The sequence below is a fragment of the Sciurus vulgaris genome (genome assembly GCF_902686455.1).
Source record: "Sciurus vulgaris genome assembly, chromosome: 10".
Taxonomy (NCBI): domain Eukaryota; kingdom Metazoa; phylum Chordata; class Mammalia; order Rodentia; family Sciuridae; genus Sciurus; species Sciurus vulgaris.
In genome coordinates this window covers 65,992,242-66,114,137 of record NC_136470.1, presented here as the reverse complement: position 1 = coordinate 66,114,137, position 121,896 = coordinate 65,992,242, and the positions used below count along the sequence as shown (strand labels likewise).

The 121,896-nt window shown below is 37.5% G+C and overlaps 1 protein-coding gene across 1 annotated transcript; it reads right to left on the bottom strand.

Annotated features, from left to right (window-relative positions):
- Positions 1 to 844: 844 nt before the first annotated feature.
- Positions 845 to 96,993, bottom strand: GAP43 (growth associated protein 43). Its single transcript, XM_079156018.1, has 3 exons — positions 96,854 to 96,993; positions 43,687 to 44,293; positions 845 to 1,546 (listed from the first exon to the last, which is right to left on the bottom strand). Exons 1-3 carry the CDS (start codon positions 96,881 to 96,883, stop codon positions 1,458 to 1,460), a joined length of 726 nt encoding a protein of 241 aa, XP_079012144.1. The 5' UTR covers positions 96,884 to 96,993; the 3' UTR covers positions 845 to 1,457.
- Between the last annotated feature and the right edge of the window lie 24,903 nt (positions 96,994 to 121,896).

Genomic DNA, 121,896 nt, shown 5'->3' with positions numbered 1-121,896 from the left:
CTGTTGTGTTTCTCAGGAGAACTATTTACCTACTAACAGAAGGTATTTAGACAATTGGAAAGGGAAGGAAATTTGAAAAGGACTAACAATGGATGTACTACAGGTACTCTTTTCTTTATGGACCTCCACCATCAGCAGGTGCAATGATTATGACTAGTCAAGAATCTGACACATGCCTGGCCAAACTCCTTCTGAATCCTGAAAATATTCTGCAGTTCCTTTACAAAAAGCAAGTCTTAGTGCCTGTCATGGACTGAACTTCCTTAACACCTCTCATAAATTCATATGTTAATATTCGTCTCCCTTGTACCTTGTAATGTAACCTTATTTACAGGTAGGGTCTCACAGAGGTAATGAAGTAAAAGTGAGGACATGAGAGTGGGTCCTAATCCAATATAATTGGCATCCTTAGATAAAGGGGAAATTTGAACCCAAAGACAGGCCTAGAGAGAAGCTGCAGAGACACAGAGAGAAGATAGAAATCTATAAACCGTGAATAGAGGCCTACAACCCATCATTTCCTTACCACCCTCAGAAGGAATGAACATGGCCAACAACTTGACTTGATACTTTCAGCCTTCAGTTCTTTGAGATAATCAATACCTGCTGTTAAAGTCACCCAGTCTGTGGTACTTGTTACAGCAGCCTTAGCAAGCTACTGCAGCACCCAACTATTTCATCTAGGCCTGGAGTCAATGGTACTAACCAAAACCTGGGTTTCATCTGTGTTTTCTTTATCAGGGCTGATGGGGTCAGGTGAAGATGCCAGAGAAAGATGAAATGTAAGATCCCAATGTACCAAGGCAACTAAGGGAGATGGAACAGAAACACAGAGCCACTGGAGTTTGATTACTCTCATGATTTATTAATATTCAGATTGAAAAAGGAGCCTTAGAGCCGCAAGTTACGCTAATTGGCACATTTGCTTTATTTATTTATTTTTAAAACAAACTGGGTTTTTGAATTTTTTTCCTTTTTGTTCATTCCATCACATTGAAAAGGAGGAAAACAAAAATGGTTTTGAATTCACTCAATATTTTGGACTCCTCAGATGAACGGAACATTGCACACACACTTGGAACAGAGAGAGAGAGGAAAGTGGACTCCCACAGGGCCACACGCACCAGATCAAAAAACTGGGATACAGTGCAAGAATTTCCCAAAATGATTGGATCATCATTACCAAAACTCGCCATAACAACACCAAGAAACAAAAATGTTTAAGCCACACTGTTTGACTTGGGATCTTTCCTGCTTTTTTTTTTTTTTTTTTTTTTTTTTTTTTTTTTTTAATGTTTGCCACACAGAGAGAAAGAAGGGCTAGTGGGTGGGAGAGGACAGACTCACAGACGTGAGCAGGACAGGAGGGGAAACTTCAGAGTGGAGTTGAGAGAGGGCAGGAGAGACAGGGCTCAGGAGAGGGGAGGGTGGGGACGTGGAAAGCCATTTCTTAAAGTTCAGGCATGTTCCTGGTCAGCCTCACGTTCTTCTTCTTTACCCTCATCCTGCCGGGCACTTTCCTTAGGTTTGGTTTCATCTACAGCTTCTGAGGAAGAAAGCAAGATGGGGTGAGAGAGAGAGAGAAAAAAAAAAGAATTAGTATTTTGTCTCATCTCATTGTAAAATGGCACAGTGCATTTTTTTTTTCATTTTTTGAAATTTTGTGTTGTTTTTTTAGTTATACATGACAGTAGAGTATAAACATTTTGATATCTTTATTCAAACATGGAGTACATCTTATTCAAATTAGGATCCCAGTCTTGTGGATGTACACGATGTTGAGATTCACTGTGGTATATTCATATATGTACATAGGAAGAGTTATGTCAAATTCATTCCACTGTCTTTCCTAAACCATTATATAAGAACTTTAGGATTAAAAGAGATCATCGTTTTCCCAGTAATACAATTTCCAAGTTCAGAAGAGTTTACCTCTTGGAAGCTCTTCAGTGGCACATACAGAAGAGCTCGGGAACAAGAAGCATAATTTTAGGGACAAGTGGACCACTCAGAAGAAATTATTGTGGTCTTTCACCTCTCTGCCTTGCAAAGAAAGTATCAACATGTGATAGTCATGTGGGGAATCAAAAACAGTCTTGTTTTCTTGTTCCATAAGTGTCAGAGAGTGGTGATAGATAATTTACACGGAGCACTGAGAATTCATCCTAACTCTCTTGCCCCTTGTATCTAGTACTATAATGACCCAAAAGTAAAATACTTGGATTTCCAGCTTCTGTTGGAGCTATGGGTAGCCAATAGCAGTGCTGGTCACATAGAGATAAAATTTCCTGGATTGGACTGAGTTGGTTTTTGCCCTTTGCATTCTCTTAGAATGATGGAAGCATCAAAAAACATATCTGGGAGTGTAGTAACTATGCTATAACCACAAAGACAAAATTCAATACACTAAATATGATGGAACCGAAGAAAAAATTCATCACTAGATGACCAAATCATTCCTGGACGTCTTTGCCTTGGGCTTCTTATTGAGTGAGATAACTAACTAACCTCTTTAAAGCACCATAGTAGTTTTTAGTTTCTTGCAACCAAGCACATTCGGAATGAATACTCTTATTCATAGGACATATATTACCTTGATTAACATGTAGGATGTTGAGTTTTTTTGAAGGGTGATTTCTTTTCCCTAAAGATTTCCCTATAGAACGCAGTTGATTTTATGCTACAAGATAGTTCACTTATGTCAGCCTATCTAAAGAGGGTTCATTTGTCCATCACCTGTTTTACCAACCAATAACACGCCCCTCCCATCCAAGACCACTGCTAGGTTCTATGATTTGCCAGGAGGACTCACAGTACTCAGCAAACAGTTCTATTTGTGGCTATAATTGATTACAGTGAAAGGACACAAAATAAAATAAGCAAAGGGAAAAATTACCTGGGGCAAAGATTGGAGGAAACCAGAAAGAGGCAATTTTCCAAGAGTCTTGTCCTGTAGAGTTCTAAGGAAACACTTAAATCTTCCAGCAATGAATTTTGACAACACAGGTTAAGGCTACAAGTCCAGAATTTTTACTGGGAGCTGGTCATGTAGGGACCCTCTACCTAATATACCAAATCCAAAATCTCAGAAGGAGAAAAAATATTCAGCGTAAATCACATTGCAGGCTAAATGATTTCAAGCTCAGGGACCCATCCTTATCAATTAGGGAATTGTGAGAAGCCCTTCAAAACTGTTCATGGATGCCAGTCATGGATCAATTTTATGAGCAAGCCTTTCAATCCCAGACCTGACATGTTAACATTTTTCTGCACACTTCCTCACATTGGGAATATCTGTGTCCTTCAAAACGAAGCTCTTGCTATTACTTTTTTCTCCCTTTTTATGCGTACTAGCTGCAAGTTTTTCTTAGAAAGATAAACTGGAGTCAATGGAATCTTGTTAGGCTCACAAGTTTGTATTTAATTGAAGATAATAGATCGTCTTTGAAAACTCATTGAAGCTTGTGTCTGGTTTCCTCCAATCTTTACCCCAGGCAACTTTTCCCTTCACTTCTGCTTCGTGTCTTTTCACTGTAATCAATTATAGCCAACTGAACAAAGAAGTATAATACAGATATGCTTAAAGATTAAGCTAGGAATACCAAATAAAATGTATTTGGAAGATAATGTTATGATTACAGAAATGGGGCCCAATAGAGGACTTCATAAAAAATGTTTTACTCTCCAAATCAGACAGCTACATGTTTATATTCAGATGAAGTTGAAAATGTATATTCAAATAAACCTACCACTGTTAAATACATTTTTGGAACCCATTTAGAATACTCATCTTAATAATCTTTTAAATATCTTCAACATAAGAAAATGCTATTTTCTTGAAATTATATTTAGTTTCTAGACTCAAACCAGGCGGGTCTGGTCTAGTAAAAAATGTAAGAAGCTATGACAGGTAATTTCACCTTACAGTGATTCATTTTCCTCTAAAGTCTGGTTTATCTTGTAGGGTTCATAATTCAGTCTGAGCTATCTTCCAAACGTAGCTATTCTAGTGATGATACCTACTACTACTTGTAGCATTCTTTTTTTAAAGTCTGTAGTTTTCCGAATTAACAATTATTATTAACTCTTGAACAACAGAGTGCCAATACAAGTTCTATGATAAAACTAAGTCCTTTCTAAACGTCATACTATCTATGTATCCTTAGGGATCATAGAACTTAGGTGTACTAATCAATCATATATTTTCTGCTAGAAGCTTCCAGATTTCTTTTGGTGAGGTCCTTCTCTAGCAATCTGAAATTCTTTCAGAGAATTCATGTTCTGCCTCTGCCCTGCCCAAAACTTTGGACACTTCAAGTATTCCCAAGGTAGTTTAATATCCTTTTCAATTCCAAGAAACATTTTTAGTACACTTTTCAATACCAAAGAGGAACATAATATTGAATTAAATTGCCCTGAAATGTATAGAATAATCAGTTGTGGGATCAGGAGAAGACATCACATCTCTCTGACTGAAACGAAAACTTGGGAACCATTTTGTATGATTTGAGGGAAAATTAGGAAACTCAAGAATTTAGGGAAAGTGCTTTGGGTGTGTATTTGTGGAATAAAAAGGAAGAAAACCCAAAAGGGAGAAACAAAAGAGCAGAGATTAGATGATTCTGAGATGCAGCCATGCTTTTATCCTTGTTCAAATGGAATCAGTCAAATACTTCCAAATGCCCTCAACTTTCGCTTTTAGCCTTTGTCCTAGGTCTAGGATAAAGGTAAAATTTGGTAAAAATCTGTTCATTATGACAGAAAGTCATGGCTGTCTGTTCCCTATTAAAAGATCTTCAATAGCTACATATGCTTTCCCTTGAATGCTTCAAAGTATTTTTCATATCATTATTTTGTCTATTTGTTCAATTAGTCGTTGGTCACCTGCCACATGCAAGGCATTCTTCTCTGTGTGGAGGATAAGCTGTAGAAAAGAGTAGGAAGTAAGCCTGTTCTCACTGAGACCTTTCATAATATATCTTTAACAGGTAATAAAATTCATAATCATGAAGTGTTGTCAGTGAAAGGGCCCTTTAAAATCATCCACTCACTAAACTATAAACTCTGTAAAACAACAACATTATCTACTTTTGTTCGACTTTGAATCCCCAGTGTGCAGACAGACTTAATACAGGGAAAAGCCTCAATAAATATTTGTTAACAGATAGAATACATATCCTCACTTTATAGATGAGGAAATTAAAGTCCAGATACATAAATCATTTGGTTTGCTCAGGGCTCAGCCAGAACTAACACTCAAATCTTCTACTTGTCCAGGTAGCAGGTGTACAAATTCAAGCAGCAGGGGTCAAGCAAACCTATTTTAGCACTTCAGCACCCAGATGCCAAACAATTAGAATCTATGAGCTTTTAGTGACATATAAAACTTCTGAGATTTAAAAAAAAAAATGTTGGTTCTAAATTATAAAAACCATAAAATTAAAATCAGTTTTATTAGATGATTAAAAGAGGAAATGTCAATCATTCATCTGAATGAATGATTCATTCAGCTGAACCCATAACTATATATACATTTTATTTTGTATGAGTTGAGAGCAATTTTTTTTTATTTGATAATACTGAACATTAGACAGAGGGGTCATCTTTGTTTTAGATGAAGGACTGACTAGTTGGCAAAAATAAAATGGGTTAAGTCAATGGGTTCAGTGAAATTTTTATAGGCCACCAAGAATTTATGGAGAGAAAAAACACACAAAGTACCAATCTATCGCAACCATAAAAGTTAGGTCAGCTAAGAGCCCACAATGATGTTTGGGGGTGGGGGGATACTTACATACAAATGAAGGAAACAATAGTTAGATGTGGGCTTATACTTATTCCAGCTACATCTACTTTGATGGGAAACTAAATATGAGTTTGGGAAAGGTTTAAAACTCAGACAAAGGAGAACTTGTTATAAATGAAACCCGAGTTATTTATGTATAGATTCATTTCGGTTTAAATGCAGGAGAAAACTTCTCCATGGTACTAACTTGTTTCTTCTTTCATTGATATCAGCCCTGAACAAGTCATTATAGATAATAAATCATATTGGCCATATAGTTGTATGTGTACATTTGTGTGTGTACAGGGGTTTGGAGGTGGCAGGTACTGGCATTGAATCCAGGAACACTCTACTACTGAGTTACATCCCCAGTCCTTTTATTTATTTTTTATTTTGAGACAGGGTCTCACTAAGTTGCCCAGGCTGATCTTGAACTTGTGATTCTCCTACCTCAGCCTCCCAAATAACTGAGATTACAGGTGCACACGACTATACCTGGCCTTATGTCTATATTTTCTAACCTGTCCATTCAGCAACCTCAATGCCTGGAAAGAACTGTAAACAATGACATCCTGACCTTTGTATATAACTAGAGCTAATAGTTTAAAGCTCTAACAATGTGCTCTGAACAGTTCTAAGTATACTAGTGTCATTTCATTTCCTTTCATCCTCACCTAAAGGTGGGGACTTAAGGTGGTTATTAGACCATAAAAGTGGCATGCTCAGAAGAGTTCTAAATATGTTTAGATCATTCCATGTCATTTCATCCTCAAAGTTTCCTTAATCACCCTGTTTTAAAACTGGGAAAGTTGAGGCACAAGGATATTAATAATTTACCTAAGGTCACACTGATAGTAAGGGGCAGCAATTCCAACCTAGGACAGAGTCATGCAGACAGGTTCTACTTTAAATTGCTTTCCTTGCTTTCATCTCAGTCCAATAAGGATGGATGGACTCAGAGTGGGAACTAGGGTAGGGAATCCACAGGCACAAAGGCCTGGAGCCTAGTTGAAAACATTGATCGTATTAAAAACAGTTCAAAATGGAGGAAAGATCCCTGATTAGTATTTCATAATATGAAATCTGGTCTTGGCACTTTCTGGCACTAATTGCATAATTTGCAAATGTTAGAGATGGGTTAATATGTAATCTTCAGTATTTTGTGCAAAAACTTTGATCATCATGGTGAGTGTCAAAGACAGATGAATGTCTGAGGCCAGCTGTCACTCCAATTACGGAGATCCAATTAGAGTAAACAACCACATTCCTCATCTAGAGGATCAACCTCCCTCTGTGACAGTTATTACTTAAGAGGCTGTAGAAGCTAAAAGACTGAAGTGAGACTTTCAGTGCCAAGGGACAGTGAACAAGGGAGCGGGAGAAACCAAGCCTGAAGCTGGCAAATGAGTAAGACCTGGAGTTGCTGCTGTAACTGCAAAAAACTCAGCAAGTCCATGAGTAGACTGAACTTCTTTATTCAGGTTAGCTCTGAATAGTACTTTTACTTATATTAAACATGAAAACCTAATATTGTCATTTTGGCTAAGACATTACAGAAAAAGCAAGATTAAGTAAATCAGTGTTATGGTCTGAATGTTTTTGTCCCTTCAAAATTCATATGTGGAAATTCTAATCCCCAAGGTGATAGTATTAGGAGGTGGGGCCTTTAGGGGATGATTAGATCACAAGGGTGGAGCACCCATGTGTAGGATTAGTGTCTTATAAAAGAGACCACAGAGAGATGCATAGTTCTGTCCTCCATGTGAGGACACAGGGGGAAGAATCCATCATGAGACGCTAGGCCTTCACCCAAAAAACTGAATCAGCTGCCATCTTGACCTTGGACTTCACAGTCTCCAGAACCATAAGAAATACATTTCTATTGTTCAAAAGCCATCCAGTTTACAGGATTTTGTTACAGCATCCAGGCTATGACACACAAACAATATGTACAAATACGTAATGTGTACACACATATATGCCATGTGACTAGTGAGAGTCATTACTGTCACGGAGCTCACTATGGCCTTCCCCCAAATCAGTCTTCATCAGGACAAAATCAGTCCTCCAAAATCTAGTTCTATTACAAGACACAATGTATCCAAAGCAGAAAGCGCTTATGTGTTTTAGTAGTTTGCACTAAAAAGAAAAACATTTTTTTAAGATATGAAATTGGGTAATTTTTTCAAATGAAACATGGTCATATTTTTACGAGAAAATAACTATATTACTAGTAGAAGTTTAAGCTATGGAGGCAAAAACTTCTTTAATCTACCTTCCTGATGTGTAATAATTTAAATGGTATAAATATCATTTGGCCTCAAAAAGTATATCCAGACAATTTGGATAGATGATGTCAGTGTATGACAAAAAGGTATAACCTGCCCATGTCATGACATTTTAGCCTTAGCAAAACATCACTCTTCCAAGTCCAATGACCTCTTAGAAATCACCAAGTTCACTGGAAGTCCCATAAGTTTTCTTGGTTATTAATTTAAAAAGGGAACACTTACATCATAGTAAAATCATGTATTTCTCATGCTCCAGAGTTGAAGGATGCTTCAAAACAGAAGAAAAACTGTGTTCACTCATTCATTTATTTATTCATCCAATGGAAAGAACTGAGCCTTACTACATGCCACATATTGTTCTACAAATTGAAAGTATAGTGGTAGTGTATGAAAATATGAAACCAAAATCTTTACCTTCTTGGACTTAACATGCTAGTAGTTACTATAATGATGGCTTGATTTTTGTTGAAAGAGTAGCAAAGGATAAAAGAGTAGCTAGGAATAAAAGAGCTCAGCCCAAAGGGGTATTATTTTTCCTGGGTCACTTAGCTTGGATTTGCAAAGTTGAGTTTTAAATGAATCTTATATATTCCGAAAAGTGGGAAACCCTAGCAGTTTCACATTCTTGATCCATAACTACCAATTTTAAAAATAAGGATGCATTAAGAAGCAAATAAAGATGCTAAGTTATTTTTGTATCCATTTGCAACAGTGCAATGGCACTCTTAAAAGACAAAACGATTGGGGTGGACGATTTCACAGTGCTCCTTGAAAGGTGTATGTCACACTCACTCTCTGATACATGCTGAAAAATATTCTGGAAGCACCTCTTGCCTTTATGCATTCCATTTATTTCCTCGAAAGGGTGAGAATGGCATGTCTGTGCATTCTGTTGGGGAGCAAATACCAGGAGCATATGCAGCAGTGGCTGCTTGTGCTCAGCTAGGCAGCCTGGTTGCAGTGTTGCTGGAGGGATGGCGGTGTTCCCAGCTGCCATCGCCCACACTGAGCTCTAATGGCCCTGTTTCCTGGCTTGGGTCCAGGCCCCTCCACAGCCCTGCATTACTGAAATTAGGTTGAGTGGATTTCCGAGTAAAACATTACCTCTTGGGACCTGCCCAGCTCTCCCCAGTCTTGTCAACATTGATTAAATAGAAGCTGCTATCATCCTGGGGCCATGCCCACAATACTCTACCAATCACCACAGAGATGGGTGTTTGCTTCCTTTCCCTTTTTATTTTCATCTTTCCTGAATTTTAAGCATCATCACCTCAAAAGCTTAGAGGAAAGCAATAAAAAACATTTGTTAGTTGACTCACATACGGTCCTTTTGTTACTTACATGGTCTTTCTCTTGAGCCACATACCAGATATCAGGCTGAAACCCAGATCATGGTCTTTGATGACCACTGGAATCCACATTTACTCTTTTCATCACTAATTTCATATTTTAAATCCCATTCAAAATACTGGGCCCATAGACATAATTTTGATGTTGAGATAATAGCCCCCAAAACCCTTGTGCCTCTACTCCTTGCTTTCTGAGCCTTTGGAAGAGAATAACCTTATCACTTCCATCACAAAACACTTAAGATTTTCAAAGAATAATAAAAAATAATTTTAACCCAGAAGAAAACTCAGAGGATGAATGAAGGGGTCCAAGTGATACCTGAAACACTATAAATATATTTTGACTTCTCCTGTCAAATGCTTAGGATAGGGATCAAGCTAAATTACATTGTAGCCTTGAGTCTCCCATCAACTAGGCATATGAACTTAGACAGGTTCATAATCCTTTCCTTGCTTCAGTTTTTTCATAAGAAAATTATATGGATATTAAAGCCTGCCCCAACTAATTGTGGGCTATTTGGAAGTTGTAGAAAGATATTTGAAAATACTTTGTATAATTCAAAGTGCAGGGTGCAGTGTATTGAGATTTTTAGTACAACCTCTGTGATTCAGTGTTCATTGGATTATAATCCAACCTATGGATTTGGGAAACCCACTCAACCTAATGTGAGCCATCACATTTAACATTTTCATGCCAGGAGGAAAAAAGCAATTACCCAAAGGAGAAAAATCTTATTTCCCAGATAAATGATTAAGAATTTCTTAATCATTCTTTACCTCCGAATATTTCTGTAAAATCTCTGACTCAGAAACTAAGGATATAATTGAGTATTAATTAAAGAAAGCTATTCTTACAGAAGCTAAGACAAAAATACAGAATTTCTATTCTACGGAACAAAGGTTAATGTTTTTATTTGAAAGAAGAAAACCACAACTTTAAAAGCCATCCAAACAAAAGCCAAAGAAGGTAGAGGTTGACAGATAGCCTTGAAAACTTCTTAAACATTATCTATACAGAGTTTCTACCAAATTGTCAAAAATCAGTGTTCTATCTTCTTCTCCCACTTGAGACTCACAGAAAGATCAATAATTACAAATTATGTGGCTTGCCTAGTAGCCATCAACAATTTTTTGAATAAGATAAAGTAAATATATAAAATTAAATTATGTTAACTTTATTTATGTATTTATTTCAATGCTGTGGGTTGAACCCAGGGACTCAAGTAAGCTATACAAGTGCTCTACCATGGAGCTACACCCCTAGCCTATTAATTTACCATGTTTCTTACATGTTAATTTACCATGTTTCTTATGATTTTCTTTATGATCATAATGAGTAAGTCAGCTTCTAGAAGTTAAAAATCAAAACAAAAATATGGAGGTATTGTCATTCCAGCATAACAGTCAAGTAGACTTATTCCCACATTCCTCTTCCTAGTTAATTTACATAACAGTCAAGTAGACTTATTCCCACATTCCTCTTCCTAGTTAATTTACATACCAAGCTGGCAGTTAGATCTGGTTTTATCAAAGTGTTACTTCTGTTAGTATATGAGAGGAAAGGAATAATGTGGAGTCAACAATGATAAACAATCATTGCACCGGTGACAGAAATTTTGAGAAATGTCACATCAAGGATAAAAAAGTAACATTGTGATATTGAGTATCAATAATAGTGGTGGTCAGAGACAATTGAGTTTAGGAATTTTTGTTTTCATCTTTCTATGGACTATCCATATATTTTTAAATAAAGCTCAAAATCCCATCTGACAGGACAGGAGCCTGTGCTCAAAATTTACCACAGACTTCTACAGATTTTAGTTTCAGGAGATCTGTTTTCTCAGTCTCTGCAAATTCTCATGAGCTTGCCAATAGTTGGTTGGAAATGGTCAGTCCCACATTTGGAATGTTGGCCTGTAGCATTTTGCCTTCCAATGATTTTGCAATCTCTTTTTGAAATGAGAGAGGGAATTTTAAACACATGCACACAAATGTATGCATACAGGCACATGTATGATCATGAGCACATTTTATAGGTTTATTTAAAAAAATCTTTCAGGTATGGTAGAAACACAGAATCCTATGGCTTAAAAAGAATTAAGAGATATTCTAAATATCCCCAAATTTTTTGTTTTGTTGTAGGTACTGGGGATTGAACTCAGGGCCTTGTATATACAAGGCAAACACTCTACCAACTGAGCTATATCCCCAGACCCCTATCCCCAAATTTTTTGATGAGGAAGTTGAGACTACCTAATAAGCAGAATCATAAAGTATTTCTTTTGTCCTGAGGGTGCCATAAAATAAATAGCTTAGTCATGAACCAAGAAAGTTTGAAAACCTCTGTTTAAAATTAATTTATAAATCAGTTGCTGAGATATGTCTTCATATATACTTCCACAATAAAGTAAAAATTGAGATTTGTTTAAAACTTCAATTTATTGTTAGTCCAGTTACAATAACTGTTTATCCAGTAGCATCTCTTTTTTTCATGTTATCATGGTAAAGAATTTAGTTAATATCTGTACATGAAAAATGCTTTATGATTTGATTTGCTACCATGTATTCTTTGACAAAGGATCTAGGATGAAATAATCAAATTAGATAGTCAATTTATGTTGTTGTTTTAGAAAACAAAGAATTTACCTACATTCAATTCTGGGGGTCAATGTAAATTCTATACACTTAAATATGTTTAACATCCAGAAAACAAGTTTACAACAAACACGTTAGCAATTTCAACTCTACATCTCTTTTTACTTCATGAGGTCCTAAGTGAGGTCCTACCTGGGAGAAAATCTTAGCTGTATCTCTGGCCTTATAAACTCAATTGTCTAACATGCCAGTAGGTAACATTAATATGAATATCTGACCATCAGTAAAATTGATGGTGAGGTCTATGAGGAAATGATAGTGCAGATTTTGCCTTTAAGAAATAACTTCAAGTCAGAGGCTCTGAATTATAGTGCTACTTCTTCTACTTGGCTAAATTTAAATTACCTTCATTCTAGACATTTTTAGTGAATTTGTAAAAAAATAAATATTACATCAGATTTTATAAATGGCCAAAAAAATCAATTCGCAATATTATCTCTTCCCTCATTTGCCATCCAAATAATCTCTGTATCTCTTCACCCTATCTCTACTTCTGGATGTCTCAGTTCTTGTGGTCAATGCTATTGGTGATCCTCTCAGATTTTTACCAGGCTGAGGCAACCATCCCCCAGCTGTAGGAGGTTTGCAACTCACATCTGCCTCCTTGGGTAGGAGAGATGAATTGAGAGCCACCTCAATGTTAGGTGTGAGAGATCATGTCCCTTCTAACTTACTTGCTTTTGAACAGAACAACCCGTATCATAGAATTCATGCTTCAGAGCTCTCCGTAGGATGAGGCAGGACTACCCACCCATCCCTTGAATGCTTCTCTTTACCTGGATTCTTCCTCTATACTATCCTCTTTGGTTACTCTCTTAAAGGGTTCCGCCAATGTACTATTTGCACAGAATTTTCACCTCAGGGCCTGATTCTAGAGATCTAGACTCAAAGATATCCTTTAAACCAAAATGAAGGCCTGCAGTTGAGAGGCAGACCAGTCAGCCCATCAGTAAATCTCTGAAGTTGAATCATTTGGATTTTTGCTTATCATCCCTCATGACCCAGTTCAAATGATGTTTCCAACAACATAAAAAAAGGCAAAATTAATCAATTATTTTCATACAGAAATTGTATTTCTTACATTATATGCTAATTTTTCTGTTTAGTCTTCTGTGACTATGAACTAATGTTACAAAAGGAGACACTAGAATTTAAACTCCAAAAAGGCAGAGATTTTTCAAATTTGTTCACTAACAAATTCCAAGTGCCCAAAACATGCCTGGGGTTGGGGATATGTGGAGGCATCTACATTACTACATTACCCCCAACTCCTAATATCATGCATATATATATATATATATATATATATATATATATATTACATATATATAAAATCTTGAAATTTTATTTATATGTCAAAAGCACTCTTGGGATGTATATATCCCAAGGAGAAAAATTGTAGACTGTGTTACTATGACTGAAGGAAATAGCAAAAGTTAGTCTGAGTTTCAAAATATTGAGTGAGAAAACTGAATCCTAAGATTATTCTGGTTCATGGTGATGGAAAGCATTCTCTCATAATTCTCCATTTCATTGCTAATTTTGATATAATAACTACTAATTTTATAACATATTATTTAGATAAAAAATAAAATTAAAATAGATAGCTACTCAAAGCATAACACTTTTTAGATCACACAGAGGATAGTGAGCGATTAAAGGGACTGATTCTAGAGTAAGACTTTGCATTTAATTCTGACACCATGGCTTTGAATAGGTACTAAATCTCTTACTACTCATTTTCCTTAGCTATAATTGGTAGTAATAGGAGTATCTATATTATAGGGTTGTTTTGTTTTTGTTTTTGGTGCCAGGGATTGAACCCAGGGGCATTTTACCACTGAGCCACATCCCCAGACCTTTTTATTTTTTTATTTTTAGACAGGGTCTCACTAAGTTGCTTAGGGCCTTGCTAAGTTGCTAAGGCTGGCTTTGAACTCAGCCTCCAGAGTACCTGGGATTTCAGGCATGCACCATCATGCCTGGCTTCATGGGGTCGTTATGAGAATTAAATTTGTTGATGTAAAGTCCTAAACAATGAATGTTCAAGTAACATGATTAAATAAATGGCCAAAAGTACTGATTCTTATTATTAGTGTCTTGAAGGGAACTAACAGTGATTTAATGTTTACTATGTGTCAAGCATTGTGCTAAGGAGTCTCACGTGTAAATATTCTATTTGATTTCCCTGTGTTTCTAATTTTTCATAAGTACTTACCTCATAAATTTGTAAATAATGAAGAAAAAAATGAACATTAAATGATGGGGAAAAAAACTCCAAAAACTAACATAATACCACTTCCCTGCTCACATGCATGCCTACTAAACTAAGGTTAAAGTTCTCCCTCTTCCCCAGTAGTTTGTGCTTATTCTAACTTAACCCACAGGGGGAAAAAAAAAGAGAGAGAGAAACTCTCCCAAATATCCTGATAAAAAGAGAAAAGAGTCTATGACTTACGAAGGTTTTGCTTATAGAGTGAAAAAAAAGAAAAAAGGAAAAAAACAAAAAAGCCCTTTGGAAAAGGCTAGAACATGAAGTCACTGGCCAAAATTTAAGGGTAGCAAAAAAGAAAAGTCAGCACTCCTGTGATACAAGAATCAAGGCTGCTAAAGAGTAATGTGAAAAAGGCAAAGGCTCTTCTGCTGTTACTGCCTCCACTTAAGGACAGAACAATCTTATTTCACACCCAAACAACAGCAGCCAGTTGATTTCAAAAGGAAATAACCTTATCCCTTGGCTTAGCTCCATTTGTAGAAAATTATGCTTACCATACCAAATGCAAGAGCCAAGTCACCGCCTACCTCCAGCTGTGTAGTAAATCTTGCATCCACTCAGTAAGCAAGTTATACAGGGAACGGCAATTCTCCAGGCTTAAGATATCATAACCAATTTTTAGAAAAATTCCTTTATTTGATCATAATCATAGAATTCTTCATTTGAAAAAGACTAAGACTTCTTGTTAATAGTCCCCTAAATTAAAAAAAAAAAAAAAAAAAAAAATACAGTGAGATTGTTCAGCTTCTTATAGGGAAGATTTTTTTTCATTTCCAGGAAGTCTTGTAGTCATCTGGAGATGGGAGATGTCAAGGGAGAAATCCCTGGGGAAGACAGCTCTGATGAGGTTTTTCTCTACTTACATATGATACTCATTTATGGGTCTTCTCATGAAGGGATCCCAAGAGACTATGAAGAATAGAGACAGGATTAGACAGGGAAATAGCTGTCCTCTTTAAAGATTTCTGGGAAAGATATGTCATACTTCTTTTGGAATCTTTTTTCAGACATGATTGAAGTTAACATCTGACTCTCTTACCTAACTTCCAAAAGAATGTTGTATAGATCTATAGCTCCATTTAGGGGGAAGTTAATAGTTTCTAAAATCTCAGATACACTTATTTTATCATTATTATTTAGTTTCATACTTAGGAGTAGAAAAATTAAACAGGCTAATCATGTTTTCTGGTTATTTTTCATTGAACCTACTCTCTTACTTTTCTTTCTCATAATTTTTCGTATTTATTGAAGTAGATTATTTAGGCATTGTGCCATTTCAGAGTCACCCTTGACCTATCTAGTGACCATTTATAAAAATGTTAATGTAGAAATTCCAATCTGTATGGCTTTGAGAACATTATAATTATGATAATTTCCTTTTACATATTCAGTTAATCATTTGTATTGTTTTAATATACATTGAGTTAATATGCCTTATTGCAAAGCTGATAATTCCAATATTTATCTTTAGGAGCAGAAGTAAATGTGTGTTTGTTAAATCCTACAATCTAATATTGGATTAAATCATTTTATTAGCTGATTTAAAGGTTAAAAATCAGAAAACAAAGCTAAACATAACTCTAACTCTACAAAACTGTATTTTTAGGCTACTTGAGAATATCTATTGTCTGGGTAACATTTAAATTTTTTAAATAAAAACTCTGCATTCATGAGTCATATTGTACTTGTGCCTTGCCATGCCTAGCCATGATGTGTTTGGGTAGAACTTGAGATTAGGCAGACAATTATTTATCTTTGTTGTTTAATTTTCCCTTATGGCTTTTCTACACAACACAAAGAAAACCAGAGACTTGGCAGTTGTCTTGCTAATTTTATCAATGCAAATGGCTAAACTATATAATTCAGGACAAAAATCCTCAATCTGTATACATTGTCACAGACTTGGCTTATAATTGTTCATAAAATTACATAAAATTGTTCCTGTAATTAGTGGAAGCTGAAAGAGCCCTTTTCTATTATCTCTGATCTCAGCCCTTCATTCCCTATGAGAAAAACTGAAGACAGAACATTCCTGTGACTTGCCCAAAGTCACACAGCAAATTGAAATTCAGCAATATTTCCATAAGACCAGATTGTCTTTCACAGTCTTTGGAGATGAATGGATTCCTCTGACTTTAACTTGGATCTCTCCCGAGCAGTCCTAAGTATACTGCATGACTCTACTCCCTCTTTCATTTCTGACCCTTCCTCCCTCCTTTCATTCTGGTTTTTCTTTGTGAAATACAAGGTAATTCAATACATTTTTTTCTTCAAGGGTTACCAAAAGTCATTGTAGTTACTCTGGAGGCTTGCAAAACCAGAGTTGAGGATTATTGCTTTATCAAATTTCACTATATTATGTTCAGATTGTGGGAGGTAATTTTTGTATTCTACACAAAATAGGAAAAAAAGGACCTCTAGAATTAGTAACTTAGCCTGAATAGTTATCACTGATTATGACAGGCTTCATAAATTGAATGACAAAAAAAATTACTGGATAATGAAAGTGCAGAAGGAGCTAAAATTACTACAAATCCTGTCATATTTAAGAATCGATAAAAAATCATTTCTATATCCTAAAGTAGAAGAAATAAAAGTATATTTATCATTCCCCCCTTATAACCTCCATATTACTGTGGTAACAGAAAGTTAAAAAACCAACTACAAAGATTTAACTCAGTTTTGAAGTTAATTTAACAAGTATTATTGTAACAAGAAAGCCCTATAAAAGGTGTGTGTATTACATGTTGGCACGTGGGTAAATAAATGCAATTCTCATCTCTTACTGAGACAATTCATTTTGTACTCATTGTGTGCTTTGGCTTCCTAGGGCCTATCAAATTATGGTGCTGCCTTTGAGTAAAAAAATGCTTTAAGAATCAATAGCACTCACTGGAACACAACCAGAACTATATTGGAAAAGTAATATTAGTATTTTGTACTGACTTTTCCTCTTTTTAGTCAAGATCTCCAAGTTCTTATTTATATTTAGTGACAAAGAATGTTATAGCTTTGGCTATTTGGGGATACTGGAACAATAAGCAGTGAAAGAATAAAGATTCATGGTGAGTCTGAGTCTGTATCTTATCTGGGCTAGAACTACAGATTTATAAGTACCTATCCATTATACAAAACTGCCATTTGCAAAAGCATCCCTGTCTTTTGTTCTTTACCCAATGTTTTTTTCCTTCAATAAAGCCATTTTCCAAGACATACCTTATGCCTAAGATTGACCTCTTACTATTTTCCTTTTTTCAAAACCCCATTTATTTCAAAATAATCCTAATATATACAGAAACCCTAGAGTAAAAAAGAAGTCTTGGAGATCTCCAGTAACCAACTATTCAAACACAGGAATTCCCCCACAACACCCCCATGGATGGACAGTGGCCACTGCAACAGGCCATTGCAGCTCTAACTGTAAGTTATCCTGGATATCCTTGTGAAATTTACCTTCCTGCAAAACCTTACGGAGTTCTGCTTCTGCAACAACAGAACAAACATATCAGTGTATCCTCTCTTGCCCAAGATTGCCTTTCAAAACTCCAAAGGTAGCCTCTTTCCTCATGGAGTTTATAGACTCATTCTTTTTCTCTTCCATCAACAAGCTTCATGAAAGAATAAACTATTAGTTTTGCCATCTTTACCTCGCCTTCCTTATTTCTCTGTGAGATGACTTTTAACATATAATTTTTTGCACGGTGCTTTCCAAAACAAAATTATATTCCAAACCCTCATTTATGGATCTTTCTTTGACCACTCTTTGTTTTGGGTATTGACCTTTGCCTGAGTTCTATTCTCCAGAAAACAGCAACAGTTAAGGAATTCACCCAATCTTCTGCTTTTTGAAATCCCCCACCCTTTGGTACTCCAAGAATTGGCTTACAGTGGAGAACATCTTCTCCATAGAATTTTTTACCTACCCTTTCTCAGGATTCCCAAAAGACTCAGGGATGACACCCTTTTTTTACTTGTAATAAGGTGAAACATTGACCTGTCCTTTTTGCCTAAACTTATAAAACCAGGCACAGATTCTCAAAATTCTCATTCTTTGTCTCTTGAATATCCAGCTGAAATTAGAATTATTTGTCCTTTTGAAATGATCTAGACACAAAAATAATCCTGCTCAGTTGATGGGGTTTCCCTGCATTGTAAAACTGTACTAGTCATAAAAGCACCCCACCTGTAATTTGTCTCTTTCTCCCTATAAAAGTGTAACAGTAAACCACCCTGCCCAGACACTATGATATTAGGATCTAGAGTTCCTCTTGCAATAGCTTGAACAAAATCATTTTAATTATTGACATACTTTGACTTTGACATTTCTGAAAATATTATTCTTTCTTGATTTCAGTGAAGACTGTTTTCTGGGTTTATTTCTGCTGTTTCCTGGAATTTGTTTACTTATTTATTTAGCCATTCTGGAGCTAGTTTTTCTATCCTTGTCTCCTAACACAACCACAATCCAAAATTCAATTCTACATTTCAATTCTTTGTAGACTTTTTATCAAAAAAATTCATAATCTGTAATGACTCCAGTCCTAAATTCTACCCAGATAGCCAGTTAATTTATCACTTTCATATTATTAATCCTTAGACACCACTATAAGCATAATACTTTTTTGTCCCAAAACTTTAATGATTCCTTCTGTCAGATTCATCAAATTTCAGATTCTATTGTCAAATATTTCTCTATATCCTTGACTCCACCCCTAACTTAAATCCTATATTTTAATCAATACTGAATATCACCTGATCATGATCACTATAAATATAACTAGATTGACCTTATCATTCTTCCAGTAATTCAAGTTTAAATTCCCTCTCTCCATATGCACCTGTATCTGTTGATTCTTCCTTCTCTGACTGAGGACATAAAATGGGAAACACATAAGAAATGTACTGATAAAGTCAATGAAAAATATACCAGATTCAAAGGGAATAGAGATTTGCTATAAAAATACTGTTTGCCATGGAACCAACAGTAAGCAATGGGAAGAGGTGGCAGTGGCTGGGGGTTGTACAATATCAGAAGTATATGGTTAAGGTCAATAGCCCAGCAGGAGGCAAAGAGCAGAGGTAGTCAATAAGCAAAAACCACTGTGGGGGTGCAGATGACAGCAACTGGGAAGAGGCCAATGCAGACAGACTATGGACATCTAGGGAAACCTGCCAACAAGCAAAAGGATTCCTAATCACATATCTAAGAACAATGTTTCTGTCTCTAATAGGATGGGTGAGAATAAGACAGACCTTCATCTCAGAGAAATAAGAGTCTAAAAAAAAGATGAGTGAAATAGGGGTTTAGGTAATGCAAACTAAAGAGTCTAATTTGTGAATCTTTTCTCAATTAAGAGACCAATTATTAGTGGGCACAAGTCGACGTGATCCTAAGACAACTTAGTGAGGGTCTTTAAATTGACCTAGCCTAGGAATGAAGATGATAATGATTCCAAAGCCAGGAATAGAACTAAACCTGAAAGAGAGATAATAAGTGACCTCATCAGTGGAACCTAGAAGGCTGTATGACCTTATTACACCAACTTGGCACTGCAGGATGTGGGGAGACACCAGTAATTGACCAACACAGCCATTTCTTAACATTTCTTTCTGCTCCCAAGGTAGTCTTCTTCAAAACTTCTCTGTTATGAACAGTGGTAGCTAAAATAGTTCGCTAATGTTGATGGATGATAAGAGAAAAGGGACATTGCTACCCAAACAAATTCTCTGACACCATTGAGTCAGAAACAGGGATATACTTTTTCTTATAATTTAAATGAAAGTAAAATTTTGTCATGCTAGCACTACAGTTTTGCCTGGACATGTTTAAAGTCTGCTGTCTGATTCATATGTCAATGAATTATCAATGCTGACCTGAGTCATAAAAGAGTAATAAGGAAGTTTTCCAAATCATCCAGTGCCCCAAGTTATCATGTCTAATTACTGAGATCAAAGATGGATAAATAATCAACACAGAAAAAATAAGTTGAGTTAATTTTGTTTTCTAACTTAGGTTTTATGATATCTTAGAAGGTAAATCAGTAAATTTGGGGATGTATGATACTAAATTTTGGGGTATAGATAACAGAACATACTCAGATGTGGGAGACAGTGAGGAAAAGATTTTTTTTACTGAAGTTAACTTCAGTATACACAATATAGAAAGAAATTCTATGGAGTATCAACACCTTCCAGTCAAAGACCACCAGGAGCACATATGTAGTAGAACACAGTTGGGTTTATTGATATTTCTGTAACCAGGAAGAACATACACTGTGGAGAACCACAAGACTTCTCAGAAGGGATTAGAAAGGACATACTTGGGGATGTTTTAGGTGGTTTGGAGATGAATTCAAGGAAGCACAATATGGTACATTGGAATACTCTCATGAAATGGACTTTTATGATTAGTCATTCCATTAAATATTGTTTAGAAAGAAGAAAGCATAAAGTAAGCATTTTTATTCCTATTAGCCAGGCAAAGGAAATATTTGGCCAATTTGTGGTTTGGATAATGTTCATATTTAGTCTGTGCTCAGATATGATCTTGGTGGTTGTGTTTTGTTGTGATGTGTCACACAAAGCACACTTGTCTGATGTTGGTGTTCCATAAAAGTGTTTATGTCCACAGGAGAACATCAAGGCAGACTTGTGAGCACCAGGCCAGGTCTGGATGTCAGGTGGCTTTTCTCTCTCAGGAGAAATAAAGGAGCTTTAAACTTGACTTTCCCAGATCTGAGGTTTCACGAAAGGCCCTTTCTTGTGTTTGACTGTATACCATTTCATAGTTTTCCATCTAGTAATACTGAAGACATGAAATTCCCCTGAGCAACATAGAAACGGAAATTACATTGATTGCCTGGAGACAGTGAAAAATGTCTACCTGAACTCAGTGCCATCAGCTGAAGTCCTATCCTGAAAAAATGCTTTTACTGGCTCTTTAAGATGCCTAAGACTCCCAATAGACTAGTGGCACTGTTTTCTAATTTAAAATATTTTAATTTAATAAAATCCTTCATGAGGAAGAAATAACAAGCCAGATCAGCGTCTGTCACCTCAGTTGTCTTCTCATTGCACTGATCTGACAAGACAGTAAATTTGGGTTTTTCATCCTCTCTCTCTTCCCCTCCTTTCTTTAATGGCCTGTCAAAAGGAAACCCCATTCAGTGTTGGCATTAATGCCTGCTGTAAATAAAAAGGATATGGAAGGAAAGAGGAGGAGGGAAGAGAGCAGGGTGTGTGATGGAAGCTAGATTTGCAGCTCAATTGCAAGGCATCTCTCAGAGTGTCTAGACACCAGCTGCCTGGTTACCATGGAAACCCACTAACTTTGGCTGATGGGCTGAGTGGTAACGACTCTCAGGAGATCTGGGTGGGAGCATAGTGGTGGCAGAAGAGGAAGAGGTTGGGAGTGGTGGCACAGAGGATATCAGAGTAATGTGGGAGACAATAAGAGAAAACAAAATTGTCTATGTGAAAGGGTGGCATTAACCCTGTTACTATTCTGCTCATGCACATTCTACACGTGGTGACAAGGTACAAATTTGCCACACCCAGCAGGTGTCAGGACACAGGTTGCTAAAGATGAATAGCTGAGCTGGAACAATTACATTCCCATCAACCTCCTGCCAGTGCCAAAAAGTACTTCACAGTAAGCAAAAGCATCCCACAGTAAACAGACACAATCAGCAATTGTCCACCCAAGTCTCAGGAGAAGGAAATTCTAGTCTCCAAGAATGGCTGACACTTTTATAAGCACTCAGCAATGAAGATTCATCACAGCTCTTTCCTCTCTTCTTGTTCCTCCCATTTTCCCATGCCATCTGTAAGGGCTGGCTAGTTATTTGAAGAAGGAGGATGGTAGTGGAGACATTGAAGGGAAGACTAAGCAATGAAGGGTTATGGGTGGAGGGTCAAATCATTAGGTATACAAATATATATTGTTGTCTTATTCAAATGCAGACCCTTGTTGTTAAGAGTCGTCCCATCCATAGATTTCAAACCCTTACAGTGGCTTGCTGGTGTCCTGGTCCTCTACCACAACACCTTCCTTTTGGTGGGGATTTTCAGGTGACACAGGTACACCCACCTGCTTGCCTTCTTCCTCAGTTTTCTGCCCATACCCTCCTCTGCCCACATCTTTCCATTCCACTTCCTAAGGCCTACCACATATAAACACACCCCACACAGATCTCCAGGCCACTTGGAAATAAAGAGCAGGACTTCCTCACCAGTTTGGTTACAGTTATACAGACTAGGTTTATTGTTTGTCTCACAATCATGGTGAGAATCCAAGAGAAGATCCCCCAGGTTTACTGGAGTTATCTGGGTCACAAAACTGGTCTAAATGGGTCAAGCAAATAGCATGAGACTTAATCCCTAGCCTCTGATTGATCATGACCAACAGAGCCTGAATTTATCTACTTATTGCTTTTACATGTACTAACGTGCTAACATGTTATTTATACCTATATAAATAGCTCCCATATGAAAAAAAATGCCCCAATCACATTGAGTTATAATCAAAATGTGAGCAATTTCAACATACTAAAAAAGAACTACTGAGAGATAAATGCTGAATTAACTGTAATTTAGAGTGCACAGAAAACTTTTAAACACCAGAGACTCTTTATTAGACATTAAAGCTTTGACTGGGTGATTCAACAGGAGAGAAAGGCAGCTAATTTGCAAGCAGAGGTGTGTTTCACTATCTATTGACAACCAGGGCAGAATTACCAATGGTTTGGATTGAGAGACGAAACAATTTCCTCCTTATGGCTTGTCCTCCATGCAGGTGTGATTGCTAAGCAGAAAGGTTAGTGAAGCACAGATCGGATACCCTAGTGCCACAGACAAAAGTCCAGTTGTTGTCACTGTGCACTGCCCACTTCTTCCCATCATTAGGAGGGATGATGTTACATGTGAGAACTATGTGGGTCAACAGAGAACTTGTAGGGACAAAGGGAGATTTGCCCAGGTGGCAGTGAGGAAGTGTCTTCAGTGGTGGCATAAAACAAATTGGAACAAATTTTTAAAAATTTAAAAAAAGAGAATAGATGATAGGAAATAATTATAAAGTATTAAGTTTGATATATTATCTTTGCTTTAATAAAATTTCTTTATTTAATTAAAAAAATAATAAGCCAAATGAAGGTGAGTGATTCAGGGTCACCTTTGCCACCTCTGCCACATCAGAATTGACTACTTTGTTTCTATCTGGTCATGACCAACAGAGTTGCCTGTCATATTTATCAGTTAGGTAACTTCTTTGCTTATTGAATGAACAAAGGTCTACTGAGTGTGCACTATCTGTTTGGGTTCCTGGGGATCCAGCAGTGTACCAGACAAAAATAAAGCCCCAAATGCCTGATGCCTCATGGAGCTTATAATATATGATAGATAGATAGATAGATAGATAGATAGATAGATAGATAGATAGATAGATAATAGAAAGAATAATAGATAATAGACAGATAATAGAAAGAATGAATGGTATGTTAGTGGTAAGAGCTATGAAAAAAGTTGGGAGGGAAGAAGAATAAGATTGCTGGGATGGTGGTGGGTTGATAATATCAAACAAGGAAAGTTTCTGTGAGAAACTGAAATCTGAATAGAAAGCTGAAAAGGCTAGAGTGAACTATGCAAGCACATGGAAGAGGGAGGTTTTGAAGCAGAGGGAAGAGAAAGTGCAAATGCCCTAGATGTGAGCACAGGGTGGGTGAGGGAGGAGCTGGGAAACCAGCACAGCTGGAATGAGGGAAAGCAAATGTCAGTGAAATCTGAGTGGTGACCTAGTGGAATGAGAATCATGACATTTTAAGGACTTGGCTTTTATTGAAGTCTTATGGGTGCTAGCTAAAGCGAGATGTGCTGAGATTCTAGAGACAGTCTGAAGGCAAATAAGATTTGCTTGTAGATTAAATGTTATTGAAGGAAAAATGAGTCAGGTATAATTCTAAGCCTTATTGACTAAGCAAAAGGAAAAGGCAGATTCGACCTTTTCTAAGATGAGGCAGACTGGTGCAGGAGCAGGGTCAGAGAAAAAAATAGAGTCTGGTTTTCAAAATGGTTAGTTTGAAATGTCTAACACACATACAAGCTGACATGTAGAAACAGTTCTCTGGAGTCAGGGCGAGTTGTGGGTTACAGATAGAACCCTGGGTTTATCACGCTTGATACTTAAAGCCATAAACTGGGTATGGTCATCAAAGTCATAAACATATACAGAAAGAGAACAGAAGATCCAAGAATGATATTATGGGGGAACTCAAACATTTAGAAAGCAGGAAGGTAAGAAAGAAGGATGAAGGAAAGTGAAGAGACTGGACGGTGCCCTAGGGAAAAAAATCAAGAATAAGTAATGTACCAGAAGAGTAGTGATGAAAGTGTTTCAAAGAGAACAAAGTGATCAACTATCTAATGCTGGACAGAGAAGAGGAGGCTGTAGGATTGTCCACTGGATTTTAGCAATCTCATTTGTGACTTTGGCAAAAGTTCTTTCAGTTGAAGGTGGGAGCATAGATGGGCTTCTTGTGGGTTCAAGAGAGAAGAGGAAGAAGCAAGCTGGAGACAGTGAGTATGGACAACACTACTGGAGAACACAGACCCTAGTGCAGACTTGGAAACTAGACTACCTGAGTTTGAACCTGGAACCCGCCACTTGCCACATGATACCTTAGGCATGTTAGGTGACCTCTCTGAACCTTCTTCATCTGTAAATTGCAGGTATCGTACTTACCTCATAGTGTTATGGTAAAGTCTGACACAGGTAAACTGCTGAAATGATATGCTCAGTATTAACTAAAACTGTCCTTATTGTCACTTCTCTTAATTCTTAAAAAGATGGGGTTCTTGCAAACACGTTCTATTATCAATTCTGGAGTCTAATATCATAAAAACTGATGCTTGAGCAACTATGATGAAAATTCTCCCAATGCAGATCTACTCTCACAGTGCTTTATGACAGACTTGGATTGAACCACCTCAAAGGGATGTCATGTTCCATTCTCCACACAGTATAAGGTTCAGGTTTTAAAAAGCATAGTCTAATGATATTCAGAGGACTAATGAAGACTGTTGGAGGAGCAGTGAATTTGAGATTTCCCCAGCACTAATATTCTTTACTTCTGAAAGATCTCAAAGACTTCTTTTCTGATCACATTGAACCTCAGTGGCACTTTACATAGAAAGTACTTTGAAATGCATAATACTCAAAATGGTAAGGCAGATATTTCCTTGTTATAAAAACAGTGCATCTGGCATTCTGTCAAAAAGAAGTCTTTATTAACTAACACTTCTGCTTTACAATAAAAATTGACATTTGTATAATGGTCCTGAAACATTTTATGACTGTGATTGCTATATTTCTAATTTTGAGTATGGTTTGTACTATTCCAAACCTTTCTCCATTGGAAATTCAATAATGACATAGATGGCAATTATTAATCAAAACGTTCTATTAAGCAGGATAGTCCATTTTCCCGATCACGTTGGGTCACATAGGATTTACTGTAAATATGGTTTTCTTTTCTATTTCAAGGACACTCGCGTTAAACAACAAAGGGAGAATAAAAATAATTATATAGAGGAAGCAAACATGAGTGCCTATTGTGTTCATTCTTGCTAGCCATGTGGCCCACAATATGTCATTTAAGTTCTCTGGCTCCTGTTTCCTCATCTGTAAAAACAGATTCATGATACCCTTCAACCTAGAATCATTGTGAGCATCCAACAAGAAACTCATGTAGAGTATTTAGCACAAATGTAGCAAAAATAAAAGCTGTCTGCAATTTTATCCTCATCAGTATAATTATTGCTATTGTAATTACTCTATGGGAGGACCTAATAAGCGAACGCCAGATCAAAGACTGAGTAATTCGAAGCTATCAAATATGTATTAGGTTGACTTCACATTTTAATTAAAGCTTCAGTTAATATTAGAAATATAGAGTCACCATTGTTTTGTGAGGAAGGTTCAATTAATTATAGGAGCTCAATAAACATTCAGGATATCTGATATTCACATGGATTTATTCCAAATGGATGGCTTTTGGGGTGGGACTGGAAAAACAATCTCTACTTGGATTTCTGGGCTGCCTACAACAGCCGCAGCAGCCACTTGGGCTTTAGGAAACATTCTCAGCGTCCTGAATGACTTCACCCCCCTGAAGTGACAGGGGACAAATGGCTGCTGTCTCCCCTCGCAGCTCTGCTTCCCATAGCCTCCACCCTCCCACCAGCCCGCCAGGCACGTGCCAACAATGAGCTCCCTGCCTCACTGGGATCCTCAGCTCCATTAATAAGCCCTGGAAGGCTGATAATTGGGGATTTGTGGAGCCTGCAGCCTTTCAATAAGCCAGGTTGTTATGGAAACCAGAAGCAGACCTCCATGTCCATATTATTGATCCTTAGAAAAAATAAAATAAAAGTGGAGAATTAAGGAGGGCCATTTCAATCCAGTCTCTTCCACCCAACTCCAGCTCCCATGATTTTTATTTTAGAAGTTTACCACCAATTAATACACCTGAGAATTCATAACTCTTCTTCTTTGGTTTCTTAGCATTCTCCCACCTCTTTCTTAATTACAAATGAATGTTTTTTCACCTCTAGCAGAAAAATCAGCTGAGCAGGGAACTAAAGGAACACCAGAGCAGACACTCTAAATCTAATTTAACACCATGGCATTAATTCTGATTGAGCCAAGAAAATCAGCAAGGAATATCAATGTGCTTTCCTCACCATTAAAAAAAAAAAAAAATGATAATTGAACAGAATTAAGAAATGACCTCAGAGTCTCCCCCAGGTCTCTTAAGACAATTGTGCAGTAGCACGATGGCCACCCCGTACCACCAGTCATGGTAGTGTGTTCAGTGAAGGGGAGCCCAGCTCTCAAACTGTCAGAGCAAAGAGGGGCTCTTTTCTGGATTACTTTTAAAAATTAGCTGACAGGCTCCTTACCATAAAAATCCAATTATTCCTTTTAGTTAATGAATTCAGGCATGATGCCAGAGCATACCTGACTGAGAGGCCAATAAATAGTACTAAATGAATCCTGCCTGGAGGCTGCTGTGGGCCTAGAGTCAGTGACTCTGCATTGAAAAGACCAGGGTACCATTATTTCCTGCTGAACTTCCTACCTCATCCCAGCAGAGGGCACCAGCGTAGTTCCATTCCCAGTTGAGAAGCCTGGGTAGAAAACAGACATCAGGAATCTCTCCAGGAAGGACTCCAAACGAATATATGTGATAGAGTAGGAACAATCTAGTGTGACTGGTGCTTTTTTATTTTATTTTAGTTGCAGATGGACACAATATCTTTATTTTATTTATTTTTATATGGTGCTGAGGATCAAACCCAGTGTCTCACACATGCTAAGCAAATGTTCTACCTCTGAGCTAGGACTCTGTTAATTCTTACTTTTTAATCTGGAAATTTATTAGAAAATAAGTCCAGAAATACTATTTATTAAATTCAGTTGAATAAATAAAGTACAATTATTATTAATCTGAACTGAATTAAGTGTGGATAGTCATTTGTAGAGACATCAAAATCATTTTAGGAGCAAATATAATAACTTCAATCACCTCCTCTTTGAAGGCTCTAATTACATCTAGGTGCAACGTATCACACCCCCCATCACTGACACCAGCTACTGGTGCTGTCCACTCACCAGTGTTCCATAATGATGTCCACTTCTTTCCTTCAGACCCCACCCACTATCCTGGCCTCTGAATTACTTCTCTGCGATTACAGGCTGCAACTTACAAGCAGGCACAAACTTACATTGATCTTGACTGGCCTTGGGTTCTTTCTCTTTCTGTCTTGAGACTTACTTTTTTTCTCCAGCCAGACTGTAACTTCCATGACAAAAGATATTCACCTTTATATATCAAATCTTGCTTAATGCCTAGTGCACAATGGAAATGACACACATCAATTAAAGCAAATTATTTCAATGGCAGTCAAATACAGTCTTTGGAACATCTGGATTTATCTCCTCTACTCTGAAATTAACTCAATGTGTGACCATGGAAAGACCATGCAACCTGAATCCTGGAACATGCTTCATCTTTCATATAAACACATGCATATATAAACTCTCCTGGAGATTGTTCAAATATAGTTGATTTAACCTTCATAAGTAATGGTCCCAGCTGAGTGTCTGATGAAAGACAGGGACATTCTCCTAAGAAATTTCTCTCTATGCACACACAGTATAAGATGTTGCAAATTATTTCAAGAGATGAAATAATCTTTCTGAAACCCTTCAATTTCCAGACTTAAACAATTCTAACTTTCCTTTCAATTGTAAAATTGTAAGATTAAAATCCAGGATACGACAGTTTATGCCAGTATTTACCTAGAAAGAGTATATTAGCTGTATCCTCTAAAGGTTCCCAACATTTTTTATCTAATCCTTGGACTGCAGTTTCTGAGGGACCAATTACATGAAACCTAAATTAATCTTAACATCACTACCTTGTGGCCTTGGCTAACTTCCAGGTTCAATCATTACTGATAATGTAAGGAGTAGGTAATGTTGCTGAGCTACAAAGTAGGCCAAATAGAATCATCTCTGACTCCCAGAAGAGACTGCAAATCATTGTGTCTCTCTTGCTGGCCATAAATCAAGTCATATTTGCACATTAATTTCTGTTATGAAATCAGAGGTATGATACCAAGGAGGGAAAAAAAAAATGTTTTCCAATAGCTTCAGTTGAAAGGAAGAGAAATAATTGTGATTTTCATCAGGCACTTACTATGTGCTCAATAAAATACCATAGTAGGTACATTACATGTGATCAATTTAATACCAACAAGCATTAGGTTCAGCAATGAGGGTATCATATCACTTCTGGATGACAAAACTGATGTTTGAGCTAGTGGCATAGAGCTGGTTAGGGACAGTGCCTTTGTTTCACACACATAGTTTTAATTCTAACACCTGTGACCTTTCTCGTATATTGCTGCCAAAGAAGAGATTTGGCTAAACCCAGGGATGCTATAATTCTGTCTGTTATTATAGTATCCATTGAGTTACAGTTTTTTCTCATAGTACTTTATACTATTTGAAATACTTTACTTAAGATCTCTATTTACTGGATGATAAAAGCTTTTCCACTATTTTGTCTATAGGAAGAAGAGAGACAACCCTTGATTTTACCAACTCCATTGAATGATCTGACCAAATGATCCCCATATGGAAAGAGGAAATAGTAGTATGAGGAGTAATTATTTTAGATTATCAGAACAAACATTTAGTCATCATTGACTAAATGATGTTAGTCAAGGGTCTACTCTGTACCCAGTTCTTTAGATGCATTACACCATTACATCCTAACAACTGTCTAAGGCAAACATCCTTATTTTCATCTTATAGATAAAAAGACTAGGGTTTGAACAAATTATTTGAGCCTGCAGTGAGAAACTTAGAATTGAACCTGGGATTGTGAAATTCCAAGACTATTTCTCCATGAGGTACTCTAAGTGGAAAAATATTTCTAAAATATTCCTTGGAATTTACAACATATTAGTATAAAAATCGGCCTATAACTGTGGGAATAATAAAGCTCAACTCCTCTTTTGCTGCCTGGAAGCAAGCAGAGGCAGTGGTTCTTGGATTGTGAGGCGGGGCTGGCTGGGCCCTGATGCTGCAGAGAGTTCAAACAATAGTGTGTGTGTGTGTGTGTGTGTGTGTGTGTGTGTGTGTGTGTGTGTGTGTGTGTGTGGGAGGGGGTCTCTCCTTGGGGATCTGGGCCCCATCTGCCACTTAGATCTGCTCAAAGACAGAAAATCCATTTGCCAGGAGCCCTTCAGGGCCTGCTGTTTGGGGAAGCCAAGAACAGAGAGTGCTAGTGATGGAAGATATCTTAAAATCTATCAGCTGTTACCAGCGAGGAAGGTAAATTTGCCATGCCCATGGCCAGAGAGCTGCTTGCAGCAGAGCTTCAGGGGAATCTGTGTGCATCTTGTACAGCTGCTGGGTTATCTTTTCCTGCTTTTTCTGCCCCTCTGGTCCTGCTTCTCCCATGCCTCAAACTTCTTCCCTATCACCTCCACTTTCTCTTTTCTAGCCTTCTTTCTCCATTTGCTCCTTTCTTATTCTTTTTACTTTTGATACTTCCATTTCTGGTCCCTTCCATTTTTCTTCTCTCTGTTCTTCCTCCTGTGTTGTATTCCATTCTTCTTTCCTTCTACTTTCCCTTTCTAATTCATTAAGTGAAGAGTCCCCATCCACATCCTGCCTGCTTCTTCCTAGGGACTCGCACTTGTTTATTCTGACCAATTTTCCTTCAGAGTCAAATACCCTCCTTTAGTGTGTCCGGGTGCCTGGGAAATAACCAGAAATAGGTCATGGAAAGGAAGTCGCTGATTTATAACATTTAAAAGAAATGAGCTGTAAGCAATAAAAATGGACGCTTGCCTGAAAAATTCTCAGCTTTTTTTTTTTAAAGTTGGGTTTCAAATTTGAAAAATGAAATTGTTCTTTCCCTTCAAAGCTATTTATGAGAGAAATCTCTCCATTGGAGAAATTGATATTAGTAGTCAATCAGGGGATGTTCATTGAGGCTCTTCTATGTGCTGGGCTCTATTCTGAGCACTGTGCTAAAAGATGCCAAGTTCCTACCTTTAAGGAACAGAAAGTCTATGACAGACAATAGACACACCACAGAGATAAACACAGTCATTCTAGACTTTGAAAATGCTATAGAGAAAATAAATTGGTTAGTATGGTAGGCATGACTGCTGTGACCAAAAGGTCAGAAAAGTCATCTCAGATCAGGTGAATTCAAATGGAACCCTACATTCCAAGAGGCATTCATGAGAAGAGTAAGGGAGGAAGCAAGTGCAAAGATCCTGGGATAGGAATGAGCTGAGTGCTTTAGAGACATTAAGGAAGCTTAGTAAGGCCAGTGAGGAGTGAAGATGGGCAGAGTACAAGGTTCTAAAATCAGATATAAGCAGAAGTCAGATCACAAGATGCCTCATCAGCTAGGGTAAAAATTTAGATCTTATTCAGTTCAGAGGTAAATATTATAAGGTTTTATGTAGGATATTCATATGGACAGGTACAAATTTGTGGCTTTGGATGAGTGGTCTTCAGAGAAGTCTACTATAAATCAGAAGGTAAAACCCTTCAAACCTTCAATCTAAAATTATTGAATCTACTCCTTTTGCCTATTTGGGTTGGGTCACATAATGATGTGCATCACTGAAGGGATATTTAGGATGTCAATACTTCGAGTTAAACAGGAAATGGTCCCTTGTCCATGAGTCTTTCCCTTTGGGGCAGCTTTTCAGACAGACACAAACACCTAGAGTCTTATTTTTTTGTGGATATTTCAAAATTATACAGATAGGATTCCTTAAATAGTATACTATGAGAAAGGACAGCTTGTTTATGTAATTTTATTGTGAACTAGAATAGAACTAAAAAATATTCTGGTATCATTAATCTGTTTTTCTTTTTCTTAAAGATCCAGAAGCCCTGGATATAGTAGTTTTACTTAGTCTTGGTTAGTAATCCAGGGTGAATCACCTAAATCCCATTTGCTTATGATTTACACTGTAAACAAATTCTAAGACTCTGAACAATTCCTATACTGTATCTGGAAAGATCCTTTGTTTGGAAAATAAGTAATTCAAACTAAGGACAGAGAAAGTGGCTACATGTGAAGAGGAGTTCTGAATTACTTAGTTGAATTGAGTCATTTCAAAATTCAAGAACTTTTTTCAAGATTTGGCCTTGAGTTTAGAGCAGTTAATTTTTAACTAGTACTTGTTAATATTTTAAAAGTTTAATCAAGATCCAGAAATATTTTAGTGGGGGTATAGAGGATTGTGAGATGGTGGAGGACCCAGATCCCTGCCAACCTGGCCTCTGTAGAACAGCCCAGTTCCCAAAATCCTCTCTAACTGCTACTCAAGGGCTCTGGCAACACAATCCGAAACTCACTGATTTATGGCTTTAAAATAAGATTTTATCCTTGTGTGCTTGATTTGTAAAATATTTATAAAATAAATTTTGCATGGTTTCCATGCTATTAGAACAAAAATAAAATAAAACATTTTTTTTTTTTTTATCACTTAATACATTTAGAGGTGATTCAGACCAATCCTATCTGTGATTGAACTATAAGATCATAATACAGGTCAGTTTTCTGTTGGCCTAAATAATGCACACAATCTTTATAATACTCATTGTGAAGAGCAGTTTACATGAAATAAGATTGACATTAAACGTCTTTCTGGCCATATAGACAGAGAGCAGCAGAGAAATTTCTTAAATTTGAGTTTTCAAAATATAACTTAGAGCTCAGAGATGATTCATTTAGAGGGAATGGGCAGAAGGAAAGGAAAAGGGATTTTGGACATCTCTAGCCAACTCTATTACCCCCTTTCATCTTCAACCATAATATCATAGTATCTCTGCTTTAGGGATGGAGATAGATAAATAGATAGATTAGAAAGATGATAGATAGATAGATAGATAGATAGATAGATAGATAGATAGATAGATAGATTGATTGATTATTAACTCAATCTAATGGTGCCAGACTAACAATTTGGAAGCCTTCTGCCTTCAGTAATTGCTCACTAATCTTATCCCACCCCATGAATATTTTTTTTTCTTTCTTTTTTCTTTTTTTTTTTTTTTCCGTAGCCAGGGCACTCAACCACTGAGCCGCATCCCCAACCCTATTTTGTATATTCTTTAGAGACAGAGTCTCACCGAGTTGCTTAGCACCTCACTTTTGCTAAGACTGGCTTTGAACTCTTGATCCTCCTGTCTCAGCCTCCTGAGTTGCTGAGATTACAGGCATGCACCACTGCTCCCAGCCCCTGTGAATATTTCACAATGTTCCTCCTACCATTAAAATCAGTATGAGGAAAGAAAAGAGGTAATTCTTCATCTGCATTAGAGATTAGAAAAGACAGCAATGGATGTAATTCAAACTGAACCCTGAATTCATTAACGAAAAAATTAAAGAAAGTTTCAATCCAATTCAAAAGATGCAATTTAGATCACAGTTTTGAGGACAATGTATCCAGGCTTCAGGAGCAATTATTTTTCTTATGGAATACCAGGTACAATTCTAAATTTTACCATTTCCTTTAATCATTTTAACAAGTAAACAATGCTCAACAGAAATGACCACAAATGTTAAAGCTGGTTCTCAGGGTATCACACAACTATGTACATAATTATGTAGTTTATAAATGGATATTTATGTACTTCTATACCAAAACATTATTTGGGAGTTGATGATTACTGTTTTAGTATTTTATGAGTTATTAAATATGAAATTAATGAAATCATTAAAATGTATTGATTTGAGATATACCAGAGCTGGTTTACATTGGCTTCTAAGGAAAAATTGCTAACATCACATTCAAACTTCTTGTTCAGTGGCAACATATTGTTAGCCTGAAATCAGCCATGATGGGAGTATTTACACCATAGACATTGGCAGACAAGGTTTTTTAAGGTTTTTCCACTGCTGCTTTTCATTCTAGAATTATACCAGTGGGGGGAATGTTGTAGCCACACTGTTAAACTCTGGGCTTTAAGTCAGAATAGATAGAGTCTCACTTCCCAGTCCTCCCCGCCCCCTTTTTTTTTAAGAGACAGGGTCTCATTGAGTTGCTTAGGACCTCACTAAGTTGCTGAGACTGGTTTTGAACTCACAATTCTCGTGCCTTAGTCTCCCAAATCACTGAGATTACAGGTATATGCCCTCATGTCCAGTTCTTTTTTGCCTTTTTACCAATTACATGAGAGTTATTTCAAGTTGCAGTATATGCAAGGGGAAGAATCTGGGATCAATCTTCCACTCTGCTATGATCTATAATCTGAATGGCTCACAGGCTATACACAAATTACTTTTGTACTACTGCAGAAAAAGGGAATAGGCAATGGGAGTGGGAAAGCCTGGGTTCCAAACAAACACTGTGGATTGGGAAAGGCATTGACAATTCACCCTATAGTGGGCAGCAGCAGGTTGGGTAGACTCTTACACACCTTGCAAAGATTACTTAAATGTGTCAGATGAGGGAAAGAAGCCAAAGAACCTGGCAGATTATTCCTTCCCTGGGTGTACCTGCCACACACTGACAAGAGCCACCCACAGGTCACTCATGGGGCTGGAATGAAATTAATCACCTGCTTTTCGGAGGGAGCAGCCTTGCTTTCCTCTAGTTCTCAATATGTTTCTAAACATAATGCAAAATGCTCACATTGGTCTATGAAGCCCAAATTGGTTTGAATTCTGGCAACCACAGGGAGGACTTATGGCCCGGAGTTTCCAGTGAGCTTCTGTACTCAGCATCCAAATTAGCAGAAAGGTTGACAGCTCTGTACCTTTTTGTCTGAGCAAGTGTCTGCTTCCCTTTGCTACTTAGAATCTGCATATAAAATGAGAACGAACGTGTCATAACACAGGCATCGTCATACCTCTTTAGAAGTAGAGGTGATTTTGAGATCCTTTGTCAAATATTTTTGTTTTATTAAAGGGTAAACTCACACCCAAAGAACCTAAAGAATTTGCACAAATTTTTAAGGTTAGAATCCAGTCTTTTGGGTGAGTTTAGGACTTTCTCTACTGAATGATACTGCTTATTCCTTCTTAACTTATTCATCAAATATTTATTGACTATATCCTATCTCCAAATCATTGAAATAGAGAATCGATAATCAGCAAAACAGATTACGAAGCGACTTTTTCCACTGACTCTTAATATTAAATATTTCCTGCTAAATTATGACTTTTAAACTATTTGTATTTTTGTGTTAATTCAAAAAAAAGGTAGCTTTTCAAATTTTGTGATAAATGTTATCCCTTTTCACTAGCTACATCTTGTCCTTCAAGACTCAAGTGATGAAACCTTTATACCAACATGTACCTCTAATTAGCCTAAACAGAATTTTAATTTTTAGATGCCATAAACTTCATCATTGATAGTCTTAGTCACAACTCCTGGTTTGCCCTGTCCCATTGTAGATTCACTCAGAAGAGAAAGAACTATTAATCTCCACAAATACCCTCAAACAGACAGAAAGATATTCCTGGAGCCATTCCCATTCCCATTTCTTATTGACCAAATGGTAAAAAAAAAAAAAAAATGTGTAGCTCATTGTTCTTTCAGATTTTTCTCAGACATCCTAAAGCCTTGGGAAGACTTACCACAAGAGAAGTACCCCTGTATTGAGCATGATTTATGAGGAAGGTAAACAGCCTTCCTTGTGTATGTTTTTCTCCCTAAAAATACTTTTAGAACTGTAGTTTTCCTTCCTGACCACATGATGTGAGATGATCAAACTGAAATATTTTATCTTCCACAGTCCCTGAATTTGTGACTTGAAGACTGAAAATAAGTATGAGAAATGATAAGCAGTCACATGTAACTTCTCTATCGCCTCTGCCATCTCTTCTTAGGATATGTGGTATCCCAATTCCAAACACTGAGGCCTGCTAGCCAGTTTCACAAATGATTGAAGATACTATTACAATGAATATAAGTTAAAAAAAAAAAAAAAGAACTAGAAGAGAGCTGCATTATACTTATCCATATAGTGTTTATTTTAATGACAGTCTAGGGACAAGATTTTTAAAAGCTTATCAGATGTCTTCCAGATGCTTCCTTTGTTCTGCACAAGAATCTAAGGTTTTATAAGCTCCTGGAGATGTTTTAATTACTTAATGAAATTAGGTAAATATAAAAGTAAATTCATTTCCTTTAATAAAAGTTAATTAATAACATTAAGTCTAAGAGGAAAGTGAAAATTCTAATGGCAAATTATGGTCTACATAGCTGTAGCCTTTCATCTCAGAGACAGAGTTTGGAAGGCTATGAAGCAGGAATACAACCATATCAGAAAATGTCATTTTCAATTCTTTATTTTAATCTCTAGTATAAAATGAATTTCTTAGGGAAATCCATTGAGATTTCCTTGTTGTCTGTTGGGCCTCCAAACCATAAACATCCTTAGAGCTGACTTTTCTTAGATTATTTTCTGCTCTCTCCAAACTTCTCTACCATCAACACCTTCTCCCAAACCCACTATCTCATAGATAAGAAAGGAAGAGACTACAGGAAAGTAAAGGTGGTTAGGTAAAAGACCATATGCCCCACTCTACGAAGATGCCTACTTGGACTCCATAGCAAACTTGCCTCTTGGACTAGGAAGGCAGAGATGACCAAATCAAACACACTTGCTTTACAGATATCTGAACTAAACTCAGAATAGAAAGGCTGGCCTGATATCAGCAGAATTTCATCAAGAACCCAAATCTTTTGATTTTAGGTGGCATTACTCTGTTATGCTAAAAATACAGAGCTATGGCTCCATATACATTCTGTAAGATATTGGATCTATTAAAAACATGATACTATTCATCAACTTTATGAAAACAAATTATGACAGCTCTTTTAAATAAACCCCAAAATAGATATTTCTTAGAGAATCGAGATTTGTTGTTTTAAGACCAATAACCGGTAAAAGCTTTTGTGAGGAAGGTCATAGTTCAAAGTTCCTTAACCACGTGAATTGGAATGAGGTTTAGTGCTTGATATAGTCATTTTTTTGTGTGTGGGGAGGATGGAAGATTGAATCCAGAGGCACTTTACCACTGAGCTACATCCCTAACCCTTTTTAATTTTTACTTTAAGACAGGATCTCACTACTTTGTTTAGGGACTCTGTAAGTTGCTAAGGCTGACTTCAAATTTGTGATCCTCCTACCCCAGCCTCCTGAGCAGCTGCTGGGATTACAGATGTGCACCACTGCACCCGGCTGGTCATTTTCTTTCTTTCTTTCTTTTTCTGTACCAGGAATTGAACCCAGGGGCGTCCTTTTTTAAATATTTTATTTAGAGACAGGGTCTCACTAAGTTGCTTAGGGCCTTGCTAAATTGCTGAGGCTGACTTTGAACTCGAAAACCTCCTGCCTCAGCCTCCTGAGTCACTGGGATTACAGGTGTAGATCATCATGCCCAGCCTGGCTAGTCATTTTCTTCCAACATAAAATTCAAACATGACTAAAATGGCAAACATTACACACCCTTTCAAACTCCCCACCTCTTTATGCTTTAAACTAGATAATTTGGGGAAATCTTCAAGGTCTAGTAATTTTAAGTGGTGCCATTGGTTTCCTTCTTCTCTTCCACTCTCTCTGGCTCCAGGAAGTGTTCATTCTCTATTTAATGAGGTCATGACTGAGAACAAAATGAGAGCAATGGCCACTCAACCCTCTCTAGTCCATTAGGATCAGGGGGGCTCTGTTTCTGCTCCATGATTAGCCACAGACTGGGCTCTTTTTCCTTCCTTTTCCCTGTTTTTAAAAAATAGCTGTAGAATTGTGTGTATATGTGTGTGAAATAGAGACAGAGAAAGAGAAAGAGAGAGAGAGAGAGAGAGAGAGAGAGAGAGAGAGTTTGCATGTACATGTGGCGAAAAAAGTAAAATATCTTAGGTATATGTATTAATATCTGAAAAACATTCCATGTTTTAAGAAATATTGTTTGATTCTCAGTGCCAAATATAATTTCACCACTTTAAAGTTAGGGAGGCTATTTACATGCCTTTCTGTTTATTAGCTTCTTTTAAAAGGTGATAGAAATAATTTAATGAATAATGAAAGAATAAATAAAAGCCCTCAACAACATGAGTTTCATGACTCTAAAACCTATTTCTTCATTCTCTCTTTTGCTTGCTTCCTTCTTTAACTAAAGAAATAAAGACTGTTCTCCAAATGATCTTTTCTACTAAGTTCTTTCATATTTTAGCTATATATATCATAAGCCTTTCCAGATCCTTTGGAAATGTGCTGAATTGGGGGGGGGGGGGTAGATCCAAATGAGAAAGTAAAAAAGATACTAATTCTAATAAGCTGAATTTAGGAATTTAGGATAGGAATTGTGTAGAATAAATAAAATTACTTTCATCCATTTGAGATCTGAAGTTTTCAATTTCTAATTCAGTTCCTTTAGGCATATTTGATGAAGTTAGTAATATTTCTGTTAAGAACAATCAATTTCAACTGATCTTTATAGCTCTTTTAGGTCTAATAAAACAGCACTGGAAGCATTTCTGAAATAATAACCTAAGAATCAGAACTAGTTTAATATTATTTTTAATTCTGGGGCGATGGAACTGTGAAGGAATTATGATCAGGGATGATGGTAGTTACTGGATACCTATCTGTAAATGTGATCACTAATAATTCACAGACAAGTCTAGAGTATCTAATTATACAAAGAAGAGGGTTGTTCTTAGACTGAAGCATGATGTTGTGGTTTGGACATTTCTTTTTCTTTCTTCCAGAATAGTACTTGTATAAGTGTCAGGGTTCAGCATGTGGCTCTGCAACTAGACTGTCAGAGTTTGTTTTCTGGTTCAACACGTCTTAGCCACTGAGAATGATTAAGTGCCATCATCTATAATCCTCAAATTCCCCATCTTTAAGTGGAGAAGGGGAAATTACATTATTTATACCACTGAGAGGATATGACAATGAAACGGAATAATTTCTATAGCACTTCAAGGTCTGGCACCTAATAAATGTTCATTAAGTGCTACCTATTGTTGGACTTTTCATTTTACTTTTTAAAATACCTTTAAAATTAACTATCTTAACCTATCATTTTAAGGATGAGGCCAAGGAAAGCATAAGGTGCCTAAGGTCCCAGTTGGTTGGCAGAAATATTGCACCTAGAACCCTGATCTCCTTATTTCTGTCCAATGTTCTTCCCCTACATACCTTAAAGAATATATAGGATGGAAAGTGCCCTATAAATGTTCTCATTGGTATCTCCCCAAAATAACTGGAAATGGTTGCAAGTGCTAAGATAAGGAAATAAAAATGCAGCAATTGAGATAAAACAATTTAAATCAGAGCAAGTTAGGAGATAAAAACTTGTCAGGCTAAAGTTAAGGTAGGGATTTAGAGGTCCATCAATTTGACCTCTGTTTTGTCATGGATTGTGCCTTTGGGAAGAATACCTGATTGCTTTGGCCTCAGAATGTAAAAACAGTAAGGAAAATATTATCAAATGCCACTGGATTATTGTCAAGAAAAGCCAATAAAAATGATTAGCAATATACAAGTGTTCCATAAAAGCTTAATAATCAACGGTATGTAAGCAGCATACCACTGAGTATCTGACAGGATGCCCATGTTTTATAAACAGCATTTATGGACTTTCACAACTCAAATGTTCACTCTTTATGAGTTGCGTATAAATTTGGGAAGTGGTTGAAACCACATTTCAAATCAAAACCGTTTATGAGGCACCCTGCCAAATAAGTGTAAATATCCCTGGGAAATCTCATATTGAACACACAGCTCAGTAGAAATGGAGCTGTTTTTTGGAAAGCTAAAAGGTGAATGGTTCCTTTGGGTCTTAGAAAAATGTTCTGGGAAACATAAAGAATTTCCCTAAATCTAAAAATATGGGCTGGGTGTTTTATTTTCTTACACATAATTAATCATCCTTGATTTTGCACCTATTCTTTTTGCTAGTAATTGGCTACTGTAATACACATTATATACAACTTATTTAATAGCATAGATCAAAACTGCACCTTGGCTACTGAAGCACTCTCATTCATATGTTGTACCCGGCATACAGAGAAATTCCACACCTATTTGCACAATTTGAGATTCTCAATATGACAGTTATAAAAGCTACTACTTGATTTCCAAAACCAAATGAGAAATCTCTAAGATCAAAGGACCATATCTTATTCATTTTTGTGACACTAATACCTAGCACAGCAGAAAGTTACTATAAATGGAAGGGAAAAAGGGAAAGAAAAATAGAGAGAAGAAGGACCATAAACAAAAAGGAGAAGATGAGAGGGAGGGAGGAAAAAAGGAAGAGAGAAAGAGATAAGAAGATGATAATTTTTTCTATTCAACTAGAGAATGGCAAATGGAAACTTTCTTCCTCCCCAGAGCATTACTAATGAGTCCTACTTGAAAGATGGAATGAGACCATGAAAATAAAAAAATGCAGCCAGCATCAACCTACAGGACATCTAGAGTGATTCAGAGTTATAATTCCAACTAGCACCAGTTAAATATCCAGTCACCCAGTCAATATCACTTGAAAGCCACATGGAAGGGTTACCTTGGAATATTATATCCCTGCATATAGTCACAGCATCAGTTTTGGAGTCCTCTATTGGGGAAAGTCAATAGGCTTTTATGGAGAAGAGGAGACACAGTAGAGAATTCCTTCACTGAGAGGCAATAAGCACACTGCTTGGCAGGAGACTCAAAGGACATAATCACTAAAAGTGGCTCAAAATTTTTCTTCTCATGGATGAAGTGGGCAGTGTCCTACAGATACTTTAAACACTAAGGAATCCTCATCGGAAACACACTGAGCCAGTGGCACACACTTGTAATCCCAGCAGCTTGGAAGGTTGAGTCAGGAGGGTCATAAGCTTAAAGCCAGCCTCAGCAACTTAGCATGGCTCCAAGCAGGCTAGTGATACCCTGTCCCTAAATAAAATATAAAAAAGGGCTGTGGATGTGGTTCAGTGGTTAAGCACCCCGGGGTTCCATCCCCAGTACCAATAAAGAAACACACTGAAATCTTTTAATCATAAGCACATCTAAAGCTGGGCAGGCAGAGTGGTGAAACAGGGAGAGGAGATATGTTTGGAAGATTAAAAAAAGAAGAAAATGAACTAATTTCAAAGTCCCTAAGTGCAAATGGCATCCACCAGTTATAAAATACATGACATATTTATAATTTACAAATTATTTCCATATGAATTAAAGCAGTGATCAGATTCAATCCAAAATGTTTGACCCTCTTACTAGTAGAAATTATTTTCTTAGATTCTTTCTTTTGAATTATTTTGCTGCCACCCCCACTGCACACTCTTGGTTTCTCTCTCTGTGCCCCTCTAGGCAGCCACAGAGTTCTAAATCAAACCATGGTAACCATCCATTTCCAAACAGTATAGCCCAATTGAAAGCACTGCTCTTTTAACCTGTGAGAATGAAGCTCAATGGGAGATGGAGGAAATGTGATACAGAGCCTCTGGGAATTTGGGGCTGATATGAAGTGATAGATCTCCTTGTCATATTTAGTTTCTGTGATTCCATGCTATTCAACACAACTGAGCAATCTGTGCTTGTCACACATACCAGGCAAAGCTAATAGATAACTCAGTCCAGAAAGAAACTGCAGGCAGCATGTCAGAATCTAACCAAGAGGACAATATCTACCCGAAGCTAAGAAACAATGTAAATAAACTGCCCTTGGTGATTACCTTCAAGTTGAACTTCAACTACACTTCCAATCATCTTGCAATGCATGATACACAATCCCATTAGTTGAGATAGTTTTCAGATAAAATTTGCACAATTTAGGACAGAGTATGATCTCTACTTTCAGTGATCAGACACATTTTAAATCAAATAACTGAATAAAATTAGAAAAGGTACAGAGGAATATATGAATTGGTGAAAAAATGATTAACTATAAATTAAATCTAGTCAATTTTCATTCATTCTACTTTTGACATTTATTGAGCACTTACCTATAAAATATTTTAATAATCCATTTATAATGATCATAACTTCAAAAATAGCAAAATGAAATTTCCTTATATTACATATTAGACTTTTCATTGATTCCAAAAGTCCTTCTTACTATCAATCTCAGTCATGAGTAGATACCTAAAATCACATCAGGTCTTTGCGTATATACTCAAAATTTTAGAAATCCTAATGAAAATATGGTCTGAGCAATACCAAATATGTTCTGTATTTAAAGGCATGATTAATTTCCAAGATTTATATAATGACATGACAGATAGTTGTCCCTATGCAGAATGTTTTCCATACAAGAAACTCAACCCTTAAACTTAAAGAAAAGATATTAACGCCATTTATTTTGCTGAGTAAATTAAAACCAACACCCCATTCTTTATCACATACCTTACCTTTTCCAGGGGGAAATTTCCCATCTTCTTAACCACAAAGTCAGGCCCCTGGGGCAGGTATGTAGTTAGGATAAAGGTTTAAAATGAGTCACTGGTACAAAGAAGGATGAGATAGATCTGGAGCTAGAGTTTGAAAGTATGCAGTGATAACTAATCCACTATATATTCTTACAGAACTTTAGGGATAAGACAAAATAAATAGAACTGAAAATATCTAGAATGATCACCTGCCATCCTATAGTATCTAATTTGGAGAAATGGCAATCAAAGCAAATGGTTACTTTCTCAATCGATCTGATAGTAAGATGCCAAAACATATCCCAGACCATTCTCATGAAGTAGGTCCTTTCCCAAGGGTAAGATTGACTATGGTCATGTCTTTATTTGGATACTTGGTCACTTGATTGATTAAAACTATGGGGCTTTAAAGTGGTAAATCCAAACTTTTAAGTTGGTACAGAAGCAACGTTATCTCTAAGGATCTTTGGGGTTAGAAGGTCAACTAGAGAAAGACCTTGGAGACTGTTGGCATCCTTCATCACTGTGGATGTGTTAAGAGTGAGGACAAACCTAGTCTCCAGAAGTGAAGGCTCATTCTATTTCAATTCCGCACAGGCTCTTTGTGCAGTAATAGTGGAAACACTCAAACTTGAGTTACATTTCCAAACCAAAGAGAATCCAATAATCATAGTCAACACTGAATTATTTATGCATATGAAAGAAAATAGTGTCTTCAAAAAGAAAATAATAATTTATGTTTGACTTCACAACACATATTTGGAGTTTTTTCTTTTGCTTTTGGCAACATCAACAGACTTATTTTCCTAATTATGTTTGACCTCAGTTAATGTCACAATTAACATTCACCAAGCCTACACATACAAACACACACTACTCACCAATTGATGGTGGGTGGAATGCCCAGAAACATATTGTAGGATAGGGAAAGGTGGTCTGAGATTATGTTTTTGCTGCGGGCAATTCACACACTAATAATCTGGATCAGTAGAGTTGGCTGTATTTACACCACTGTCTTCCTGGAGCCAATTAACCACATTAACTAATTCCCATCCATAAAATATATGTAGCCTCAGTAATTACTTATTAAACTAAGTCTATCAGCACACAGAATATTTTCTTTTCACCAGGATTATCTAGCCTGACTGTATCAATCCAATTAAGCTCTCTCTAGCACTGGCTGCTGTACAGATCTTTCTGAGTTTTCCCTCAGGCTTGGAGAAATTTGGGGAATTAAGTACCTCCCTTGATTCCTAGAAAATTCCGTCTAGACTTTTCCCTGGTGCCCTGATGGTCTGAGTGGACGCCCTGGGGCATCCGCCCACTGCATCGCCCCTCTGGCTGGCTCACCTATCTTCTCTTCGGCTTGGCTGCTCTCGGCAGTCTCCGTCGGAGGCTGGGCTGTCGCTTTGGCGGCAGCATCCTCTGCAGCAGGGGTGGTGGCAGCAGCAGCAGTGACAGCAGCAGGCACGTCGGCTTGTTTAGGCTCCTCCTTGGCGGGCACGTCTTCGGCCTTGGAGGACGGCGAGTTGTCGGTGGAAGCTTTAGCGGCACTTTCTGTCTCAGCAGAGCCGGCCTTTTCCTCCGAGGGGGCAGGAGCCTGGGGGGCCGCCTGCTCGGGGGCAGCGTCGGGGGCGCCCTCCGCCTTCTTCTCCTCGGAAGGGGTGTCTCCTGCTTTGCCGGGCTCGTCGGCCTTGGGCCCAGGGGCTGGGGCCGCGTCGGCAGCCGGGCCTTCTCCCTCCTTCTTCCCCACCCCGTCGGCAGCAGGGGCTTCCTCCTTCTTCTCGTTCGCTTCGGCCTCAGCAGCTTGGGCATCGCCCTTCTTCTCTCCTTTGAGCTTTTTCCTTGTTATGTGTCCACGGAAGCTAGCCTGAATTTTGGTCGCGGCCTTATGAGCTTTGTCTTCTGGTTTGATTCCATCTTGTTCAATCTTTTGGTCCTCATCATTTTTTTCAACCTTCGAGGAGAAAATAAGGAGGAAAAAAAGAAGCTCAAGTCACAACATTCGACAAATATTTAGTGAGTCATTTATTCTGTGCCAGGCACTGTACTGAGAGTTAAGGAATCAACAATACTCTGAAGTTCAAGTCAAGGTTCCTCTCCCCCACAGTATTATATGGGAATTCCCTTGACCTTCCAGAATCACTGGCATTATTTCATTCTCATTTCCTTTCTGCAGCTCAAGTGTTGCTCTACTGACAAATTTAAACCACTTTGGCTTTAGATGTACCTTGACAATTCAAGTCGCATTCGCCTTAGGCTTTAGTCAAAGAGCTCTGAAAGACTGCAATTTAGTATTTCTGAGAACAACTCTGTAAATCTGTAAAACATTTTTTTTTAAATTAAACAAAAGTTTATATTCACCCTAAGAGTTCAGACATAATTAGAAGATTAATATTTTGATTACTGAAGGTAATAAAATGATATCTAACTTTCTCCTATGTGTGGTCCAACATCTGTAATAAACATATCAGACTTTCAATTTCTTTTCTTTTCTTTTTTTTTTTTTTCTTTTTTTTTTTTTTTTTGGTACTGGGGATTAAATTCAGGGGCACTCCAACCACTGAACCTCATAACGAGCCCTATTTTGTATTTTACTTAGAGGCAGGGTATCCCTGAGTTGCTTAGCACCTCGCTGTTGTAGAGGTTGGCTTTGAACTCATGACCCTCCTGCCTCAGCCTCCCAAGCCACTGGGATTACAGATGTGTACCAGCACACCCAGCTAGACCTTTTAAATTTGAATACAGAAAATAGTCATTATTTCTGAGTTTAAAAAGTAAGAAATACTCTTTCCATTTTTCAAAAATTTGCATATATTTACTAAACCACAATTTCTTATACTTAAAACAATTTAAACCTAAAATTAGCTTTCATTATCATCAGTCAAGTCATCCTACTACTATGGAAGACAAGAGACTGGAATATTATATTGTGCACTTGTGCATGCATGTGTGTGTGTGTGTGTAATATTGGAAATTGAATCCAGGGGTAAACTACCACTGAGCTTCATACTCAGACCCTTCTACTTTTAAATTTTGTGACAGGGTCTCACTAAGTTGCTGAGGTTGTCCTTGAACTTGTGATCCTCCTGCCTCAGCCTCCTGAATCCCTGGGATTACAGGTGCTCACCATGTCCGGGTAGAATGCAAAAATTGGGGATGGCAACATTTGCAGCCTCACATGTGCTACAAATGACTTTTCCACTTAGAAATTAAATTAGAAGATAATAATATAAGGAATAGTAGTTGGGGGAAAGTAAAGGCAAGTACACAAGATTCTCCATAGCTCCATTGCTTGTCATGGTACCCCAGCTAGCTTCTGACAGTACCCATTAATTCCTTCCTTTAACTTTTGAACATTTAACTTTGGCTTGGTTTGTGAACACTGTTCTAGCCACTGAGAAATAAAGTAGTTAGCAGTATCTTTCCTTCAACAGACCACTAGCAAAAGAGTGTTTATCATGCACGATGTCTTGTGCTTAGTCCCAAACTTGGCCTTGGCCTTGAACTTGGCCTTTGCTTCAGTTAAGGAGGTAAATCACAGTAGCCAAAACACAGTATGTTTTCCACCTGCCATACCAGCTGTGCCCCAGTGACCCAGATCCTGCTAATCATGGTGTAGTCTTGTTTGACATTCTTTGGAAAAGCACACAGGACTGTTACCATTTAAAACAAGTTAGAGGATTGACAATTTTCTCAGTAAAATTCAAGAATAAGTTTTTCTTCTTCCTCAGTATCCATACAAAGGAGGGAAGGGTAGGGGGAAATTACTTTGGAAAAGCCCATCCTGCTCCCTCCTCCCAGCCCCAGGCTGCAATTGCTTCTCCCTCTGCTGCACTACCACCTTCCTGCCATCCTGCTGTTCTTGATGATTCCTACTGGGATGCACACAGCACAATCTGGGGCATAGGAGCAGCTGTCTCTGCCAGGAGCTCTGTGCTCAGAGATGGAATCATAACCCTGTAAAATTAACAGTTGTGAATGGAGCACAGAGCCAAGATGCTGTTATTTATTTTATTCTGTCTTGAGTTTTCTGAATGAGGCACTATCTTATATGATAGGACATTTGCACTTGGGCACTGATGCCAAGTGGTTCTTTAATACAAATACTGTTCCTCATAAAAGTAAAAAAAAAAAAAAGATTATTTCAGAGTGGGCAGGTGTGCAGAAAAGACCCTCTAGTGACTCAAGAAATCTTAGAACCTTGTTTTCCTTATAAAAACACAAAGGAGATGAAGCATTTTACAATACTGGAAAATACAAAAATAAGAAAGCTGATAATCTGCATAATATTAAGAAACTACATAGATAAAAGCTCCTCTTGATTCTCTTTCACAGAGCATCTGCCACTTTGACTTTACAGATGATCAGGATTTAAGTTTCTGTATATAGCATCTCTGTTAAAATGACTATCTAGAAAGGTTCAGACTAGACCTGGATGCCTACCCAGCAATCTTATTGCTAATCAGGAGTATAAAGAACACGAGAAGACGGGGCGGGCAGGAAGAGAGAAAATCAGGGAAGATTGACTACAGTCAGAAGAGAGAAGTGAAGCCAAGACCATAGAGCCAGGTACCCAAATAGGTAGGTAGATCCACTCAAGGAGATGTTTTAAGTACTCCACAGGCATGCAGCTTGTCCTGGAGAATCTCAACCTCATTAGAGATTTAAAGAAACTTGACTGGAAAAGGACAATCAACACTCTAAAGATTTTTCAGATAGAGTGAAGAAAGGGGAGAAGGGGAAAGGAAGTGTGGGAAAAGGAGGAAGGAGTTATGGGAATAGAAGGAGAGGGAAGGCGAAAGTTGTAAAACTTGGGTGTTAAGCAGTCAAGGTCGAATTGGGTATGTATGCATCTCTTTTGCATTTGTAATTGATTCTGTTAATAAAGCTTAAATTACACGTTGTTTTTCTGGTAAAAATCTTTTTTGCAGTACTTAAAGTAACTAGTCTGGGAATGTATTTTGTTAAGGGAGGAGATAAGGAAAAAAAGAACATTTCCCTAGGCTGGCTACTGGGGTAGTCTAAGGTGTCGGGATACTTGAAAATTTTCCCAACTAGAAAGAGAAGGCAAAGGACATTTGAGCCCAAAGAACCAGAGATCACTTGAAACATTCAGCACAATGCTTTCAGTTTCTAAAAGGGGAAGACATGGCTCTCAAAAGGTAAATGACTTTCTAAATTCATAGAGTGAGTGAGTCAGTGGCCTTTTACTTGAACTCAGGTTCCCTTCTCCAAGTTCATGCATCTCCCGAGTTCAACTTTATTGCTTGTAGAAAAGTTTGGAATTTCTTGTACCAGATAATCCATAAAGCAACATTTCAACATTCTCATTCACATATTCATTGACAATACTGAATTTCTATGCTGAGCACTAACGGGAGCGCACATGCAAAATACACGCACACACGCACATGCACACGCATTCTCACTCGTGAGGAGATGGATGCTGTCTCTGCCCATGCAGGATTCTCTCTTAAGTGCACTTAAATTACTCCATAGTACTTTATCATTTATTTTCCAGGAATTCATATTAGATGCCGGATCTTACATTCAACTTGTAAAATAAGACCAACTGTCTAAAATTATGAGTTCCAAAAGGAAGATATTCAGAAAAGGGATCCTGGTATTTAATGACTAGAGAATCAGCTCATATGTTTCAGTAAATATCGATTTTGTTTTTTTAACTCATTCTTGCCACAAATAAGCTTTGTGCTAAGCTATGATGTTTTCTGAGAGAATCTCAAGATTCTTTGATTTTACATGGAATTCTCACTATCTGGGAATTAACTGAAGGGGACATTACCATGCAGTATGTCATACGTAGAAACAGTATCATTACGAATTGCCATGATTATTTTATGAATTTTTATTGCTATAGTTGAATTTTTTTTACTGACTGGAGTATTTGCAAGCTGTGTAATTTACAAAATTTTATAGGAAATCAAACTACATGAACACTTGACTTTTCAAAAAACATTAAAATCTTGGGTGAACATTGGTCTGAAAAAGTAGTATCATTATACTAACATTTTGGAACCTAGTCAAATTTCTAAATAGATTAGATAAAAGAATGATAATTTTCATTGACATTTAATAATCACACATGAGAAAGCCAGAAAAATCCATTTGAATATGCAGTTTTGTTGCTCTGATTAATGTTTCTTTTCTCCTTTTTGGAGGTGGGGACAGGGAGAATGAATGGACAACTTAAGTTTTATTTTAAAATGTCCAAACATTGACATTCATTATGTTACAGAAGAGCACTAGGCAAAAACCCATGAATGCCTAATTTTCAGAACTAAAATAATATCATCCATCTTTCTAGGATACCTCAATGCATTTAAATTTTTCCAATTATCATAGGAATACCTTGACCTTCCAAGCAAAGAAAAACTTCTTCTACTAAAATAATACTATTATAGTACTTCAAATTTTTCTCTTTAAAAGTATTGGTTTTTAAATGCTTATCAAATAATTATCAACAATATACCAATTCTTCTAAGAATATCTTTAGTAAACTATAATGTCAATTTGAACACAAGACATTTTTGAGAAGCAAAACTGAAGAGGTAAAGACATCCTAAGAAAAATGTTTTCTTTAGCATATTTTCATTTTCATGCTCATCAGATTTTTATGTAGACTGTGAAGCAGAATAAAGAATTGGTGAATAGGGCTGGGGAGATACCTCATCTGGTAGAGTGCTTGCCTTGCAAGCACAAAGCCCTGAGTTCTATCCCCAGTACCAAAACAAAAAAAAAAAATTGGTGAATATACATGAAATCTGGCAAGAACCTAGTTACGGCTCATTCTATTTTTTATTAATAATTTATTGAGGTAGAATTCACATAATTTTACCCTGTTTTGAAGCATCATTGATACCCATCTTTATACTTTTGAGAGAATATCCAAGTACTAAAATGGTTTACAGTGGAGCTTTTGTACTTTCTTTGAACCTAATCAAAGACCAGAAATACAGTAGAGTGCCCTTATAAATAGAAAAAAAAAAAAAAAGGAGGATGGATGAACTTCCTCCAGTTCTGTAGTTGAAATATCTTTGCATGTTTCTTGGCAATGTAGAAAAGCAGGTGTTATTCAAAAGATGAATAGTCACAGCTGGGATACACAGGGATCCCTCAACAATCAAGTCTGGTTTGAAGGTTGAACTGAGAGTAAGAATAGAATGAGGAGCAGAATTTAGGTAGAAGCAATATAAGTGTTATGCCTTTGTCAACAATTATCATAACTTGTTTAAACTCTGATGTTCAGTCCAGTAAAATGTCATTTCTCAGTTACTGAGAAGATAGGAGCACACAGACTATAATGACTGAACAATTATCCAGGGGAATGTGAGGCAGAAACAGGAAACATGGAACTGCTGACAAAAGGATGTTGTTTTGTTGTTGTTGTTGTTTTATACTGAGGATTGAACCCAGAGGACACTGAGTCACACCCCCAGCCCTTTTTATTTTTAATTTCGAAACAGGGTTTCACTGAATTGCTGAGGCTGACCTCTAACTTGTGATTCTCCTACCTCAGCCTCCCAAGAAGTTGGGATTACAGATGTAATCCCCCACCCCACCTTATCCTTTTTAAAAAAAGGTATAGCATAATACTGCAACTCCAGAGTCATAATAAGTGGACAGGCAATGTTATTGATTGACTGACTACATAAGAAAACCAAATATCCTGTGTTGGAAACTGTAATAGTAGTGATAATTTTACAGGAAAGAGCCAGTGATTAAAAGATAAATCTTTGGTTCACTTTCATATATTTCTTATTTAACCTGTATGACTCACCTACTTCCAAAATGATATGAGATAGTATATTTAGCATGACATATAATACTATTGGAGGAAAACTTAGTTTCCATTCAGAAGAGTTATCTTTCATTTTATTTTATGTATTTGTAAACCTATTTTCCCACAGAGACAGATAAAGGTAAAGAGCACATTACAATGGACATCTTATAAGAGATAAAATACTCAGTTTATGAGAAAGATATCTATTTTGCTGCTGATTCCCCAGTTTCTAGAATGCTACCCGACACGCAGAAGGTACTCACTTAATATTTGCTTAACGAATCCAAAATTTCAGCTTCTCAAGTAACATCACTTCACAAAAATGGTACAGGAAGTTTAGGATTGCAGTTCAAAGCCAGTCTTAGCAACTTAGCAAGGCCCTAAGCAACTTAGTGAGATCTTGTCTCTAAACAAAAAATAAAAAGGGCTGGAGATGTAGTTGAGTGGTTAAAGCCACTGGATTGAATCCCTGGTACTAAAAAAAAAGGGCAGACAAAGAAGTTGGGATTCTTCTTTTACTATGGAACATTTCAGCAATTTGCATGTCATCCTTGCACAGGGGCCATACTAATCTTCTGTGTATCATTCAATTTTAGTATATGTGCTGCCAAAGCATGTGCTAAGATTTAATTTTGTTAACTTTTATTAAAATGATTCACTTCCCAATGATAAACTTCAAGAACATCTAAGATAAATTTTTTTTTTTTTTTCCAGTTACAGAAGTGGATGTGAGGAGTCCAACAAGGAGAGACATAACAAAACTAATGACATGCCATCACATGACATCAATAATAACAATAATAATAAGCCAAGCATTTATATATATATATTTATTTGTACTGGGAATTGAACCCAGAGATACTTAAACACTGAGGCACATTCCCAGCCTTCTTTTATATTTTATTTAGAGAAAGGGTCTTGTTGAGTTGCTTAGGGCTTCGCTAAATTGCTGAGGCTGACTTTGAACTCATGATTCTTCTGCCTCAGTCTCCCAAGCCACTGGGATTATAGGTGTGTACCACTGCACCCAACTAACCCAAGCATTTAGAAATAGTAAAGATGCAAACAATAATGATAAAGACAACTGATTTATATTCATTTTATTTATGGATTGGCTAGACTCATATCAATAAAATTAGTTTTCTCAATATCTTTCTTTTCTTCAAAGTAACTGGTGAAAATTTCATGGGGGATTGTTGAAGAATCTCTATATCCCTCTATTAATACTTAATCTGTGTATTGTTCTCCAAGGTCTAAGAAAAATAGGATGGGGAGTCTAGTCCTTTAGTTATTCAAGGAAGAAAGACCCTTTTCCTCAAACTGGGGTTGGGAAGAGCCTAGAGTTGAGATAGGCACATATTTATGCTGGTCATCTGCCAGGGCATGTTTTGGGCTGAATTTGACTAGCTCTTTTAGATAACTTTTGGGTATGGTAGACATAGTTATAAGATGCCTAACTGAACTAAGGGCCAAAGTCACTGACACTCAGGCAAATACCTGGTGAGAATCTGCCCTTGGAGAAAGAGGCTCTGCTCTTGAGCAATGGGAATCACTTGGCTCATGAATGCTGCCTGCTGCAGAAGTTTATGTTGACAACCTCTAGAAGTGGGATGCTCAAAGAAGAAAAGGGCAGGGGAGGTGAGGGAGACACTGAACTCAGCTCTCAGAGCCATCACTTTGCCTGTAGTGGCCACTGAACTGGAAACAAAAGGGAGGGACTCCCCGTCAGGTTGCTGAAAAGGCTGACATCACAGACTAGGCCATGAGAGGGACTGTGAGGCTTCTGCTGACAACTGGAGTGAGAGGGGAAACAGCAGGCAGCCGACACATCTGGGAAAACAAAAAACAGAAAACATCCTACGAGCAGACAGCTCCCTGCACCACCACCAGAGATGGCCCCTTTCCCATGAGACCCCAACAGCAAAACACATCCTGAGTGCTAGAGATGGTCAGAGCCAACCAACAGGAAGCGAGCCCCTGTGCCTGTGGAATTTAGCATAATACAAACTTCTTTGCAGGTAAGACACTACAAAATGTCTCTTACTGGACAATCAAGAATACAAGATACGATGAAATAAATATTTTTAAATTTCTAGATTCTTCCTATTATGTGAAATCCAACCATTGATTTTGGTAATAAGCCCCTTTATAAATTATATTCTGAGTCAGCAAGTGCTTGGTGCCTTTTGTTCAATGAGTCCTTCCTCATTCACTCTGTCATCCTTTCCCCAAATGTTACCACCCTTGGTCTGCTTATGGTACAGTTTGCTATCGTTTTTGAGTTGTCCCCCCAAAAGCCCATATGTTAATACAGGACTATTGAAACAAATTGATCAGATTGTGAAAATCAATGGATAAAGCTGATTGATTAATTAATAATATGAGTGGATTATTGGGTGGTAACTATAAGAGGTGGGGCATGATAGGAGAAGGGTCACTGGGAGTGTGCTCTTGAGGATTATATCTTGTCCCTGGCTCCTTGCTCTCTTGCCTCTGGACTGCCATCAGCTGAGCAGTTTTTCTCTGCTCTTCTGCCCTTCTCACCTCAGGTCCAGAACAATGGAGTAGGTCACCCATGGACTGAACCTCTGAAACTGTGAGCCCAAATGAACTTTACTTCCTCTGAGTTGTTCCTGTCAAGTATTTTGGTCACAGTGATAAAAACCTGACTAGCATAACTTACCCTGTTTTTCCTTCTTAGTACTTACAATCATCTGACATACGATTTTGTTTCATTAATAACTAAAACTTGCCATGAACTATAAACTCAGAAAAAAACCCCGTCAATTTTGTACAATCCTCAAAACCTTAATGACTAAAACACCTCCAGTGCATAGTGAACTCTTAAAAGGTATTTATTGGTAGTTAAGTGACTATTTGCCACTTGGCATTGGTGACCACGAAGCATGTAAGTGGAAGGCTTTCAGTCAACTGGGTATCTCTGCCCTGCTATGCTGTGGATAAGTTCCTGGTCATGAATGCTGGGACCCATCACCAAGCTTCTCTCTAGCAGTCATCTTTCTCTAAGCTCTTACATTTATAATGAGTACACAGTACATGCATTTTGCATTTAAATTCAATCCTCGTAATAATTGTGTGTGGAACACATCACCCTCCCTTTTTTATAATCAAGTCGACTAAGGAAACAGAAGACCTGGTGCTACCCAGCTTCCAGATTACAGAACCCATCCTCTGTCCTACTCTTTGTCCAATGCCTTTTAAAGTACAATGTAGAAAGCCAATAGTACTTTGCCCTGTAAGAGCATGGGTTATGGAGTTAGACATGTGGAGGTGTGAAACCCAGCCCTGCCACTTACCAGCTCTTGACCTTGAACAAGTCAGCTTCCAGTTACTTATCTATAAGATGGGGGAATAGCAGGAAGATGCTATTGAGTTGTTGTGAAGAATAAACGAGCTAATGTACATAAAGTACTTAGTACAGTCCCTGACACATTGTATATGCTGGAAAAGAGGTAGATCCTACTATTTTTATCATCATAATCATTGTCATTATGATTATCCTTTCAGAGTATTTTCTACATCATGACAAGACTAAGCTAAGATATGTGAGTAAGGTAAATACCAAAGGAGGTTGGTCATTATGCCTCATTCACCCCGTGATCACTGATGTCCACATCTGGGAGGGGAGATGTTCTTTAACTCTATGGTTGTACTGAACAATCTCTCCTCAAAGAGATAAGCAGAAAACTGTCTAAAATGTGCCACAATATTTGAATAAGTTTGTTCCTATCCCTAGAAAGTGGAGAGATCTAATTACATTGTCAAGGTTAAATCATAGTCCTGTCTTCTACCAACTGATTCCCTCTCAATCCTCTCTACCTTTATCCATCCCTCAAACCTCCACATGTTCCAGCAGTTTAGTGATAAAGTCTATTTATTTTCAAAATATGAACTTCACCTGACATCCCCTCATTCCACAAAAAAATAAATAAATAAAATAAAATCTCATTTAACTACCTTTTATTTATCAACCCAATATTGACCCGGATATATCCCTTACATATCCAGTAAAACAATTGTCTGTGTAGGTTCTGAAAGATACTCTATGTGTTTATGTCTGGTAATCTTCCTATCTGATACCAGTTATGAAAGCAGACATTTGTGGGGGACTAGCTTAGGAGTATCTGTTCTCAAGGAGAAAGATCATTATAATCTCAGATTTCCAACTCTATGGCCAATGCTCCCCACATGCTATTTAATAATACCCAAATGTCATGTATCTAATATCTAGTAAAAATAAATATCTTCTGTCTTCAGAGTGCAAGTTATTATATTCTTGTTGGTGAGAGAGATGAAGAAGAACTTGGGACTCTATTTGCAAAAAAAGAAAATAATGGTAGGGGCATAAATCAGTGTATTACACATTATGACGCACTTTCAACTTAAAATTTTTCCTCAAGGAATTACAATGAAGTACACTGAGCAAGTGTGCTATCATCTTTGCAAAATGAGGAAAGAGATTGGTGGAAAGCCCCATAGTTCAGAGAATGTATCTTAAATGTAGGTCTCTAATCTCTTACATTTTAGAGAGCCTAACAAAATCAAACTAAAAATTGAATGCTAAATATTCAGGAAGTATCTTGGAATAAGTAGCAATCCTAACATCAACTCTGAGACTCTTGGAAGTTCTTTTTAATTAACACAATCAGTCTATATTTCAGATATTATGAAAAGAGTGCCTTCAGAATCTCTTTTAAAGTACACCTACATGTATTTGAAGTGGCTGGTAGGATGATCTTATAGGGCTCTGCTGTCTGTCAGCAATAATTTTGCACATGCCTTAATATTCTATATTGATCACCAGGTGACTTTCTTTTTGGAACAGTACTTGAAAAATCAAAAAAAAAAAAAAAAAAAAAAAAAAAAGCAAGTGTGTTTCTTCCCTATTCTAGAAGATACATGGTTAGATTCTTCTGTGTATGGAAAAATCAATCGAATATTTTCATTGTTAGGCTGCAGCAGAGGGCAGGTAAGGGGGTGAAGTGGGGTGTCAGGTACAGGTCATATAATTCTGAGCATGAATACACTTTTAATTGGATTTCCACCCCCAAGCAGCTGAACTATTTAAGGTAAATACACAAGAACCATCAAAATTTTGTAAATCATCCTGGTGTGATGCCACATGCCTGTAATCCCAGTGACTGGGAGGTTGAGGCAGGATCTCAAATTCAAGGCCAGTCTCAGTAGCTTAATGAGGCCCTAAGCAACTAATCAAGAACTTGTCTCAAAATTTAAAAAAAAAAAAAAATTAAAAGCACTGAAGATGTAGCTTAGTGCCAAAAGATCCCTGGGTTCAATGCCCAGTACCAAAAGGGGAAAAAAAAAAAAAATCTTTACATCTAAATTTGTTATAGTTGCACATGTTGTTATTGTGCTTGTTCTTTCTTTCTGGCCACCCTCTTTGTTTCTGGAATTCAGTTCCCTCTTGATCTTCTGTCACTGGCACTCATCAATTACATGTTCCCTGATATGACACGGGAGTCAAACAGTTTAAGTTTGAATCTTGGCTCAAGTGTAGCTCATATATATAGCCAGAGGTAAATTACTTAATGATTCAATTTCTTCATCCCTCATATTAGGATACTAACACCTATTGGGCAGAATTTTCTTGAAGACGAGAAAAAATAGAACTTGTGTGTGTGATGACATAATATAAATGAAGTAAAAATTGCTACTTTCTGAAGACTAGGAATTGAGTTATTTGAGTTATTTGATAAATATTTTAGTTTTCTCTTTTTGACAACTCCATGAAGAGATGTTTCAAGGCTATGCACACTTGAAAAACAACATCTCCCCCCATTAAAAAAAAAAAAACATTAAAATTAAAGATTGCAAAATACCCCCATATCCTTGGTGAACGTACTACTAACAACAAATTGAAAAAATCATATAGCACTATGTATCAAACACTTTTCTAAGTACTTCATTATATGGTTCATATATTTGTTTATATGTATTTACTAGATATATATTTTATATAGTAACTGATTTAACTCTAACATTGTTATATGATGAGTATTATTATTATTCAGAGGAAAAAGGATCCGGCATTAACTTGTTTAAAATCACACAGCGAGTAAGTGGCAGAGCCAGGATTTGAATGCAGAAATGCTTGAATAGGTTATGTGTGAAGCAGAATGAGCCTAGGAAGCCAAGAAGTTAAGAAACCAAGTAAGGCTAAGACAGATCTAATCTCTGCAGGTTTTTTCTCAAAGCTCCCAGGTGAAGAGCAGAGAGGAAGGTGGGACAATTCAGAGCAGGATTTTGTCACTGCCAGTGCCTGCCAATGCTGGGTTAATTCAGAGTGTGCAAAGAATGAAACACTAGAGCTGTCGCCCCCATCTCAACTTTTTCTTCAAAATCTGTTCACAAAAAAAAAAAAAAAGCAGAAATAAATTGCCAAGCAGAGGCTGTGGCATCATGACCTCATCACCCAGATGAGGCCATGATTCATTTTCCTTGTGAAGATTTTAATGGGGAAGATTCACACTTGAGATGTGGAGAACAGCCCAGAGACCAACTTTCCTATTAATTCTGGAAGCAGGAGAGAGAAATTATCAGAGAGCAGAGAAAGGAATACTGAGAGGAGAGAAGAGGGAGGGAGGGGGCCTTAGGTCAGGAATTATGGCTACTTAATTAAATGAGGGAAGCAAACAGATGAAGTAGTTACCCTTATGTATTCTTATCACAAAAAAAGGGTTGAGCAGGTTGTAAAGGGCAGGTTCTATGATCTATTTCTGTGTCTGAGGATTTAAATCCAGCCCAAGTTCCTGAATTAAACATGTCTTTTCCCTTGAACCAGCTATTTTTGTTTCTTCACAATTGTAGTGAGGAAGATAGGGAAATCCATCTAGAACTATTTCATGGATGCACTGCCAGCTCTTCCCATTTATGCCACATAGCTCCTTGGAGGAAGATACTGTTTGTTTAGTGACTGTTTGTTGTGGCACAAAGCACTGGAACACCTCCCATTTTGTGGTTCTATAGGGGGAAACATTGCATCCTTTGAAGCCATCAACAAGAGAAAATTCCCTCTTATCCCTTTTTGAAACTACATAAGCAAATTTTACAACTTCTGAATTAATTCATTTGAAGCTACCTTCCAGGGATTCATAATAACCCAGTCTTTGGGCAGAACACATAGGCTGAATTAGGAAAAATAGGAAGATACTGTCTGATCCTGGGGTCTTGAGGTCAATGAGAGCTATTTTCCTTTCTCCTTGATGTCTAGACAACTATGAGATGCACCATAACCTCATATGCGATGTCACATGACCCAGAGAGACACACAAGGCACCAGATCTGTGCCTGGTACAATAAAACTCCAAAAAACAGGGAGTTTTCCAGATGTGCTGCACATGAAAAGCCTGGAGGCTCTCCTGAGTGCCAGGATTGTGGGAAGCTGGGATGATGCCACACTCTTTGGGGGTTTACTCCCCCAAAATTAGTGGTTCCTCACATTTCTGTTTCAGCCCAGAACTAAGATCCCAAACTAAGAATAAAAGATTGCCAGCGGGCTCCAATAACCATCGCTGTCTGGGGTTGAAGCAACATACTGACTTGTAGCTAAAATAATTCCCTAGTTTCTCCTTAAGTCCAAGTCACAGTTAAAAGTCCTATCAGAGTCCAGTAAGTGTAACAAACCAAAGCTGCTCTGCAGCCTCTGATTAATAGGCTCAATAGTTTGTGCCATGATGGAGAAGAAGCCCAGAGACATGCAACAGGAGCTGTAAATCACTGTGGAGCAGCAAAGTAATATTTGGGAGGCTGGGGGTCCTGGTGAAACAGATGTACAAGGAAGACCTAGACAAAGACATTTCTTTCACCAAATGTCTGAAACTCTGCCTTGGAGCATTATTTCCATATTTTAAGGCTTAAAATTGACACTAAAAGTTAACACTATACTATTCAATTTAAGAAGCTCTCTTACTTGATCCGTCTTCCACTCTATGCTATGTATTTTATCATATTAAGTTAAAAGTTATGAATTTATCATAATATACATCTCCCTCCCTTTAAAAAAAAAAACCAAAAAACTTTAAGTATTCTTATTGTTTAGCAAGCTAAGAAGATATTAATTGATTTGTCATTTAAGAAATTCATAGGATGGACCCAATCTGCCTTTCCAACTTGTCTGGTGAGTATGCCCTGAAGTTCAGACAAGTAAAAGCACACCATTCATGCGTTCCACACTGGCCTGTCTCTGTGTCCTCACTGAAAACATGGTCCTCCTCATGCAGCTCTCAAGTTTATGTGTCTTTTAAAGACCTATACATCTTTATGATTTTTCCTAGTCCTTATCTCCTTAGTTACACAGTTTTCTTGCTCTGCCTCAATTGGAGAGGGCAGAAATGAACATTTGCCTGCACAAGGCCAAACTGTAAAAAATATTGAGTCAGATAGTTTCTATCATAACCATTCAACTGTCATGGTGGTGTGAAATGAGCCATAGACAATACTTAAGAAATGAACATGGCTGTGTGCCAATAAAACTTTATGAATAGCAAAATTTAAATTTCAGATAATTTTGAGGTACTGCAAAATATTATTCTTTTGATTTTGCTTCACCATTTAAAAATAGTAAAATCCATTCTTAGCTTTCAGGTCATAGTGTGCCAATCTCTGGGACAGATTATACCTTGATGTTAAATTTCCAGTGCACTCTAAGATGTCCTTCTTTTTGTATTATATTTACAGGTGTACTTACTTCCCAAATACTCTACTAGTCTATAAATTCTTTGAGGGAAAGAATATTGCTCTAATAATAATAAAAATAGAAACTACTATTTATTGATTACCTTAGTTAGACACTGAGTTTTACATGTAAAATCTCATAACAAATGCATAAGGTAGGTACTACTATTATGGTATTTTGATACTGGGGAGTGAATACAGGGGTGTTTTACCACTGAGCTACATCCCCAGTTCTTTTATTTTATATATTTATTTTTTGGGGAAGACAGTGTCTTGCTAGGTTGCTGAGGTTGGCCTTGAACTTTCTGCCTCAGCCTCTGGAGTTGCTGGGATTACAGGTGTGTGCCAAATTGCCTGGATTAAGGTAGGTGTTATTTTTATTATTACAGATAAGGAATTAACACTTGAGGAGGTTCTGAACTCATTAAGCGGCAGAGCTAGGAGCTGACTACCTCAGCAACCTGACTCCAGAGCCCAATCTCTCTAAAACTGCTTCATAGTTTCTACTGTCATGTATAACTAATTGGAACAAGAAAAAAAAAAAAAAATTAAAAAACCTTAATATGTGCCTGAGAAATGAGCATTTTATTTTGGAGTAAACTCCTGAGACAAGGTTATAATTCCAATGCCTCGATACAAGATCACAGCAGAAGCTCTTTTGGGGAGGGCAAGCTGCAAAGAACCGAGAAGAGGTGACACTGTAGTGGGCCTGCCTTAGAAGAGCCTTTGCCCTGTTATCTCTTAACATAACATGCTCAACTCAGATGATGCACAAATCCCGATGCAACACACAGAAGTGCAGACAGAAATGAATGGGGAAAAACACACAAAATTGTTGCTGAGCCCCAGAGGAAGGGCCAGGCCTATGAGCTAGCAGCATGCCAGCTGCTCTCCCAGAAGGAGAGAAATGAGTGCAGCTGGGAGGACACTTGTGCAATAGAAAAAGATTTTTTCTTTTTTTTGTAACCATCAGATTTGAGCAAATTGCTTATGTGTGAAAGGTTTTGCGGAACCAAGCTAAATGGTGCTAAGTCACTAGACAAAAGATCACACCCTCCAGCTCAAGACACCTGTCTCTAGAGACTATTTCTAACACTCTAAGTCTAGATGAGGACAGGCAGTGAACAGCATCCAGATCAGGTAAGGGCACACAGTGACCTGGCAACAGGAACAACAAAAATTCTTAAATCCCCAGGGCTGTTGTGTCAGTGAGAAGAGAAAGCTGAGGAGGAAATATGCCCTCTGTGTATTTCTCCCTCTGTGGACCAGCAGCACCTGTACCGTAAGGGCAGGGCAGGCTGGAAATGCAAATTCCCACCAGGTCCAAGGTCAACTGAATCAGGATCTGCATTTTAGCAAATCTTTTGCACGTTAATGTGTGAAATATGCTGGCCACATCACTAACCACATCTGTTGTGGGAAATCCAGTTTCTTTAGAATGGTTCTGTAAAAGAAAGGACAAATTCAGAGGTTCCTCTTTTTATGAAATTCAGAAAAACAAGAAGCAGCAAGTAAGTAGTAAAAATCCTGGACCGTGGCTATATACCTGACTCATCCCAAACTGACCACAACCTGTGGATATCTCCTCACTTCTTCAGACCTCAGTTTGTTCCACTGTACGCTAAGAGAGTCGACAAGGTGGTTTAGGGCTCAAACATTCAAAATATCAAAGTTCAAATTGTGTGCATATAAATGTTCTGATTTCCTATTTCCTAGAAAAAATGCACCTAAGAAGTTATCTGTGATCTAATCCTAGGATCTGGAATGGACAGGGTCTCCTCTATAGATTTTGGTATCAACTGTCACTTGCCTTTTAATATATATATATATGTGTGTGTGTGTGTGTGTGTGTGTGTATGCATATATATTATATACACACATATATATCCTAATTATCTAATTATATATGTAAATATGTGATTTGTATATATATTTGCATGTATAACCAGTTATATACATACATATGTGTGTGTGTATATATATAGAAATATATGTATATATATGTTTGTGTGTGTGTGTGTGTGTGTATATATATATATATATATATATATATATATAAAGAGAAAGAGAGAGAGGGAATATGTGTCAGTTCTAAATGGATCACCAAATCAAAAGAGCAAAATCTTGTCTATCAGCCAGGCTCCATGCGGTAAGACCCTTTACTGTACAGTTCAGGATGCCTCTACTTTCATGCTCCTATGAACTGGTAAATGACCCATCTCATCAGAAAGACATTACTATCCTTTAGACACCTGAATCCAACTCTCTCCAAATGCAGGTTCACATGATTCATTAGTCAGCAAAAAGTGACATTTGCCCCTAAGCCTCTATGATGAAAGAGTGAAGGATTCTAAAGGAAAGTCCTACTTGACAATTTTTAAAGCCATGTTGTCAGTCTGTGTGGAAAATCTGAATGATTTCTATTGTTCTAGTTGGAGGGGGAGAGGGAAACTGCTAAATAAGTAAATAAGATATATAAATCACTGTTATCCTCTGCCACAATTATTTTAAACCTATTTCAGCAAGAAAACAGGGAAAGATAATTCTAACTCCCATCAGCTTCCTACACTCATCCCTGGCAAATGCAGTATTGTCTTGCTCCTTGGTGACCCCAGATGTCTTTGCAGTCACCAGCATCCAGGACTGAGATTCACCGAAACTGGCTGCCTGACATCTTGGCTCGCTCTTCTTCCTTTTGGCTTCCTTCTCATGTGGACCTGAAGTCATTTACAGCCCATCACATTGTGAGTGTTCAATGCTCATTCATATAACTGAGTGAATGAACAAATGCATGCTGGTGCCACGCGTTTCCAGACCAAGAAGAAATCTCACACCAAGTCTAAATTTGGTTACATGTAGTCATCGCACTTCTTTCCACCTGCTTCATTTACTGCCCTCCCCGAAAAAAGAAACTGGTTTGCAATTGTCTACAGAGCCTGCATTTCATAATGGGGAACGGAATTCTCAAATGAAGGACGCCTAGAAAATCTAAAATAATAATTACGAAGGATCATCGTTTTCCAAATGGAGCCTCTAGCCATGCTCCTTAGCTGCTTTTCTCTCCTGTGCTATCCTCTAATGACAAGTCATTACTGTTTATTTTTCAAAGGTCTGCTTCTGCTGACATAAAGAAACCTTCCTGCCCGCTGCTCTGATCTCGCCGCGCTGGAGAAATGGTGCAAACAACCCCAGCCCAGGAATGCTAATGTGCACTTTGCAGCCTCCAAGCCTCTAAGGCAAGAAAAATAGGAGGGACAAGCCGATTTGCAAGTGACCCAGCTTTCTCTCTTCTTTTTTCCCCACCCACTGTGTAACCTTGACACCGCCCAGGTCTCAGTGCGCGGAAGCAGGCTGCTGCTGATGCAGGCGAACGGTGCAGGCAAGCCCACTAATGAAGGGCCAAGGAGGGGCCTTGTCCCTCGCTGCTCTTCTACCTCGGGGAGGCTTGGGGCATAGACTGGTGCTTTTGTTCTCCAAGCCACAGGAAGAAGCAATTATCTCCCAAACAAGAGTTTGTGGAGGTTCATGAAAATAAAACCAAACTCCCCATTGCTCCGGAAGAACAAGAGACCTCCGCCCCCTGTGCTTGGAGAGTTGGAGGAGGGGCTCTGTAGGTTGCAGGTCCCAAATCGCTGCCTCGACAGGAACTGGAGACTGCCAGTGGAGGACCCACCCGAAGCGCAGTGCGCACCACGCCCCACAGTCCCTATGGTCTGAGCAGCCCAGGCCACGCCCGCCGCGCCCGCAGCCCGCTGGCAAGCCGGAGGTGGGGGCGCGGAGAGTCGCAGAGGAGAAACAAAGGGATGAGATCACCGTGAAGAGGGGCCAGAGCGATCATGAAGAGACAGAAAATGAAGAGGGACTGCTGGACTGAAACAGGAGTCAAACATGCTGGTTTGGGGCAGGGAGAACAAGCAGTCAGGTGGTGGGCACAAGAGCGGAAACAGTGGGGACAGGGACCAGTCAAAACTAGCCCTGGTTAGGAAAAAAGAAGAAAGTTTGCTTAATTCCTATCTCTGCTCCCCATCATGTTGCTTCCCCCAAACTCCCACGTTTTGTGTCAGTTGTTTTATATACTTAACTTTTGTAAGACGGGAGAGTAAGAATGGACTTCAGGGCGTCCCTGAATCTGAAGCAGTAGGCAGTGCGTTTAATTTATAATTACATTTTGTTTTCTACAACTGTCAGAGAAAAATGTCAGCTTGAGGTAAGATAGAAGAAATAAGTAGAAAGGAGACATAAAGAACAAGAAAATAAGATTTTAATTCAGAAGTTTCGCATACTTTTTCCAGGTCTGTCACCCCCTACACCACTCTCCCTTCCGGGCATAAGTCTACCTTTGTACTCTTAATTAACTTCCCAATAAATCAATTAAGGCAAGAGAGATAAGATATTTTGAGGAACCTATAATTTAGGGAACTTTCCAGCCCTACCAATCAGATAATGAGGAGCACACCAGCCTAAGGATCCTGAGACTGGCCAGACCACCAAAAACGGTTTGGGATCACCAGACAGATACCATTCCAACATTTCCTTCCCACCACTCATAAAGTTTCCTTTAAAAGAAAAGCCAGGAACCCCAAAATCTGGATTCTCACTCTTAAGATGGCCCACATTCTCCCTTGAATATGTTCCTTACTTTGTTCCCAGAGACAGAGAGAGATTGCCCCAACTCTCCCTTAAATATGTATAAACTTCCGTGCATGTGGTGTGTGACGGAATTCTTTTACCTCAGGTATGCCAAAAACCCTGCTGGTCCCGATTTGACTTCCCCCTTCTCTCCAGGAACTTACCGGACTATTCTTTGGAGACACCTCTTCTCCCATGACAAGAGGTGTACACTACTACCCACCAAAGTTTAAATGAACAGTAGCATTGTGGAAAAGAAAAAATAAGAAGAAGAAGAAGAAACATGAAATGCAAAATGGTACTAGGGGTGAGGAATTTACTAACATTTCTCTTTGATTAAGATGAACATTTTGAAGACAGGGGTGAAAACCAAGTGTGTTTTTATTTGAGGAAAGATTGCAGTCTAGATCATGGAAGAACAAGATGGGGGAGAGAAGAGGAGCCCATGAGGCATGCTACCCAGGTTTAGGCATCAAGGTGTGGGCAACTAATGGAGAAAAACAATTGCTGGGGCTAGCTTTTGGGCCTGGATTTGGCCTTTAGACAAGTAAACCAGAAAACAACTTTCTGAACCTCACTACATAAGAAGAGTATTAACTACTGAAGACTTTCATTTGTATCTGGGGTCATCCTTGGACCTATTAGCTTCTTACTCAGATGTAACTTGATTGAGGAAAGAAAGCTTGTCTGGTTTGCCATGTTGGCATCAGTCCCTAGCATAGTTCAAAGGACTTAGAGGGCACTCAATAAACAGTTGTGGAAGAAATGAATGAACTGCCAAGTGATGTGCACATTTTTCTTTCCTCCTACACCACAACTGACCAGTAACCAAGAGGCCTGAGATCAATTTCATCATCCAATGATAATCATGGGTCATTAAAAATCTCTTACCCAGTATTTCTTTCTTCTCCCTGGGGATGACAGACACCCCATAAGCTTTTCTCTCTAGACCTGAATAACTCACCTCTCTTAAACATACACTTCAGCTCATCACTTGCTCACATAAAGCACTAACTTCTTCTCTCACTCTCATTTCTATTTTCTCCTTACCCTTCTTCCTTCCCACCCAAATAGTGTTTCTTCTAACCTTTGCCAAATCAACATGGGAAAAAGAGAAATGTATGTGTGATATATCTACATCTAAACATGGATACATATATATGCTTTCAGATGAAATTAGGTATAAAGAAATGACTCAATTACTCTATAAAACCCAGTAAAATTATTTCTTCCTATGTTTCCATGTGGCAAATGCGCAGAATCTGTGCTACATTTGGATCAAATAGAGCTAGAAATTTTAACACTGTTTTTTGCTGTTTTTGTGGGGCAAGGTTTGCATTTCAAATTTAACAATTTAGTTTTGAAATACAATCTATTTGTAACTGGGAAATGGTCTGCTTTTTTCTAAGAAACCGTTAAGAGACTGTTCCACTAAGAAACTAACACTTTTACTTTTTGGAAATGAGAGAAGATAGGTAATATTTCAATCGTTATAAAATAGATTCCTGAATCCCACCTCCAGTGATGCTGATTGAGGGAGACCAGTGTAAAGCAGCCAAAATGCATTTTAATTGGTGCCCTAGTGGGCTGCTTGTTACAAGTGATCCTTAGGTCACAAGTAGCTTGGGCCACACTCCTGTTTAGAAATAGCTTCCTTGATTTTATTGAAAATGTCTATATTGAATAAGTCAGTATTTTCTACTCTTGCCACACTGCCTCCTGACATTAAACTCATGGATACTTAGAGGCAGCTATCACACGCAAATGACCAAGAAACTCTATGCTAAATTCCAGCATACGCAGTCCAATTGAACATAGGTACAAGGCCTAGACAAGACCATTACATCATGTTATTTCATAGCCATGGAAACAGACCTAGAGGGTGAACCAATCAGTGATATAGCTGGGACTAGACCTCATCACCTTCTATGTTTTCCCTTGAGTCCTCAGGACCACAGAAAATGAGAAGACTAAATTTGGGACAAAGTAGATAACTGAATTAGATCATTAGTGTCAAAAGGCATGCTTTAGCCTAAGGCATTTGGCAGGTCTCAATTTATTATCCTTCCATTCTGGGCCTGAAAGACTCAGATTAGCAGACTAGATTGCTCCTCTGTTACATTTCAATCATAAAGCTATGATTTGGTGCTTCTGTGTAGCTAGCATGGGATCATAAAAGCTGAAGAAGAGTGTAGCCTGAAAAGAACAGATTATGTTTTTTCTGCCCCAGAAGCAAAACTCCTGAGTTTTGCATAATGTCATTGAATATTACAATATGTAATGTAAATGCAAATTACCTTTTAGTGTTTTATCATCACATTTAGTAAATTGTAGGATACATTTTGTTCTTAGCAGATTCAGTACACATGGCAGTACAGATAACCCTGATCCAGAAGAAATCCCATCTTTTAGGCACACACTGGACCACTGTATAATATTCTGCACACAAGTTGATGTTATTTAAGAGAAAAAGAAAATTTATGCAAAAAGGTAGTGAAACTTCCAGCGATATATATATTTGTATTAACAACCCTGTTCAATAAGCTATTAATACAATAAGCCAACTTGATGGTGTTTTGTTTTGACTTTCAGAGTTAACACTGATTACCATATAATCATATAAACATATATCCTTGGGAAAGCAAATATCCATAGTACAATACATTTATTAATATAAATTATTTCCCTTAATTATTTTTGTTGTTTCCAAGGTAGCACCAGCTTTTGAAGTAAAGAGCCATTGGATTCTAGTTTTCAGGAACTCAGATCCTGATCCAGACCTTCTGTGGTAAGTTTAGGAATATTCTGTGTTAACACATCAAAAGTATGATCATCTTGACATAATCTAGCTTCAGTGAAGTCTCGTTTATATCTAAGAGGCACCAGTCTCAAAAGCATAATGGGTATCAGAGGTTCCTAATTCCATTGTCTATATATACTTCTTAACTGCAAATCTTTAGAATCAAAGATTTGTTACCACCTTCTTCAGATGTGGAGCTCTGTCCAAGATCACCAGAAATTTTTAAACACATCAAACCATCTAATTCACTTTCTAGGTTCCCCTGAACTTTTCTACTACATGCTGCCTAGTTTCCATATTCTTTAAGTGTAAGCACATTCAATTATAGACACTGAAGGGACCTCTACACAGAATGTTACAGCTGCACCGCACTGTGTACATTTCTGGAAAGTGGACTTGGCATTATTTTCCCCCAAGAAACCACCAATTTACACATCTGTTCTTTGCAGCAATGGATATAATTACCATGATGTTGTTTGTAGTCATATGACCCTCTGAAGGGGCACTGGTTAAACATCTGTAAACAGGGATAAACATCATATTGTGTCTCTTTCTCAAGCAATTTGAGCAATTTTTGCTGGAGGGGAAAAAAAAGGCATCTTTTGTCCAGGCAATGTTCAGCAGTATCTGCCTTCCTGAAAGTGTGACTGTGTGAGATTGGTTTTGCCCCCAGGAAGGCAGATTTTGCTGAAGCGCTCTTTTGACTCAAGGAACAGTGTTCAAAGTAAAAAAGGGCTTAAAAAAACAGACTGTAAGAGAAGTGTGCTGCAGCAGTATTGGGTTTGCTCATCATTTTCTCGAATCTTCCTGGGCAGAGGTAGGCTCTTCAGCAAGGATAGTTTGTATTTCTTAAGTGTCTTTCTCCAGAGAAGAACTTTCCACACAGACCTGTACATTGCTGTTTAATCTACTATAGGTGGATAGGTAGCCAAGTATATGACTTGCTTAAGTACCATCCAATTCTGTTTTATATAGAGAGAGGGAAAATGATAAATTAAAATAAGTACTACACTGTGCTTGAAAGATGGACTGTTTTATACCAAAGCAGAAAACTTCAAACCCATGACAATCAATTGAACAGAGCTTTCCAGCTTTAGCAAAAGGCAAAATTATCTTATCACAGAAGTAGTGCATAAAGGCATTAAATCTATGTATAGTAGATTTGAAATAAGAAGAATGTACAGAAGAAAGAAGAAAACCAAAATTTCCTCCTTCTGTTGTTCATATATTTTAGAAAACATTCTTTGGTGCTAATTTTTAATTTTTCAAATACTAAGTAATTGAAAAGTTAGAATGTCTGTTTTTTCTCCTGGGAAAATTTTTAAACATGAACAAGACAGAAATGTTAATATAATATTTATATTTTGATAAAATTACCAAACTCTAGGGCCAGTACAGAACTGGGGGTTTAGATATAAGGACAAAGGTGAGTTTGGAAAATCTAACATACATGATTAGGAGGGAGGAGCTTATCTTTAAAAAAGAGGTTTGGAAGAGTCCATCAAGTTTCTAACTCTTTAGTTCTAAGAGCTGTAAAATCTACTCCATATTTTGGTTTAAAAAAAATAAAAATAAGAATAAGTATATTGCCTGATGTTCAGTATTCTCCTGCATGATTTATAGAAACTCAGTCTCTGAGTTTTAGCTCAGCCTTAGCTCTCATTTAGTTGCTTGCCTAACCAACTCTAAGATCCTTCAACTTTCCTCATACATTTTTAGCTGGTAGTTGCTTTTTTCAGAGGTTTTGAATAGAAGAACACATTCAGTGTAAAGGTGCATAAGACTGTGCAAAATCTGTTAATGATAAATTTCAAAAACTATCCGATCAGCAAATTTATTAACTGCCATTTTGTCTCAGTATGGTGGTCTGAACCAAAGTTAAATCTCCCTATCTTCTAATTCTCATCCAAATCTATTAACCCTTTCAAAAATTAGCAGTGAAACCAATATAAGCAAAAATATTAGCAATTTAGTTGAGAGATCTTAATAAAAATAATTTATTGTACACTAGATAGGAATCAAGAATATAGAGATGTAGAAAATGCAATTCTTGCCCTCTATATAGTTACCATTTAGGTATGGATAAAAACAAAAATGAAATGAAAAAATTAAATAATACAAGGCAGCATATACTTGGAATTAAATGTGTAGTACAGTTAATATGTGGCTTAGAATTTTAAAACAGAGAGTCATCCCTGAGACCAGAAGAAATTCAAGGATGAGGGGAAATTCAAAGGAAAAGCAGGGTTTTGGAGCAAGGTTATGGACTTGGTTTCAATTATAAAGCTTTGGAATAGAAAATATATCCAGTAAGATCTAAGTACACATCCAGTAAGCAATTAGAAGCATCTTAGTACAGGAAATATAAACTTGAGAGTATAAAAATGTGAGAAGGTAGATGAGATTTCTAATGAAGATGATTAGAAATAAAAGGTCAGAAAGACTAAGATTTTGTTCTGGGAAACATATTTAGAAGCTAAAATGAGAAAGTTGATTCGGGAAAGTTGGCCTCAAAAAACAAAGTAAGAATTGAAAGGGCCACAATAGAAGCAAAAAGAAAAGAACATCCCAAAGAGGAGTACATTTTGAAATGAAAATGTTAAGTGAAGGCTGAAAAAAATGTTTTTTGGAAATGGAAATAAAGAGGCCACTAGGGACTTCAGAGAACAATTTTAGAACAGCACAGGAGGGAGGGAAGGATAGATTACATGTGTTTAAGAAAAGCATAGGTCAGATAAAAATGAAGGAAATTACAATATTCTTTTCAGATGTTTATCAGAGAAGAAAACAGACAAACTAAAACTTTGTTTCTGTGTTAAGTAAAATGGAATGTAAAGAGAGGAAAGAATAAATAAAAGTAAAAAGAAATGAGTGTAGGAAATGTTTACTCTTAATAGCAGGGTTCAATTCAATATTCTGGCATTGAACTTCTCACCCTAGGTAACTGGTAGTAAAATCTTTCTTGCCAAATAAACAAAAAAGTTCTCAACTAACCTATTAACAAACCAATCAGTAAGATATGTTTCAAATACCAGTGTAACTTTTCAAACAAAATAAAATTCTTTGGTTTGTGAATGATTGTGTATGTGGTATGTGTGTGTGTGTGTGTGTGTGTGTGTGTGTAAGAGAGAGAGAGAGAGAGAGAGAGAGAGAGAGAGAGACTTAAGAGTAAAGTCATCATGCTGTAATTCCCAGAAGACCACCACTAATATTTCCACTTCCTTCCCTGAGTGAGGGCCTATGGTATATGGGTTGCAAAGGAAAAAGGTACTTCAGTGTGGCAGAATTGGATTTTACTTTCTTCCTTACACTTTTCTTTCCCCTTTAGTCTTTATAAAGAATGAGACTAGATTACAATCAGTAACTTTTAAAATCACAATATGTCAAAGTGTTATGGTTTGAATGTGAGGTGTCCCCCAAAAGCTCACATGTGAGACGATGGAAGAAGATTCAGAGGAGAAATGATTGGGTTGTAAAAGTCTTAACCTACTCAGGGATTTAATCCCCTGATAGGGATTAATTTAGTGGTTACTGGAGTGGTAGGGTATGGCTGAAGGAGGTGACAATTGGGGTGTGGTTATAGGGTATATATTTTGTGTCTGAGAATAGAGACTCTCTCTCTGCTTCCTGATCACCATGTAAAGTTCTTCCTTCTTGCCACACTTTTCCGCCATGCTGTTCCTGCCTCACCTGGAGCCATGAGGAATGAAGTCAGCTGTCTATGGATTGAGACCTCTCAGTCTGTGAACCTCAAATAAACTCCTCTACAATTGTTCTGGTAGGATCCTTTAGTCACAGCAGTGAAAAAGCTGATGAAAACATAAAGTTATGCAACAAGTCAGGTTAGCAAGAAATCATCTGGTTATTTATGTGCATGCTTGAAAACTCTAGGAACTAAATATCTGAGGGTTCAAATGCTGACTCTCTAAGATAGAAGTTGGGGCACTGCATAGAACCAAGAAGATTACATCTCAAGTGTAGGACAAAACTGCAGTTGAGAAGGGAAAGGGACAGAGGGATTAAAAATGGGGATGCAAAGAAGAGAGAAAAGAGATGGACACCAGAGAGAGAAGGATTCCAGGTATCTATCTTAAATAAATTCTTAATAGACTGAAAGGTAATTCTATAGAAAAAAAAAAAAAAGATGGTTTCCTCATCTTCTAAACTTCATGAGTGTACATGTTCATTATTAAGGTTCTCTTTTTAGTTACTAGAATATTCTAATGTTCTTACAGATATAATGGACAGAACCAAGAACCCACACTAATGAATAATTTACTCTTTTCCTTGAAAATATACCTAGTGAAGGCAATGAAGATTAAAATGACCACAGCATGAAAGGCAACGGAGCTTCCTGTTAAGTTCCCAGATTAGTAACTGCTTTCAAGATGGCTCCATCTCTCAGTAGAATTCTGATGACTCCTAAACCTTTGCAAGAGATGAAGGCTTAGAACTGAAGTCTCTCTCCAGAAATAATTTCTGTAAGTTTCTCCTGTTGATGCCAAGTCAAGTGATCCATAAAACAGTTGGAAAGTCCTGCTTAACTCATTTTTGTCATTTAGTACACTCCCTTAAATGTTTTCATTTCCCCATTTTTTAATTCAAAACTCTTCACTGAAAAAACATAAGGTTCAGGATTTTAGTAAGGTACTCAATTCTACATCATCCAAACCAACACATTTCTCATTATGCTGTTCTTCCTTTCTGTTTCAAACTTATATATAATCTTTCCACAAGGAACCCTCCTGAAATTTGAGTCTTTGAAACGATCTCCTCTTTGATGTCACAGTGACTTCCTCCTTGCTCCAATTTTCCTCAGCTAGTCTTTCCTCTGCTTTAACACAGGTCTCTCCATAGCACCCTTATAGGAATTCAACTTGACATGACTGCAGCCGTCTTGAGTGGTAATCTCCATGATTGCTCCTGAATACCCCTACACACCATGCCCTTAGATAGATTCCCAACATCCTACAAATGAACCTTTAGAGTGGCATGGCTTTACAACTCTGACCCTAGTTCCATCAGTGCCAGGAATGTGCCTAACGTCCTTGATAGCAGCTTAAGATAAACCAGACACACTCCAGTGTGGATGAAATCACTGTTGTCCTGAACACTTTTTAAGTTTCTTACTTCTGATCCAAATCATAAGGATCCACTTGGTCTTGCTGCCTCTCAGGACCGTACTTCTTCTAGTAAGTCAACAATAAATTGCTCCTGCAATCTGAATCTATCTCTTCTTTCAGTCTCACGGCATCTTGGGGCCAGGTTTCAGAATCTAAGACCAGGTTATTCAGGAGCAACACTTATAACATCTAGTTTCTTTTCCTCCATTCAATACTGCTATAGTTCAAAAGTTTATGTCTCTCCAAAATCAATGTTAAAACTTACTCCCAGATGTAACTGTATTGAGAGAAGGGGCCTTAAGGAGCTAGTTAAGCCATGAAGTTCAGTCCTCATGAATGGGATTAGTGCTCTCATAAAAAGTGTGGGTGAGTGAGTTTGCCTCTTTTTACCCTTTTGCCACATTAGTACATAGCAACAAGGTGCCAACTTGGAACCAGAGAGTGAATCCTCACTAGACACAAAATTTACTGGCATCTTAATGTTGGAATTCCCACCCTCCAGATCCGTGGGAAGCAAATTTCTATTATTTATAAATTCCTCAGTCTGTGATATTTTTCAATACAGCAGCACCTAGATAAACAACAAATTTCTAGATATGTGGTTTATCCCACTTGTCTGTAGTCCTGCCACCCCAGTCTCCTAAACTGCTAAAATTTGGCTTTCATCCTTAGCACTCCACTAAATTGCCTACTCAGAGACTATCAATGGTCTCCTTGTTCCCATATTCAATGGCCTCTTCTCCATTCTCATCCATCTTGATCACTCTGATTTAATAGTACTGACCATTCTAATTTGAAGACTTCTCCTAATGTGCTTCTCCGATTCCCTGTACTAGTTCTTTCCTTGACTATTCTTTTCCTCCCTCCCTTCTTTCCTTGGCCTGGAGACTGAACCTAGGGTTATTCTGCTGCTCAATTTCATTCCCAGACATTTTTGTTTGTTTGTTTTTTGAGACAAGGTCTCCCTAAATTGCTGAGGCTGATCTTTAATTCCCACCTCAGGCTTCAGAGTTTCTGGGATTACAGGCTGTGTCACCACACCCAGCTCTTTGTTTCTTTTAGTGAAATATTTTCTGCCATTCAAGGGAGAATAAGCCCTTCTCAGATATTCTCTAAGTCTCCCTCACCTGAGTCCATGAATCTGTCCTCATGACCCACTGAGGCACTTGCACCCTGTCCTCCCTGCCTTCACTTCTGAATATTTAATTACGCTTTTCTTTCTGGATGTTTCACTTATACTGACCATTGTGGAAATCTGAACAATTGTCTTCCTTACCAAATCAGTCCTCCTTTCTATTTTATCAATTCCACCAATAGTACTTCCACTTGACAAAACCTAAGCTAGAAATCTTAGAATCATATTCACTTCTCCACCCATCACAGCAAGTTAGAGGAACTGGCCTGACTCAGAGTTCAGTGGGTTCCTAATGGAATTCAGTGTTAGAAATGGTGTCTAAAGTTAGAGAACCAGTAAGAGCAGAGGTCAGTGAGCAGAGGATTCCCACTCTCACAGGTTAAGATGAATATCTGATAGGGTACATCTGAAAGAGTCAGAAACAGAAAATAAGGTTAGGGTATAGAGATAGCAAACTAAGAATCAAATAAATGAAAATGAAAAGCAAGCAGATATGAAGAAGAGCCCTGAGCAATTAACTAAAATTAGAGACTGCTTCTGAGTTACCTTGTCATACCACATGTCAACAGGTCAGTCAAACTGGAGATCATATGTACTCACAGAGACTTTTCTTCACATTCCCTAAGTACTGAAAATGATCCATTTTTCTTCAAAGGGTCTCCAATTAGCTTCACATGTAAGTTCCGATTATGAACATCCTACCCCAAGGTTTGATTTCCTCACCCAGGCATCCTCATTTAGTGTCTCCCCACGCAATCCTGCATGCATAACTACCATAATGTAATCTCTTAGTCAAAAGTTACCAAAGGCAAAAATCTCTTATCACATCAGGCAAAAAAATATTTTCGGCTAGACCGGATCCTACATACCCATTTCCACTTCAGTTCTTACCATCAAGCGTTCTTCACTATTTTCAGAATGGTCTCCTCAAAACTCCATGAATATTCTTCTTGTCATGCCTCTCTCCTTATATTGAGCACTCTCCTAGTGTCCTCATCTTTAGAGCCCTCAGTTTCCTCTGCCTCCTCCAATGAGTCCTCACTGACTCTCATGGCTCCTGTATCCTTTAATTACAGACAGCCTTGCTTTGTTGTTTTCTTGGGTGTTATTTCTCAGCTCATACATATTTCCTGAATACTAGCAGCCTTCTTTCCCCTCTGTCACTGTTAGTTTGTGTTCATATAACAAAACACCACAAACTGAGGAGCTTATAAACAACACAAAGGTTATTTCTCACGGTTCTAGAGACTGGAATGTCCAAGACCATGGTGTCAGAAAATTTGGTGTCTAGTGTCTTGTGTTCTCACATGGTGGAGCGGGCAAGGCAGCTCTGTGAGGTTTTGTTATACAGGCACTAAGCCCATTCATGAAGACTCCATTTTATGACCTAATCAACATCCAAAGGTCTCACCCCTTATTACCTTCACATTGGGTTTAGAATTTCAACAGATAAATGTTGGGGAGGGGGACATAAACATTCAGCACATAGCACCCTCCTTGGTGATGGCAACCTACTCCCATCAGAGTATGTCACATATCACCTAATAGACTTAAGTCCATCATAGGGGTTCCAGAAATACACACTGGTTTTTAGGTTCTTGGGAAAAGATACTTAATTTATAAAACAGGGTGAGAAGGGGATTTCTGACATATAATATGGCACCAAATTGCAAACAATTCTCAATGGACAGGTCTTGCAGTCAGGGCCCATCCTAATTATGTGTTCTCTACAAGTGATGACAGTCTACTAACTTAGGACACTGCAAATGTTTCTCTGAGGGCTTATGTTTAATTCAAGATCCTGCAGGGCATCCCTTCCTTTGGTCACCTTATAACAACCATCCTTGAGTCCTTGCTATATCACCAAGGTATACTGTGCAAAGCTTGAGTGTTATAATCTTGAGGTCTTCTCCTTTAACTTTTATCCTTGACCAAAAAGCACCAATTCTTTAAGCCTTTATTGTACTCAATACACAGGAAATGGAAGGAGGAGGAAAAAAAAAAAAAAAAAAAGAAGAAGAAGAAGAAGAAGAAGAAGAAAGAAGAGGGGGAAGGGAAAAGGGAGGAAGAAGAAGAAAAAGAATTTCCTAGCGTATAATAGCAATTAGTTGTATAAGCAAAACAAACCTGGGAAATGATAGCTTTGGAAGTTTCCACTGTGCATATAAACAGTTGACACAAGCAGGGCTGCTTGCAGGAGAAAATCTTTATAGGTCACAAATGTTGGACAGATTGGTGGCCTAGGCCAGACAATCTGTTTATCTAAGGCTGACTTACCCTTGGCACTGAGTTTCTGGATCCTGACAGTGAGAGAATAATAGGAAAATCTTGGATCATGGTTTAAGAATAATCTTATCAAGAGGGATAATATGCTTTCATTTTTAGTAACATATTTTAAATTTTAGAAAGTTAGTCTAATATTTAATAATTTTATGAATTTTTACTAAGCCAAAGTTCTGATAAATGACAATTGACCATTACCTTAGACCCAAACTAGAGTCTCAAAACTTCCTAAAATTTCATAATTTTCATTTTGCATGTTTACATGACATTTTATTTTTTATTTGGGGCTACTTTATAATGCCTTAAGTATTGCTAAAACCAATGCTAAAAAACTTCAAGAAATATTTTCCTTGAGATATTTCTAAGCATTTTACAAATGTACAAATTTCATTTTAACCATTTGGATTTATTCTGAACCTCAAGTTTTCTGTACAAATGAAAATAAAAATGAATTGATGAGCCTTCACTTAATAACAAGGAAAATTATTTTGAAATATATTGAGATTTTGGGATATATTTGTGACATTAATAGTCTGATATTTATTGAGTTACAAATATCCAAATTTGGTATTTAAATCCTATCTCTGCATTAAGCATGGAGAATAATCAGGTACAGTTAAGTCTGAGAAAAGTCAGAAACTACAAGATAAGCAGGTGTGGGGGTGCACACCTGTAATTCTAGCTACTTGGAAACTGAGGCAGGAGGATACAAGTTCCAGGTCAGAATCAGCAGCTTAGCAAGACCCTGTCTTGAAATAAATAAATAATAAAAATGACTGGGGATGTAGCTCAGTGGTAGAGTACCCCTGGGTTCAATCTCAAGTACTGTAAGAAAAGAGAGAGACAGAAGAGAGAGAGAAGAGGAAGGAAGGAAGGAAGGAAGGAAGGAAGGAAGGAAGGAAGGAAGGAAGGAAGGGAGGGAGGGAGGGAGGGAGGGAGGGGAGAGAGAGAGAGAAAAAAAAGTGGGGGTGGAAGCCAAGAAGAGAAAGTTGAAAGAGTTTCCCAAATTAGCAGCTACACTTCTACTCTAATTCTATTTAAAATTTTGAATAAGGAATAAGCAAAATTTGTCTGGGCCTCACTAATTTTTTAAGTGAAATGCTATAGTAGATGAACAGCAGCAACACACTAAATACTGAAGATACTGCATCAAAGACTGAACTTCAACCTAAGAAAGATGTCATAAAGAGGAATGAATGTACCCTGCAGGTAGAAGCAGCATGTCTGGTCCAGTTTTTAGTCTGTGTCCCTTGTAGTAGTCACTAGATAAATACTTCCTAATGAATAAACGAGTAGTTCATAGACAAGGTGACTTCTAAAATCACTTTTTACTCAGAGATACTGTGAAAGTAATAGGTGATCTATTAATAAACCAAGATAGCACTGTGGCCAACCATACATATAATTGAAAGGTGTCTCTCTGCGGGGAAAGGTGAAAGATTGAATAGTTTCTTTAGCCTTCCTGCCTCAACAAGACTCTTGACTAGAACCAGACAGAAGCCTGACTTCTGTCTGGAAGAAAGCCTAAGCCTCTAGTGGAGACAGGGCTTTGATGTGAGCTCAGGTTACAACCACAGGACCTGGTGCCTGACAGCACTACTTGCCATCATTCGTTTTATCCTTTGGTTCCCATAAACCAAATTTTCTCTTAGTATGTCTCACACTGTTTTGAAGGGTTGAGTTTTTGTTTGTTTGTTTATTTGTTTATTTAATCTCTATTTATAAATCACTGATGCTAAGAAACATGCTGAATTCTAGACACAGCCACAACTGAGTGAAACCGAAGCACATTCAGTAACCATAAAAGATTTTTCTTTTAACTTGGAGACCTAAATCTTTTCTAGAAGATCTTGCTAGTTTTATCTTGGAATGTCTTTTGCCATGTCAACTCCTTGAAGATTAACCTGGAATGCAAATAGGACATGACTTGGATATTCTATCTTTTTCAGGGCTTAGAATGCCTCATAGTGTCTGACTTATTGCTACAGGTTTGTTATCCTTTCTCCACCAGTGTTTGAACTCCCCTCCTTCTCACCCATTTATCACCCTGATAGTCCTGTCCAAAGACTATCAGGTAAAATGCAATAATCAGTCAAAGCCAGATGGTGCCAGTGGCAAAAGCAAGCATTTCCCCAGGAGTGCTTGCAATAAATAAATAAATAATACAGTCACATTTGACAATTTAATGAGTATAAATTTACCACAGCAGGAAAATCCTCCCCAAATATTTAAACAATTAAAATGTGAAAAGGAGAAATAAATAAACATTTTAGAGTGGAAGGCAGGACAAAATTCCTCTTCCATTATTCTTTGGAAACCCACTGCATCACCTATCTTAGACTGACAGACTGAAAGAAATATATGAGATGCTGCTGGTCAAGATCAAAGGACAGGAATCAGAATGGACACAGGGAAAGATGGAGTAGATTCATAAGCTATAGCATATTTTTGAATTATTCCTATTACTTCTGAATAGAATTTAAGTGCATGCATTCAATCTTTCAATAAATATTTATTGAGCAGCTGATATGTAACAGGAATTACACTAAGTTCTCAGGAATCTAAATCGTTAACAGAATCATATGAAGCCCTCATGGAGTTGACATACTACTGATATGAACAGATTATAATAAATAAGTATCTAAAATAGGCACAAGGGATAGAAATGAAAATGGAAGAGAATAAAAGGGGACATACAGGAACTGAAGCTATGTAGTGTTCTTTTATTCAGGGTACAGAGTCTTCTTGATGAAATTTGACGAGGTGAGAAGGTAAGGGAGCTAGTCGTGAGTATATGCTGCAAACGAAGCATTTCTAGCAGAGGAAACACAAGTGCAAAAGCCCCCAGTCTGTTGCACTAATTTAAGTAAGAAATGTTAGGACCTTGGGCTTGAGTTTTGAGTATAGGAATGTATTAGTAAGATTCTTGAGTGCAGGCAGTAGAACCTAGCTTGAATTAGGAAAATGTCTGAATTCACATCATTGATGAGAAAAAAGCAATCAGGAACCAAGGAAAGATGAGCCCAGGAAACAGTCAAAGAAAGCACCCCAGCTAGTGAAGACATTGGTCCATGGGCACTGGATGCCATGACCACTATGGATAATTTGTAATTGCCATTGTACCTTTGCATCATTCCTTGAAGACTCAAAGCAGTCAAGTCTAGGTCCAGAGATGCCCATGTTCCAGCTCCCTGTTAGTGATGAGCCTCTCTAGCTCTAAGCTGATGCAGGCCCAAATTTCTTTTTCTCCTATAGTGCCATGTCTATAAGAAATACTAATAATACCCAAATTCCAGACTCCAACAACCAATATATATTAGCCCTAAAAACTGTTGATAGTACTGAGCAAGCGAAGTTTAAGTCAGTCGTATTAAATTTTTATTCCTTAGTTAAAATTTCACTGAACTTCAGACATGTATGTACACATAAACCCAGATATATAAAAACACACATACTACCCCCAACCCAGAAATTAGTCCTTTAAGAATTCCTATAAAACAAGATTTAGATACATGATTCATTTAACATGTATACAACATTATAGTCATCAACAGAATCAAAAATAAACTATAGCTAACTAGAAGTGCTTACTACATGGTAGGTGGAGTTTTAAGTACTAAACATATATTAACACACTTAATCACTTAAAATCCTTTGGAGTTGTGGTGTTTAAGGTTTTATACCTGTGAGTGTTTTTTATTTACAAAAGTCATACTCCAAGTTTCCAAAGCTGGTTGCATATTCCATCTATACAAGAAGAAACACTAGTATGTTATTCCTACCTTGGGAAACAACCTTGAATAATTAAGAAAATAACACCTGAGAGTAATACAATTATCTAGAGTACATTCTAGAATACAGACTTTTAAGGAGACACACATAGTCTGCCATGCTATGTTATGGTCTACATTAGGGTAGAAATTGTTTCTTTTAAAAAATTTTATTTCTACATTTTCAGCACTTGACATAGTTTTTGACTTATAGTAGATGATTAATGTTTGTTGAATGAATAAATAAATGATTTCTATACAATATTATATGATAAAATATTCTCTCCAGTAATTAGTTTTGATGAAAAAGATAAGAGCCAAAGAAGAAAAGAGTCAAAAGGAGAAAAAGAGAAAAATAACATCCAGTCTTAATGTGTAAAAGAACCATGCTCATTGATAGAAAATTTAAGAAAGTCCAGAAATTGAGAGCATGATCTTCTTTCATCACTCCCAAAGGAGTAGCACAGATATAGGAAGGAATTCCAGTTTGATCTTTGTGTAGAATGACCTTGAGCCCAGAACTTCCCAATATTCACATCATGACGAATTGGGTGTAAATCAGTGTTTTAAAAACTGTTCCCCAGGTTTCATCAGAGGGTCTCAGAGGAGTAAAGACAGGGCTGACTAGACAAATTTCTAGACCATCAAGACTGCCTTACCATAGCAGCATCTTTTATTTATTTGGATTTTGAGAAATGTTTCATCTGGGTCACAAAGTGTATGTAGCTAAAAAGAAGTTTTTAAAATCCTAGATAATCCATAAAATCTTTTTATCTTCTATCACTCAATGATGATAATTACCATCATGTATCCAGGCAAAGAGGATGACAACCTATCCCTGGGAGATTAAATAATAAGGTAGGCAGTAGCTCAAACAGTAGGCTCAGTATGTACAAGCACTGTACAGTGCCTCATGCCATCTAGAACAGGAAAGAAAACCCAGGAGTGGACCTTATGCAATCTCTAAGAAAACAGGAAAGGGTAATACATATAAAAGTATCAATGCATTATACATACACACACAAACATACATCCGTGCATATGCATATACACGTTTTACACATATGTATATATGTTTATATATGTATGTTTGTGTTTGTATACACATCTTTATGGAGAGAGAAAGAAACACATAAACAACATGAGAAGGGGAAGTGGCAAGGGAGGTTACTACAGTGAATGTAGTATGGAACAATAGGGAATGGGGAAATATATGAATGATTTTATCAAAGAGGTGACATTTCAACAAAATTTTTGAAACTAGAACATAGTTTGGCAAATGGGAGGTAGGAAGCATCTCCAATGGAGGAAACAGTACTGGGTTTAATATAAAGAGGCAGTAATAGTTCATATGCAGGAAAAATGGCTAGAAATTTTTGTCTAATCTCTGATATTCTTATACCAAAACATACCTAACTCATTGACATTTCACTGGAATCTTAAGGAAACTCCCTTCTTAGTTCCAGAGAATTTGGCTTCAATGTAGCTTAATTAGAATAACCCAGATTTGCTGGTTATTACTAGAAGATTGAGTAGTTATTGGCAACTTAAAATTTGTGATGGCCTGACACTGCAATGTCTACAGTTGTACATCAAAGAGTGCAGAGTGTTGATGTGGAAATGGTTGTGCTCTACAGAAAAGTTCTGATGAGAAAACAGACTAATGGAAAGTGTGAACACTGAAAGCAAAGGAGTGGATGGCTAGATTAGTGAGATAGAAAATGAATTTTCTTCTGAAATGGCTGCAATTGGTTGTTTCCATGACTAGTGGGTCTTACAAAGTTCTATCATATCCATGAAACCAATTTCTCCAATGTCAATTACTTGTCTCTCTAATCTACTTTCTCATCAACCCAAACTACTCATGCATCTTCCCTACTTCCCACATAATTACCAAAATAAAAAATGTACAACTGAGAAAGGTGACTCACATTTTTTAGCTGAAGTCTGCTTCATTTTGCTTTCCTTATGATCATATGATCCCTAAACAGGAAAACTGTATTCTTTTCGTACTTCTCAAAATTTGATTTTGGACTGAGCACTATCACAACCTATAAATGAAATGTGTTTCCAAAGTTTTTTTTTTTTTTTTCCAAGTTACCAATATGCAACTTACACTATCATTTCCTGAAGAAATAAATATAAAAACAAAGTATGTTTCCCATCCAGACCAAATAAAGAAAACAAACAAACAAACACATATTTAATGCTTTAGTTCAATAGAACCTACCTATCTCATGATCATAGACCATTCTTTCCCCTTTTGGATACTCACAACTATTCTTAGAAAAAAAAAAATTTAGTTAGGATATATCTCCCTCACTAGAATTCCAAGGAGACCCAAATTCCTTCTTAGCTCCACTTCCCAGGAATCATATCACTGTGTAAACAAGATATAGGGAAAATGTTGGCAAATCATTGATTTCCTAGCCATTTGCTCTATAGCCATAGAAGAATCTACTAGTATCTTTCCTTCTTCTTGTCAGTTTGGAAATAGACAGAGGGTGTCTCATTAGTATAGAAGGGTCAGGAAAAGCAACAACTGAACATTATTGTACACAATTTTCTTAACTAGAAATTAAAGAGTGAACATCAAGACAGGGTGTACATGCAGCTACCAGTCACATTATTAACAAGGAGAAAACTGTACCAGAATTCCTGAGAAAGCAGTACAAAAAAATAATGTTTTAGATGTGAGCAAAGGACTGAATGTCCAGCAACTGGCTCAGGAGGCAGAATAATTGGCTATGAAGACAATGCTGTATATTTTAAAGTGACTACTTATCCTGAGCCCAGGTAGTTAGTACTTTATTGTGTCAAGTATGGATAGCTTCCTCACCATGATAAAATATTGTTCTACAAAATGGTGATTGTTATTTGTTGAAACAACCAGCTGGCACTGCTTGGGTGAAATCCAAGTCTGTGTGGTCTTAGCTCTGTGTGAGGTAGCTATTAGGTGCCCAATTATGGACTGTGCCAGAAAAGGGCACTTTCTATGATTGGTCTGTGGGACTTGAGCAACCTTTGCCTTAGTCCTAACCAAATTTTGTCATCACATATTACTTACTGGACACTCATGTTTGCTCATTTGTGTATCCATTTATTCCCATAATGTGCCCAGCACCAAATGAGAACTGCACCAAATGAGAACTGCACAGAGGCAATATGTGAAAAATGACCTGTACCCTAAAGGAGACATGTGAATACAGGAATACTTACCCTGGAGTCTGCTGGATGTTGTAGTAGAGTTACATATGAGATACAATGATGGTACAAAGGAGAAGACAATCATACCTGACTAGAGGATCAGGAAGCAATCATAAAGAAGAAAACAACTGCAGACACATCATAGAAACAACTGGAAATATGTTATGCAGAAAAGACTGTAAGCAGGTCAAATGACCAGTAGTTGGAAAGAGAGAAAGTATGAAATAATGTGGGTCATTCCATGAAACAACACAATTGTAATAGGACGTGAAAAGGAGTGGGCTTCAAAGTTGGAACAGGGAGGTAAGGAACAGATGTTTTGTTTTGTTTAATCAGATTGTAAACAGTCCTACAAAGAAAATAAAAGAAGTGTGATAAGTAGCTTGGACGCTGCTGGAATAGGTAGGCCTCTCAAGTAAAGAGCTAGAGAAAGAGGATTCTTTGCTCAGGAAACATGCTTGACATGTTTTACAAACTTAAAAGGCCAGGACATTCAGTGACCAATACAGGTATGGTTTCAAGGAGTCATAAGAGGCAAGGTCTGGATCGTGAAGGAACTTACAGGTCTTGGTAATTATGAGTTTAGTTTTATTTCTAAGTGAAATGGAAAGTCGTTAGAGATTTCTCAGTAGGGGGAGACACAAGATTTACTAGACAATTTTTTAAAAATTGATCTGGTTCTAAAGGAAAAATGATTTTTAAGGGGTTAAAGGTAGAAGAATCAAAACTAAAGGGGAGCCTATCACATGGGTTTCCATGACATTAGATTGCATTAGAGATGACTAGAAAAGAACGGTGAGGGGAAAGGAGAGATGAAAGGTTTTTGGTTTGGTTTTCCTCTTATAGAAACTAGGGGGAACATAGTAACATCTAATGCTATAACGAAGACATGGGAAATGAGTTCAATGTTCTATTTCTGAATTAGATGACTATATAAGAGAGAAGAAGAGATCTGGGAATATGACATCATGACTTGTGTTTAGGACATGTTGAGATCAGGGTTCCTGTGCATCATCAGACCAGATTTCCAGAGGATAGTTATATACAAAACTCTAGAGTCCAGAAAGTAGATTTGGCTGGAGAACCTAGAAAATTTGAGACCCCTCTTCCATGTGAGAGTTGTGGCCATAGATTAGATTCTTCATGGAGATAGTTTATTACAAACATGAGAATAATGGCAAAAGCCTTAGCAACACCAATTTCTCAGAGATTGGCAGAAATAAGTGAAGCCAAATTGGAATTGAGAGAGAGTATGCAACCTTCAGTTTAGGATGAAAAATCCAACAGAAATGGGTGATATGGAAGTCAAGAAGATAAACATATTCAAGAGGGAAGGCATCTTTAATGATGCCAAGTGTTCCAGAGAAGTCAAACAAGACAGTTCCACTTGTCTTTCTGAGAGTTTACTGAGCCTTCTATTTGTCTCCTCAGAGTCTAATACAGAACTCAGTATAGAGTAGACATTAATCAATATTTCAGTCAATGTTCTTGAGGCAGACACTACTAGACATCTTACCTCAAAGTGTTTGCAAACTAGTTGTGTGAATCAGGTATAAATAAACACAATTCATGATTAGGCAAGGCTCCGATTGGTGAATAGCAAGGAATGAGGACAGGGAGTACATGCTATGGAAGATCTAGAAGGGGCAGAGGTCACAGAGCACCACTGCAATCAGAAAAGCCTTCATGAATGAGACAGCTCTTGACTCAGGGAGCTGGGTTTGGGTGCGACTAGGCTAAGAATAAAAGGGATTTTCCAAGTAGTGAAAATGACATACTTAAATACAAAAAGTCATACTTAAATCAGCTAAGATTAGACATACTAAGTCTGCCTGGAACAGAATGCTCAACAAAAAAGAGATAACTTTTTCTATAGAGTGTGTTATGTTACAAGCTGGAAACCTTAGAGATAACTTTGTTTAATACCTTCGTTTTTGCATAAAAGAAAAGGACAACCCATAAAGACTGAATTTGTTTGAATTCATAAGCTAATCAATGACAGACCCAGTAGAAGAAAAAGTGAAAATAGAGTAAAACAATCATGAATATGTAAGTTCAAATTAACTCTGTATACAAAGAGAAACCCTTGAAATTTTGGAAAAAGGGGAAATTAAATGTTAGGTTAGTCAATAGTGTGCAGAGTTGATATTGAGAACAGGGAATTTGGGTGACTAACCACATTTTCACCAGGGGTTTCTCATCTGAATCACAGAACACAAAAAGTGAGTGAATTTTCTCTTCTTCCAAGAATGGTGTATAAATATTATCAATCTGATGTACCAGAGAATGGTTAACTTGTCATGGACAATTATGCATAAGTATTGTAGGGACTTAGGTGTCTGTTCTCTTCTGAAACATTGACTGAGAAGGTTTTACAGAAGATATAAAAGATGACTGTAAAAGACACATCAAAGGAGCTGGGGGTCAGGCACAGTGGTGCATGCCTGTAATCCCAGCAGGTCAGGAGGCTGAGACAAGAGGATCATGAGTTCAAAGCCAGCCTCAGCAAAAGCAAAGCTCTAAGCAACTCAGTGAGACCCTGTCTCTAAATCAAATATAAACTAGACCCTGTCTCTAAATCAAATATAAACTAGGTCTTGGGGATGTGGCTCAGTGCTTTAGTGCCCCTGAGTTCCATTCCAAGTAACCCCCCCACAAAAAAAAAAAAAAAAAAAAAAGAAAGAAAGAAACGGAAGTGGGGATGTAGCTCAGTGGCAGAGCACTTGCCTGCCATGCTAGACACCTTGAGTTCAATCCCAGCACAAAAAAAAAAAAACAGGAAACAGTGGTAAACTGATAGTGTTGTCTTAATAAGAGAAAGAAAAATAATGCTTTATTTCTATGTTAAAAGCTGGGAAACTGGGAATGTACTATTCGATCTAAAAGATATTGTGATGAGTATGGAAATCAGATCTAATCTACAAAGAAGATAGTTTAGCATGAAATTCTCTGAGATGACAATAAAGAATAGAAAAATAACATTTTTAACATCTGGAAAACTTGGATAATGGTAAAGTTGATTTTCTACTGATTTTCTTTTTGTTTTTACTGATGGATATATACTGTATATCCAATTGATTAATAGTAACAATTTTTGTAAGACATGTTTATAAAATAAACTTAAGCATGTACACCAAAAAAGTCAGTTTCCAATGATACTGAACTGTCAATGTAATAAAATAGTAGAGGCTTGCAGAAAAACTCTTAATTGCTGAAAGATATTATCTAGCTTAAGATGAAACAATAACTGTAACAAAATTGGCATTTCTCTTTTTTGCCAAGTTTCTTCCCACTAAACAAGGATAAAAACTGAATTTAGTCCTAATTATGGTTAAGTACATTTAAGTACACTAGCACCCAAACTTCTTGAATTTTTTTTTTTTTTTTATGAATACTATTTCTCTTAGGCATATTTTGTTTTCCAGCTGGTGTTCAGAAGTGAGGTCTGAGCCATTTGTGGTCATTAACGTTCCCCTCACAGTTTTTACTAGAGGGTTATGGCTCAATTCCAAACTGAGTGATTTTATTTTATATCTGTAGCCACCTCCTCCCTTTTTCAGTTAGAGAAATCCTCAATTTTTCCTCTCTACTGGTTTCACCTAAGAGGCATAAGGTATGAAGGTCTAGATGGAGGAAAGAATGTACAAGAAACTAAGTCTTTCCTTAGATTTTCTTCATTTTAAGAGGGAGTTGGGAGTACTGGAGATTGAACCCCACTTTTTATTTTTTTATTTTGAGACAGGGTCTCACTAAGTTGCTGAAGTTGGCTTTGAACTTGCGAACTGCCTCACCCTCCCAAGCTGCTGAGATTACAGGCATACACCCAGCTTGTCCTTAAATTTCCCATACAGCTCTCCAATTAATTGTTCAACAATTTGGAAACATAAGTCTGACTGAGTTATCTAAAAGCCATCACCTTATATCCAAGCCCTGAGGAACACTGCATTAAGAAGATTTGTGTAAAAGGCTTAATCAAAAGAATATACAATACCGACCTGAGTTCTCCAGATGTTCCAGATGATGAAGAAAACATTTCCCTCTATTTCATTGGAGTTACACAAATCTTTGAAAGTTAAGAAAATTCTTCAAACTATGGTCTTTTTAAAAAGTCTAAGTAAAATTCCCAGTCTAAGTCCCCAACTTAGATTTTACTAAAGAAAGTTGGTGAACTTTCTGAATGATCCATGTCATTCTCCCCTTCTTTTTGAAATTCTCTAAATATTTTAGAAATATTGATCCAATAAAATTTGGAGGGAAAACATCCTCTTCAAACATCCAGATGAAGATGTAATGGAGAGGGTTTTACAATGGATCATTATTCCTTCCCATTTTTCAAATAAATTATTACTTTTCTTCACTGATTTAAAGAGAGATCTTTGAAATGTAATGTGCACCCAAAATATACTTAACATCTATTCTTCTTCCTGCATTAGAACCCCGAGAAGAGTCTGGATAACCAAAGTGAGCCACCCTAATGCAACGTGTGCCTACAAATCTAACTGCCATTTAACTACTTAGAAACTGGAAGCTTCTTTCAAAGAGAAATCTTCCTTCCTTCCTGTACATAATGGAGGAATTTGAGTAGAACTGCAGAATTCATTCTTTGGAAGCAGCTGTTATAAGATCTAGTTTGGTCATCAAGAGGAGCTTTTAATTCTCAGCTTATACTCAAAGCAGGAAAATTGGTCTCTGAACCAAGGCAAAGTAAGAATGGGTAGAAGATGTGCATCCTAAGAGTTTCTAGTCAAGCCTAGTTCCTCAGCTACTTACAGGGTCTAGGAAATTCTAAATTCACTTTTAAAAGCAGCCAATTCCTGAGTTTGCTTAGCCTTTGAATATCTTCCCATTTATTTTTTTCTTTACCTCATCTGGCTCTTTTATGTAGTTATTAATAGGCAGATATTAGGGTTTTTTCCAGTTTTCATTTAAAAACTACATTTTAAATAGTTATTGGAACTGAGATTACAAATAATGGATGTAAGGCTAATTATCAACATTCTACATTTAGAGCAAACTGGTGCATATGGAGACAACAGCTCAATATTTTAGAAAGTGCCAATTTGCTAAAAATAGATAAATATGGTGATGATTGTTGGAATTAATTCAAGAACATGCAAAATGAGATGACTAATGTCAAGGAGTAGCATTTCTCTGATATAAATTGAGTGGAGCTGTTTTATACCAATTATTGCCTTTTGCAGAAACTGACCTTACAAACAAAAAAAAAAAAAGAGAGAGAAGAACAAACAAAACTACTTCTATTTCAAACCCTACCAATAGTAAGAATATGTAATACAGACAAATTAAAAACAGCCAAAGATGTATATATATATATATATATATATATATATATATATATATATATATATATATATTACACAGAGCACTCTTTCTCAATTTGCCCTCTCATAGATTTACAGGTATGGGTTTCCAGAAACTATGTGACCAAGCCCTTTCTTCCAGTCAGAGAAGACTATCCCAGAGGTATTAGCTAACCCAAGAAGGGCCATTCAAATCACTATCCTTATTCATTCTATTATTTATCTCTATCTGTTTATCTGTCCATCCATCCATCCATCCATCCATCTTACTTAGAATTTTGAAATGAGGAACAGAGAATCTAGGATTGTTTGTTACTGAATCTTTTAACTACAAGGCCCCAGAAAGTTTTGAATTCCTGCTGGCGAGGTCCCCAGATTTACTCTGGTTCCCACAGGGTTGACTGTTGAATTTCTTCATTTCATATGATCTCTAGTTTCCTATGGACACCACTGAACGTCAGTTTTTGTAACTTGTGCTGAATCACATAAATAATAGCAGTATATAGGAGAGAGATAGAGATGAAGAGAGGAAAAGAGTGTGAGAGGTGACTAGAGTGAAGGTTTGCAGGTGATATTGATCATTTACTAACTACCAACATAATTATATAAATTATCATTTCCTTTTGGGTACCAGCTAGAACTTCCCAAATTTCTAATTAGCATACTTTTCTATTGCAGACTCTAAGAGGCCCATACATAAAAGTATTTTTGAAAAACATGTATGATACTAATATTTTAAGGGAGATATTTGGCTATGTTAAAACAGAATCTCTCGCACTAATGATGCAATTATTATACTTTAAATATATTTCCAAATATCATCTATGTATTTAAAACTCAGTTTCTTGGGATTGCAGAATTTCATTGATTTATGAGAATTTGAAAAGATTTTTTTATTAAGTTGGTAACTTATCCCAATCATAACCTGAGACACAGAAGAATCAAAATATCCTGAGAATTAAAATAACCTGGAGATTCTGAGGATTACAAAATTTTTTATGGTATTTAGAGTTGAATTTAACAAGGCTTAAAATTTTATCCTCTCCTGATAAAGGTTTATTCCTGATGCATTGAGGAATCCTGAAACTGCAACGAAAAGGTGCCCAGGTAATAATCTGGAGTTTGCTTCCAACCAGGCTGTCTCCATTTTCAATCTCCCAACAGGCCCTCCCTGCCCCCTCCTCTCTTCTGCCTGACGGGCCCTCATGTGACGGATGTGAGCACAGCGTGCCTGGTAATCTTAGTACTGAGAACCCAGTTAGGAGGTGAGTGGGGGTGGGGGTAGGGACAAGCAGCAGACTTAGCAAATGGAAAAGAGAACAGAATGTAAAGAAAAGAATAAAACAGAAAAAGGTAAAAAGGAAAACAGATATTTCTAGTGAAATTTGGGGCTCATGACAATTTGTATATTTTCTTATCTAAGAAAAGATTCTGTCGCTGAAATTTTCGAAGGAAAGGATAAAGATACACTATGCTCCCACCCATCAGCATGGTGGTTTTACTTTACTTTGTAGAGAATGGGAGAGGAAGGGTGGGGACAGAAGATGCGCGTATGTCCTCTACAGAGAGCCAAGCTACTTCTTTGAATAGAGCTATGTATACCTAGTGATTTTTTTTTTTGTGAAATTAATTATATATTATTTCTGAAAAACACATTGTTTTCAAAACACTTTTATTTTTAATCACGTCATTTTACTTCATAATGAAGCCATATACCAACCTAATAAAAGGGCAAATCAAGACTTAGAGGGTTTCTTGTGCCCACTACACAGATGAATAAACTGAGGCTCAGAAAGATTAAGTTACTTACCCAAGACCACAGGACAAGCAAATGGCAGAGCCAGGTCTAGAACCCAAGGGAAGGGTTTATTGCACTACAAAGACATGAAACAGGGCATTAAACAAACAACATCTAAGAAAACAAGATCTGTAAGTAATTAAGGATAGGAAATCTGGAAGATCACACTGCCATACTAACCCAAAATAACTGCAGGTATATCACTGTGATCTAAGCAGGGAGGAGAAGGAATTATAATTTTAACCACATCACCTTGTAAAAAGGACTAATAGACTTGAGTGCACATTTATACAAAGCCTACTCTGAATAAATACACAGGAACCATCTTCTATCCCAGAACATCTCCCCTAATAACCCATCATGATGGTCCCTCTCTTCCTACACTTATCCCTCAAATGAATATTCATTGACAATCTACTATATGCTAGGCATAGCTTAAAGTACCTGATTGGATTGAAACACTTGTTTTGAAAGTTGGTCTGGACATGATTTTCTTAAAGTTCTCCTTTAGCCCCATCTACTAAACACTAGCATGAAATGGAATTACTTAATCAGAAAAACTTCACCTGTATCTGAGGGGAGGAAAGAAGGAAAAGAAAATTCAGGGCAAGAGACTGGGAGCATTGAGCAAGATATAGAATAAAGGGACAGTGGGTTAAGGAACACTACCCAACTTTGGTAGTGAAAAGTCGAGCTTCACCTCTAAATCACTTTGTTTTGCTGCTCGCTCTTCTTAAGGACATGCCATGTCAGTCTGAGAAAACATCCTATTTAATGACTGGCAAAGGTTATTTTCATGGAAACCGTAGTTGCAATTTTCCCCACACTAGGCACAAGAGGCCTACTTTGGAATCCAAATCCTTTGAATTTATTCAAACCTAAGAAAGGCAAAACTGATCCAATTCTCATACATTTAGCACACTTTTGAGAGATCACTCAACATTCATCTTCCCTTTACCTTCATGCAAGATATTTATGGATATTATTATGTGGATACCTCAGTGGGTGGGGAAATATCTAAGTGAAGTTAAAATTAATTCTTGAGTACACACCCATAAGTGTACTTTTCAAAAAGTTGTTGAGATCAATAAATAAATCAACTAAAGGCAATAAGAGATTGATTCAGGGTCATTTGTAATAATTGTGGAGCAAAATAAGGAGCCCAAGTACTTGATGCCCCAAAGGAAGGGTACCTGAGGAACCAAGAGTGTGTTAGCCCGGTGTCTAAACAAGGACTCCATTAACTTTGGAGGGTAGGTCTGTCACACTGGTTGATGAAGGTCAAGGACATAGAAGGAAGGTTTCCAGATAACACCAGCTAAGGCAGTCTAGAGAATTACAGTGTACACATGAGCTTAGTTTTTCTGACTGCTTTCATAATTGTCATAAGTCAATAACAAGAGTCAAGGATGATCAGCTCCACTTTATTTATTTTGGAGTATTGGGGATTGAACCCAGGGCCTCACACATGCCAGGCAAGAATTCTTCTGCTGATCTACATTGCTAACCTTTTTCAATTTTTGTCTTGAGATGGCATCTAGATAAATTGCCCAGGTTGACCTCCAATTTGAATCATCCTGCCTCAGCCTCCTAAATCGCTGGTATTACAGGTACATGCCACCCTAACTGGCTGTTCAGCTTCACTTTAAAATTTCATGCCAATAGATTTTTTAAAAACCTGTTAGTGATTCTGTCCATTTAAATATGCCACAATTTGTGGGAAGGCTCTAACCTGGTTCCATACTCATTCATCAAACAGATTATTCATAGTTTAAACCATTTACTTTATGCATCAAGCAGTACTATAAGGACTAGGGATAGAAAAAGAATTAAGATTTTATCCTTTTCCTCAAGTACCTCACAGTTTGGATACTAGTGTAGGGAAAAAATTAATTCTACATAGTAAAAGAAGTGGTCTTAGAGATAGTACAAAATATAGTATGGACACAGAAGGTTGGAGAAAATTTGGGAAGTTAAGAGTAGATTCAAACAGCTATCTCTTGTAGAAGAAATGAAATTTTTTTCAGGCTGAGAGGGAAGTGTAATGTAGGCAGAGAGTCCAGTGTGAGCAAGGCCTGAATACTGATGTAGTGTCATAGGTGAGAAGGCAGAGGACTTTGAGGAGGACTCTGGAGGCTGGGCAAGACTAGCCATGCCTCCATGCTGAAAAGTTTGTATATTTGTTCATAGTGAAATTGAACCATTATAGGATGTCAAAAGGAGTATGACCAAATGGTGGGTCCATTCCAAGTTTTCTGAGGAATCTCCATACTGCTTTCCAGAGTGGCTGCACCAATTTGCAATCCCACCAGCAATGTGTGAGTGTACCTTTTTCCCCACCTCCTCGCCAACACCTATCATTGCTTGTATTCTTGATAATAGCCATTCTAAATAGAGTGAGATGAAATCTTAGGGTAAAACAGTAAAAATAAAATAAAAAAAAATCAACTTTAATTTTGGTTTGTTAAAAAAAAGTAGTATGACAAGATTAGCATTAAGTAAAGATAACTCCAGTTGTGTAAGGAGAATGGGAAGACAAAAACTTGGAGATAGGAAATCCATGATAGCAGTTATTGCCTCTGTACAGAGGAGAGAGAACAAAGTTGAAACTGGATTGTTTATATAAACAGGTAGGGTTGAAAACAGAGGAAATATTCAAAATAATTTTAACTGGAGTCAAGAGTTAGTAAGTGGATGTGAGAGTTGAAAGAGAGGAGTGTATTTGTGATTCCTCCCAGGTTCTTGGAGCTCTGAAGCTAGATGACAGTGTTATAGCAATAAGTAGAGTAAAGAAGACCAGAAGGGACCAGAGGACATCACATGTGATTCTGTACATGTTGAACTTGGGTGTCTTTGAAATATTTCAAGGTATCTTCAAATGAATCAGGAGCTCAGGACAGATGTCTGATCTATGGATTTGGAAATCACACAGGTGGTTACATCTCTGGATATGGATGAGATCTTCTAGTATTAGTGAGTTAAATGAGAGAAGTAATAGATCAAGATTATGGGGCAGGAGGTTATTAATATTTTGGAGAGAAGAGAACGAGAAAAGCCAGAAGAGGAGTCTGAGTAGGTCCTTTCTCAGAGGAGAATGAGGAGAACCACAGAGGGAACTCAGTGAGGAGTTTCAGGAAAAGGAGTGGACAAGAATGCAAAACACCAGAGTGGTACCCTGGAGATGGTGCCTGTTCAGAAAGTCTCAGCGGGATTCTGGGAAGAGAAGCTTCATTAAAGCCAGGGGAATAGTGACTAGGGAGTGATGAAGAGGAGAAAGTTGAGCACTTTCAGGAAATTTGTTCTACAAAGAGGGTGAGATGGAGCCCTGTGGAGATGGGGACTTGGAGTCAGGAGAAGATCTTTAAAGACACAAGAGCATATTCATAGGCTATGGGGAGAGGAGTTAATACAGCTTGAGATGAGGAAGAGAGAGAGAAGGGCAGGAGGGAGTGAGCCTCTGGAGAAAGAGAAGCAGAAGAATACACATGGAGCTTCACCCAGGATCCAGAGGAACTAATCTCTAACAGAAAAGGGCTCACTAAGTAGGCACCACAAGACAGTTCTGAAAAACTGTCAATTCTGTCAAGCCTCACATTACAAAACTTGGAGAAAATCTTATAATTGGTCTTTGGTTTCACATAAATTATGTTTAATCTTTATAAAAATCCTTTAAGATAAGCAGGATGGGTTTGGGGTGGTTGTTGCTATTGTTGTTTATTTTTTGGTTCCCATTTGTCAGGAGGAAACAAAAACCAAAGGTGATGTGATTCATTTGTTCAAGATCACAGAATCAGTGAGGTGGCATCAACTAAGGGCTCACAGCAAAGTGCTCTTCCCAACCCCTCCAGAGCACATTAGGAAGAGTTCATTGCAGTGGTACAGAGGCAGCTGGACCACACTTCAGAAATTCAAAAGGGAGAATTCTTATGCATATTCAACTTCTTTGGTTTACAACAGACTGCTGAGTTGTCCAAATGCCTCTCTTCTAACTAAGGGGGAAGTGAAGAGTTAAATGCTGGGTCTTCTCTTGAGATGCACTGGCTACCTGCATTCTTTGAACTATTAATAAAGGGAGACTTTAGATGTGTCTTGCTTTATCAATATGAACAAGGAGAACATTGGGTTAATATATATGTTCTATTAGTCCCTGAAAGACCCCCCCATCCCTTCCTTATGAATTCATAAAACTCAAGTCTGTGGATGAATTCAACCCCAGGCATATCAGGACAACTTCACCATGCTGGAGGCAAAGAAGACCCTGAGCCACTCTCTCTTGGTGAACAGGAGCTGCCCTTCAGCAGGAAACATCAAAGGGAGGTTTCTGTAGTTTTCACCAGCTCAGCAAGAAAGAAAATTAACCCTCTGTTTTCTCATTCCAGTTGCTTCCGCATGGGAAAAGGGGCACAAGGAACAGCGTTCCACAGACACCCTCAGCAGGAAAGATCAGGGTTCATTGTGTATTCACCCTGGCATAGGTTAGGAAGAATTACAGAGTCACCAGAAATGAACACATTTCTAGAATCACCACAAATTGTCTAGGGTTCTCTGCAAGACCAAATAACTGGGTAGGAAAAAAATGCTTTTTAAGTAATTTCTTCTGTTTAAATTTGGAAATGTGTGGTAGAAACCACTATTTTTAAAAATGAGCTGCTTCAATTATATTAAGTAGAATGCCTCCATTTAATTAATTCACTAAGTCCCTGGATGACACTGGGTGTGGCTCAGAGAGATTTAGGAGGAATCCAATTCATCACTAGGAAGAATGGCCTGTACCAGGCAGCCAGACTATGTCCTTCTCTACCTTCCCTGGGCTGCAAGGGGTGCAGAGAGGTTTGAATTCCAAACCACAGATCACCCTCTCAAAGATAAGAATCATTTGTTGTATAGATAAAACGTCAGGTGTCAGCAGGGTTCAGGACTGGGGGAAAGAGAGGTTCCTTGCTTGCAGTGTATTCTTTACACTTCAGGTTACAAACTCAACTTACTATTTTTAAACAAAAAAAAAATTTCAGTTTTCTTGCTTTGTAGACATACTTCACACCTTGCAAGCTTTTAATCATCTGCAATACATGTGGTAATTGAGCTATTTAAAGTAAGCCCCAAGATTGAAAATCATAAACCAGTAAAATCCCCAGAATTCTTTTATTTCTCCTTTACCCACTCCTTTACTATCTTCTCATCTCCATCCCACTCTTTCTCTTCTTCTGCTATGATATTCTAGAGTGGTAACTAATAGCTAATATAGAGCACTTCTGCTTTCTTCTCACCCATTGGCAATGTATTACAACTTAGAAATCTGAGACTGCTTCTTTATGCTGCTCAAGTGGAAGAGGAAGGAAGTGCAAGCCCTCCAGCCCCCTCCCACGTTTCTGCTGGATTTCATGGGTGTGGCAGAGTTTAGACCTTTGCAGGTTTGTGCCCTTGTTTTTTTTCCCTGTTAAGGACTAGGATGATGAATAGATGCCAGAAGAAGGATGGACACCACTAGATTCTGCCATGAATGATGATAGAGGATCATTTCACTCACAAGCAGGAAGACTGCATGAGACTTAAGTATTCACACTATATAAATGCCAGTCAGTGTAGTGTGAGCCCACACCCTGAATACACCATTTCCTTTGGTCTGATTTAATAGTATCTTAAATACTGATGAATGAATGTGAATGATACCTAACAGTGTAATGTAGGAGATATGACCACACATATGTACACATTTATATAATGTTTGCATTAAAAGGACCATTTCTGTACCTTTCATTTGCTCTTTTGCATATGAATGATGCTGAAACACAGGAAGGCATGGAAACCACAGAGTACATGCATGACTGTTGCATATGAAGTATGCGGATGCTATACACATTTACATGTGAATTTTTACAACTCCCTAAACACAAAATTTCATCTTCATCACTTTGCACATCAGTGAATTCTTGGGGCTGTTGATAAGATAGATCCTGAGTGAAGGTGCTGCCCTCATTTTGAGACGGGAATTCCTTTAGCCCCAATTTCCTTTCTAAAAATCTTATTTTCCTTTATCAAAGGAGATATTTGTATACCTGCATATGTACAAATAGGGTGAGAACAAGTAGTAAACCTGTGTATTTTTCTTCCCCATCTTTAAAGCTTTTTTTAATGAACAGCACTGGCTTCCTTAGGGCTCCGCCTTCCTAAATTTTATTTCCCCAGCTCAGCAGTGGGGGTAACCTTAGAACCTTTTTTTGACAGTGTGCTTAACCCAGACACCTGTGTCTATTACATTTATATATTAAAATGAAGGAAGACAAGAGGAGGAAGTGTCCTAGTTTCAAAAATGATCCAGTGGAAGCATCAGTCTCTGGAACCAGAGAGTGGTTTAGAGAATGCTGCAAATAGCCACCCCACCCCCAAGCTGACTTTTCTCCAAACATCCAAGGATGTCTTCTACTTCATTCATTCATTCATTCCTTTTGGCCTTGCCTCTTCTCCCACTGCTCTGACATTCTGCTTCTCTCTTCCTTCTCCTTCATCCTCACTCCCCACCCCTCCTTCCAGGGCGCTGGCTAAATTCAAGGCTGGCAGGCTGTTTCTTCTGCACTCTCCTCCACCCCCTTCGGATTCAAGGAGTGTATTACAAATTGCCCAATTTCCAGTACCTGCAAAGGAATAACACCCAAATCCCATCTCCTGCACCCCACCCCTAAAGCAATCAATCTTCAAAGGGCTTCTTTAACCAGGACTACCCCCCACCACCTGGCAATGGGCATGTACACCACAAACACTCACACACACACACACACACACACACACACACACACACACACATTTTTCTCCTTAACCTTTGCCAAAATCACTCAAACGTGTTCCAACAAATGTCAGAAGCCTTCTTTTGGGGAATGTCACTGCACTGTCTCTGTTACTGCAGAATACCCAACTCGTCATTCCTCCCCACCTTCACTCCAATCAAGTTTCTAAAATGTCTTTCAAGAAATAAGTGAGCAACTGGAAATGGAAGAAAAATCTAGGCAGTGGGGGAGGGAAGGAGGAGATTTGGATTCTTCCTAATCTTGGATGTGTCCCTCTTCCTGATGAAAATGAGTCACCATGCTTATTATCCAGGGTACTAGCATGTCTCTGGTCACTGATAATCCAAGGAGAAAAGCAAGAGAAGGGGAAAAGGAGAAAGACCTGGTTTCCAACAGGTAATACCCGGCTCCTCTTTCCCATCCCATCGGAGCTCAAAGCTCCTAGGGGCGTGGTCCACCCTCTTCTCCGACCAGCTGGTGCACAATCGGCTACTGATCTTAGAAGGGGATTTTCCCCTTCTACACAACCAATTTCTCCCCCAGCCCCAGTGGTCTTGAGGTTCTCTTTTTTAAAATCTCAAATCATAGTTTCATTCATTCATTGAAAAATAAATAAATAAAATCTTCACATGCTTTTTCCATAAATACCTGAGCCCCTTTGAAGCGCATGCATATACGAAATAAGGCATCTTCCGCAGCACATGTGAGAAAATTGAACGACAGAACAGGCAGTACTCATCCCTGAATATAATTCCCTCAACCCCGCGGTTTGCAAATAATATAAAGGATCGCCTTCCTATCTTGTAGGAGAGCCCCCACATCTTCCCCACACCCCTTTCTACATCCACACCCTCGAAACCAGAGACCTAAACGGCTGAGCATTTACTAATAGTCAAAAAAGCAATCGTATTTCTAGCCAAACGGGCATATTTTTCTACACTCATCCTAATTAGTAGCAGCATTCCAAAACCAGAGCATGAAAGACAGAAAAGAAGAAAAGCTGGGATGCAACCATCAGTTACCATATGCTAAGGAAACGCGAGCACCACGCCAGAGCAGAAGCAGTTAAAATATTTTTTCCTGCCTTTACAGGGAAATACTGTTCTGTGGTAATTTTACAACAGCAAGAAGTAAAAATCTTTAGCTCTACCTGTTTGGTTCTTCTCATACAGCACAGCATGGTTGTATCGTCCCTTGCCTTCTTCCTGCCTTCTCTCCTTTCCTCCTCTCTCTTTCTTATTCCCCCCCTCTCCACCTCTTTTCTGCTCGCTTGCTCACTCGCTCTCTCGCGCTAGCGCGCTCTCTCCCTCCCTCCCTCCCTCTCTCTCTCTCTCTCCCTCACACACACCAGGGCAGTTAGCAGCAACTGTAAGGTCCACAGCTATTGCTCTTCGCACATGCTCGCTCTCGCTCGCTCGCTCGCTCTCTCCCCCTCTCTCTCTCTCTTCTCTCTTTTCTCTTCTCTTCCCTCTTTTCCCTTTTCTTCACCCACCCCAGATCCCTGCCTTTTCTTTCTCTTGATCTCTTAGAATTGTTCACTAGCTTTCAATGACTAATCACTTCCTGTAGCCCCTACCCCATTCGAGACAGTCACCCCCTCCCAGTCCCCTGCCAGCCTCATGAATATTTAAACACCTCCAATCTGGACCCAATTACCCACCGACTTTCCCACTGCACTGGGAGGGTGGTAGGGTGGGAGCAGAGAAGAATATTCCAGCCAGTTCAAGAGATTGGAAAGAGTATGTTTTAGGGAAGAGGGGCCTGGCAAATGAATGCTTGGGTTTTTTCCTCCATCTCTTCTCCCTTTTTCCTCATACCATAAAAGCAAAGAACAGCTAATCCTAAAAAGGAGTCATAGTCGAACCTATACAAGTTACAGCTGCCACTTAGATTTTATACCCAGTTATAATTGTTGGTGTTCAGTTCCCTTAAAAATACGCTGTATATATACACTTCTCAGTATGCACATAAACTAAGATAAATACAAATATATAATAATCCTACATATACATAAATATACCTTCTACATGTTTCAATATCCTAAAGAAATCCACACAAATATACAGCATTTAAACATTTTAAACACTGAAGTTTGGAAATAATAACTAATGCTAAGGAATCAACATCCATATCTAAAATCACATGGTAGTCTTTTTCTTAATATTCATACACTTAATTGAAAATCGTGGTTTTTTTTTTTTTTTCTTATTTTATTGAAAGAGTTGAGCACAGGTGAACAGCAGCTCTGTGTAATATTGATAGTGACATTTTACAAATGGTCAAGATGAATAACAGTAAAGTCACCTGTGAAGAGTAGAATAGACACATTATGAAACCTACTTCAATTCCTTCATTGGTCTCTCATAATTTGGTTGGGGTTGGGGGTTGGCGATTGGTAAAGTGCATACAACACAATTTTTAGATATTATTTAGTTCTGTGTGAGCTTAGGAAGCTCTTTGCACCTAATTTTCTCATCTGTAAAATGAGGATGGTAACATTGGCCTTGCCAACATGTTATGGAACCCAGTAATATAAGGTATGCAAAACACAAGAGAGCCTCTCTCAGTGTATAGCAACTTCATCCCATAATATTTTTCTGAAAGTTTTATGGTGTTTTCAAATGACTATCTCAAAGAACTTTTCAAACTATTTCTTGTTGTTCATTAGTGATGACAAGCACCTCTAATTAAACAGCTCATATTCTTCCTAGTCCCTTCTAGACATAAAGCTATTTAATAGGTAGCAACCAGACAGCTTGTTACCATGCATATTTCAGGATCACTGAGCACAATGGGTGCTTAATGCATTTTAACAAAATTCAAGATACACCTCTCTCAGAATGGACTCAGAAAGTCATGCAGAGTTGATGCATACAAACAGAAGTTGATGGTTATCAGTTATCCCTAGGACTCTCCCTGAAAATGACTTGTCTCAGATTCAGACCAGTTGATCTTTTCAGTTTGTATCTAAGTTTTCGTAGTTTATGATAAAAATTAGAATTAGATTCTGAGTTAGATAGTTGCTTAATTTTGCAATGAACCTGGTTAGAGCTGAGCTTTCAAAAACAACCTTCCATGAATTTAAGTGATAAAAGAGGGCAAAGGATGGATTAGAAATGGCTCCCATCTGAGACATTCCAGCTGTGGATTAGGATCCTCCTGCTAGTAGCTGGAAAGTGAAGAAGGGAGGAAGCAGAGGGGTGGGGCTATGAGTGACAGAGAAGAAATTGCTTCTTTTGGAATTTTAACAGGCATATAGCATAATTGATAAGATAATTTCATTAGTTGTGTGGCCAAATTTAGGGCAAAGAGTGAGGTCAATTTCTTTCTCTGTCATTGTACTTACCTCAGCCTTCCCATCTATACTTTCTTTCCCTTTTATTTATTGGAAGGAATCTTGAAAATGATGTGACATTATGAAGACAGACAAACTGGCCTCAAAACCAGGCACAAACATTGATGGATTTTATGACTACATCGCTTAAACCATGCAGCTTAGCATCCGTTTTCTTATCAATTTCCTTGTCAGTTGCATACATGATTTCATCTAACACGCTATGAAAGAGGTGCAAACATTAATTCAATTTTAACTGGGTTAGAAGGCTAAAGAGAGGTTAATGTTAAGTGCCTTGATGAGGGCACCCAGCTAATAATAGGTAAAGCTAGGACTCTAATATCCTTTCTACCACTAAACTCCATCACCACTCAATAGTCTTCTGTACCTTGTTACTTCTGGTCCTTAAGAGATTAAAATAACAAATAGAAGTTTTTGTGTTGAAATGAAATCAGCATTCTGCAAGGTCTACCCATTAGGCCAGTCCTTACCTCCCTTACCACTGAACAAACTGATACCTTCATCCAATTGAGAGACCTTATGTATTTCAAATCAAATGGCAGCTCCTTCAAACTCTCAGTTGCCTTAGTGCGTAGAAGGTTCACCATCTTGACATATTGTTGAGAACCTCTAACATTGCATCCCAAGAAGGGAACTCAGGACTCCACACTCTTTCCAAGTAATATGAAATCAGTTCCAAGGTATTGTTTTTCTGTATAATGGAGATCTTGGGATGGCAAAAGACTATGGAAGAGTAAAGCACACATTGATCTGATCTTGGAAAAAAAGATATATATCGTTTATAAATACATGTAAAATAAGGAAATAAAACCAGCCATGGTTGTCTTAATCTCTACCAGGCAACCACCCAATGTATTCACTAACATTTATGCCCTTGTCAACAGTCTCAGAAAATGCATAGTCTTAAGCCTCATGACTGAACATTACAAAATTTTATATTAGCAGGTTAATTCATGGGATCATTAGCTAATTTCCTGACTATGTCAATAATATCATTGTAGAAAAAGATGAAGAGTGGTGGAGGCTAGTTTGCAGTTCCACTCTTGGCTATGTTTGATCTTCATATTAAAGTGATCATGTTCAAAATCTGGAAGTCACTGGGCTTTCCTAATGACTGTCCAATAGAAATAAGAAAGAAAGAGCCAGGTGCAGTGGCACAGGCCTGTAGTCCCAGCAACCTGGGAGACTGAGACAGGAGGATTGCAAGTTTGAGACCAACCTCAGCAATTTAGCAAAATAAACAATAAAAAGAACTGAAGATGTGGCTCAGTGGTTTCAAAATAAACAATAAAAAGAACTGGGGATGTGGCTCAGTGGTTAAGTGCCTCTTGGTTAAGTCCCTAAGAAAGAAAGAAGGCTAGCATTTGAGAGAAGAGAGTACCAACATTTCAAGTAGAAAATATGTTCCTTTCTTATTTTTTAACTTTTATGGGGGGAGGTGGGAGTATGGAGGATTGAACCCAGGGGTGCTCTACCACTGAGCTATGCCCCAGTCTATTTTATTTTTTTATTTTGAGGCAAGGTCTTGCTAGATTGCTTCCAGCTAAATTGCTTAGGGCCTTGTTTAATTGCTAAAATTAACCTCAAACTTGTGATCCTTCTGTCTCAGTTGCTGGGATTACAAATTGCAGGGATTACAGGTATGCACCATTACCCTCCATGATTTTGTAACTCTTAGCCTTAGATTTTACCTGCTGTATTAGTTTACTAGGGCTGCCATGAAAAAGCATTACAGACTGGGTGGCTTAAACAACAGAAATTTAGTTTCTTATAGTTCTGGAGTCTGGAATCCAAGACCAACGTGCCACTTGGCTTGGTTTTCTCTGGGAGTCAGAAGGGAAGTGCGTCTATGAGGCTATCCTGGGTTTGCTCACCAACAGTCACCCTCTTGCTTGGTCATTCCTCTGAGCACTGTGCACTTCTGGTGTCTGTTTCTGAATGTCCTATTCCTCTTTTCTTATAGTGACAACAGTCAGATTGGATTAGGACCTACCCCTAAGAAAGACCTCATTTAACCTTAATTATCTCTTTCAAGGCCCTATTCATAAATACAGCCATAGACTGCCAGGGGGTTAGTGTCAGCATATAAATGGGGGGAACAAGACAGTTTAACCATAACACCTGCATTCTCTGTCAACACTTGCTGACTTCATTTACTTATTCAACATTTTCTAAGTTTGAAAAACCATCCTGCCCTCAAGGAGATACACATTTATGGGAAAAGTAAAACATGCTATTTGAACAAAACATGATTCAATGTCAAATGTGTGCCATAAAAATTCAAAGCAGGAAAGAAACCAGGCCTACTAAAACAGGCCTTTCATTTTATGATTAGAATTTGAACACACAGGGAAGACACAATGAGTTTTAGAGAAAAGGGGATTCATTAAAAAAGGTCAACCACACAAGGTCCCTGAATGATAAAGGGACACTCAGAGTGCAGGAGAGGGACAGCTGTGAAGGGCAGGAGTAGGAGAAAGGCTGGAAGTGGAGGTTAAGTTCTGATTAAGAGGAACCTTAAATATTTGACAAAAAAAGAAAGAAAAAAAAAATCTTGTCAATTGCAACAATATGGAACTGGAACTCAATATGTTAAGTAAAATAAGCCAGGCCCAGAGACACAAATACTTTATGATCTCACTTGTGAATCTTACGAAGTTGATCTCATGAGTTGAGAGTAAGTAGAATGGCAGTTACTGGAGGAGGAAAGAGAAGGGAGGGATAGGAAAAGATGATCAACGGGTACTAGGAGCAAGAAACTGGTGTGTCATTACACAGCAGGGTGACTATAGATAACCATAACGTGTCATACATTTCAAGAACTAGAAAAAATATTTTGAATGTTTTTACCATAAAGTCATGATATAATATCTGAGGGTGTAGATATGTTTAACCTGACTTAAACATTGTACAATGTATACATGTAGTGAAACATTACATGGTACCCTATTAATATGTACAGTTTTTAATCTTTTTATGTCAGTTAAAAAAATAGATTCAATTAACAAAAAGACCAGGCTAAGGGGATATACTGTGATTCCCTAGGACTGCCATGATAAATTTCCACAAATTGGTGACTTAAAATGACAAAAATTTGTTCTATCAACATTAATGGAGACCAGAAATACTAAGTTGAAATGTGGCAGGGTTAGTTCCTTCTGGAGGCTCTGAATCACAATCCAGTTCATTTCTTTCTCCCAACTCTGGGTGGCTGTGGTCAATCCATGGCATTGCAGTCTGAAAACGCACCACTCCAAACTCTGCCTTCTTCACTTGGCTTTCGCTTGTGTGTATGAATCTCTTCTTATAGTACACCTGTCATGGAATTTAAGGCTCACCCTAAATCTAGGTTGATTTCTTGAGATCCTTAAATTAATTACACTTCAAAGGTATAAGTTTTTCCAAATAAGGTCACATTCACAGGTACTAGGGATTAGGGTATGGATATAGATTTTGAGGGATATAAATGAACCCAATTCAAGACATTAGATTAAGGATCTTGTATGTTCCAGGTATCACATATTTTGTGTTGTACATATTTTGCTTCATTCATCCCACAGGACAGTACCTAGGAGGAAAGGAAAATGAAAGAACTAAAAGTTGTATGGAGATTGAACCTAGGCAGCCTGGAGAATAAGAACTCAAAAATTAGATATGAGGAGCTCTGGAAAGGGAGGTGGTTTTATGAGGAAGGTGATGAATTGTGCATTTAATAGAAACATCAAAATGATCAAATGCAAAACAGGATTAGATTATAAGAAACAAGACACAGAATTGTCTTTCCGTAGGTGATTGTTGGAGCTATCAAAAATAATTCATCAGGCTGGGGATATAGCTCAGTTGGTAGAGTGCTTGCCTTGCAAGCACAAGGCCCTGGGTTCAATCCCCAGCACCGCAAAAAAAAAAAAAAAAAAAAAGAAAGAAAAAGAAAAGAAAAATAATTCATTTTCTGAACTACCATGTGCTATTGAAATGAAAAGACCAAGGAATAAACTTTGAAAAATCTTCAGGATTAAGTAACCTAAAGACAGGATCAAAAAAATAAGAATCACAGGGGAAACTAGAGGCAAAAAATATTCTCAAACATGCTTGAAGAAAAAGATTGTCATTTTCATCTGCTTAAAATTGCATTTATAAATTTAATAAGTTGGTCATTATTTAAATAATTTTTCAACTAAAGACACCTAGAAGTGATTTTATAAGTATCCACAGCTAGAACTATTCACAGAATAGCACAACCTCTATATGGAAGAAGGGCACTTTCTATTCTGTGCTTTCTTAAGATGTTATTTTCAAACATCCTGAATGGATGTAACTCAAAATCCATGACAATGGTTGATCAGAAAATTATATATCATGAAGACCCAAGATTTAAAGTAGACACCATGGAGGACACTATTGAAAAATCTCTCTGCCAAAATGGAATAATGCTAAAAACAAAGGAAAGAAAACCCAAGTAAAAATCCTTACCTTTCAATTGTTCAATTAATAAAGCATATGGTTTCCACACCTTCACCACTACAGTGTGGCACCACCCACACCTGGATGCCTTGTGGGCATCTAAAAGGTAAAGAAGCAAGGGCAGCAGAAACCACAAAATTAGATCTTTGCTCTACATAAATCAAGATGCAACAATAATAATATCTAAGAGTGTACAGGGAAATCTTTAATTCCCCTTTATACGTATATATACTCTTAAAGAGCACTCAGAGCCTTCTATTTGGAGCATAACTCTCTAGGTTTGTCAGCACCAAACCAACCCTGGATATGGATTCCTCATGTATGTTTTGTCCCTTGGGTTGGCAGTGAGCTGTGCAATGGTGAGCGAAATCTCTCAGTAGGAACGTAAGAATTGAGTATTCAATTTCTTGAATTTAATTGAAGTATTTAATTGAAACACACAGAGATGTCTAATACCACAATCTCAAACTAAAACTCACCTTGACATCTTAGCTGCCATCTTGCTCATCTTTCTATGGAGTCAGTATTATTGAAGAGCCACCTCATCCATCATTCACTGAGTCATCATCACCTCTTCCTTCTTCATCACTACCACCATTTCACTACCAACCAGTTTTCATTATCTCCAAAATATTCTTCCCATCTTTCTTCCGAAATATTTTTTCAAATCTTTTTTTTTTCTCTTTCTTAGTCCATTCCTCTATCTCAGAACTTTACAGCATTCCTTGCCCATACTAATGCAATAACCTTCTTGTTCACTATTTTTGTATTTATCCACCATTTGGGATCATATAATATTCCTCTTCATCTTAAAATCTCTCTGGATCCCTATGTCATAATTAGTTTTTTATTTTCATTGCACATAAGAGTCTCCTGAGGATCTCGTTAAAGATGCAGATCCTTTGGACATCTTTAACAAATAATTGAATTCGGTAGATATGAGATTGGGCTTAGAATCTGCAGTGTGTATAGTTACACTCAGATATTTTGACAGAAATAATTCTTGTGCCAGACTTTGAGAAAGAATAGTCTGAGGAATAAGGCCCAAGCTCAACCTCACAAGGCATCTTTTACTACTCTAGCTGTATCTTCTACCTGACCTCACGTTATACTTCACAATATAGTGAATAGTCCACTGAACAAATCATCTGGTTTCAATTTCTTAGGTCATCCTGTTTCACATACTTAGAAGAACTTGCCTACTTTAAATGAGTATTGAAAACTGAATAAGCTTTAACCAGATAAATCATAAATTTATCTGAAAAGTCTTCCTTGAACCCCTAGAAGTGGATTTCTAACTCCTCTGAGTCCCAGGGCACTCAGACAGAGCATAGCCTTTTATTGGTACTTACCACTCAAATGTGAATTTTTGTTTGAGAGACCTTCTCTTATTCATCTTTATACCTTTAACACCTGGCCCCGAGGCTGGCACATAATAGATATTTAGTAAATATTTTCTGTCTGGACCAGGATTGCTGGTCTGGGATACTGCTACCAGACAAAGTCTGCCAAGGGCTCCCAGGCAGACATGGCTACATCTGGTTCCAAGGAGAGGTTAGTCTCCATGATATGATGTCATCATCTTAATTAGGCTGATAGCATTTCACTGTGACCTTGCTGCCAGAATTCACCCTGCTTCCTCTAAGCAGACAAGATTTCTGAAGACAGAAATTGGATGATTTTTAAGACCCTCTAAATCTCCATTCATTTTTCCAGATTTATCTCAAGTCCCCTCATAATTTCTTCTTCCAACGTACCCTGGAGGCCATCTGAATCTGAGTAGCCAATATAACAGAGCTAGAGAGGGAAACTGTACTAGCAGCACTAGGAGAAAAGACAAAAGCAGCTAAGACTTAACTTGACACTTTGCTAGAGAGGAAGTTTGTGGTTGCCTGGATGAATAAATCTAACTAGATGACTTACTCATTAAGCAGATGACATAGAAATATTCCACTAGATTATACCAAACTCTCCACCAGCACACCAGCACAGTCTGAAATCACAACATTTCATTATAACTTGATCACTGAAGTAACCACAACTTTTCACAGGCCTTTTTTCTAGACCTCATTCAGATTTTCATAGGTTATTTATTACAGTTTGTTTACTGTCTTCCCTGGAAGGCATAATTCTTGATGGCAATACCAAGTCTTAGTTTTTAAATTTATTCTTAGAATTTCTATCATGAACAGATAAGGGTTTTATAGGACTTCAAGCTTATGTGATTCAGAAGGACTTCTTTAAGAGAAAGAATACAAGTTAAACATGAAATGAATATTTATTTAAATAAGGAAAGAAATCACAAGTTATATATTTTTAAAAATTAATAACAATGACTGATATCACAACATTCAAAAATTATGATATTTTATAACCACCCAACACATCTTTATGATATTTTCCCAACACATTTTAGCTACTGATTCTTTGATCACCCTTTCTATGACATTGGCTTTGTAATATAAGTTTTTAAAGGAGAATGGAAGAATAGTATCATCTTTCCTCTAACACAGTTGATTGATTTACTTTTATTACTGAGAGTTTGGAGATTGGAAACATGAGACTGTATATACAGATGTATTTTCTGTGTAGGGCAAGAGCAGTAGAACAAAAACACGGGAATTCTGAGAAATTCTATTTCAAATAATTGCTATCAAAAGAGAAAAGTACGTGTGAAATATTTATCATTGTTTACGTCACCTTATCAAATTTATTTCTGACAGAAAGAACTTTGGTTTTGATCAGACTTCAGTAAGAACTGATTCTCCCATTTAAAATTTTACACAGAAGATAACTGAAAAAATTTTCCACAGACTAGCCTCTGGATTCATTCATTTTAAACCTTGTTTATCATCTTAACCATATGACATGGGTGCCAGGTGATGTAGTACCTATTTATATTGTCATTCAACCTCTGGCTCTACATTTCTGACTGACAGGTCTAGGAAGTTGTCACGCAGTTTCTTGACCCCGTTATTATTCTAGGGTGGCAAGTGATATTTCTATATAAAAGTTTCTAGAAACAACATAAATATATTCCATTAAAGCCAACCTACACTAACACAAATAAAACTCTTCATCTTTCAACTGGTTCCCCAAATTACCTATAGTCATTCAGTACAAATGAGGAAAAATGTTGCAAAGGCAAGACTGAATGGAAAAGGTAGTAATCTTAATGGATCTATATTTAAAATGTTTTACTATTTCAAGTTTATACAAATGCACAATCATGTGGCACATGGCCCATCCAAATGAGGAACCCTGAAGGCTACATCACTTCTTTGTTAATCTGCTGTGGTTTCTAGGATCAAGTACAGAGCATTAAGTCTTCAATGAATAAGTATGAAAGAAAAGGAGTAAAGCAGAAATGGAGAGATTATGGAGAAAAGGAGAAAATAAGAGAATGTAAGGGTGGAAAACGAAACCAAATTTTAAGCATTGATTTTCAGTTATTTCAATGTGCAGTACTTATTTTGTTCTACACAGCCTTGGCTCTGCTGCTCACCATTTCCTTTATATCCTGAACTTGTCCCATTCTAAACTTTCTTCTGGAGTGTAGATGGCTTGGAGAAATAATCAAATACAGCCTTCCTGGTGGACTCAAACATAAAACTCCTCATTTGGGTTCCATTAAACTCCAGCTGCCATCACATGGCAACCAGTGGAGGAATCCTGTCCAAAGACCATATCCCTACACCTGTCACCTTATATCTTCTTTAGAATCTCATGATAACTCTTCAACATTGATACCTCCTAAAATACACTATTTTCCATAAACTGCTTCCATGTTGGGAGATTTCTTATATTAAGTAATATGTAGTTGTATTGTAAAAGAAATTTCAAATATATAGCTTCATATTAATTTGCTTGTCTTTACTTGAAGCACTGATAGACTTCAATATTGACTTCAATATTTATTCAAAGATGGCAGTATGTCCTGTAATTCAGTCTCTCAGGTTATTTTTCCCCATATATTTTGCTTCACCCACCATGATTATGTCAAGTCCTAAAGAGACCTTTTTGCTTAATAGCCTGTGTTCTTTTATGTTTGAAATCCAAGGATACCCTTCTCCTTTATAATAACATTCTTTATGATGAAGTTATTTGAAGCACACCTGAAGTGGCTAATGTACACTGTTCACATAATTTTCTTGAAGAAACTTTGTCATTCTTAAGACCTTGGGATAAACATTCCCAATAATTCTCATTTGATTTTCTTTAAATTGCTTCTAGTATCTGTTTATTCCTCCCAAATTCCTTTTTTTAATTTTCAGTTCTCTACTGCCAAGTTCTATATACCAAGTTCCTTATTACTTTATTCATCTCAAAATCCCGAACTTCTCTAAAATTCAACCATTCAGCCATCTTGAAATTCTTTGTGGATTAAAGTACCTCTCTGACTTTCCAAGCAAAATCGGCTAGCGATAATTTTCCCCAACTTCAATTGCACTACCCTTCAGTTCATAGTATGGTCTCCTTAATCCACATATAAATGATGAGTTACTGGAAAACGATATTGTATTTATATTATTTTATATCTTTGTCCATTTCTTTGGCCTACACAGCATTGGACGGTTAGACATTTTTTTAATTGAAGTTCAAAAATGTCATCTTGTTTATCTTGACACTAATCACTTCAAAGTTTCCTTTTTTTTTTTTTAATCAAAGGAGACTTTTATTAAAGTTTTGTCTATCTCATTCCTGGTATCTGTTGTATTAGGATCCTCCTTCCCTCTAGTTAGTGAATTGTCATCTTTGGGCTTCCATCAAAGTGGTTGTGTTTAATAGTCTGAATGACAATGAGGATGTGGGCTCCCTCTTAATAAGCCTTGAAATAATTAGCTTCACAGAAATTGGTCCCTGCATGCCTTCAGTCATTTGCATTGCATGCTGCCGAACTTCAAAGATTCCAGGTTAGACAACATCTATAAGATGCTGGGCACAGCTCCCCATTTGATGTTAGCAAATGTTAAAATATCTTGTTCTGAAGAAAAGTGTGTTACTTTCCAAGTTTTTTGTTTTTAACTTTAGACAACTGTTGGAATATACTTTCTTACAGATACTATTTGTGTCCCTGTTTGGTTTATCTGTTAGTCCAGTTTGCCTGCCTTGGGGCCACCAAGAATAAAATCTTTCACACATTATTTCAGCAAATTGCTCAATACAATTCACGCATTCTCCCTGAGTCTTCTGCATGGTAAGCAACTTTTGAGCTCATTTAAGAAGATTTTGAATTCCTTGGCTCTGGACGTTCTCTTATCTCTTTTCAACATACTACCATTTATCTGTATTTCTTAAAATGCAGCATCTGTAACTAATAATTATATTTGGGGGTGAGAAAGAATTTGATGAGAAGAGTGAGTATACTACTACCATAATTTTAGATAATGAGTATTAATACATCACAAAACTGTAAGAGCTCTGTGTGCATGTGTGTGCATGTGTGTGCCCTATCATCATACCAGTTAATTGTAAAATTATTCAGAGGTTTGCTGTAAATGTTTAACAACTGGCTCTCAGGGGATGGGGAAGATGTGATTTGTAGCATTTTCAATCGCTAAGATGTAAATACTCCCACTATGGTATATTTCAAGTTACAAATGTGGTGTCACCAAATACAGAGCTGGAAAGATATTCACAACAAAGCAACATTATACAGTATTTTTACCATATAGATGCAAGAGACATCTAAGAGCACAGAGAATAGAAAAATATAATATAATTGGAAGTTAGATATTTTGGGTTATTAATTACCTTTATTTTTATTAAAATGATTTCATTTTGAGTTTATGTACTTCAATTTTTTAATAATGGCTGTATTTAACAACTGACTTGCAAATTTTTGGAAGCATAACAGTTGATTCACAGAAGTTCATATGATCATGTCTAGTATATCACTAATTTACTCTAGCCAGGATTTTGAAACACTTGTTTACATGTGATACTGCTGAAGTAAGCATCTTCTATACCACTCTGAAGTTGTCTAGTCCTATTGTTAAGATTTGTGTTTTTTACTATATAAAACACTAGCTATGTGTTCTTATTTATTTTTGTCTTATTAGATTCAACCAATCATTTCACCATGTCAATAACTCTTTAGATCCTATTTCTGTCATCTCATATCTCTGTCAGCTTTATCCCTTCTGGCTTCATGTCATCCACACATTTGATGAACAAGCCTTATATTTCTCTGTTCAAGGCATCAAATTAAAAAGAAAATGCCTGACAGGACGGAGCCAAGGACAGAATTCTTGGCCATGCAAATAGAATTCTCCTTCCATACATGCCTCAGACCATTAATCAGCATTGATTCAATAAGGTATTTGTCTACTGAATTGCCTTTGCATCCAATCCAGATTTCTCTACCTTGTCCATAATACTCTGGAGAGATTATTAATGAAATGCATGACCAAGTCCAGAAACTGTCACTACTTCCTTCTCATGTCAAAGAAAAGGATCGTACTCCCACTATGCAAAGTTAATCACTTTCTCCAGAATTCATCAGTTATGCCTCCTATCTTTCTTGTTTTCAACTTGACTCTTTTTCTATTTCCACCTGCCTACCATATACACAGAAGAGCAGTGCTTTTTTTTTTTTTTTTTTTTTTTTTTTTTTTTTCCTACTCTGCTTTTTCTACAATTTGGAATATTTCACATTTCAATTTTTTCCTCCTCCTCTTTGGATTTACAATTCCATGTTAGATGACTAATACCATGTCCTTAGTCCTACTTGCAAAGTAGATGTGTTCAGGCAGAGACTCCACCCATTTGCTAATTTGCCAGCCTTCAGATGTAGAAGCATGAGAACCTGGACAAGGAATGATCGTCTTCTCATAATTGCTCAGAGACTCTGGTTCTTATTCCCTTTCTGATACCATTCACACTGTTCCTCTGAGCTGAATCTTTAGCTTCCTCTTTTCAGACTCTTCCATTTTTTTCATTAATAAAGCATCCTCCTTCAACCCTAGCTTTCTATCTTTTGGTACCTTTTTTGCCCACCATCTTTACCTTTTTATCAATTCTTAGTTTGCAGCAAGTTACCTTTTACATTCACTACTTCATTGGGTTTAAAAAGGTCACTAGGAACTTCATAGTTGCTCTCTCTTTCTCTCTCTCTCTCTCTCTCTCTCTCTCTCTCTCTCTCTCTCTCTCACACACACACACACACACACACACACACACACACACACACACACTTCTTACCTTACCACGAGGCTTTTCTGCATAGAAGTTTTAGGTTAACCATTCTGGCTTTGTTTCATTTTTCTTTAGTTTTGTCTTTGTTCCAATGACTTCTCACTCTCCTACTTTTGCTTCTCTATCTCTGTATGTCTTCTCCTTCTTCTTGTCAGGTTTATCTTTCTCAGTCACCACTTGCCTGGGCATTCTAAGCAGTGCCCACAGCTTCCACCACCACCACATCTCTGTGTATGACTCTCAATTCTCTATTTTCAGTCCAGACCTTATTAGAATCCTGTTTCAAATGCAGATCTCCATATGCATGATTCATTCTCCCAAAATGAACATCTATCTCATCTTCCCCCTACATTCTCTCACCAAAATATGTACCTCTTCCTGCAATTCCTGGATTTTAGGACCTCTGCTCACCCACTTGCCCAGGATAGAAATATTCTAAAAAAAAAAAAAAAAAAAAAACAACTCTCCCTTTCTCTTCAATTTCATTTAAGAAGTCTCAAAACCCTCTATTTGTCAAAACTTTAAGTTTTCATTTTTTGTCATTTTTTATGGGGGTACCAGGGATTGAACTCAGGGACACTTGACCACTGAGCCACATCCCCAGCCCTATTTTGTATTTTATTTAGAGACAGGGTCTCACTGAGTTGCTGAGCACCTCACTTTTGCTGAAGCTGACTTTGAACTTGCAATCCTCCCATCTCAGTCTCCCAAGCCTCTGGGATTACAGGCAAGTGCCACTGTGCCTGGCTCTTGTCATATTTTTTAATGATAGCTTTCTAATTACTTCCTCTGCCTCACTCTGTTTTAATCTTTCTTCTACTTACTAACAGAAACATCTTTCTAGAAACACCTGCCATATCATGGGCCTCCTTACCTTAATACCCCTTGGTGACTTCCAGTTCATTGCAGAAAAATGTCCAAATGCCTGATCCTTATATAGCCTGCCTACCTACTTCTCCAATGACATCCCTAAACATGTAATTCACTCACTTTTCCCAAAGCTCTATGCCTTAATTATCTCTGTGCCTTTATACACATTCATTTCAATTCTCAGAATAATCTCCTCTAATTGTTTAGTGATGGGATTCCTATTTGTCCAAGTAACAGCACAATCAAACTATGACCAGTCTCCTCAGTCCGCCATGTCTTGTATGCTACTACTATTCTTTCTTATGCAGCTTCCTGTCCAGCACTTATCACTCTTTATTGACAGTACTTATTTGCTTTCCTACTTCCATCAATGAATAGAAACTAAGAAATTAGCAAATATCTTAAGGGAAGGAATTTAATTTTATTTAACTTTGTATCTGCAGTTCTTTGCACATGGCCCAGGACATACTAGGTAATTTAGTACATCATCACTAAATGAATGTCTTTCCTTTGTTTAATATTTAATGCCTAAATCCAAGAAAGAAATGTGGAAACTAGCATGATTTGTTCTTGGTAAACAGATGCGGGTTCTTTGAGATGAGCACTTTTTCATCTATTTTCAAAAAGGATTCTAATATTTAGCTATAGATGAATGCACTAATATTAAGTTCATTAGCTTATGGGAAAACTTTTTCTCTTAGTTTTAATTTTTTAAAACAAACAAATTTACCCAAATATGGCTTTCTTGCCCCAGAAATGCCACTGTAGATACACTGCGATTTATATAAGATTGGTTGTTGTAAGGCAAAATTTTCGAACTGAGTATAAAACTAGAGGCAAACAGGACATATCAGGAAGGTCTTAGAGGCATAATTAAGTAAATCTAATTAATGATTACTGTTATGGTTTAGATATGAGGTATCCCTCAAAAGTTTATGTGTGAAACAATGCAAGAATGTTCAGAGGTAAATGATTAGATTATGAGAGATGTGAACTAACCAGTGGTTTACTACAATTCACTGATATTGATTAATGGGTGGTAACTATAGGCAAGTATGGTACAACAAGAGGAAGTAGGTCACTGGGGGCATGCATTTGGGGTTCATATTTTGTCCCTGGTGAGCAGAGGTCATTCTCCTTCCTGGTTGCCATGTCTAGAGCAGTTTCCCTCTGCCTTGTTCTTCTGCCATGATATTCTGCCTCACCTCGGGCCCAGAGCTATGGAGATGACTGACCATGGACTGAACCTCTGAAACCATGAGCACATAGATAATTAAGGCATTGAGCTTTGTGGAAAGTGAGTAAATTGCATGCTGGAAGAAGAAAAGTTGTTCTTGTCTAGCCTTTTGGTCAAATGCTTACTTAAAAAATGACTTTAAAAATAAGAGTTAAACTTCATTACATTAAAGAAAGTGTGGTAGTAGGTGATTTTTTTTGCACTTGTTTATCTTGTGGGTAGCATCATTAGAGACCCAAACTCTTTCCTCTGGGATAGCTCTGACATCTTTAACTTTTAAAAATTTTTTTTTTTATTATTATTTTTTTTTACTTTGGTCCTACCTCACCACAATCTTATGGGTGCTACATCTCATCTGATGATAAACAACTGTTGAGATGTCTAGGTAGATCTGAGAGGAAAGAGCAGAACTGATATCTGTTCCTTTTATAAGAAGGTAAAAGCTATCCTCAATCCTCCAAGAAGACTTTACCATGTGTGACACTGGTCAGAAGTGAGCTGGGTGATGATACCTACACAACAAGGAGACTGGAAAAGTAAGTATTGTGCTCTGTGTGTGTGTGTGTGTGTCCATATTTGCGTGTGTGTCCATATTTGAAAAGTGTGGTGGGAATTTCAAAAACAGCTCCTGTCTACCTTAGGGCATAAGATCAGGTGTCTCTGACTAATTACTGCTATATTTTTCCCAATTAGTATTGGCCATTAACTTATGTTACTCCATTGCTTTCTTAATTCAAAAATTTTACCAAACTTATCCTAAGATAGTTTGGACCTGGTTTCTGCTGTCTTTCTCGCCTACATAGCATCTGTTTTGAATAATTTTCTATTTTAATACATTCAATGTTTAAAATCTTTCACAATTCTAATCTTTTCTATTTTTCTTTCTAAGCTCTTTAAGTCCATTTGTATTATTTTGACTTAAATAAGTAAAATTTTTAAAAGTTGTAAATTTTACTAGTGTGCTGCTTACTTCCCCCTCTAAATCACAAATTTTGTATTAAATGGAACCAAACTGGAATGTGTAATATTGACTTTCAAGTCTTCCTAATGGAAACAGTTCTAACCAATTATATATATGCTCATTTTACAATTTTTTCACATCTCTAACCCACAACCTAAGACTTCGTGGAGAGTTAAATAAGATCAGAAGTAAAAGGAGTATTGGGCATCATGCTCCAACACCCTTTATTTTATAGTTCACATAATCGAGAGGGAGAATGTCAAAATAATTTGTGTTTGAGACAAAGCTAAAAACTCTGATTTCATGGCCCCCATTTTGATGTTTTTTCCATTAGATTGAGGTGTCTGCTTTTGCATGAGAAACATGTTAGATATTAGACACAGGACTAATGAAGCAGGTGCCAAGAAGATAAAACTAAAGAGTTGGTCCCTGAAAGAGCAAGGAAAAGCTCAGCTGGAAAACATAGAGTAAGCTCAGGCATGGGTCAGACAATCTTGAGCATCAGGTCCAATGTGGAAGGACAGGGCACAGCAGTGGGTGAGCCCTTGGGAGCAGGCAGGTGGCAGTCATGATTCTGGGAGATGTGTCCATATGTTGCAGAATCTCTGCCAGAAGGCTCAATTTGGGCAAAATTCCAGTTCCTGGGGTGGAGAGCTGACAGGTGCCAGGTGGGGTTCAGGCCCTAGCCAGATGTACTACAGAATAGAGTGGGGGTATGGGCATCCAGAAGAGATGCCTATTTCAGGACAACTGGTCACAAACCAAGAAGGAAGAAGATAGGCAAAAGTAATACAACTGGAATAGGGCCAATATCAGTGGTAGTATTATGACATGGGTCAGATAAGCATCCAGGCCTCATCCCTGGATTTAAGTGATTGGGTATGGCTGCAGGAAAATATAGTTGTAGGGCATGAAGGAAACCCAATAGCCATACCTGCATCTTCACAGCTTAGTTCTAGGGATATGGATTGATTTCAAGGCCTCATCAGTCATACTGAATATTGTCTAAGGTTGGGAGACAAGACCACTGCCAAAGGTTTGCAGCACTGTTGAATGCAGGGAGAGATAAACCATCACAACCTACAGTTTCTGGAATCTGATTTACACTTCAAATTTAACCCAACATTATATTGGGAGTAGGGAATGAAATAAAATATGTCAGGATCTACAAACCTTAATCTAACAATTCCACAGGAAAAGTTTATCTTGCAGCCGTTTTTTAAACAGCATCTCAGTTGTAGGTGGTATTCATGAATTCATTATCTACAATATGTTTACAGATTTGTATGTCTTATTATAGTTACATTGTTGGTTTGTGTTAATTTTAGAACTCCTTTAGGCAGCAATTCATTCTCTGAGACTTGAAAAATATAGAGACAGCATAGAAACAGATATAAGGACAATATATGGATGATAAGAATATATCAGTTGAAGATGAGGAGAATGCATGGTGATCAGGCTTCTCCACGGTCAATACAATTGGGTTATTAAGGTGACCAGGATCACCAGACCATGAAACACTTGGGTCAATCATTTCATCCATCTTAATGACCAAATCCAACCAACTGCACAATGATAACAATCAATTGCTCAGTAACTATACATTATGATGGCAGAAAATGAAACAAAATAAATTGGCAATGTTTGGTCAGTTCAGTAAAGCTACAGCTGACAAGATTGCCAGACGGGTGCTGGTTCTTCCTTAAAAAAAAATAATAATAATAATAATGCTTTTTGTGATTCATATGCATTTCCTCTATTCTGACTCCTTAGAAATACTCAACTCCCTGAGTTTTTATCCAATGGCTTCCTCATTGCCATTAGTTTCTATTTAATTATCTTATTAGCAACTAATTTTTAAAGCAATTGGTCTTCATTTTTTAGTTGTCATTCATTTTATAACCCTATTTAATTATTTTGCCTTCTTAGAAAACCTGCTTTCTCCTTTATTTTCTCTTTCTCTGCTACATTTATATGAGCCTTTCAAATTACCTTCTATTTTAAAGCCTTAATACAAGCAAAACACTAGTATAAACTGTATTTTACATATAAGCAAAGATAAAATAAATGCATCTGGTTTTTTTTTTTTTTTTTTTTTTTTTTGCACTTACCTAAATATATATTAGTTTAGATGTATACCTACCTATGAATTTTTGGATTAGCTACAATCCATTTCCAAATACTTGGACTATCTGTCCTTAAGTTGTCATGTTCCTATCTTTAAAATAGATTATTTTTTCTTTCTTGAATTCTACATAACTATATCTCTAGCTTTAAAATTTGATATTTTTATATAGATTCCACTGTTTTATCACCCTTTGTCCTCCTTAGCTTCTCTAGGCTGGGTCTATATAACACTTCATCAGTCAGAAGTTAAATATTTGGTAAACTAATAGCTGTTCATTCTGGGCAATTGGGCAAAAAATTATTTACATTTTTTTTTTTTTTTTTTTTTTTGCTGATTTCTATAGTTATCAGAATTAAGTGCTTTGGTAGATGTATCCACAAAAATCATTTTTATTTTTATTTTATTTTATTTTTTGTGGCACCAGGGATTGAACCCCTAGGTGCTTGTTATGTTTTGGATATGAGGTGTCCCCCAAAAGCTCATGTGTGAGATGATGCAGGAAGATTCAGAGGAGAAATGATTGGATTTCAAGAGTGTTAATCTAATCAGTAAATTAATCCCTGATAATCCTATTAATTGGAGGTAATTGGAGGCAAATGGGGTGTGACTGGAGGAAGTGGTTAATTGGGGGCACGGCTATGGGTATATATTTTGTATCTGAAGAGTGGAGTCTCTCTCTGCTTCCTGATGACGTGAGATGCTTCCCTCTGCCACACTCTTCCACCATGATGTTCAGCCTCACCTCCAACCATGAGGAATGTAGCCAGCTATCTATGGATTGAAACCTCTGAAACTGAGCCCTCATATAAACTCTTCCTCTTCTCCAGTTGTACTGGTCAGGTCAGTTAGTCACAGCAGCCAAAACTGACTAAAACAGTGCTCTACAATAGCTTTACATCCCCAGACCAGTTTATACTTTATTTTGAGACAAGATCTTCCTAAATTGCTAAAGCTGTGATTCTCCTGCCTCAGTCTCCTGAGTTGCTGGAATTGCAGGTAAGTGCCAACATGCTGGCTCACAGAAGTAATCTTTAAAATTTTGTTTCCCAAAACTAAATTTTTGATTGATTGAAGAGAATGTTTTATATTCACAATACATCTTTTTCATTTTTGGTAGTGGGAATTGAACCCACTACTCTGAACTCTGCCACTGAGCTACGTTCCTAGACTTTTTTGTTTTTATTTTGAGATAGGGTCTTGCTAAATTTTCTAGGCTTACATGGTGGAGCATGCCTGTAATCCCAGCAGCTTGGGAAACTGAGGTAGGAGGATTTCGAGTTCAAAGCCAGCCTCAGCAACTCAGTGAGACCCTATCTCTAAATAAAATACAATATAGGGCTGGGGATGTGGCTCAGTGGTAGAGTGCCATTGAGCTCAATCCCCAGTCCAAAAGATAAAATAAATTGTCCAGGCTCACTTCTAACTTGTGATCCTTTGCCTCAGCTTTCTGAGTCACTGAGATTAAAGGAGTATGCCATTGTGCCCTGCAATACAGCTTTCTTTTAAAAAAAAGAGAGAAAAAAAAAAAAGGATAAAATTTATCTCTACTATCCATCAATTAGCTTTACAAAAACCTGATAAGATTTGAGTGTTGCACAGTTTGTGTATGGACATATGTGTGAGAGCATGTGTGTGATTGCATGCTGTTTTTTTCTTGGCAGTATTACTGTTGAATGGTAGTAGTAGAGGACTCAATACCTGCTATTACTGGAGTGCAGACATAGTGTGTATTTTCCTCATCCTCTGCTATAGGAGTTGATGGTAGTTGAGGTCAGATTAGGTCATGGCCAACCAATTTGATCAGGAAACTAATTATAAGGATTAATGATGTACAGGTGAGGGTGTGATAGGGTTCAAGGTAGGCAGCTGTTCTTGAGGGTGCTTGAAATTGGAGAGACAAAGTTCTCACCTAGAGAGAGCAGTGGGTAACTCTGGGTGTGTAAGAGAGAACTGCTGGTGAAATCTACCTGAGGTCCAGACAGCTCCCTGGAAATGGTTTAACAAACAACTGTCCTTGGAAGGCCATTTGTTTTCAAAGTTTCAGATTTCTATGTTGTCTCATCCAGATAGCACAACTCCAATTAGCTTAGTTGACCCAAACTTTTGTGTCATGAATAAATATCCTCTGATCCTTATTCTACTGTGACTAAAAACTTGGTCCTTGTTCCTAATGCCAATTTAATAAGGAGGGCATGGTTTTGAGAAAAAGGAAAAAGAAGGTTTATTGCTTTGCTAGCAAAGGAGAAGCACAGGGAATTCCAGTCCCAGAGGCTGTGGTTCTGTTCATCAGAGAGATCAGAGGACTTTTAAGAAATTCATCAAAGGCTGCATTCCAGGTATGCCCTGACAGGGGTTCGCAGGTTGTTGTGTTGAAATTCACTTGTTAATTTAGGAGATAATCACTTCCTAGGTCTTCCTGCAACAAACATCCCCTTCCTGTGGAGGGTGTGTGCTTTAAGAATAGATAATGGGCCTTGGATGGGAAAAGGTAATCTTGTTCCAGGTCCCCAGATTAGGGAGGAGGAAAGGAAGAAGAAAAACATGTCCATTTTAAAATAAGCTGCCGGTGCTATATTCAAAAGGTGAAAGCGGACCACTGTTACACTACATTAGCCTAAAGAATCATCTCCATAATGTGGAGAACTGTCAGTTTCCATGTCAGACAGAAAATCTACACCTTTCTACACCAAATTGGGCTATTTAAAAATGTCAAAGACTAAAAAGTTTGAAAAGAAGAGAATTTCATAATATATGATCTACATTTCCAGGATTTATGGTTAACAAGATGGAGAAAAAGGAATAGGAGAATGTGGTATAATAAGAAATACATTTGGTATTTGTCCCCTATTCCTGGCATAGAACTCCTAAAACCCTTTGAATTTATTGATGATAGAGATATCTTTTGCTGTGCATAAGGAGTCCCTTTGATCATGCCTGAGTTTATTTTAATAAGACAACTTAGGCTGGGACTTCTAGATAGTCTCAAGATGAGGGCTGTTCATCAGAAACACCAAAGTAATTAGAGAATGGGAATTTTAAGCCCCACCTCCTGAACTTTGAGAAAGAAAAGGAGGGCTGAAGATTATGCTACAAAAACTTATTTTTTTTTCTGGTGCTGGGGATCTAATCCAAGGGTCTTTTACCATTGAGCCACATTCCCAGTTCTTAAGTTTTTATTTTGAGACAGGATCTTGTTAAGTTGCTAAGGTTTGCATTGAGCTTGTGATCCTCTTAGTCTTATAAGTGACTGGGGTTACAGGAATGTGCCATAACCATCTTCAAAAGAACTCCTTCATAGAAATGTTTAAAGAGCCTCCAGGTTGGTGAACACATCCTCTTGCAAAGTGCTTTCTTGAGTTCTGGGAGCCATTGTAGCAAATTATCAAGCATCAGGAGGAAGTTGTGGGACCCTCTGATTTATGACTTGTCAATCAGAAGTATGGGTAGTCTTAAGACTTGTGACTGTGATACCGCCGTTTACTGGTGAGGAGTTCTGCTCCCTTTAATGTTCAGTGTGAACACTAGAGAAGTACACCAAGGCAAGCATGTTAAGCAGGTTTTATTTAAAAGTAGTAATAATACAGATCTGGGGTGGGGGGGGGGGAAGGGGGCTATGGCTGATGTTCTAGAATCCCAGGAAGTGAGCACACCCACATCTTTCATAGGTTAAGGTCTCTTTTGTTCTCCAGTTCTCTCCCCCCTTATCTCTCCTTTCTATCTATGTGACTAGGCCTGGTGTTGCAGGTGAGATGCATAAAGTGAGAAGCGATGGGCAATGGGAGGGTCAAAGTGATTCAGCCAGGTAAGGGCCCAGGGGGCATTAATTAGTAGCTCCTTGTCTGCAGTCCTTGATAAGGGCAGGTAAATCTGGTAATCAACGGGCTCTGCAGATCCTTGGCATTCCATTTTCCCAGGGGCAGTCTCCAAATTCCAGAGGCAGATGGCTTTCATGGCATCCATTTTCTCGACTTGACCCGATCCCCTATTTCTACACTAACTGCCTGTCCCCAATTCTGGCTTCAACTAGTGTCTGCAGTAATAGAAGTCTTGTGTGACTGAACCCTTAACCTGTGGGGTCGGGGCTAACTCCAGATAATGAGTGTCAGAATTGACTTGAACTGTTGGATGCCAAGTTGATGTTAGAGAATTGGTTGGTGTCAGAGAAAATACTCTGTAGGCAAAGATTAGTTTGAAAGTCACTGCAGAATTCAATCAGTCAATTTATAGGTTTGGGGAAGGGGAGGTAAAACAGGTCCAGGGATCTTGATTTAGTGGTACCATAGATCTTTCCATGAAAATACAGAAAAAATCTTTAATCTACCCTGGTAGTGGAGGATGAAGGATGGGTAATTTTGGGGCAATTTATGATACATTAGTTTAAGAAGCCTAATGTAATTTTCCAGTAATTAAGTTTAATTTCTATATCTCACTCCCCCAAAGCCAAAATATCAGAAGAATGAACTTACTCTGTATTACTTATAAAATGATAAAAGCCGGAGCTGCTTGATCAACACTAAATTACAGTCAGAGAGAAAAAGAGCAGCATTCATGTTTAACCCTGTTCTTCACTTTTCAATATGACAAATTTTGAAGATGGGCTAGAAAACTCAGAAAAGGGAAGGATGCTACCCATATTGGTTTTGATCTATTTCAGGCTGTAAGTAACAGAAACCCAGAAAATAATGGACTAAAGTTCAAGCCTGACATGACCATCTTATGGAACCAGGTTTATTCTATCTTCTTCCTTCACCATCCCTAGCATGGTGCTTCCATCTCTGGTTACAAGATGAACATTACACTTATGCAAATCATGTCCATGTTCCAGGCAGGAAAACAAATGAAATGACAAAAGCAAATGGAAGTAAAAAGCCAGTTGTCTCTCTCCTTTTAAAAGGCTTTTCATAAAGATCCTATTGGTGATTTCTGCTTGATTGTGTGTCCACTCCCAGATGAAGGTAGTCTGGGGTCATTAGTATTTTAGTTGAGCATATTACACCCTTTAAAAATAACTGCAACATGGTTCTGATGCACAAATTCAGGACAAATGGATATTGTGCTAAGAAGCACTGATGGCTTCATTGGCTGTAATGTAAACAGTGACCCCCTGCAAAACACATGACATTGCAGCTACGGATCAAAAAATTCCAGGGTCAGATATTACTGTTGACTATAATACACACTCCATAGAAGATCTGTACCTCTTCCTCTCTTTCCCCTCTCTCCTCCTTCTATTCTTCCCATTCTTTCCATCAAATCTTCCTCTCTCATCTGTCTTCCCCAGGCATTCCCCTCTCCTATATCTCTTCTCTCCTTTCATTTCTCTCTCTTGTTGTAACTCACTTTCAGTGAGAACTTGCACTTTTCTCTAACCACTTGTTTCATTTCTGTATAACCAACCACTGCTGAAATTACTGACTTAAAACAGGGATCGGCAAATTTCTCCTAGAAAGGTTGTATATAGGAAACATTTTCAGCTTGGTGGGTCCTATGGTCTCTGACTTTGTATTGCAAAAATAGCCATAGATGATATGTAAACAAATGAATGTGACAGTGTTTCAATAAAACTTTACTTACAAACAGGTGGTAGGACAAATTTGGCCTGAAGAATGTCATTTTCTAACAAAAACGATCTCATTTCTCACAATTCTGTGAGTCGATTGACTTGGCAGAGCAATTTTATTTTTCTACATGGCATAATGAGGTCAATTCTTACTTTGAAATATTTACCAGCTGGAGATACTAGAAATGAGAAGCATTTATATTGTCTAATCCAGAAAGTCCTGAGATGGAAATAGTTCCTCTAAATTCTGCTTGAAAACTGAAGTGCTCTCCTCAGTTTCTATTTCACTTACAATATCTCATTACAGATGACCGAAAACACCATTTGGCATAGTTAGTATTCTGGAACATTCTTCAGCTAAATTCTCAACTTTATTAATTATGTTTTCTATCTTTTAAATTACCATCAGTGAAAATTTCCTTCA

Bases quoted from the DNA above. Each gene is read 5' to 3' on its own strand.
- GAP43 (XM_079156018.1), bottom strand. From the start codon at position 96,883: ATGCTGTGCTGTATGAGAAGAACCAAACAG. The intron at 44,294-96,853 runs GTAGAGCTAAAG...TTCTCCTCGAAG, and splicing joins GTATGAGAAGAACCAAACAG to GTTGAAAAAAATGATGAGGA. The intron at 1,547-43,686 runs GTGAGCCAGCCA...TTTCTTCCTCAG, and splicing joins CCAAGCCGAAGAGAAGATAG to AAGCTGTAGATGAAACCAAA.